At 40.2% G+C, this 120,243-nt stretch overlaps 1 protein-coding gene and 1 long non-coding RNA gene across 5 annotated transcripts; one reads left to right on the top strand and one right to left on the bottom strand.

Annotated features, from left to right (window-relative positions):
* Positions 1–20,723: 20,723 nt before the first annotated feature.
* LOC103016713 (uncharacterized) lies at positions 20,724–25,460 on the bottom strand. Its single transcript, XR_009008362.1, has 3 exons — positions 25,360–25,460; positions 22,928–23,083; positions 20,724–21,822 (listed from the first exon to the last, which is right to left on the bottom strand). It is a non-coding gene; the product is annotated as an uncharacterized LOC103016713 (long non-coding RNA).
* Positions 25,461–26,000: 540 nt separating this feature from the next.
* Positions 26,001–83,577, top strand: GASK1B (golgi associated kinase 1B). 4 transcript variants are annotated; one of them, XM_057546864.1, is made up of 6 exons: positions 26,002–26,102; positions 26,823–27,968; positions 33,980–34,174; positions 47,948–48,162; positions 77,842–78,068; positions 80,949–83,577. In XM_057546864.1, exons 2-6 carry the CDS (start codon positions 27,056–27,058, stop codon positions 81,154–81,156), a joined length of 1,758 nt encoding a protein of 585 aa, XP_057402847.1. In that variant the 5' UTR covers positions 26,002–26,102; positions 26,823–27,055; the 3' UTR covers positions 81,157–83,577. The 4 variants fall into 4 exon arrangements, with proteins under 4 accessions (XP_057402850.1, XP_057402847.1, XP_057402849.1 ...); XM_057546865.1 differs by having other exon boundaries at positions 26,049–26,106; XM_057546867.1 differs by lacking the exons at positions 77,842–78,068; positions 80,949–83,577 and adding an exon at positions 49,192–53,011 and having other exon boundaries at positions 26,001–26,102.
* Positions 83,578–120,243: the final 36,666 nt, after the last annotated feature.

Raw genomic sequence — 120,243 nt, 5'->3', positions numbered from 1 at the left:
TTTCTGGTTTGCAATTATATTATTTTGTTACTTCTGCATATGGAAGAGGATATAATACAGATAATTAAAAGTAGACATTTAAAATATAAGAAATTAAAAAATAAAATAAAATAAAATATAAGAAATTGTCTTTTCCTAGCTCAATCAGCCTAAGACCACCAGAGACAAACCTGGGCGCCAACTAAGTCAACTTTACTGACTCATTGCCATGTGGGGGACCGCACATCCAAGGAACCATGGGGAGTTTCACCAAAGAAAGGAAAAAAAAAAGAGTTACTATGGGATTTTGCAAGAGTGGCCTTTAGGTGCAATGTAAATGAAGTGGTGTTTTGATGGGCTCCAAGCAAAGTCAGGCTGTGTGTAAAGGGGTCACCATCAATTCTGGCCTGTGAAGTGAACCCGCAGTTATGTTTTCCTTGGAAACAAAGTTAGCGTAGATGTCAAATGCTGTGTCCAAGACCTGCTTGCTAAAGCTCTGCACATGGGCTGCAAATAAAGGCTGCTTCAGAATATCACAATGATTAAACTCCTCCAGACCAGACTCTGGTGTTTTATCTTACTGAAATAACTTCAAACAGAAATGTTTCTGATAGTCCATAATTTCAGAGAATAAGAATTCTCAGTATGAAATCCATGGTCACTCCAAGAATTGGGCTGTTACTGCATTCTATGGCTGCAGCTTGTATTTGGGAGAATGACTGTTTTCCAATAAATTCTCACCTGGCTTTACTTGCAGTTCTGATTCTGGATTGGCGAACGGTAAGGAAGATATTTACTCTCTAAATTCAAACCAATTTTTACTTTTTTACTCTATATTATTATAACATACTATAGCTCAAAATCTTGATGCATACGTCATTCTCCCTTCCTGGGTAATCTTGGTCAAGACACGTAAGGAGTTTGTACATCATGTTTTTAATTCACAATATAAGGAGGTTGAAAGAAGTCCTCACCAGTCGGTTTATATAAAATTTGACCTCTTTTATTTTTCACGCTGAAATGACAGTGCCTCCTGCAGTATGTTTACAAGACCTCAGCGTCCGAGTTCCCACCATGCCGTCTGCCAGTCCCCAAGGGGAAGCCTCCCAGGTGATCATGGGGCCCGTGTGACATTTTCATCTTCTTCTTTTCCTGTTCTAGTTTCGCCAGGCTACCAGCTACCAGCATCACAGTCGTCGGAAGAAGACCTCTTGTTGGATGCAGCACCACCCCTGTGCTCCCATTGCTGCAGCTCCTGAGGTGCAGGGCACAGTTACTTCTAGAAGAAGCTCAGAGGAAGTCTCTCCTCACCATGATGTCCTCTGGGCCTTAAGTGGTTCTGCTCCTGCTGGGTCTCTCAGCAGAGCGGCTTCTGCCTCCTGGGCTTTATCACCTGCACGTGATTCTCAATGCTTCAAACAAGCAAGCAAACAAAACAACAAATAAACAAATCAACCAATAATAACAATAAAGAAAGGATGTCAATATTCTCAGAGATCGAGTTCATTCTACCTTACATGGTTACTGATCAAACCACGACACCTAACTTCAGCCTACAGGTCACTGCAACTCTGTCACAAACAAAGGGCTTGTCTTAAGTGTGTGTAGTCAAAGGGCTCATCTGTTGATTTTCTAAAAATGAGGTAATTTAAACTCTCCATCTTTGGAGACCAAAAACTTCTCCTAGTATCCCATTTAATTAAAAGTTTTTACTTGATTTTACTCACAAAAATATAAAATCTCTTGAGTCCAGGGCTTAGCCGGGATACCTGTCGTGTACATAATCTTTACCATGCCCGCCAGTGAGCCTACGTGGCCTCTCCACTTGCTTGTTGGTGTGACCGTGTGGTTTTTCTTCAACAGTGTTTCCAGTTGATGGATTCACAGGGTAAGAGGGAGGCAACAGGACACCTGTGGTGGAAGGACAGTGGGGCAAGGTCAGGCGGGTGCTGATGGGTACTCTGACGAGAGCTGGCAGGGGCTTGGGGGGGTAGAAACAAGTCAAGAGAGAAGGTCACTAGTAGGGCCCTAAAATGAAGACTTCTGGTTGGAGGATAATTATACTAGTGATAAATAATAATTATGGAGTGTTTACCATAGGCAGGGACTGCATGAAGACCCTTCTCTGCATTATTTTGTTCAGTTCTTAGACCAACTGGGTGCGTTACATGCTATTATTACCTCCATCTGATGGGTGACGAGGCTGAGCAAGGTTCAAAGAGTGATTTGCTCAGATCCACATAGCGCATCAGTGGTAGTGCTAGTTCTCAAGTCAAAATGCCTCTGATTTCAGTGATTTGGTTATTCATTTTTAATATACTTTCTAAAATATTATGAGATCCATGCCTCATTCTGGCCTCTGTGAAGAGATCTGAAATGCGCATTCAAGTATCTGAAGCAGGTAAAAAACTATAATGTGTACATCCTGACATGTATGTTCAAAAATTCTCTAAGCCTGCTTCCTCCACTGCTGATCAACTATAACCTTACTTGTTTTGTTCCTGACCTCTGAGTCCTTCTAATTTGACTCTGTTCCCACTATCTTTATACTTTTCAGGTGTCCCATTTACCATTGCAACAAAAAGAATAAAATACCTAGGAATAAACCTACCTAAGGAGGCAAAAGACCTGTACTCTGAAAACTATAAGATGCTGATGAAAGGAATTGAAGACAACACAAACAGATGGAAATATATACCATGTTTTTGGATTGGCAGAATCAATATTGTGAAAATGACTATACTACCCAAAGCAATCTACAGATTCAATGCAATCCCCATCAAATTACCAATGGCATTTTTCACAGAACTAGAACAAAAAAATCTTAAAATTTGTATGGAGACATGTAAGACCCCGAATAGCCAAAGCAATCTTGAGAAAGAAAAACAGAGCTGGAAGAATCAGGCTCACTGGCTTCAGACTATACTACAAAGCTACAATCATCAAAACTATATGGTACTGGCACAAAAAACAGACATATAGATCAGTGGAACAGGATAGAAAACCCAGAAATGAACCCACACACCTATGGTCCGTTAATCTATGACAAAGGAGGCAAGACTATACAATGATGGAAAAACAGTCTCTTCAATGCATGGTGCTGGGAAAACTGTACAGCTACATGTAAATAAGTGAAATTTGAACACTCTTTAGCATCACACACAAAAATAAACTCAAAATGGATTAAAGACCTAAATGTAAGGCTGGATACTAAAAACCCTCAGAGAAAAACATAGGCAGAACACTCTCTGACATAAATCGCAACAATATGTTTTTCAATCCATCTCCCAGAGTAATGGAAATAAAAACAAAAATAAACAATTGTGACCTAATTAAACTCAAAAGCTTTTGCACAGTAAAGGAAACCATAAACAAAATGAAAAGAACACACAGAATGGGAGAAAAGTTTTGCAAATAATGTTACTGACAAAGGATTAGTATCCAAAATTTACAAACAGCTCATGCAGCTCAATACCATAAAAACAAGCAACCCAGTCAAAAAGTAGGCAGAAGACCTAAATAGACATTTCTCCAAAGAATACATACAGATGGCCAAGAGGCACATGAAAAGATGCTCGACATCACTAATTATTAGAGAAATGCAAATCAAAGCAACATTGAGGTATCACCTCACACTGGTCAGAATGGCCATCAGAAAAAATCTACAAACAATAAATGCTGGAGAGGGTGTGGAGAAAAGGGAAATCTCCTGCACTATTGGTGGGAATGTAAATTGATACAGCCATTATGGAGAACAGTATGGAGGTTCCTTAAAAAACTAAAAATAGAGCTACCATACGCTCCAGCAATCCCACTCCTGGGCATATACCCAGGGAAAACCATAATTCAAAAAGATACACGCACCCCAGTGTTCACTGCAGCACTATTTACAATAGCCAGGACTTGGAAGCAACCTAAATGTCCATCAACAGATGAATGGATAAAGAAGATGTAATACATATATACATTGGAATATTACTCAGCCATTAAAAAGGATAAAATAATGCCATTTGCAGCAACATGGATGGACCTAGAGTTTGTCATGCTGAGTGAAGTAAGTCAGACAGAGAAAGAGAAATATCATACGATATCCCTTATATGTGGAATCTGAAAAGAAATGATACAAATTAATTTATTACAAAACAGAAACAGACTCACAGACTTAGAGAACGAACTTGTGGTTTCCAGGGAAGAAGGATGGGGGGAAGGATTAGTCAGGGAGTTTGGGCTCAACATGTACACACTGTTATATTTAAAATGAATAACCAACAAGGACCTACTGTATAGTACAGGGAACTCTGTTCAATGTTAGATGGCAGCCTGGATGGGAGGGGAGTTTGGGAGACAATAGATACATGTATATGGATGGCTGAGTCCCTTTGCTGTGCACCTGAAACTATTACAACATTGTTAATCATCTATGCTCCAATATAAAATAAAAAGTTAAAAAAAAAGAATGAAGTAAGGCCATTTGCAGCAACATGGATGGACCTGGAGATTATCATACCAAGTGAAGTAAGTTAGACAGAGAAAGACAAATATCATATGATATCACTTATATGTGGAATCTTAAAAAAATGGTACAAGTGACCTTATTTACAAAACAGAAACAGACTCACAGACTTAGAGAAAGAACTTATGGTTACCAGAGGGAAGGGTTGGGGGGAGGGATAGACTGGGAGTTTGGGATTGACATGTACACACTGCTATATTTAAAATGGATAACCAACAAGGACCTACTGTATAGCACAGGGAACTCTGCTCAATATTCTCTAATAACCTAAATGGGAAAAGAATTTCAAAAAGAATAGATACATGTATATGTATAAAAATAAATAAATAAATAAAATTAACAAAATAAGCTATGGATCTGATATGGGAAGTTTATTAATGAAAATTCATAATGGATCTAGCAATCCTATTTCTAGTATATATCCAAAGAAAATGAAATCAGTATCTCAAAGAGATACCTGACCTACCATGTTCATCGTGGCACAACCAAGATAGGGAGACAACCTAACTGTCCATTGACTGATGAATAGATAAAGAAAATGTGATATTTAATGAAATGTTACTATATATACATTATAATGGAATATTATCATCCATAAAAAAGAAGGAAATCCTGAAATTCGAGACAACATGGATGAACCTGGAGGACATTATGCAAAGTTAAATAAGCCAGTCACAGCAAGAATTAAAGGCATGATCTCACTTGTATGTGGAATCTAAAAAAGTCAAACTCATAGAAGCAGAGAGTAGAATGGTGTTTGCCTGGGGCTGGGGATGGGTGGGGAGAATGAGGAGATGCTGGTCAAAGGGCACAAACTTTCAGTTCTGAGTAAGTTCTGGGGGTCTAATGTACAGCATTGTGACTATCCTTTATAATATTGTATATTTGAAATTTGCTGAAAGAGTAGATCTTATTCATTCTCACCACACACAAAAAGGTAACCATGGAAGGTGATGGATGTGTTAATTAGCTTGATTGTGGTGATCATTTCACAACATATGTGTATCAGCTCATCACAATGCAAACTTTAAATATGCACAATTCTATTTATACCTCCATAAAGCTGAAAAAAATTATAATGAAACTTTAATCCAATTAGTGTCAAAAACTTATCTACACAGGTGACAAATCCAACAGGAGGATAACATGTAGTTCTTTCAGTTTTGTCTGTAGCTGATTTGGTCCTTTTCCCCACCGGCTGGTAGGAAGGAAAAACATGAACTTTGATTTAAGGCTTAGTGTGATCTGCTCATTTAAGCAGATGCTTTATTTAACACTCAGATCCTTTTAATGAAATAGAAACAACACAAACATCGTTCAGTCTATCAGTATCCTCCCAGCCCTGCTCATCTCCCTCAGGGGGTGTCCCTGTGCGTGGGGGAGGGGTGTGGCTTACGAGGCGTTAATGAACGTGGCAGAGTCAGGCCCCGAAGGTGCGGTGTTGTAGGAATCCTGTGTTTCCAGGACAGTGTCCCAGTTAACCTCTGTCTACCCTGCTGGCGTTCATGGCTCCCGCGGAACTCTCGCCTTGCGCTCCCATCACTTCATGGAAACTGTCAAAATCACCGATGTTAGCCACATTGCTAAGTCCAATGGCCAATTCTTTGTCGTTATTTACGTGACCCTTCAGTGGCATCTGTCACGGTGATTTTCCCTTCTCTTTGATGTTTTTCATCGACATGGCTTCCAGAACATCACACCCTCCTGGTTTTCCTCGCATACTCTGAAGACTTCATCAATCTGCTTGGATGGTTCCTCATCTATTCCTGAACTCTCCATATCAGACCCACTGGATAGCACAGGGAACTATACTCACTATTATGTAATAACCTATATGGGAAAAGAGTCTGAAAAGAAGAGGTATAAATGTATATATAACCGAATCACTGTGCTGTACACCTGAAACTAACACAATGTTGTTAATCAACTACACTTCAAAAAAAAAAAACAACAAAAAGGGGCCATTCACCAAAATTTAAATAGAATGTATAAGTTGAAATCATGAAATCCACTCCCCAAAGTCAAATATTAAAGACAGAGGAAATCACACAAAAACCCAATAATTCAATCCGAAATATGAGACTGCCCAGATTGCTCTTCTGAAATCCAGTCCTATGTTTCTAATAGCTTCCTTGACCTCTCCACATAAACGTCTGAGAGAAAACTCAAACTTACCCAGCCCTGCCCTGCTCATAATCTTCCTCTCCTCTGTCAATGGCAACCCCATTTTTCTAATTTCTCAGACCAAAAATCTTGGGGTCCCGAGGCTCTGCTAGCTCATGATCTTGTCTCCTGCCCAAGAGGGGAGAAACACAGGTCAGGATTTTTTGCTCATGAGGTCTTGCCTCTTTGTGACTCACACCCCTTTCTTCTCTCTTACTATACAATGTCCACTCTACTAAAGCCCATAACCATTTGAGAGTGAGCAAAATTGTTTTGAAGACTAGAGTTCTAGGTAATCTTGGGGTAAAATTACACCCAGTTTACAGTTTAAATTTGAAGTTTAGTCTGAGACGACCTGTTTCATCAGAATCAATTACATGCATAAATTGTCTCTTACAGACGTGAGTAATAATGTTGACCATCCTTACCTCCTTCTCACCCTCCATGGGGCTTCAGAGTCAACATATTTAAAACATTATCCTTTCGGTAAGGGACACCTACGGCTATGTTTGCCCTTCTTCCGGGAATTGTACTGCTGTTCTCGGAATTATTCCTCTCCCTCCTTTAACTTTGTGGTTTCCATGAGCGTGGCTGTCTTCTTAGGCGAGTCTGCCCCGCTGGCCTCATTTGATTGGTTCAGGGATGTCATCCTGGTCCAACCTAAGCCAGCGATAGGATTGCAATATCCTTGTGGCGATTGCTTGATCTATGACATGACACGAGGCAAGTCAATCAGAATCCTCCCTTAAAAATTTTGAACTTGGAAGTAAAGAGAGTAAAAGGCAGAGAGTAAAACTGCCTGCCCTTTACTCTCTGCACGTTCAAGTTCAAATACAGAGATAGAACCAAGTTCAAAAATAGAGACAGAACCTATGAAGAGTAAGCCTAGGGAGATGTGTGGTAGCCACATGGCCAATGATGTAAATGAAAGCAGTCTGTAGTGGGAGAGAATGACACCAGCATCCAGAGACAGGTGCAGATGAAAGGGGGACCAGATTCTGCTGACCGTCCCGTCCCCAAATAGAGTTTCTCCTGAGGCCCAGTTGTAGCTCTGGCCTTTCAGCAGGTATTCGTGGAGAATCTAATGCTTTAGATTCCAGAGACCCTTTGCTAACTAGCCAAAGGGAGAAAAAGGAATTTATTTCCTCATATGATTGGGAAGGATATTGAAATAGCTAATATGATCAAAGAAATACTGCATTACCCCGGCCTCTACTTATGCCTGGAACTCACACTGTCCATCTTTCACCTCCTCTTGTCTCAGCTTTTGAGTTGGTCTCAACTGAACTTCACGCAATTAGACTCTTTTCTAGGTTGCTGAGGAAGAGGGTTGCAGGCTGCTCCAATTGTTCATCCTTCCTAAACATTACCCCGAAGACAGCAGCTCCAGGAGAAAAGTCTCTGCTGGCTTTACTGGAGAAGTCTCATGAATTGAGACTGATGGCCAAGCTCAGGTCTTAGGACCACCTCTGAGTTGGTCACTCTGGCCAAAAGTGTGGGACACTCTGACTGGCCTGTCCTCGCTTGTCCACTGCTCCTGTGTCTGTGAGTAGGTCAGACGTAGCTGTACTCGAAACACGGAGACTATTATTAGAAGGGATATGAAAACACATTCTGAGAAGACAGCACAGTAGCTACCACAGTTGACTACATCGTTGCTGGTTCAAGCCTTTCTTTGATTCCATGCAACAAGAAAAGCCATTTTTTGTCTGAGCCAGTTGAGTTATTTTCTCTTGTTCGCCACCAAGAGTCCTGATCTCATCTCTGTTTTCCTTCTTAGGTGCTTGTCTCCCCGCAGCATGCTGTTTACCAGATCACCCTAGTTGGAGGTGTGGGGATCCTCTTCCATTTCTCCCTATCCCTCCTCTCCCTTTATCCAGAACTATGAGAATTATCCTCCATTTCTCCCTATCCCTCCCTCTCCATATCCAATCAGATATGTCAGTTCTAACTCTGAAATGTCTCTAAAACCAACCTCACTCTTCCATCCCTATGGTCACAGCCATTGTTCACGCCTTCATCATCTTTTGTTTGATTTCCCCCTTGGTTAGTTTTCTTACTTCTAGTCTTGTTTCTTTGCACTCTGCCCATCACCCTACTGTGAAAGTGAAATGATCATGTCACTTCCCTGAATACATTTTTCTCTTGGACCCATTGCCAAGAAGTTAAAAACTTCCTGGTGACACGTTCGGGACCCTTGTGAACCCTTGCTGAGGATGCCTCACACGGTCCTGGTGTCCAGGTCTCAGCATCAGCTCCTGCCTATGTATCCTGCTACTTGGCTACCGTGTTATCTTGTTATCTTGGTCCTATTCCTTTCAGGCATTGCTGTCTTGGCCCTAAATTCTAATCTCATAATTAGGTGACTTTTATTGGCTCTTGGGATTCCTTGTTATCCTGACTCCTTCTGTCTTTGGTACTTAACACGTTTCCAAACCTGATATTATCTATAAATGACTTAGGAAGCTTTTTAAGAAGCACATAGTTCCTTGACTCAACCCAGATACACTGCATCAAAAATATTTTTTGAAATGAACTCCTGGAGATTCAGAAGCAGACAGTTTGTAGAAGTGGTCATTTGGCGAACACCAAGCTTGAGTGTGTCTGCTCTTGCCTGCTCTCGGGGTTCTGTCATGCCTCTTCTCTACACTGACTGCGTTTCTTCCTTTGCCTACTCCAGAGACTCCTGATTGGCCGACCTGCCTTGGAGTCCCCTCCGGTTTACGTCCTGGTCATCTCTGCTCTGGACCCTGGTGACATCAGCCAAGAATCAGCTATTTCAACCCTGAGCTCCCCTATAGTTATGTAGCCCCTTCATAATCCCACAGCCTTGGATTTATTCTGTCTATTCCTGCTTTATCGTCCATACTTCAACCTCTAGTTCAATCTAAATTACTTTTCCCATCTACTTTGGCCATGTCTCCAACCATAAATTCTCCTCCTCATTTAGGGGCCCCAAATATTAGGTAGATAGGTAAATAGATAGATAGATAGATAGATAGATAGATAGATAGTCACTAACCCTTTAAAATTATCATAAAGGCTCCAGTTAGTGAGTGGTAAGGTGCAGCTGATGGGAGACTGTGTACATCTCTCTCAAACTCCATATTCAATAAAATTACATTGTTCAAAATTGAATTTGAATATTTACACAGAAATCAGCAAATACTCAGAAAATCCTACTCCCCCCTCCAAGGGACTGGGAAACATTTCCCATCATACCACTATTTCCAGAGTTAGACCAAGCTGTGGGAGCCCTGGTGCCAACCTGCAGTACCTAATCTAACACTTGCAGGTAAGACGTGTGCACCATGAAAGCGCAGGTGGACTGAGCCTGGACAGGTGCGTAGTTAGTGGTCTCTAGATCTTGAAAAGTAGAAAAGCGAACTCCTCATATTGCTCCAAGCTGTTCACCTCCTAGACGATTGCTCTCAGCTAATGGCAATTACATTCACATGTCATTTAAGCGATCTGTACATCAAGTTCCTCGTCCATAAAATGGGGATGCTAGTAACATTTATATCATAGGGTTGTTCCGAGGATTACATGAGCTGTGATTGGCAAAGGGCTTAGAATAATGTCTGGCATAGTTGTGATTCCCTGAAATAGTATGTGAGTGTTTAAATAATTGCTCAGAGTAAAACCTGTGGAGTCAGCCTTGCTCCGTTCATTCTCTCATATCCTAGATTCGAAACTCCAGGAAATCCTTTTACCTTGCCTTTTAAAATATACATCTGGATCCGACCTCATCTTACCACCTCTCCTGTGACTAACGTGTATCAGGGCTCCATCGTCTCAATCAGAGTTATTTTGATTGTCTGCAGATCCACCCCCCTGGTGTTCCTGAAACAAAAATCAGAGTGATGCTTTTCAGTCATTTTTAGACTGCATCCACTTCTCAACTGAAAACCCTCCATGGCTCTCTAATTCTCTAGGGTAAGAGCCAATGTCTTTACAATGGCCTTGGCCTTGCTCTGATCTCTCCTGGGACATGATACCCTCTCAGTTGATCCAGTCTGGCCGTCCTAGCCATCCTAGAATGGAGAAGCAGCAGGGAGTACAGTAGGATTGTTAAAACAAGAACAGGGGAGAAGGAAGATGGACACAGTGAAGTAGTGGGGTCAGGTGTGAAGGGTGGGGTTTAAGTTGTACAGAGCAGACAAGTAAGAGGTAGAGTAGGAGCAGGTCAGGAATTTTGTCCAAAGCAGATCAAATAAGAGCATGATCTGTACCCAGTCCCTCGGAAATAGGCTTAGTATGAAGAAGGCAAGACAACAGCCACAACTAGTACCTGCAGAGAACCTGGCAACGCTGAATGCCCCTGAGTCCTGGGTAGACATGGGCCAAGTGTGGTCTGGCTTTGTTGTGCAGTATCAGAGCTGGGGACCCTGTGCACGTCTGGACAAAAAATATTTCCAAATCTGGTGGTATGTAGAATACGCTCCACTAAGAATATTGACCTCCTCCTCTCCTAGAAAAGTGATGGGAACTGAATGTTCCTTGGGAACACTGGGATGGGTTTAGGATGAGGGCAAAGGTTAACACAGCAAAGACCAAAACCGTGGCAACCAAGGCACTTGGGAGAATCAACCTTGATCCAGCTCATGGATAATCTTCCTTTTCCTTGAGACAGAGAAAACATAGACCAAGAACAAATATACGGTGTCATCTTTAAGGTCTCATTTTGATAAGGTCGGGATTATAAACCAAACAAGCAGATAATCAAAGAGAAAACAAATATAAAAACATTGCACTAAGGAAAAGATCCCGCAACAAAATCTACTGGGATTTCACAGCAGAATCAGGATGGGATCCTGTTTTCTTACAGACCAGCCTCATCTTCTGCCTTTTCTCCTTTTCTGGTACAGATCTCTGTCTGTTGATCCTGTTCTGGTCTGTACATGTACCTTTTAGGCTTTGTGTCTTCATCCATGAGCTTGCTGTTGGCTGCCAGTGTCTAAGAGTCAATACGCCTATGATGACTTGGCTGTGGCTTGTCCTCTGGCCACTTGCTCTGCTTAGATCTCTCTGCTTTAGGTCCCTGATGGTACAGTAGGCTCTAGTGTTGTAATCTTTCCCCTGCTGCCTCTTTGTCCCCTGCCTCCAGCCCATCCTGGTTTCCTCCAGACCACGTCCTTGCGTCAACCCAGTTTACCCTCAGAGATACACCCACAGAGGTAGACTCTGTGCAAACACCTCAGGACAGGATAGAAAATTCCATCATAGCACATCCAGGTACCAAATAAAAGATTCTGGAGTGCTCACAAGGTCAAAGCTTGGTCCTGGAAAATTTGTTCCAGCTGAGGGTTTAGGACTTGGTGATCAATCATTTCTACTCAGCAGTTGAGGCTGCTGGTTCCCCACAGACTTCCCGTAGCCAGTGTGCCCTCCCCCAGCTGCTCAGAGGAGAGGAGCTCAAGCTTAGAACTACTTCAGCTTCCTCCAGAGAATTGCCCTCGCCTTTGGCTGAGAGCAGCTGCCCCTCCCAGAGAGGCTTGGGGCTTTACTCTCTCCTCCCGCATCAGCCCACCTAGATCAGATTTCAAATCCCACTTTTTGCGTAGGTGGAGTTGGGGGGAATGATGCTTCCACCACATAATCACCAGGTAATGTGGTTATGAGTCTGTGACTTTGTGCTGATTGCGTGCTGTCAGTTAAAATGATCCTTCTTCCCACCTATAAATAAAATCTACCTTGTGACTTGGAATTTTTTTTGTCAATTCAAGCATTAATAACTTTCTCTAACTCTGATTAGGGGATTATTTCCAGGTGAGAGCTCTGCTACATCTTCTTGGACAAGCTGTCAAACCCACACTTCATCAAAAGTGCCTCACCCCTGTGATGACTTGCACCTTTTGGAGGTCATAGATCTTCAGACTTACAAAATAGAGGTAGGAGGTGATGTGTGAGTCCCTCTCATCAAATTGCATTGATGTGAAGCTCTAGAGAGAGGTATTGGATTCTGTTTCCATGGCAACTGCTTCACTGCTCAAGGGGAAAAACAGGACAGCAATTGAAGTCTGTATTAATAGCAGCTCTAAATATAATCAGTAATGTGTTGAAATCAAGTGAAAGAACCACAAAAAAACAATAGGTAAAACTTACAACCATGCAGGGTGGGGTTGAAAAATGAGGTCTTGTACAAATATTATTGCAACTCCAATATGCTTTAAGAATTACAGGAATGGGGGCTTCCCTGGTGGCGCAGTGGTTAAGAATCCGCCTGCCGATGCAGGAGACACGGGTTCGAGCCCTGGTCTGGGAAGATCCCACATGCCGCGGAGCAACTAAGCCCGCGAGCCGCAACTACTGAGCCTGCGTGCCACAACTACTGAGCCCATGTGCCACAACTACTGAGCCTGCGCTCTAGAGCCCGCAAGCCACAACTACTGAAGCCCACACGCCTACAGCCTGTGCTCCACAAAAAGAGAAGCCACCGCAATGAGAAGCCCGCGCACCCCAAGGAAGAGTAGCCCCCGCTCGCCGCAACTGGAGAAAGCCCGCACGCAGCAACGAAGACCCAATGCAGCCAAAAATAAAATAAATTCAAAAGACTAGATTTTTTTTAAAAAAAGAAGAATTACAGGAATGGTTGGTGACAAATATATTTTTGAGGAGAATCAACTATTACTTTATTTGCCCATTCATTCAGGTGAATGAATCTGAATCTGTAGAACCCTGATCGTATGTCAGCCACGAGTAGGATCTGAAAGCAGAGGTATGTCAGGGCTCTCTCTTTCTTACAGGCTCTCATGGTTTTATGGGGACAATAGAAAAAAACCTACCGTGATTATAGCGATGCTTTTTATGTCTACCCAATTTTAACGGCGCTTTATTTGTCTACCCATTCTAAGCGTTTCCCACCGTGTAGCAGCCAGGAGGTTAGGGATTTGTATGGGATTAATATCACACGCAGCTCCAGGGATAATTCAAAGTCATTTACTATAGTTATTGGTTCAGCAGTGAGCCGGCAACCAAGGTGTAAACCTATATGACATTCTTTCATCTAAAGGGATTGGCTTCTGCACAAAGCTCAGAAATCTTGTTTGGTGGCTGTGAGATGCTTATAATTTTTTTTCCTGCTAGAGGTGAAAGAGGGGTCACGTAGAGTCTGCTGCTTCAGGAAGCCACCCACCTGGGGATCAGCCTGAGGAAGTCAGCCGTTGACAAGGGCACAGCCAAGAGAGTGACAGAGAATCACAGCCAGACGTGACCCAGCGACACTGAGGCCAGTTCTCTCCCCGACTGTTGCAGTGACACCAGCCAAGACCATTTCTTTTTGTGGACGCTTGAATCGGGTTTTTAGGTTTCCCGCTGCCTGGCACCAATGACAAATTACAAAACCGTGGAAAAAGTAGAGCATTGGAAGTAAGCAGAGGGATTGACGTACAGAGGAAGAATAAATCAGGGAGAGAGAGGAGGTGACAACTGACTCATCTGGCAGAAAGGAGCGCAGGAAAGATCAAAAAGGTCCTCTCTTGTGAGGGAGGGAATCCAGTGCTTCCGTCAGCGTAGCTCCCGACTATTGCTGCAGAAACGGGCCTCTCCTAACCCAGGCTCTATGCCTGGGGGGATGCACCACGGACCCAGCGGAGCTTGAGCCCAGGCGCCCTTCACTTACACTGCCCTTTGCGGGGGGCGGGCGGATGTGCTGGCCCCAGCTGCACGTCAGCACCTGGCCCCCTGCATGGAGGTCACCCTCCGAAGCCCGGTGGTGTCCCTGGGCCGTGGGCAGGGGAGGCGTGCCAGCAGCACTGCTTCTACCTTTCCTGACCTCCGGTTCACAGCCCCTGCGGGACCCCATGGAGCAGCCGGCCCTTGTCTCTGCCCCCGACGGTGGATGCTGCTTCCTGCCCTTCTTCAGGCCTGCTCTGCACACACACGGCCCAAGCGTGCCCAGCCACGTGCCCAGCCACGTGCGGGAAAGGCGAATGCAGACTTGGGGTCACCCTCGGTGACGATCCTCTCTCCTCAAACCCAGCGCCTCTGGCTTCGCGGACCCCGCGTGTGTCTCGGCCCGTGAGACCCCTGCCTTCTTCTCGGGCCCTTGTTGCCCTGGCCACGAGTTGGAAGATGCCCACGGGAGACTTCTGAGGTGACTCGAGTGCCCCTGTGTGTATCCCGTTCTAGGGATTCCAGCTGCTGCAAAACACTTGTTCTGGCCCTCCAAGGCCTTCAAAGGATTGCTTATATGTGTTTACAACTTTTTTTTTTTAATTTTTATTTATTTGTTTATTTATTTTTGGCTGTGTTGGGTCTTCGTTTCTGCGTGAGGGCTTTCTCTAGTTGTGGCAAGCGGGGGCCACTCTTCATCGCGGTGCGCGGGCCTCTCAGTATCGCGGCCTCTCTTGTTGCGGAGCACAGGCTCCAGATGCGCAGGCTCAGTAGTTGTGGCTCACGGGCCCAGTTGCTCTGAGGCATGTGGGATCTTCCCAGACCAGGGATCGAACCCGTGCCCCCTGCATTGGAAGGTGGATTCTTTTTTTTTTTTTTTTTTTTCTTCTTTTTTTTTTTTTTTTTAATTAATTAATTTATTTATTTATGGCTGTGTTGGGTCTTCGTTTCTGTGCGAGGGCTTTCTCCAGTTGTGGCAAGCAGGGGCCACTCTTCATCGCGGTGCGCGGGCCTCTCAGTATCGCGGCCTCTCTTGTTGCGGAGCACAGGCTCCAGACGCGCAGGCTCAGTAGTTGTGGCTCACGGGCCCAGTTGCTCCGCGGCATGTGGGATCTTCCCAGACCAGGGCTCGAACCCGTGTCCCCTGCATTGGGAGGCGGATTCTCAACCACTGCACCACCAGGGAAGCCCCGTATTTACAACTTTTAAAGTTATTTTTTAGACGATTTCATTCAATATAAGCTACACTGTTGGACCCAGGGCTCAAAATTGTATCCATTGAATTTTAATTTCTATTATCATTTTTAAATGTTACTTTAAAATTTCTTTTAAATATGTGCTCAATCATTTTTAATCCCCTCTTATTGCATGCTCACTTTGCTGTCCCTTAAACATTATTTATATAGTATATACTAAATATATATTTGGATTCTAATTCTAAAATTTCTCTTTTTTTTTTCTTTTGAATATTGGTGATTTCTGATAATCACCTCATATAAACTGATATTCTCCTGTGGAAAATTTAAATTTGAGAATTGTTTATTTTTAGAGAACTTGCAAACAGTCGTTATATGCTTTTCCTTATTTGTCCTTAGTCTAGGTTTAAAGTACAAAGGTCTTTGAGAGTAATGTCCTCTGACATAATGCTGAAGCAGAAGTTACACGTTTTATTCTTGAATTGTGCTCTCTGTGGAAAACTTAGAAAAGTGATAAAATGTTTAGTGATGAACTTAGATTCACTAAGCTTCTCAGACGGTTAAAACTTCAGCTGTTGAAGTTCCATACTCATCTTTTAAATGTTTTAAAATTTATTTAAAAATTAATATATTTTAGAGGGAAAGTTATTCACCTGTTAGCTAAAATTCAACTAATTTTAAAGAAAAGGACACTGTCTTCTTTTCCCAAGGTCCAATAAGTGAATAAGTGAAAATAAGCTTCGGTTTGGTTTGAAACTTATGACAGATTGGTAGTTGAAGTCTTCATCAAACTAAAATGAATAATCTATAAAACTAATCAAAGCAGTCTAGTTCTGCCACTTGGCAGATGGCAAATTTGGCCTGATTAGAATTGTCATATTTGAGGCTGGGTGTAGGAGGGATCTGCTTAACAGTGTTGAGACCAGACAGGATGGGAAGAATTTGGGTCTGAAACCAGACATTATGTCTGGGCAAGTCCTAAGGTGGTGGCTGGGGAAGAGGGTGGAGAACAGACACAGCTGAAAGCTCCTGGAGAGTCTGGCCTGGAAGATGGGATCCCAAACTCCCCTTGACAGTGAGATCCAAGAAGAAGGTCAACCCTCTCCTCCACAGCTACATCCAAAGGGACTTGACAGTGCCTGTCACAAAGTACTTGCTGCAAGGATATTTTAAATGAAAAAAACAAAAAGACTAATGGAGGGGTCTAAAGATATGGCAACAGACACCTCGGCTCTGATAACCCCTTACAAGTGTCTGCATAGCAGGGAGATACCTGCCTGGAGAAGGACCGTCTAAAACCGTCCAACAACTCGGTGACCCCTGCCCTGAGCCGTGAGCGAAAGGCGGTGGTCAACTCTGAATCTCTTTCTGCCCGTGATAAGTAAACATTTCTAAGGTCTACTTTTCCCCAGCACAGTGTCCTGGCAATGACCAAGTTAACTTCTTTTTGGTATGCTAAGGGCTTTTATTTATTAATTCATCTAATCCTCACACCAACCCTATGAGGTGCTATTATTAAGAAAAGTAAAACGAATATTAAAGTATTATACTTCTACTGTCATCAGTCATTATTGTTCTGGTAATATTGTTCTGGAGGTCTAGCCAGCTGGAAGATGTCAAATCACCCGAGGGGAAGTCCTTCCCGGTGTGATCCACACGTAATACCTTGTATAGACAGATGCCCCGTGATGTCAGTTACATTGCCAAAGATCCCCTGACTGTAGCCTCCCAGGGGTTACCATAGACAAATTTTAAATAAAGGCAAAAATCACTGAAGGTCTGAATCCAAAGTAGCCAGCAGAATGTACCTGATTATCTTTTAAGTCCTTTGCTAAGTATAGAAGGAAATAGTGAATCAAATTCTGGATAATTTGCTGGATTAGTAATTCAGTAAGGTTGATGACGGTTTCTTGAACCTGAAACTAAGTGTCGATCAATGTTTTACCCACTGGTGTTTTCTTATAGTCTCCTTAGAGAATGCTCAGTCATCCGCGTCATCCTTGCAAGAAAGAGAGCAGGTGAATAAGCCATGACTTCTGTGGATCAAGCACTGTGCTAAGTGCTTTACGTACCTATAACGTATAATTTAATTGTTAGAACAACACCTGAACTAGATATAATGACCCCAGTTTTTCAGATGAGGAAATTGAGCAAAATGAACTTTCTTGGTGTCTTAGTCCAGGCTACTGTAACAAATTACCATAGAATGGGTGGTTAAAACAACAGACATTTATTTCTCACGGTTCTGGAGGCTGGAAGGCTGAGATCGGGGGGCCAACGTGGTCAGGCTCTGGTTGAGAGCCGTCACCCTGCTTGGCAGGAGGCTGTCTTCTTGCTGATCCTCACCCGGCCCAGAGCAGAAAGGAGGCATGCTCTTCTGTCTCCTCTTACAAGGGCACTAATTCCACCACAAGCGCATCACCTTCACGATCTCACAACCTCCCGAAGGCCTCATCTCAAAACACCATCACATTGGCCACTGGAGTTTCAACATGTGAATTTTGAGGGGAGACAACATTCAGTCCACAGCACCTGCCAAAAGCACCTCGCTGAGATAAGAATATTTTGTTTACAAGTTCCTCAGCTCCCCTGAATTTAAATGCAGATTTATTGTCATCAGCTCTATTGTCTGGTTGTTTCTGTATCCTAAGTAATTAGTGCAAAGATAAAGCAAAGAGCATTGCCTTTGAGCTGGTGATGACCTCAATCAAGGTTGTCTTCATACCCCAAAGACCTGCAAAATAATGTGCCTTTTGAACCAAAGCATTGGTTATTTCCTGTAGGGAAATAATTGGGGTGTGTTATATTTAGAGAAGCAACATGTTCATTCTTATAAAAATAATTGATTTTCTTCTACGTGTACAGTGCTTTGTATCTGTTCACCTTTTTAATTGCAGAACCCATCCCAAGCTTCTTACCAAAGTTCTTTGGCTTATAATTTTTGGCTACGATACACATTACATGTGGCCATAGGAACCTGAGGACTGCCTTTTGGAAACCTCTGTGATTTTACTGTAAAAGGTATCTTTATGGACGCAGAACTGGTGCTGGCCTGCAGAGGATTTGATTTCTTTCTGTGATTTTCCTCCACACCCAGCCACGAGGGTTCCTGGTTTTCATTCCATGGACTGCGAATGTCAGTCTCTCTCAAATTTCTTCTTTTCCCAGTATTTACGGGTTATGACCTTGCTTTGAGCAAGGGGCTCAAATCGTAGGGCTGGGTGCTGAAGGTGGGCGGCTGGGTATGTGATATAACCTGTTCTCTGTGTGTTCTAATCCAATGGATGCAATGTCTAGGAGGAAACAGAACACTATTCGTAAAGGGAGAAGAGGTACAGAACGACCTCGCATAATGTGGTTTTGAGTCTTCTGAACTTTTTACTTTATCCTTCCTCCTTTGGCATTTTCCTCTCTTCTTCCTGGCCTGCCCCATTCTTTTTGGGGTTTGTCCACCAGGGCAACGGGTCTCAAGCATAAGCATGCATCAGATAACTGGAGAGCTCGTTACCATACAGATTACAAGGCCTCTCCTGCAGAATTTCTAATTTAGCAGATCTGGAGTGAGGATGAAGGGTTGCATTTCTAATAAATTCCCAGGTGGAGCTAATACTGCTGGTTCAAGGCCAGAGTTTGAAAACCACTGGTCTAGGGAGTCCCAACTGCCAACTGGCAAACTGCCAACGCCTGGAAGTGGGACGGGGAGGATGGGCTCTTCCCTGACCTTGCACCCCATTTCCTGCCTGGAAACCAGCGTGTACTGCTAGGGCCTCGGTGTCTCAGAATAAAACATGAAACTCCCTCCATCAGGCTTTGCCTGTAGTTCTTGACTGGGGCTTGAATGCATAGGGTGGACGGGCCGGATACATGACACCAACACAGTCTGTCTTTTCTAATCCAGTTTCTTTATCAATTTGTAACCGTGCGTGTGTGGTTTTCAGAGCCCAACAATTTATCAGATGTACCACACGTGTCTGAACCACCGTGGGGAACACAACTGAGTCTCAAAACGAGACACAAGTGTAGAAACGACCCCAGATTTCTGTCTTCTTTTCCTGTACTTTTAAGGTGTTTATTTATAGCTCCATTTCTAATGTGCCCAATTTAATCTAGGATCGCCAGGGGGCCTTCCTTGTACTCCGCCAGCAGCTTATTTCTTTGACACCAACTTGCCTTAGGGGAGGAGAGAAGAGATCCTTCCTCTGCACTAGTGTCCTGCAAGGAGCCTAAGGATTGAGAGTGCTTTATCCCCTCTTCATCCCTCCACACAGGCTGAAAACCACTGCTGCTTGGGGCGTTCTGTCCTAAGACAAGAACGACCCAGGGCCAGCGTGTCTGTCTGTCCTGGCTTCCCTGGGAGTGTGGGTTGGAAACAGAGAATTGAGGCCTTCAGTATCCACGGCTGAAACAGAGAAGCTTAGCTGTCTAGACTGTCTTGGGCTTTTAGAAGGAACTTACCTCAGACTTACCTACTTTTTCTGTACTCCACAATGAGTCTGTGTGTTCTTGGGCTTCAGAATTATAAAACAAATGCTGATTATTATCACATGCATAGATCATCTAATTATCTAGAAGTGAAATGACAACCCTATGAATATCTGTTGCTTCGAACATGTGTCAACTTGACTCATATATTTTACCTGTTTCCTATACTATGCTGTGTTTCTGGAAACATTGCTCAGTTTCTGGGCACGTGGCGGGACCTTCCTAACACAAACACAACTTTAAATAAATGGAACCAACATTCCTAGGGAGATGAGGCTAAAGGGATTGTTGTGGGAGATTTCTACACTGGGAAAAGGCAGGGTTACTCTTCACCAGATATAACAGCAGACAGAGGGGAGGAGACCCAATGCAGTGAAAGGCAAGCCAGTTCGTCCCTTGGAAATAGGCCTATTGGTGCTCTCTTGGTCGCACGTGAGAGATGGACCTAGGTAGGACACTCACCATCACTTCATAGATGGGTAAGTCTAGCTTTGAGAAGACATGCGGTTTTCTTTGAAAGTGCTTCTCCTGTTGAGACTAGGTGTGGTGGCGTGGGTCAATAGGAGAAATGTCCTTAGCAGTGAGTCATCAGTGTCAGATAAAAGTGCACGTATTTTTACAACACATAACACAAAACCTGTAACTTCTCTATAAGATTTTTATTTGTTTTTTTTTGTTTTTTATAAATTTATTTATTTATTTATTTATTATTTTTAGCTGTGTTGGGTCTTCGTTTCTGTGCGAGGGCTTTCTCTAGTTGCGGCAAGTGGGGGCCACTCTTCATCGCGGTGCGCGGGCCTCTCCTTATCGCGGCCTCTCTTGTTGCAGAGCACAGGCTCCAGACGCGCAGGCTCAGTAATTGTGGCTCACGGGCCTAGTTGCTCCGCGGCATGTGGGATCTTCCCAGACCAGGGCTCCAACCCGTGTCCCCTGCACTGGCAGGCAGACTCTCAACCACTGCGCCACCAGGGAAGCCCTATAAGGTTTTAAAGACAGATCTAAGCACTACTGAAGGAACCACCAACTTCTTGGTACCAATTAAACCCCTTTGTAACAAAATTTCAAAGCTTATCAGGCTAAGAGTGTTTCAGCAACAGGTCAGGCCAGCTTGGTCCCGCCCAGGCCTGCTGTTAGGATGGGTAGCAAGAGTACTAGCAAATTCCTCATGACAAGCAGGACAGAGGCCAGACCCAAGAACCGAGGCTAAAGCCAGGATTATGGTTCTAAGAGAGCTGTGGGTCCTACAGGTCAGGAGGATGGTGGGCAAGTGTTAGGGAGCCTGGGGGCAGGTCTGGACAGCACAGACCGGGGATAGAGTATCCATCTGTGGGTCTATAGCCTACGTAACAAGTCTGGGTCAACCACAGCAAGGAAAAGCTTAACACTTAGTTCTTCAGTGACTGGAGCCCTCACGTATCCCTCTGGTGGGTGAGCTCGTCCCCACGGTAGCAGCAAACAGCACACCTGACAGACGTGGGGAAAGAAGAGTCCTTCCCACTGTCGGCCCTGGTCCTGGACTTCCCCCAGGTTGAAGGAGAAACAGCCTTTCCACACGTGGATCTTTCCCTTGGAAGACCTGAAGGATTTAAAGATTATTTCCCTGACAGTAAAACTTAACGTGTATCACTTGACTGTGAAAAGCTATTAATTTGCTTCTGAAACCAGCCATTGAACCTTTAGAACAGTGAATTATAACCCTGCACATTGGACATTTTTCAAACTATGGATTTCTGGGCTCCTCCTCACAGCCCAGAAGGAGAATATCTGGGGAGCTGGATGGGACCTAGGCGTCTATTTTTCAAATTTTCAGTGATTTCGTTGTTCTTCAAGTTTTTCATTTAATTCTTGAATGATGAAAGTATCAGGACCTCTTCACTATAAATAAAAAAGATGTAAAACATTATTACTCTCTCACTCCCTTTCTATATGGGGGTAAAACGGCTATATCCACGATACAAAGAATATAAATGAATATTTGTTTACCCACCACCTCTTTCAGTTTTATTAAGGGATAAGATATATACAGAAAAGTGCACAAATAGTAAATGGATAGCCAAGGAGTTATTCCCAAATAAATACCATCTAGGTCAAGAAATAGAACATTAGGGAGTTCCCTGGTGGTCCAGCGGTTAAGACTCAGCTCTTTCACTGCAGGGGCCCAGGTTCAATCCCTGGTCAGGGAACTAAGATCCTGCAAGTTGCATGTCATGGACAAAAAAAAAAAAAAAAAGAAATGGAACATTGCCACAAACCCATGTTACTTCTCCATAAAGGTATAAAAAATTCCTGGGTTATTTTAATGGGCCACACCATTGTCTCTTTTTCTTTTTAATTAATTAATTAATTAATTTATGGCTGTGTTGGGTCTTCGTTTCTTTTTTTTTTTTTTTTTTTTGGGGTCTTCGTTTCTGTGCGAGGGCTTTCTCTAGTTGCGGCAAGCGGGGGCCACTCATCGCGGTGCGCGGGCCTCTCACTAGCGCGGCTTCTCTTGTTGCGGAGCACAGGCTCCAGACGCACAGGCTCAGTAGTTGTGGCTCACGGGCCCAGTTGCTCCGCGGCATGTGGGATCTTCCCAGACCAGGGCTCGAACCCGTGTCCCCTGCATTGGCAGGCAGATTCTCAACCACTGCGCCACCAGGGAAGCCCCACACCATTGTCTTATTGTCTACTCTTCCACTTTCTTTTGCTCATGATTTCTTTCTTTTTTCTTTTTTCTTTTTTTTTATAGATTTATTTTTTAACGGAGACAGAATACTTTAGGTATGAGGTAATGTTATCATATCAGTCTCTCTGAGCTAATATATTCAGAGCAGTAACAAATATTTTGAGTGTTCTATGTGTCCTCATGTGGTATATGTGAATATTATATCACAACAACAAATTTTCAAACCGTGATTCACTCAAGGAATTCAGGCTTATTTTTCTAAAACTGAATGGAACTTCACTCTGGAGCCCCATGATACCTGAAGGGAGAAAATACCTTTCTGCTCAGTTTCAGCCGTGACCTTGAGCAACAGATGGGAATGGTTGCACATTCCAAAGTGCGGTGTGGGATCGCCGTGCCCGGGAAGGCGGCTGCCGTCTTGGGGACCTGAGGCTGCTGAGGCAGAGGACGTGACCGTGTCTGTTGGACCATCTGTGGGCGATACACACAGGCCCAAGTGTAAAGCCAGCCTGCGGTTTATCTCAAATGCTTTCCAAGAGAAGGGCCTGAAGAAACAAGGTGATCTCCGCAGAATAGGGGGCTGCCAGACTCCAAGGGGCTGAGCAGACCTCGACAGCCAGCCAGAGAGGCCACGATCTTCAAAGTGACTGCAACTTCCCCCCTAGAGGATCAGCTTCACGCACCTGCCCAGCCCCGAGAGCCGGTACGCCAATTCACGACGTCAGAGGGCAGCAAGGACATTTGTGCTGTTTCCTCTCCCTTCCCAGCACCCTTCACCTCTGGAACAGCCAGAGCCAAACCCAAAGCCAAGCGGGTGGGTGGGAGGATGAGGAACGGGTAGTCTAGACAGAAAAAACAATCCCAAATGGATTTCCTTTCACCCTGTTCAGTAGATTTTGGCCATACTTTTTTGAGGAACAGCAAGCTGTCCAAGAGGGGAAATGCTGTAAACGTAGAAGAAATGTGAACATCTCGACTACTACATAGGATCTAACTTTTGTGTGTGTATGTGTGTGTCTGCGGCTCAGATGATGGAGAAATTTTAAAAAGTCGGACTACAGAAATTATGCCTGAATCTTTATCCAAAGGAGTTGAAAAGGGCTACAAGTGCACAGAGTGGGTTTGAATAGGCAGTGGGAAGGATGATTCAAATTGTTCTCTGATGCTATCTGCTGAGCCCTGTTTATCCGGTGTATTTGTAATATCAATACATTAGGTACACCCATGATTCCATGAGCTGGTTCCTAATTCTACCAGAGACCTTCCCCTTTGGCAGTGGTGACTCCCTGTCAGATGCCAGGGCTGGGAGAAGGGCCTCCAAGAAGTTCAATGAGGTGTCAGGGACAAACATTCTGGGGGCGAGAGGAGTCAACCAAGTTTACTAAGTCAGACAACTCTTATCTACTTCCTAAGCATTTCTCCACTAAAAAAAACCTGTTTTGGAAACAGCTAGCAGAGTCTTCTGCTTAGTAGAACCTGGCCTCTGCCAAAGACTTACTTTTACTTTTTAAAGAGTTCAGGTCAGTTATTCTTCTGAATACTGAAAATAACAAGATAGTTTTACAAACCAGCTCGGTTATAGTTTCCTTTCAAAAAGTTAATATTTACTATCTAGAAAATAATTCTGGGCTCATGGAAGTGTGCTTTAAGAGTACTGCTACCATATGATCCAGCAATCCCACTCCTGGACATATACCCAGAGGAAATCATGGTTTGAAAGGATGCATGCACCCCAATGTTCATTGCAGTGCTGTTTACAATAGCCAGGACATGGAAGCAACCTAAATGTCCATCAACAGTGAATGAATAAAGAAGATATGGTACATATATACAATGGAATACTACTCAGCCATAAAAGAGAATGAAATAATGTCATTTGCAGCAACATGGATGGAACTAGAGATTATCACACTAAGTGAAATAAGTCAGAAAGAGGAAGACAAATATCTTATGATATCACTTATATGTGGAATCTAAAAAAAAATGATACAAATGAACTTATTTACAAAATGGACTCATGGACTTAGAGAATGAATTTATGGTTACCAGGGAGGAAGGTGGTAGGGAGGTATAGATTGGGAGTTTGGGATTAACATATACACACTACGATATATAAAACAGACAACCAACAAGGACCTACTGTATAGCCCAGGGAACTCTACTCAATATTCTGTAATAACCTAAATGGGAAAAGAATTTGAAAAAGAATAGATACATGTATATATATAACAATCCTTTTGCTGTACACCTGAAACTAACACAGCATTGTTAATCAACTATTCTCCAATATAAAATAAAATTTAAAAAAAGAGTATTGGATAACGAAGGAAATCAATTTGATGCTTAAGTTCTCATGCAGTTTAGCCAGAATCTATGGGTGCTTCTAGGAAGAATGGTCTGAGTTTGAGTGCTACAGGAACAGTTCTAGTATAATTTTTGGTATTTGATCACTTGGAAGTTTATCCTTTCCTTCTATACATATTCCAATGCCTTGATCTTTTCCACATTGTTAAATATAGTCTTTTTTACAATTACACACCGTACTCTAATTCCTACTCCCTGCCCTCACCCCCCTATAACAACCTTCTTTTCCTGTGGGGAAAACATTCCTTGTCCCCTGCCTGCCTGTGTGCCTTCTAGACTCTATTTGCTGTAGAAGCAAAAGCAATAAGTCTAAGTAAGACCCAGAGGTCATCAACCCCTGCCTTTGTGCCAGGACAAGCAAGCCACCTACACCAATCACTAACCTGTTTTTAAAAGAAACCTCCAATCAGGGAGAATCCACAGCTTCTTTTTGTGAACTGTTGCACCGCGCAACGGCACACTATAAATGTCTCTTCCCACCGATGTGTACTCTTATCTGCCTGTTCTTTTTTCTCCCTCATTTGCATTAACCCTTTCTTGCCTTTTTATGAACTTCTGGGCCTTCTCGTCTCAGAAGCGGTGGGAGACTAATGTTACTCTGGACACAACCAGGATGGAAAGGTAAGTCCCTGGCAACGTTGGTGCCCTAATCCCCGGTGGCTGGGATGGATAGAGAGGTGAATGCATTCACCTCGTGAGGTGTTTATTTCACTGCTGCCAAGCGAACACTCTCAAATGCTTTTTAACACCAAAAAGGCTGACACTTCTGAGTCTATTTCCAAACAGGACACTAGAGGGCTCCCAGGAGTTAAAAATAAGTGGAAAAATACGGCATTTGCTTTTTTTTCCCCCAGAATTTAAAATTAAAGTTTATTTTTTACAATATTAAAAAAAAAAACCCTTACACATCTTAAAAGTGGGTTGTCAGCAGCCAGTTAACAAGTACCCGTTTTGCTTTGCAATCAGAAGTTTTCAAGGGAGCTTTGAAAGCAGAGCTGAAATATTTGCAATGTGGAACACTCTTGACCATGAAATATGTTCTACTTACATGCCTCAGCCTTTAATAGTTCTTTGCATTAGCGTCAGGGATTACATTCTTCCTGGAGCCAAGCACGGGGCCAGCTGTGTAAGTAAGGTTGCTTACCAGTTCTTCTTTTTAATAATGTGCAAGAGTAGAGCTAGAGGGCTTTTGGTTTTCTTCTTTCAGCTGACTTTGGTGAAAAGACAAGGAATAAAAAGCAGTTAGATGTGTGTTTTGTGTTTATGTGTGTGTGTGCGTGTGTGTATGTGTGACTGAATAAATGTAATTGCTTCCAAGATACATGGGCATGTATGGCTTTATATTATAATAACCCTTAAAGTCAGATAATGGAATATATTATGAAGAAAAGACTGTACCATACGATTAAGAGAATATGTTTCTGAATTTGAATGTTAATACTTGGTGCTTCTGTCCAATTAGTTAACGCAGGACTTTTAAAAATAAGTAGAAGATAGCTACAGATTTCTAAAAACTTTGGTTACTTTTCTTAAATTACTTCTGAATTTCAAAACGAGAAGCCTGGATTTGTCCAATTTTAATGCTTTTCCTTCAGGATCAAATTAAATGACTCTAGCTGCAAGTTATAAAATAGTCTTGGATTTTGGTGGTTGGTTTTCACTCATGGAAACTGAATATCAAATCTATACATCTATCTTGTTTCTATTTGTTTTAAACCTCACATAAAAAATCATTTCGTGGTGATAGTGATGAAAGGAAATGTTCCGTGTTTTTCTTTGCTCTTGTGGAGGAACTGACCGAGTCTGAGGCTGTGACTCAGTTCACTCTGTGTCCATTCATTCCCAGGAACTAGCCAGACCTCTCCTCGGGGAGGCCGACGGGGTTCAGAAGGTTTGCTGTGGCCAGTATCAGAAGCCTTCCCGGCCCCATCACCCGCCCTTAACTTCCTCCTCGGCCCACTGGCGACCACTTAGACACCTGCGCGGAGGCGACAGCTGCGTTCAGAAAGCCATGCATCGTGCCAGAAGGAGCCGACGGCCGACTTTAAACCCTGCTCGGCATGTGGACGAGACGCAGAAATGAGCTGTCCGGACCAGCCGGGGCAGCTCCTAAACTGGTTCCTCTCCTCCCTGTGCGTCCCGAGGGCGCGGAAACTCTGGAGCAGCCGGCGCCCCAGGACCAGGAGGAACCTGCTGCTGGGTACGGCCTGCGCCATCTACCTGGGCTTCCTGGTGAGCCAGGCGGGGCGCGCCTCTGCCCCGCACGGAGGGCGCGCGCGCCAGGGGCCGCACTGGAGCCGGGCCACCGCCGAGGCCCCCTTCCCTGAGATACCCCTGGACGGCACGCTGGCCCCTCCCGAGGCCCAGGGCAATGGGACCACGCTGCAGCCCAACAACGTGGTGTACATCACCTTGCGCTCCAAGCGCAGCAAGCCCGCCAGCATCCGTGGCACCGTGAAACCCAAGCGCAGGAAGAAGTATGCGCTGGCTTCTCAGGCCCCGGGACCCGGGGCTCTGGTGGGACCGTCCCTTCGGCCTCAGGAAGCTGCAAGGGCAGCTGAGGCTGAAGTGGCCGGGCACGTCCGGGGAGGAAACCTGGCCCAGGCTGGGGAGCGACCCTGGGGGTGGAGGCAGGGTCTGGGAGCGCGAGGTGGGGACGCAGATGTGCAGGGGCCCCGGGCCGGGGGAAGCAACATCAGGATCTACAGCGAGAGCGCCCCGTCGTGGCTGAGCGGAGACGACATCGGCCGGATGCGCCTGCTGGCCGACGGCGCGGTGGCGGGTCTCCAGCCGGCCTGGCCCGGCGGCAGGGCGCGCCTGCTGCTGCTGGAGGGGACCGGCCGGCCCGCGGCGCCCGCCTGCGGCCCCAGCCCCTGCGGGCTGCTCAAGCAGCCTCTGGACATGAGCGAGGTGTTTGCCTTCCACCTGGACAGGATCCTGGGGCTCAACCGGACCCTGCCTTGTGTGAGCAGGAAATCCGAGTTCATCCAAGGTAACCGTTTCCCGGGCTTCTTGTTTGCAGCTGTTGGAGACTGGGCTTGATTTCCTCTTCTCCCTCAGCCTCTTTTTCTAAATGGTTTTCTCCACCCGCGTTTCCCTTTTGGAGAGCAGCAGCGCGTCTTTCCATGCGCTTGGCGTCCTCGATTTTCTCGGCTTCGGGGGGACACGAGAGCGCCCGGGCGGTGCTGCGCTGCGCACGCGATTGAAGCCCCCGCGGCGCAATCTGTGCTCTCCGTTCCCCTCGCCGGGCTTCCCAGCGGCTTATTACATCCGATTAAAGCCAGGGGCAATTTGTGTGATGAGGAGAGGGAGCTGGGGTGGAGAGAGAGAACTTGCTGACAGTCAGGCATATTAGTAAATGGGTTTGTATGGAAGTAAGTAGAATCCTGTGCACTGGAAGCGTTTAAAAATAAAGGCGAAGAGGGTTATCTTTCTTCGGCAGATGGAATCTTTTTAAGAGGCCCAGAGCCAGACCATGTTAGATTCGACCCCTTCATCTTTCGCGATGGACGTGACCGCTTTAGCTTACAAAGAAAATGAGGCCAAAAGAGGTGATTTGTTCAGTGTATATACCAACCAGCCACGTGGTTTCTCCGAGTCCATGACTATGGTTTATTGAGCCTGAGTGCCGAGAGATGCCGTCAGGTGACAAACATTGTGGCAGGTTCTGGGGTGTGCAGGCTGCCGATTCAGCTGCAGGCGTCAGGGCTGATATGTGACAATGCTCATGCCATAGAAAGGGTTTTCTTTGAATCCTAAGGCTATTCCAGCGTTCCAGCATAAAGTAGGGTGGGTCCTTGGCTGCGTTTGAAAGCAGAGTGATCCCAGAAGTTACCACTCTGAATCCAGGCTGGTCCAAGAGGCTAAAAAGGACCCCAAAGAGATTATAAGCTCAAAGGCTATTTCCTTACTGCCTGTCACCACAAAACGTAGCATTTCAGCCCAGTTCCCATGGGGTCTGGACTGGAATGGATTAAAGCCTTGGGAGTGGCCAAAAGCCAAACTGCATTTTCAATGGCTTCGGGGGTATAATTTAGTCTTAGAATGGGTACTTCTTGAAGTACCACTGATTTACTTAGAAAGACCTGGCATTCCCCACTCATGCTGGTTCGTGGCCAAGTGCTGCAGATTCACAGGTGTGTGTCGATGCCCCGGATTCACAAAGGCGTCCACCAGGATGACGCTGACGTGAGAAAGCCTCTCGGACGTTCTGTCAAATGTGGTACAACCTCATTCCTAGAGGGTCCTCACTACTTGCTAAGCGCTATGCTGACTGAGACGTAGCGTCTCTGTACATCTTGACTCCTGCGTTTCTCACAGCAGTACTAGGAGGTAGGTGCGATTCTTATCTCCACGTGGGGGATGAGAAGGCTGAGGCTTATTTAGGCGAAGTAACTGGCCTCATGTTAATGGTTCAGCTGGGTTTTGCGCCCAGGCCCAGCAAACTTCAAAACGTCAGCTCTTAGCCGTTGGGCTTAGGTGACGTTACCACTTCTGTCCAGACAGGTGCACCCTGGAGAGAGGGAGGATGTGGATGGGCACAGAGAAACAGGCACACACTGAGCCTGTCCTGGACCGAGCAGGGCAGAGGGTCCCCCCGGAAGTCTCCCTTGCCGTTCATTCATGTCATAAAGGCCCCGAGAGGAGGTGATGCGTGCTTGAATGTATCCTGAGGCATGGTACTCTGATCTGTCCTTCCAGCTTCCCTGGGAGCTCCTGGACGGAAGTTGAGAGAGGAAAGTAGTGGTTAGGGGCCTGGGCTCTGGAGCTGGACCCCTGGGTTTGAATTTACCAACCGTGGGACCCACAAACGTCACAGTATCTCTCTGACCCTCCATATTCTCAGCTCTAAGTGACAACAGTACCTACCACATGAGGTTGTTGCTAGTTAATACAGGGAAAACACGTAGACCTGGTGCTTGACACACAGTAAACCTTCAATAAATACTGCTATTTGTGTTACTACACGAAGCACATGAGGTTCCAAGTTCACTGAGTTACTCATATAGCCTCCAAGCCTCACCTATCATTTCTTTTATTTAATTGAAGTCTAGTTGATTTACAATGCTGTGTTGTTTCAGGTGTACAGCAAAGTGATTCAGTTATACATGTATATTCTTTTACAGATTCTTTTCCATTGTGGTTTATTACAAGGTATTGAATATAGTTCCCTGTGCTACACAGTAGGTCCTTGTTGTTTATCTATTTTATAGATAGCAGTGTGTATCTGTTAATCACAAATTCCTAATTCCTCCCCTTCCCCTTTGGTAACCAAGTTTGTTCTCTATGTCTGTGAGTCTGTTTCTGTTTTGTAAATAAGTTCGTTTTTACCATTTTTTTAGATTCCACATATAAGTGACATCATATGATATTTGTCTTTCTCTGTCTGACTTACTTCACTTAGTGTAATAATCTCTAGGTCCATCCATATTGCTGCAAATGGCATTATTTCATTCTTTTTTTGGCTGAGTAATATTCCATTGTGTATATACCACATCTTCTTTATCCATTCATCTGTCAGTGGACATTTAGGTTGCTTCCATGTCTTGGCTATTGTAAATAGTGCTGCTGTGAACATTGGGGTGCATGTATCTTTTCGAATTAGAGTTTTCTCTGGATACGTATCATTTCTTCATGTGACAGGGCTAGGACTAAAACGTAGGTCTCCTGCTGGCTTAGTTAAACTTTTTGGTGTCAGGATACCTCTTAGGTATTTAATTCTGTTCTCTGAATATCCAGCATCTTTGGGAATGAAGAAGGCAGTTGCATTAAATTTGAAGGAGACATCTATAACTCCAATGTAGACTGGTGTTCCTCTCTCTTTGCAGAAGTAAGTGATGATGGAAAGAAACCAACAAGGTTGTATTGACATGACTCTCAATGTGATGAGTTAAATACCTAAGACTGTATCTCAAGGAATACCAGAACTTTCTTTATTCTTTCTTTGATACTTTCTACTAGAATGTAGTTATTGAGAGTCATAAAATCAGGCCAGTTTCCTCAAGAGGCTAGGACATGATTTATAGTTATGAGTACTCTACACAATATAATTCTACTCATGGAGACATTGTACTGATGTAAAGTACATAAATAGATCAGTTTTGGTCATGGTAGGGGATTAACAGTCTTAGGTTCTTGGTATCTCTCTTCACTCACCTACCTCTAGTCTTTTCCTGACTTGTGTCTTTCTTCCCTTGATTTCCACAGATGTGTGGATCTTCCCTCTAGAGTCCTCCTAGTCTTCTCTTTTCCAAGCTTAGCTTTATTTGCGCCTCCCTAGCTACCTAAGGGGGTGATGGATCTTATCTTGTTACCCAGCATCTGTTTCTGGCTCATTCTATATCATTGCTTTATAATTATAGTTGCTTATTTAATCATCTCTTCTTTCCCACTAGGCTCTAGATCTGTGAAGGCAGAGACATTTCCTGTCGTGCTCATCATTGAATGTCCCGATCCCAGGGGAGAGTCTGGCACATAGTAGTTGCTCAATAAATATTTTTGAATGAATGCAAGAATGCATTTCTGGTCTGTTTCACTGACTCCAAACAGTAAATCTGTACTTCTGGCTTCAAAAACTCAGGACAAGTGCTACCATTTTAGTCCTAAATCCAGGCTGGGATTTCTCCTCGAGATTCTTATAAATAGCTCATTGAAAAGGTAAAGAAAAATATCCTTGGCAGCCTCTGTATTATGCAAATAATAAGGTTTATGGAGCTTATTCTTGTGAGGACCATCAATATAATATGGTCTGTGGCTTCACACTGTAATGTAATTTGATAATGAGTTTTCTGTAGGAGGAAAAATAGAACTCAGCTTAGGTATGCATTTCTCTGATGGTCTGGCTTGGTCTGGGAGGAGATCTTTTCATATCTGGGAGAGTGGACAGTCAGCCAGTCCTGTAAATAATCTGCCTTAAGTGTTGTTTCTGTTCTCTGACTTTTGATGAATGTTTGTGAAAATAAATTCATGCTTAGTACCAAGAACATCTCTAGTCTCTTGTGAGTCGAATATAGATATTAGGCTTATCGCAGTTAATCTCTCAAAGAAACCTATGCAGGAGACACTTTCTTACCTCAATTTTGAGAAGAAAGAAAGATAAGAAGAAGGCAGCTCAAGGTCATACAATGAGTTAATTGTCCAGAAAGAATTCAAGCCCTTGTCTTGTAACTTCCAAGACTTTCCTCTTTATCAATCTGCTTTCCTCACCAAATCCTTTTGGGGGGCCTTAAGGTGTGTCTTCTTTCTCCATCACCACGACCTATTTGTATACCTGGTTATCTAACACAACGAGACCTTGATGACTTGTGTACTGATGCACAGATACGGGCTATGGAAACCTCTTATTTCTCAAGGAGAAAACAACCGTAACCATAGCAAGAGTAATATTGAATGTTACCATCTACTGGCACTGTTTTAAGTACCATGCACCTATTATCTCAATAAATCCTCCTAAACTTTTTATAAGGTGGGTACTCTACGAGAGGCCTTTTGTGGATGTGGAAGTAGAGGCCCAGTGTAATTAAATACCTTTGCCGAAAGTCATGTACATTACCTGGATGTAAAAAGGAGACATACGATGCAAAGGGAGATGTAAAAGAGCATCAGAGGCTGTGACTGAACGATGCGCCCGCCCCAGCCTCTCAGGTGAAACTTTCTGTTCATTCCGTCCAAAGACAAAAGGTCCCAATGATAAAGCTCATCTTCAGGTATTTATTTATTTGTTTGTTTGTAAAACTGACACAGGTGATCCTATCAGCCCAGAGCCGCTAGCTCAGGTTCATCTGGGACAGGTTCTTGGTTGTATAACTTGATGAATTCTAGATGACTCTCCTTGAATCCAACAATATATACGTGAAATTAGCAGGTTTACTGGCCCTGAACTGTATACTGGACCATTTTCTGACAGGTGTCACTCCAAAGATATCCCAGAAAATGAGAAGGTTGTACTTGGGGAAGGACAAGGTTGTAATTAGGTAGGGAGGGCCAGGAGGGTACCACCCTACAAAATCCAGCCATGACCACTAGACCAGAGTCTCATCCTGTGCGTATCTGTGTGGGAAATGCAAAAGTGAATTGAAATATAGCGTCAAAGGCCTCGTAAAGAAATCCATGTTTGCGATAATGATGTATTTTTCAGTTGTAAACTTATAAAGAATCTAGTGTTACGCCTCACAGAGTGTCTATACTGCATTTGGTGTCATTTGACTCTTGCATTACTTAACAATTCCACACAGCAGATAGTACTGGTACTTTATATATGGGAATCCTGAGGCTCGGTGAGGTGTGAAATTTGCTCAAGGACGCATAGCTAGTGAGCAGTGGAAGTGGAATTTGTACCCAGTTCTGTCTGATACTAAAGTATCCTCATGTTGCTTCTCTTAACCTACATTACATCTTCAATATAACTTGATATAATCATGGGATAGTGACACAATGTGCAGATTTTAACATGGTGATTTCTGATTTACCATTATGCCAATCTTTCTATTTAACTTCTTTTTTCAACTCAACCACTTAACATTGATAATATTTTCACTCAAAGGAAGTATGGCCATACTACCCTGAACACGGCTACAAGGGCTGTTGTTGTTGTTTAAATACAAGCCAACGCTTCCCAGATTTTCTTGTTTGACCGTAAACAATCATGTATATGCCAATATGACTGAATGTATTAGTATGTTTTCTGCCAAACTGTCCTTGCAAAAATCATCAATCATGATAGAGGTCACCAGATACTATGTGATACTGATACATTTAAATACTTTTTTAAACAAGATATTTAAAAATACGTATCTAAGACAAGACAAAGCAGACTATGTCCATGTAGAGAGCAGAAGAGACCCAGTCCCCTGTGATCTTCCGCTGAGCACTTGGGCCAAGCTCCCCAGCAGTCTGCGCAGAGATGCAAGTGAATCCCAAGGGCTACCATTTTGGCAGCACTTAAGCATCGTACTGTTTTTCACGCCCAGCATGGGAGATGCATTATGTGTGCTTTATTTTTAGGATGCCGCTTTACGGCCGTAGAGCTGTCAGACTGGATTAGGTCGCCTCGTTCCAGGAACGCTGTGTGTCAGGGCTGCTTGGGTGACAGACTGCAGGCACCTCACCCACTTCCGTTTAAATTCAGTGTAGATGCCACTGTGCTCGCTGTTCTCCGACGTGTACTGCCTCGTCTCATCACAGAGCAGGAGGAACACAGTGGGTACTTTCCTCTCTCCTCTCGAGTCCGTATGAGCGGTGCTGTGAGCTCCACGCTGGTGGTGCAGCTGCCAGAGCAGGGGAGTGGCAGTGTGACACTTCATGTCGCCCCAGGCTCTCAGGTGAGGACAGAGGCATTTTGCAGGGAGTTATGACAATAACCCAGATGCCCTCACAACTTGGAAACACACTGACTTCAAAATCCTAGAAGTCTGGGACATGGGTGCAAACTTTCTTAAAATATTGACTCAGGAGTATAGGAATCATGTCTTGTTTCTGAAAATCTGGATGGAAAGCACGTTGTGTTCTTTTTTTTTTAATTTTTATTTATTTATGGCTGTGTTGGGTCTTCGTTTCTGTGCGAGGGCCCCCTCTAGTTGCGGCAAGCGGGGGCCACTCTTCATCGCGGTGCGCGGGCCTCTCACTATCGCGGCCTCTCTTGCTGCGGAGCACAGGCTCCAGACGTGCAGGCTCAGTAGTTGTGGCTCACGGGCCCAGTTGCTCCGCGGCATGTGGGATCTTCCCAGACCAGGGCTCGAACCGCGTCCCCTGCATTGGCAGGCAGATTCTCAACCACTGCGCCACCAGGGAAGCCCACATTGTGTTCTTTATCAGAAAAGCCCTAAGGGTATTACTCTTTAGCAATCAAGTTGAGCTGATCAACTAAATACATTCATAGGTGAACAAAAGTTTACTGAGCGTGGGCTTCAAGCAGCGCTGGGCTCCACTGTCGTCTTGTTTGCTCACTACATACCTTCTTCGGCAAAGTGGGGGAACTGGGGGACCTTCTCTGCTGTGTCTCTGGAAGTGTCCCCCGATCTCACACGAGGCTGGGGTAGAAGGGACAGTGGCCGGTAGTGGCCACGGCGCTCACAGCCTGAAAGATGTGTGTTGCTCAGCTCCATGCAATCTGTTCCCTTCTACAGCATCACGTTTATCTTTTCTTCTTTTAAGAAATAGTTGTTGAGCACCTGCTACGTGTCAGCCGCTCTTCTAGTCATTAGGGGCTGCATCAGTGGACAAAAGAGTCAAGAATCCCTGTCCCCCTTGGAGCTGACACCATTGGACCACGTGACAGCTCGGTGGCCTGGAGGGACTCTTCTTATGGCCACTGATTTCAAGGTTCACTCAGCACCAGCCTGAGCCCAAGGTCATGACCTTTCTATTGGGACTGAATCTGTTGCCATCTCTGGGTGGATTTAAGGACAGCACAGGTGCTGACCTCAGTTAATGGGCAAATATTGACGTTTCGGTCGAATTTGGTTGCAACTGACAGCATTTACCTTCTATTTGTGACTCTAAACCTGGGGAAGGAGCTGTATAGTTTCCACTTCAAATAGCTTTGCAGTTCAGATTGTGGACTGCCATATCTGCTTGCTAGGGCTGCTGTCACAAAATACCACAGATGGGCGGCTTAAACAGAAGACATTTATTTCTCACAGTTCTGGAGGCTGGAAGTCCAAGGTCAAGGTGTCGACTGGTCTGGTTTCTTCCCAGGCCTCTCTCCTTGGCTTGACGATGGCCGCCTTCTCACTGTGTCCTCATAGGCTCCTTCCTCTGTGGTCCGTCCCCCTCCTGTCTCTCAGTGTGTCCAAACTTCTTCTCATTAGGATACCAGTCCGATTAGATTCGGGCCATTGTAACAGCCTCATTTTAACTTAATTGCCTCTTCAAAGGCTCTTTCTCCAAATGCAGTCATGTTCTGAGGTGCTGGGCATGGGGCTTCAACGTATACATTTGGGGGAATACAGTTTAGCTTCACAATGACTGTCAGTCTAGACGCCCTGAATTTGAATCCTGGTTCTACTGTGTGACCTGGGTGAATTCCCCTAATCTCTTTCTACCTTATTTCTTCGAGGGTAATGGTATTGATACCAGTATTGACCTCATCGAGTTGTGGGAATGAAGTGAGCCGATACGGATTAAATATCTCTAACAGTGCCCCCTGCATAGGAACACACAGTGATTGCTGTGTGTTATTTTCATTCAGTTTCTAGGCTGAGTCAGCTCTTGGTGATCTATCGCTTTAGATTTCCTTAGTTTCTTTCTCTAGATTGATGTTCACGTGAACTAAATACACAGGCACCTCAAACTGTCATGTAAAGAAGGCGCCTGGAGTGGGTGGTGGAGGGTCCCAGTCTCTCCCATTTGTGGAGGGCGAATCGCTTTACTTTCAGCATCTCACCAAACCGCGCAACAGCCCCGCACATCAGATGTTCTCGGACAGGTTTCCTGTGGGGAAAGTGAGGCTCAGAGACTAGCGTATGTGCAGGTCGTATGCAGTGGGGCTGGGACGCATACGTGGGTGGGAGGGCCCGCCAGCCTCCCCTCATCACTGTCTGCACCACCATCGTTATCCTCTCACATCACCTGGACCCTCGGTGCATGTGGCAGCGTAACCATGCGTCCCCATGCAAACCCACCGCCTCCGCGGCCTTTCGGTCTGATTCCTGAGTGCAGCCCCGACGCCTTAACTGTCCCCCTTCTCATGACGGTGATTTGGCGTCAGGAGGAGCGAGGCAGTGGTGTCTCCACCACCCCTATGTTCATCATTTCCGAGTCTCAGAGGATTATGGAGACATGGTGGTGGATGGCAGAAGGAGGGCCTGGAAACCCCCCACCCCCACCTCTACCTCTCAAGTGTCTCAATCCTTCTTAACCCACTTAGAGTGAGGACAGTGACATCATTGCTTATTAGGAGGTCACACCAACCAAACGTTTGTTCAGGGCCCATTGACCATTGCTTAGAACCTAAGGGCTGGAGGTGAAAACTGGGGGATTCTGAAAAATTCACTCATTCATTCCTCAACATTGCTGAGTGCTTGCTTTGATCAGGACTTATGGCAGGAGCTGGAGAACCAAAGATTATTGGGAACCAGTCCCTGCTCTCACAGGGCTCCCAGCTTGAGGGCAAGAGACAGCTAACCAAACCCGTCCTACAAGAAGGGTAGGATCTGAAAGAGAAATTAAGGACACACTCCCATTTACCATTGCAACAAAAAGAATAAAATACCTAGAATAAACCTACCTAAGGAGACAAAAGACCTGCATGCAGAAAACTATAAGACACTGATGAAAGAAATTAAAGATGATCCAAACAGATGGAGAGATATACCATGTTCTTGGATTGGAAGAATCAACCTTGTGAAAGTGACTATACTACCCAAAGCAATCTACAGATTCAATGCAATCCCTATCAAACTACCAATAGCATTTTTCACAGAACTAGAACAAAAAATTTCACAATTTGTATGGAAACACAAAAGACCCCGAATAGCCAAAGCAATCTTGAGAAAGAAAAACGGAGATGGAGGAATTAGGCTCCCTGACTTCAGACTATACTACAAAGCTACAGTAATCAAGACAGTATGGTACTGGCACAAAAACAGAAATATAGATCAATGGAAGAGGATAGAAAGCCCAGAGATAAACCCACACACATATGGTCACCTTATCTTTGATAAAGGAGGCAAGAATATACAATGGAGAAAAGACAGCCTCTTCAATAAGTGTTGCTGGGAAAACTGGACAGCTACATGTAAAAGAATGAAATTAGAACACTCCCTAACACCATACACAAAAATAAACTCAAAATGGATTAAAGACCTAAATGTAATGCCAGACACTATAAAACTCTTAGAGGAAGACATAGGCAGAACACTCTATGACATAAATCACGACAAGATCCATTTTGACCCACCTCCTAGAGAAATGGAAATAAAAACAAAAATAAACAAATGGGACCTAAAGAAACTTAAAAGCTTTTGCACAGCAAAGGAAACCATAACAAGATGAAAAGACAACCCTCAGAATGGGAGAAAATATTTGCAGATGAAGCAACTGACAAAGGATTAACCTCCAAAATATACAAGCAGCTCATGCAGCTCAATAACAAAAAAACAAACAACCCAATCCAAAATCGGGCAGAAGACCTAAAGAGACATTTCTCCAAAGAAGATATACAGATGGCCTATAGACACATGAAAGAATGCTCAACATCATTAATCATTAGAGAAATGCAAATCAAAACTACAATGAGGTATCATCTCACACCGGTTAGAATGGCCATCATCAGAAAATCTAGAAACAATAAATGCTGGAGAGGGTGTGGAGAAAAGGGAACACTCTTGCACTGTTGGTGGGAATGTAAATGGATACAGCCATGGAGAACAGTATGGAGGTTCCTTAAAAAGCTAAAAATAGAACTACCATACAACCAGCAATCCCACTACTGGACATATACCCTGAGAAAACCATAATTCAAATGAGTCATGTACCACAGTGTTCACTGCAGCACTATTTACAATACCCAGGACAGGGAAGCAACCTAAATGTCCATCAACAGATGAATGGTTAAAGAAGATGTGGCACATATATACAATGGAATATTACTCAGCCATAAAAAAGGAACAAAATTGAGTTATTTGTAATGAGGTGGGTGGACCTAGAGTCTGTCCTACAGAGTGAAGTAAGTCAGAAAGAGAAAAACAAATACCGTATGCTAACACATATATATGGCATCTAACAAAACGGTACTGATGAACCTTGTGGTAGGACAGGAATAAAGACGCAGAGGTAGAGAAGGGACATGAAGACACAAGGGGTGAGGTGGAAGCTGGGACGAAGTGAGAGAGTAGCACTGACATATATACACTACCAAATGTAAAATAGATAGCTAGTGGGAAGCAGCTGCATAGCACAGGGAGATCAGCTTGGTGCTTTGTGACCACCTAGAGGAGTGGAATAGGGAGGGTGGGAGGGAGATGCAAGAGGGAGGGGATATGGAGATATACGTATACCTACAGCTGCTTCACTTTGTTATACAGCAGAAACTAACACACCATTGTAAATCAATTATACTCCAATAAAGATGTTAAAAAAAAAAAAAGATTGGTAGGATAAAGACCTCCACGAGATATGTTTAGGGAAGCCTGCAGGCACAGAGAGGGATGTGTGTGTATAGGGGGTGGGTAGGGGGACTGCAGAAAGTTCTAGAAGCGGTAATGTCAGACTGGTTCTTCAAAGTCACTGTGCGTGGGTACAGAAGGGTGGAGAGAACCGATGTGTGAGAAGCTTGTGAAGGCAGCGTGTGCCTGGAAACTGCAAACCTTTCTGGAAAAAGGAGAATAGGGGCTGGTGGTGGTGAGTGGAGAGTAGGTGGGTTTATGTTATGGAAGGACATGGACTTCATCCCGCAGATAATGGGAAATCATTGAGGGGTCTGAAGAAGAGGGGTGATGTGCTGAGCTTTGGACTGTAGGAAGCTCACTCCAGTCAGCAATTCATGGCTTCTTCATCTGCCTTAACCAACATTAAATGGCCCAGGGCCGGGTCCCCCTGATGTGACCAAGAGTTTACTGGCAAAATGCAATCGTTTGTGGAGCTTGGCAGTGACTCCATCATCACGACCCTCTGAAGTCAAGGTCTGTTCCTGTTTTTCTAAACGGAATATTGAGACAGGAAGAGTCTGGGAGTTCCCATTTTTATAGCGGAAGTCCAGGGCAGACCTAGAAAGCAGAAGTTCCCATCCATTAGTCAAAGGTTCAGAACAAAGAAGGACACTTTGTTTTTATTTATTTTTTTTTTTAACGTCTTTATTGGAGTATAATTGCTTTACAATGGTGTGTTAGTTTCTGCTTTATAACAAAGTGAATCAGTTACACATATACATGTATCCCCATATCCCCTCCCTCTTGCGTCTCCCTCCCACCCTCCCTATCCCACCCCTCTAGGTGGTCACACAGCACCGAGCTGATCTCCCTGTGCTATGCGGCTGCTTCCCACTAGCTATCTATTTTGCATTTGGTAGTGTATATATGTCCATGCCACTCTCTCACTTCGTCCCAGCTTACCCTTCCCCCTCCCCCACGTCCTCAAGTCCATTCTCTACATCTGCGTCTTTATTCCTGTCCTGCACCTAGGTTCTTCAGAACCATTTTGTTTTAGATTCCATATATATGTGTTAGCATACGGTATTTGTTTTTCTCTTTCTGACTTTCTTCACATTGTATGACAGTCTCTAGGTCCATTTACCTCATTACAAATAACTCAATTTCGTTTCTTTTTATGGCTGAGTAATATTCCATTGTATATATGCACCACATCTTCTTTATCCATTCACCTGTCGATGGACACTTAGGTTGCTTCCATGTCCTGGCTATTGTAAATAGTGCTGCAGTGAACATTGTGGTACATGACTCTTTTTGAATTATGGTTTTCTCAGGGCATAAGCCCAGTAGAGGGATTGCTGGGTCATACGTTTTTAAAGTAGAACCGATGGTTTGGATTGTTTCAGTTGTCTGTGGCAGAGGAAGTCACAAGTGCTTCATGCTTAGCTAACGCTTGAGGAAACATGGAGATTATTTTAACTCAGTCCAACCTCGAGAAAACCAGTTAGTGAAACAGTTAGGAAGGTAACTAAATACATTTATATTGTTGTTGGAAGAACGGTATTCTAAATCACCCAGAAATTGGATTCCTAAGACAAGCCCTTGTATTGAGGATTTGGTTGGCTGCGTGGAATCTACACGTATAAAATCTATGGAATTCTGCTTCTCTGCCACCTTCCCCTTTTAAAACCTAATATAGGTTGATTCTTTCTAATATCTGACAGTGCTGTATTTTCAGTGTCTCTGGATCTCACACTTTTCCCGCCTTGGGGAACCCGTTGCCTCAGTCAGGGTGGCTGGAGGAGTGGGCTTGAGTCCTGTGGGGACCAGAGATGCTGTCAAGAGTAGAATCAACACCTGTGACTTCTTTTTCCACCCCACGCACTCAGCTTCTCTCCAGACACGGCTCTTCTCCTTGTTAATGGTCAGAGCTCCTCATTTCGCTACTCTGGGGCCTGGCAGTTCTTCGTTGCTTGGCTTGGCACTGAGAGCTCAGCCTTTATTTTAGTCCTTCCTTCCCTCGGTCCCTTTAAAACACTCTTCAGCTGGCAGACACGCAACCTGATCGTCATTACACGCGCGCTTGTCTGTTTCCACTAGACTCCCAGCTGTGGCCCAGGCCTTGCCTGGGACTGGGTTCTTGCAGGGCCTCTGTTTCTGGTATGCCTCACTCTGAATTCTTTCTATCCCACACACAGGAACCAGATGCGTCCAGATATTGGGGGACAGTGGTAAATTCGTGCTTTGGGAATAAGTGAATTAACAATGTTTAAAAGCCTGAACATCTTATCCTGCACATTTCCTCCCCGGCAAGACTGTCACAGAATCCTATTTCACCCTCCCTCACATTGACTGGCTTGTCCACATTCGCCATCCCTAAGCCAAGAGATCTTACCTGCTTTTTTCACTTTTAATCGCCAGAACCCTACTGTGAGAGGCACAGTAGAAAAATAGAGCAGATAGTACTTAAGGGATCATTAACAGCAAGGCACCTGCTACCTTCTCCGTGGAGGTACGCCCACATCAACACTTGCTTTTAGATTAGAGACCTGCAACATTCAAGTTTTCCTTCAATGCATCGGACAGGTGCAATGGAACATGACAGAATTTGTTTTCCATAACAAAGATGAGCCTCAAGTTTTGGCTGGTCTTTGTTTTCTTTAGAGGGTTTTGGAGTTATTTTTAATGAAGGGCTCTGAGCTGAACTGTCACTTTCCTTTTTGTCTTGTTCACAAGAAGCTTGGAACTTGGCCCATGTGATAAAATAGGCTTTTGATTTCAGAGCTCAGGATATTTTTACTTGTTTCTGCCCAGTGATGGATGCAGACATTCACTGATAACTCCCCCTGTAGTTCAACAAAACTGGTCACTGGTTCAAGGTGAAGGGCACCTGATACACCAGGGCAGAGGAGGTTGTGTATAGCATTCATTCTTAGTGGATTTTCACGTTCGTCTTCTCACAAGAATGTCTTCTTTGTGCTTTTGAATAAAGAACGACTTGGGAGAACATCAAAATTCAGGGGAGATATTCAGATTTTGGAAAAAATAAGTTTTACTGGCAAGTCTCAATTTTTTAAAAGACAGCTATATAACCGTTAATTCACATGAACACCCACAATTCTTTTAAAACCCCACTTCCTCCCCATTCTGACAGTTAGAATTTTCTCTCTTCACCGTTAAGATTTCTCTAGAGAGCCCAGTACTACATCATTCTGACAAACCCAAATGCGAAGAGATAAATGCTCCTCATCTCTGAAACACTTCAGGTAAGTTGCTTGAACCTGTTTCCTGCTTTCAAAGGGTATTTTTCTGTCATCCCTTCAGATCTATCAAGGTTCATTCAATTCTGTTATCAGCCGTATTTTATACAAAGTGGAATGCACCTCACAGCTCTGAGGTCTGGAACCAGCCTGGGAGACGTGCACAAATACTCTGCAAGACCTGCTGGCTGGAAGGAAGGGCATCCAGCCTGGCTCAGCCTGAGAATTGCCGCTTACCCTGCTTTCCGGAAGCCCCTTTCCCTGCGGTGACTGATGCCAGGCGTGGCAGGACAGAATGTGTTTCTGTGGCAGTCAGAATATTTTGCTGAGGGGAGGTGCATGTGGAGGAAAACAGAGGATGTTAACTGAAAACCAATTATTCCCATCCGTTGAAAGCTCCCTGTGGCAATTTGAGAACCATTTAATAGAAAATGTATCGTTCAAAAAAATTTTAAGATTTAAAGGAGAGAAATGGTAAATGAGACACAATAAACCCATACACTAGATTAGGGATTGATTCACTACAGTCTGTGGGTGAGAGATAGCCCACAACCTGTTTTGTGTGGTCCCTGAGCTACCAATGGTTTCCACAATTTTAAATGGTTGAAAAAAATATCCAAATAACAATGATACTACTATGACACTTGAAAATTACAAAAAATGTGAATTTCAGGGTATGCAATACAGTTTTATTGGAACACAGTCACCACCATTTGTTTATATGTTTTGACTGCTTTCGTATCACAATGCGGTTGAGTACTTGCTGGTTGACATTGTATGGCCCTCAAAGCCTGAAATACTCACCGTCTGCCCTTGACCAAGTTTGCCTACCACTGGGCTACATTATTGTATCACAGTTAAAGTGACACTATTTAAGAATATTTAATTGTAAGAGAAATGTTTGCAATGTAACATTCAGTGAAACAATTATGATAAACTATATACATAAGGTGATTCCAAATAGTTTATTTCCCTTGTGTAATTTTTGCCTCTTTTCCCTGCTGGAAATGTAAACTCTATGAAAGCAAAAAATCCCACAAAACAACAAACAACTGAAAACCTGGCATGTATGTCTGTATGCTTTAGGCCTAGAACAGTGCTTGAGACATAGTAGATGTTCAATAAACAAATAAGGGCTAGAAGGCTGATGAATTATGTGATTGTATAATGCATGCATATAAAAATAGTCATAGCAAAACCTTTCCAGGATATGCATATATGTTAGGCACCAGGCTGAGAACTTTAAATGCATGATCCTGTTCAACAAAGTTTGTTTTGGAAGGTACAGTATTGCCCACACTTTACAGAGGATGAAAGTGAGGTGTGAAAAGGTTATATAACTTGTCCAATGTTACAAAGCTAAGAAGTAATAGGATCAGAATTCAAAAGGTCTGTTGGGTTCTAGAGTCTGAACGCTAACCATAAGCTCTACTCCTTAAATTTCTAAAAACAATTTACTTTTTCAGGTGTGAAAGAAAGGGATGGGAAAATACCAGATGTAAATATACAAATAACAGAACCAGTTACTAGGGTAGGAGATTGTAGATGATTGCTGTTTTCTAGGCTAGACATTTTTTTTATGTTTGTTTATTTGTTTTTTGTATTGAAGTAGAGTGGATTACAATATTTTATTAGTTTCAGGTACAACATAGTGATTTAATATTTCTGTAGTTTTATATTCCATTTAAAGTTATTAAAAATCACAGATATATTTTCCTGTACTGTATATCTTTGTTGTTTATTTGTTTTATACATAGTAGGTTGTGACTCTTAATCCTATAGCCTGTATCTCACCCCTCCCCACTTCCCTCTCCCCACTGATAACCACGAGTTTTTTTTACCTATATCTGTGAATCTGTTTCTGTTATGTTATATACATTGGTTTGTTTTATTTTTTTAGATTCCGCATATACGTGATGTAACATAGAATATTTGTCTTTCTCTGTCTGCCTTATTTCACAAAGCATCATACTCTCTAGGTCCATCCATGTTGTTGCAAATGGCAAAATTTCATTCTTTTTTATGGCTGAGTAATATTCCATTGTGTACATATACCACATCTTCTTTATCCATTCATCTGTTGATGAACACATAGGTTGCTTCCATATCTTGGCTATTGTAAATAGTGCTACAATGAACATTGGGATGCATGTACCTTTTAGAATTAGTGTTTTTGTTTTCTTTGGAATATACCCAGCAGTGGAGTTGCTGGATCATATAGTAGCTCTGTTCTTGGCTTTTTAAGGAAACTCCATACTGTTCTCTATAGTGGCTGCACCGATTTACAGTCCCACCAACAGTGGAGGAGGGTTCCCTTTTCTCTACGTCCTCACCAACATTTGTTATTTGTCGTCTTTTTGATGTTGGCCATTCTGACAGGTGTGAGTTGATATCTCACTGTTGTTTGATTTGCATTTCTCTGAAAATTAGCAAGGCTGAGCATCATTTCATGACCTGTTGGCTGTGTGTAAGTCTTCTTTGGAAAAATGTCTATTCAGGTCTTCTGCCCATTTTTTAAGGGATCTGTTTTTTTTTGCTATTGAGTTGTGTGAGCTATTTATATATGTTGGATATTTACCCCTTGTCAAACATATAATTGGCAAATATTTTCTCCCATGTAGTAGGTTGTCTTTCCATTTAGTTTATGGTTTCCTTTGCTGTGTAAAAGCTTTTAAGTTTAATTAGGTCCCACTTGTTTATTTTTGCTTTTATTTCTTTTTCCTTAGAAGACAGATTTTAAAAATATTGCTACAATTTATGTCAAAGAGTGTTCTGCCTGTGTTCTCTTCTAGGAGTTTTATGGTTTCAGGTCTTACATTTAGGTCTTTAATGCATTTTGAGTTTATTTTTGTACATGATGTAAGGAAATGTCTAATCTCATTCTTTTACATGTAGCTGTCTACTTTTCCCAGCACCAGTTATTGAAGATACTGTCTTTTCCCCACTGTATTTTCTTGCCTCCTTTGCTGTAGATTAATTGACCAAAGGTGTGTGGGTTTATTTCTGGGCTCTCTATTCTGTTCCATTGATATATGTCTGTTTTTTTGCCAGTACCATGCTGTTTTGATCACTGTAGCTTTGCAGTATTGTCTGAAGTCAGGGGGCGTGATTCCTTCAGCTCCCTTCTTCTTTTCTCAGGATTGCTTTGGCAATTTGGGGTCTTTTGTGGTTTCGTATAAATTTTAGGATTATTTGTTCTAGTTCTGTGAAAAGTGTCATGGGTATTTTGATAGAGATTGCATTAAATCTGTAGATGACTTTGGGTAATATGGCCATTTTAACAATATTAATTCTTCCAATCCAACAGCATGGGATATCTTTCCATTTCTTTGTATAATTTCCAAATTCCTTTGTCAATGTTTTATAGTTTTCAGCAAATAGGTCTTTTACCTCCTCTGTTAAGTTTATTCCTAGATATTTTATTCTTTTTTATATGATTGTAAATGTGATTGTTTCCTTAATTTCTCTTTCTGAGAGTTCATTTTCAGTGTATAGAAAAGCAACAGATATCTGTATATTAATCTTGTATCCTTCAAGTTTACTGAATTCATTTATTAGTTCCAATAGTTTTTTTGGTGGAGACTTTAGTGTTTCCTATATATAGTATCATGTCATCTTTTAGCTATACATTTTAATGTTTTTCCACATTTCCTAAAATGAGTAGATTTACTCTTAATTACTTTTAAAATATGAAACAAATGTTTCTAAAGGGAAGGAAAAACAGCACAGAAGTTGACTGTTTCAATTGTTTATGTGCATAATTTCCTCATTTCTCTGAGGGCCTTGTCTACTGAGGAAACTGGCACTTTGTCTGTCTTGTGTATTGATTTGTGTTGCTGAATTTCAGTGTTTTTCAACTCCCTTTGAATACTTCCCAGCCTTGAGAATGCAGAGTGCTAGCTGTGTATCAGTTTGTTCCAAAGACACTGAGTGATAGAGCCTCTTGGTGCTGATATTTAGGAGTCTGAAGTGCCCATATCTTTGAAAGCTGTGTTGTGTCTCTTACATGTATTTGGTTACACTGGTTTATGTGTGTCTCCCACTACATGATGGTCTGCTTTTACCTAGAATTTATTATTATTATTTTTTAAATTGGCATAGTATTTGGAGCATATACATTTAACATTATATTTATCTAATACCTAAGGAGATAATTGGGTCCCAGCAGCCCCAAATCATTTAGTACAGTAAAAGGAAATAAAAAGGAGAGAGATAACAATTAAGTTCTTTATATATGGTTCATGTTTCTCTATTTTTCTTTTAATTGTGCATCAGTGACTGTGGCCTATTTTCCACAATCTAAAGGACTTGCTACAGGCCCTGGCCTAAATTGCAAGGCTAAAAGGAGAAAGATTTTTCTTTTGAACAAAACTGGAATGTAGGTGATTAGAATGATTAAGTGAATGTTATTAATATTATTAAGGTCATTGTAACACCACATTCAGGAGTGGTTAGAAGAGTGACTGTCCTTGCATTAAAGACCAGAGATAAGAGCTCTACAGGAAGGCAAATAAGCAAGGTGGGAAAATAAAAGTCTTTAACAAAAAACAAACAGTTATAGATTGAGAACCTCTCAGGTCATTTGAAAGAGCTTTAAAAATCCCTGTGATGTGTCTTGACATTCCAACCATAGTTTCAGAGGATTCGAATGCCCAGGCCTGTTAAGAATGAGTTAAATGGGATTTTTCAGACCTTTGTGACTTAGTCATTGTTTTTTTTTTTTTTTTTCTTCCAAGAGATCATTCTGATAATAAGTTACAAGCAAAGCTACTCTTCATCATCTTTCAGTGACTTTATTTGACAGACATGGGAGCTTGAGAGGGATGCTTTGGCTTTAAGCTTACAGTGTCATTTAATGTACAGTTCACCAGTGAAATTTCTAAACTGTCAAGAATGAGACAAAAACATTCGAGTGACAGATTTTTTTGAAAAATATTCTATGCACAGGAAGTTGAAGAAATGACATTTGCTTAAATACACTTTGTGAGGTTTTATGTGAATAAATGACCCATTACCAGGAGTGCTGTTGTTTCTATCAGAAAAAAACAAAACAAAACAAAAAAACCCTCTTGCTTCCTTTTTCTTTCTCTGGAGATTATAGTGACTGGTGTGAAACATATAATTTCACTTTTAAATTTGCAACTTCTAAAAATTCTTTTTCTTCCTGACATCATAATATGGCCTCAGAAAATCAGACAGTTGTTATTACAAATAGAAAGCCACTCCACTCAGACACTGAACAGATAATTATAAATGTCTGGATTCTTTCCTTTTTCATGGTGGCTGCTTTTAGATGTGGAATTAAACCACATTAACCGGAGGACGTTGTTATGGGTGGTTAGTGGCCTGTTCCTGCCACATCTATAAAGTATCTTGTTTAAAAAAAAACTTTTCTTTCCTTGTCTAACAATAACTTTCCATCTTATAAGACTCCTATCAGGAAACATCACTGAGGTATAAAAATAGTAAATATTCAGAAGGGAAAGTGGTCATAAATGTCATCTAATCAAACTCTCATGTGTGATAGATGAGAGTGTGAAGCTGTGAAAGACTGAATGACATCCAAGAGTACACACTGAGTAACATTCTAAAAGTGTGTTTTTTTGTGTTTTTGGATTCTATAGATGGCCGCCCATGTCCTTTCATTCTCTGGGACTCATCTTTATCTCCAACGAGTAATGAGACCCACTCTTCTCTTAAGCTCACCTGGGGAACTTATCAGCAGTTGCTGAAACAGAAGTGCTGGCAGAATGGCCGCGTACCCAAACCTGAATGGGGCTGTACTGAAATACATCACCACGAGTGGTCCAAGATGGCTCTCTTTGATTTTTTGTTACAGGTAAGTTCAATCAAGTGGTTATCTGAGACTAACGCAGAGTTATAAACGTCTACCACTAAGGAGTTTTCTCCTTGGGTTTTTATGAAGCCAGAGTTTAAGTTCTATAAAGCTGTATTTGGCAAGCCTGGTATCACATCACGAGATGTTGTATCCTTTTGGGAAATATTCAGAAATGTCCCTTGACCCTCATATTAATTTCTGAATAAGTAATTCTTCAGTATTTTACTCATGGAATAGTCATACCCATCATAGATACAATTTACTGAGATAACCCATCAGCAGCTCTTCAAGGTAGAGAGTCTTACCCCACTTGGGAGGTAAGTAAACCAAAGTTTTTTGAGGTTAAGTAACTCACCCAAGTTCTCACGACTACTAAAATCTGGGGCTTGGAATCCTGGGATCTGTTGACAGTAAAAGTGTCTTTTTTCTATTATTCTACACTGTTTCAATGGTCACTTGGCCACATACCTTACAGCCACCATTTCCCCTGTTTTTTTTTTTTCCAGTAATTCTTTGCAAATATGTCGTTAAGATTAGACATTGGAGAATAATAAATATTGGCCATCTACATAACTGAGTGACGTGATGTTTTATAGGTTTTTGAATAACTCTTACCTCCTTGTGATGAAGACCTCATGACTCTCCCTACCCCCTCATTCCAATTACTGCCTTCCCCTTCTTCCACCTTAGAAAAACTGGTTTTCTGTTTTTGTATTGTTAATTAGTGTATTTGTGGCAATTTAGGACTGCCTTCCTACAAAAACGTAGGAAGAAAACCAGTTTAGTGCAGGGTCGCAGGGTAGGGTTTAGGAACTTCGAGAAGGAGAGATATCTCTGGTGTCTGTGCCTCAGAGCCACCCGTGAGAACTGAGCCGAGAGCAGGCCACTTGGTTTGGCAAAGAGTCGCCAAATACTGATGGAAAGTGCAGCTGTGAGACTCAGGCTGGGCTCCGTATATGTATAGCCTCATTATTCCATTGAATTAGCACACTATCTCTCTGAGGTAAGTGCCCTCTCTCCATTGTACAGGTAGGGAAACTAAGGCATAAAGAAGTTCCTGTCAAGAACTGTGAAGAGTCTGAGGTCTTACCCTGCTTGCGAGTTAACAAGTTAGCCAGCCATAGATGCTAGCAGAAGACAAAAGCCTCCCGGGTCAGCGACAAATGACTTCATCACTCACGTTCCTCTGCCCTCAAGTCCCACTGGGGCGACGTGGAGTCGCCCCACTGAACGCTACACCCAGTGGGGTCTTGTACCTTCTGAGGAAACCTCCAGTCTTATAAGAGGCTGCTGACACAACTGCCCAACATTTGCCCCAGAAGGAGACGTTATCTTTATTATCTTGGTCAGGAAACAAATCTGTCTTCCACCCCAGAGGGAGACACTCTTTGTATCTTCCAAGGCTGTTTGCTATACTGACATCCTTGAAGAGATAGTACAGAAGAAAACTTGACAAAAGATGTGCAGAAATGCCATGGAGAACTGTTTCTCAAGAGTTACCTCTCTTGTTTGGTGTTACTTAGCTAGTAAGTTCCCAAATAGAGATTTTAGCAAGTTTGGCTAACTGTATTTTTCATATTTTTAACTATTATTACATAACAACTACCAGGTTATTCTTAGTTTAATGGAAGATGTTGGTGTGATAACATATAGTAGCGATACAGTGGAGAATGGAAGAAGATTGCTAGGGTGAGGTAGGTAAGGGTGTTCACTATGGGGAGTGGTCAGCATAGATGTTGAAGGTCCTGAAGATGATGACTGTGGTAGGGGGTGGGGGATGGAGAGGAGATTCATGAACCTGGTGGTGAAGTCTACGAGAAGGGAAAGACCTTGAGGTTTGCAGCTGATGAACAGAAGAGCTAACCTATAATGATTAGATGGCAACCCCTGTTAGAAGTTGTCTCTGGTGACATTTGTTTTAATTTTGGAACCTTCAACTAAATCTCAACCTACCATCTGTCTTTATCATTCTCCTTTCTGTTAAGGGAAGCTCCAACTATCATTCAACCAATGAAGATATATTTGTGCAACATCTGCTGTGCATTAAACCATAGAAAACCACCGCAGGGGCAGCGAAGTAGTATGAGATGGTTATTCCCACTGCTGCACACCAAGTTTGGTTTTAAAAACATTACTTAGTTAGGAAACTATACTGTATAAAACAAAAAGATAGATCCATGTAAGGATGGCTGGCTGAAAATAATGTAAGTTCTTACTGTTATGCAGTCAAAAGAAGCAGAACCTTTTGCCATAAAATAGTGAAGGAGAAAGTTCGAGTGGGATCGTAGGCTGGGAATGATAAAGAGGTTGGGGAAACCATGAGAAAGAACATGGGATTGGCAATGTTCCTATGATACTTAGTGCATCCTAAATACAGGCATACCTCAGAGAGGTTTTGGGTTTGGTGTCAGACTACTACAACAAAGCCAATATCACAATAAAGTGAATCACACAAATTTGTAGGTCTCCCAGTGCATATAAAAGTTATGTTTACAGTATATTATGGTATATTATAATCTCTTAAGGGTGCAATAGAGGGAGGAGTCTTTCTCATCCCCCATAATTCATGAGGATGAGACCTTTGCAAGACTTTAACCTGGAACCGTCCAAGGTAAGACACCAAGATTGGAGTTCCCAGTTTTGGCTCTGGTTAAAGCACTGAATCTAAAAGTCAGAAGTTAGTCTGTTAAGAGTTCATTTGGTCACTATTTACAAAAGTAGATCAAACTATATATACAAGGTTGGCATCTGTGAGAATGGATTTACATTTTTGACTCATCCAGCATTTATTTGTCCCAAAGTCACAGACAAAGGCTAATTTTCTCTAGTTGTTGCAGTGTTTCACAATTCTACCAGTAATGTGTGAGAGTGTCTGCTTCCCACTCTCTTACCAACTTCGGGAAGTTGAAAACTAATAAATGTTTTTGCTGATTTTATGGAGGATAATGGGGTCTTGTATATATTTCCAGGTCCTTCATTACAAGTGAGGTTGAGGATAACATATTTTCATACATTGATTATTTGTGTTTTTTTCCTGTGAATTGCTTGTTCAAATCATTGATGTTTTTATTGCATTCCGTAACTTTTTTCGTATTGATTTATAAAAACATTTTTATGTGATGAAAGTTAGCCATTATCCAACCCTAAGTGTCTCAAACAATTTTTCTTTGTTGTTTTTCTTTTGACTTTTAAAAAAATTTATTTATTTTTGGCCGCGTTGGGTCTTCATTGCTGCACACGGGCTTTCTCTCTAGTTGCGGCGAGCAGGGGCTACTCTACGTGGCAGTGCGTGGGATTCTTATTGCAGTGGCTTCTCTTGTTGCGGAGCATGGGCTCTAGGTGCACGGGCTTCAGTAGTTGTGGCATGCGGGCTCAGTAGTTGTGGCTCGTGGGCTCTAGAGCACAGGCTCAGTAGTTGTGGCTCACGGGCTTAGTTGCTCCGCGGCATGTGGAATCTTCCCGGACCAGCACTCGACCCCGTGTACCCTGCATTGGCAGGTGGATTCTTAACTACTGTGCCACCAGGGAAGTCCTCTTTTGACTTTTCTAACAGATTTTACTCCAGAGAAATTTTACAATTTTTGTAAGATCTTATTTTATTTATTTTTTGCTTCTTATATTTAGCATCATACAATGTTTATAGAGAGATGTTTATTGAAAATGTTTACTGAGCAAATAAATGAATAAATGAACAAGCTTAGGCCATTTTTCATGAGTACCATAATAAATAGTTATTTTTTATATAATAATGCTTCTCATCAATTACACTGAAATTTTTATTTTAAAATCAAATATATGCCTTATTTAAATGGTGTTTGGGAATATGTTGGATTATATTGGGTGGATTTTGTGAGCAGTCTTAGAAAAGTTATGCCTGAAGCAAACTGAAATCACTTGCTCTGATGCTACAGCAAGGGCAAGGGAATACAGAACGCAGTTCTTAATTTTCTGTACACAACATTCTTTCTGTTTCACCCAGTTAACAAATCTACATTCCCAAAGGCTATGGCATTTTACTGGGTCTGTTAAATATGATAGAGACACAAGTAACCTTTTATTCTTGAAGCGTGGGTATCTGAACTGAGTGGATAAAAATTCTCCCCCCATTAGGATGACAAAGGGTAGTATTCTAGAGAGCATTTGAGTTTCCAAGATTTGGTCAAATTCCTTTCAAAAGATTAAATAAAATAACAGAAGAAGATTTAGGAGGTATAAAACTTGCTTTTTCGACCTCAGATATAGTCTGTATAACAGTTAGAAACTGAGATTCTGGAACCAGCCTGCTAAGTTTGAATTCCAACTGCCAATAACTAATTTTTGAACACTGAGAAGTTACTTAACCTCTCCTTGTCTTGGTTTCCTCATCTGAAAATAGGAATAATAATATTGTTTTTATAGAGGGCTATTGAGATGATTCAGTACTTTTATACACATAAAGGATTTAGGATAACGCCTGTTACACAGGAGGTGTTCAGTGAGCATTTCATATTAATTAAGAAATTGATCATCCAGAAATAATAGTAGAGGTAAATATCAATATAAGAATTAAGTAAAATACTTTATCATTATTTTTACTTATTAAATTGTAAGTTATTCCCAAACCATTTCAATTTTTCTACTCTCGTGTAATATTTTCATACTTACAATTAGATTTTAGCCTATTAAGTTTTAATTATTTTTGACTACTCTGTCTTCTTTAATAAGCTGTGAATTTCTCAGGGGCAGGTCCCTGCCTTATTCAACTTTGTAACCTTTCAGTTACCAGCAGTGCGTCTGAAAATGTCACAGTTACTCAGGGCATTGTTTTTTTTGATCAAAGAAAACTTACCTAGTTATATCAAAATATTAAATCCAAAGTGTCAGATTAACCAGATGCAAAGTGGATGGCTAGTGGGAAGCTGCCGCATAGCACAGGGAGATCAGCTCGGTGCTTTGTGATCATCTAGAGGGGTGGGATAGGGAGGGTGGGAGGGAGAAGCAAGAGGGAGGGGATACAGGGATATATGTATATGTATAGCTGATTCACTTTGCTATACGGCAGAAACTAACACAAAATTGTAAAGCAATTATACTCCAATAAAGATGTGGGAAAAAAAGTGTTAAAAGTGAAAGAAATAAAAGCATACTTGCAGTAAAGAAGTAAAGTTTTGTTAAAGGCAGATAATGAGATATTTAGAAAATGAAAAATCAAATGAATGGAAAATATTTAATATTTTTACTATTTAATAAAGTTCTCCCTGTATTTATATTTTTTGTTTATTTGATGGGAAATTAAAGGGTATTTCCGTAGAGAGGGACCAACAGAGAGGTGACTTGGGAGTTGCTTGCTTCCACCATCAACAAAATAAGTTACACATATTTCTTTCCACTTGGATTTGACAGATGCTCTTTTTTTTTTTGAATTTTTAAATTTTTATCTTTTTAATTTAATTTTTTAAATTAATTTATTTTATTTATTTATTTTTGGCTGCATTGGGTCTTCGTTGCTGCGCGTGGGCTTTCTCTAGTTGTGGCGAGCAGGGGCTACTCTTCCTTGCAGTGAGCAGGCCCCTCATTGCAGTGGCTTCTCTTGTTGCGGAGCATGCGCTCTAGGCACGCGGGCTTCAGTAGTTGCGGCACATGGGCTCAGTAGTTGTGGTGTGCAGGCTCTAGAGCGCAGGCTCAGTAGCTGTGGTGCACGGGCTTAGTTGCTCCGCAGCATGTGGGATCTTCCCGGACCAGGGCTCGAACCCGTGTCCCCTGCATTGGCAGGCGGATTCTTAACCACTACACCACTAGTAAGTCCCTAATTTAATTTTTATTTTATATTGGAGTGCAGTTTATTTACAGTGTTGTGTTAGTTTCAGGTGTACAGAGCTAAGGGATTCAGATATATATATATATATATATATATATATATATATATATATATCCATTCTTTTTCAGATTCTTTCCATTACAGGTTATTAGAGAATACTGAGCAGAGTTCCCTGCACTATACAGTAGGTCCTTGTTGATTATATATTTTATATATAGTAGTGTGTATATGTTAATCCCACATGAGCTCTTTTCTGTTCTAGACACTTGGCAGGTATAGTGCTGGTGATAAAAAAGATGGCTGAGACCGTCTTCCTGCCAGCAAGAGTCACACCATCCAATAGAGGAGAGAGATAATCACAGCAGAATTTATCAGGTCTAATAATTGAGTTTAACATCCTATAGAAACAAGTAAGATGCTATCAGTTCTTGTGGAACTTGAGGGGGAAGAGTGTGGACTGAGAATGTGACACTTAATATAGAAATTGAAGAACTTGCAGGAATCAGGTGAGCACAAGAGTCAGGAATTGAGTTTCAGAGGGAAGGATTCTAACAAAGGGCCGGATAGGAGGAGAAGTTCACTGACTGGGAGAAGTGGTCCTTTGGAAACTTCCTGTCCCATTAAGGTGGTTTCTCCCAGATGTCTGTGAGTAGAACACTTATGGTCATGAATTCAATAAGCGGCAACAGTATAAATTGGTAAGCCTGGCCACCTAGCGTTGTCTCTCCTAACTTTTACCTGCCTAATGATTTAGTTCCTCAATATAACAAATTAGATTAACAGGTGTTAATCTCTGACCTATTCTGCCCACCCTGCTCTCGATTCTGTGGGTCATTTTTTCCTCTTACTGGTGTGATGATAGTAAAGTAAAAATTCCGACCAACTATCTTCTAATCAAGAGGAAACATCACTTTTCATTAAAAAGAAATTGTTTCTGTAGGAATGTTCTATATGCCTGGGAAAGAAAGATTCCAACGGTGTTCTCCGTGGTACATGATGACTGTCTTCCAAGCATCTCCTCCCTTTATCCCTATGACTCTGTGATCAAGGGCCTCACTTCCAACTTTTAGAGGTCAGTGAGGAAAAACACTCACAGGCAGGTAAGTGCTGTGACAGCAGAAGGTACAGCAATCCAGGGTCTCAGACACTGGCAGTTCAATTACATAATTTGAGTCAGTTTTGTTGTTTTGCATAATCAGCACACTGCCAATCTAAATGGCCCCTAGCCCTGTATTTATTTGTAAGTCCAAACAAGCAAATAATATAGTTTCTCATTCATTTGCTGGGAAATAATGAGGGATGATGCAGTCAGGTACTGTCTTAGCTTCAAGTAGCAAAGAAAGTCTGGGATTAGCTTTGGCAATCTCGGTTGGCATGCTGAATTGGCTGGGATCTAGGGAGGAAAAATTGCCAAGGATGAGAGGATTTAGAGAACATTACATTCCTGCTTCTTATTGTTTGTTGAAAAATCACAGTGGTTCACTTGACTATAGAGTCACTTACAACGTTAAGGACATGGAGAAGATGTCAGTCTAGGGTTTAAAAATGACGGACTTCTAACTCGGCAGACACGCATGTGCTAAACACTGAAATATGTTTTGGTTAACCATAAAATTTTCAAGGTGTAAAACTAAGTTTGCCCTTTCGATATTGAAAAGTCTGACTTCAACATGGTTTCTACTATATATATGTGTGTTCACACTGTCATGGGGAGAAATTATTTTTGGTATTAATGATGCTACAATACAGTGATTATTGAAGAGGCCTCAGAAGACTTTCCAAATTATTGTGTGACACTATAGTTTCATTATTCTGAGTATTGCTTGAAATAGGTGAGCAAATTGGCTAGAAAACTTGATATGTATTGGCCCCGACAGTGTCTTTATTGCTTTTTATTTATATGTGTAGAAATAGAGAAGTGAGGTAACAGAATCATACAGATTTGCTTCTGATGATATCAAAAAATATAGAGATTTTTGCAGGAGAAAGATGTAAATGAAATGGTTAAACCCTGCCAAGAAAGGATTTTTATTAAAGAAGGAGTTAGGGTATTTTTTTTTTTTTTTTTTACGTCTTGGTTGCTTCCACATTTCTGTAATTATGAATAAAGCTGTTGTAAACACATATGTGCAGGTTTTTGTTTTTTGTTTTTTGTTTTTTTTCAATCAGTCATCAATTTTATACACACCAGTGTATACATGTCAATCCCAATCGCCCAATTCAGCACACCACCATCCCCACCCCACCGTGGTTTTCCCCCCTTGGTGTCCATACGTTTGTTCTCTACATCTGTGTCTCAACTTCTGCCCTGCAAACCGGTTCATCTGTAGCATTTTTCTAGGTTCCACATACATGCGTTAATATACGATATTTGTTTTTCTCTTTCTGACTTACTTCACTCTGTAGGACAGTCTCTAGATTCATCCACGTCTCAACAAATGACTCAATTTCGTTCCTTTTTATGGCTGAGTAATATTCCATTGTATATATGTACCACTTCTTCTTTATCCATTCATCTGTCGATGGGCATTTAGGTTGCTTCCATGACTTGGCTATTGTAAATAGTGCTGCAATGAACATTGGGGTGCATGTGTCTTTTTGAATTACTGTTTTCTCTAGGTATATGCCCAGTAGTGGGATTGCTGGATCATATGGTAATTCTATTTTTAGTTTTTTAAGGAACCTCCATATTGTTCTCCATAGTGGCTGTATCAATTTACATTCCCACCAACAGTGCAAGAGGGTTCCCTTTTCTCCACACCCTCTCCAGCATTTGTTGTTTGTAGATTTTCTGATGATGCCCATTCTAACTGGTGTGAGGTGATACCTCATTGTAATCTTGATTTGCATTTCTGTAATAATTAGTGATGTTGAGCATCTTTTCATGTGCTTCTTGGCCATCTGTATGTCTTCTTTGGAGAAATGTCTATTTAGGTCCTCTGCCCATTTTTGGATTGGGTTGTTTGTTTCTTTAATATTGAGCTGAATGAGCTGTTTATATATTTTGGAGATTAATCCTTTGTCCGTTGATTCGTTTGCAAATATTTTTTCCCATTCTGAGGGTTGTCTTTTCATCTTGTTTATGGTTTCCTTTGCTGTGCAAAAGCTTTGAAGTTTCATTAGGTCCCATTTGTTTATTTTTGTTTTTATTTCCATTACTCTAGGAGGTGGATCAAAAAAGATCTTGCTGTGATTTATGTCCAAGAGTGTTCTTCCTATGTTTTCCTCTAAGAGTTTTATAGTGTCCGGTCTTACTTTTAGGTCTCGAATCCATTTTGAGTTTATTTTTGTGTATGGTGTTAAGGAGTATTCTAATTTCATTCTTTTACATGTAGCTGTCCAGTTTTCCCAGCACCACTTATTGAAGAGACTGTCTTCTCTCCATTGTATATCTTTGCCTCCTTTGTCATAGATTAATTGACCATAGTGCGTGGGTTTATCTCTGGGCTTTCTATCTTGTTCCATTGATCTATGTTTCTGTTTTTGTGCCAGTACCATATTGTCTTTATTACTGTAGCTTTGTAGTATAGTCTGAAGTCAGGGAGCCTGATTCCTCCAGCTCCGTTTTTTTTGCCTCAAGACTGCTTTGGCTCTTTGGGGTCTCTTCTGTCTCCATACAAATTTTAAGATATTTTGTTCTAGTTCTGTAAAAAATGCCATTGGTAATTTGATAGGGATTGCATGGAATCCATAGATTGCTTTGGGTAGTATAGTCATTTTCACAATATTGATTCTTCCAATCCAAGAACATGGTATATCTCTCCATCTGTTGGTATCATCTTTAATTTCTTTCATCAGTGTCTTATAGTTTTCTGCATACAGGTCTTCTGTCTCCCTAGGTAGGTTTATTCCTAGGTATTTTATTCTTTTTGTTGCAATGGTAAATGGGAGTGTTTCCATAATTTCTCTTTCAGATTTTTCATCATTAGTGTATAGGAATGCAAGAGATTTCTGTGCATTAATTTTGTATCCTGCAACTTTACCAAATTCATTGATTAGCTCTAGTAGTTTTCTGGTGGCATTTTTAGGATTCTCTATGTATAGCATCATGTCATCTGCAAACAGTGACGTTTTACTTCTTCCTTTCCAATTTGTATTCCTTTTATTTCTTTTTCTTCTCTGATTGCCATGGCTAGGACTTCCAAAACTATGTTGAATACTAGTGGTGAGAGTGGGCACCCTTGACTTCTTCCTGATCTTACAGGAAATGCTTTCAGTTTTTCACCGTTGAGAATGATGTTGGCTGTGGGTTTGTCATATATGGCCTTTATTATGTTGAGGTAGGTTCCCTCTATGCCCACTTTCTGGAGAGTTTTTATCATTAATGGGTGTTGAATTTTGTCAAAAGCTTTTTCTGCATCTATTGAGATGATCATATGGTTTTTATTCTTCAATTTGTTAATATGGTGTATCACATTGATTGATTTGTGTATATTGAAGAATCCTTGCATCCCTGGTATAAATCCCACTTGATCGTGGTGTATGATCCTTATAATGTGTTATTGGATTCTGTTTGCTAGTATTTTGTTGAGGATTTTTGCATCTATATTCATCAGTGATATTGGTCTGTAATTTTCTTTTTTTGTAGTATCTTTGTCTGGTTTTGGTATCAGGGTGATGGTGGCCTCATAGAATGAGTTTGGGTGTGTTCCTTCCTCTGCAATTTTTTGGAAGAGTTTGAGAAGGATGGGTGTTATCTCTTCTCTAAATGTTTGATAGAATAGGCTTTAAAATAAAGACTATTACAAGAGACAAGCAAGGACACTATATAATGATCAAGGGATCAATCCAAGAAGAAGATATAACAATTGTAAATACCTATGAACCCAACATAGGAACACCTTAATACATAAGGCAAATGCTAACAGCCATAAAAGGGGAAATCGACAGTAACGCGATAATAGGGGACTTTAACACCCTACTTACACCAATGGACAGATCATCCAAACAGAAAATAAATGAGGAAGCACAAGCTTTAAATTGCTATTTATAGGACATTCCATCCAAACACAACAGAATACACTTTCTTCTCAAGTGCTCTTGGAACATTCTCCAAGAGAGATCACATCTTGGGTCACAAATCAAGCCTTGGTAAATTTAAGAAAATTGAAATCATATTAAGCATCTATTCTGACCACAATGCTATGAGACTAGATATCAATTTCAGGAAAAAAACTGTAAAAAATACAGACACATGGAGGCTAAACAATATGATACTAAACAACCAAGAGATCACTGAAGAAATCAAAGAGGATATCAGAAAATACCCAGAAACAAATGACAATGAAAACATGATGACCCAAAACCTATGGGACCTGCACCCCAAAACCTATAGGATGCAGTGAAAGCAGTTCTAAGAGGGAAGTTTATAGCAATACAATCCTACCTCAAGAAACAAGAAAAATCTCAAATAAAAAACCCAACCTTAACCTAAAGCAATTAGAGAAGAAGAGCAAAAAACCCCAAAATTAGCAGAACAAAAGAAATTATAAAGATCAGATCAGAAATAAATGAAAAAGAAATGAAGGAAACAAGAGCAAAGAGTAATAAAACTAAACGCTTGTTCTTTGAGAATATAAACAAAATTGATAAAATGTTAACCAGACTCATCAGGGAAAAAAGGGAGAAGACTCATATCAACAGAATTAGGAACAAAACAGGAGAAGTAACCACTGACACTGCAGAAATACAAAGGATCATGAGAGACTACTACAAGCAACTATATGGCAATAAAATGGACAACCTGGAAGAAATGGACAAACTCTTAGGAAAGTACAACTTTCCAAGACTGAACCAGGAAGAAATAGAAAATATGAAGAGACCAATGAAAAACAATGACATTGAAACTGTGATTAAAAATCTTCCAACAAACAAAAGCCAAGGGCCAGATGGCTTCACAGGTGAATTTTATCAAACATTTAAAGAAAAGCTAACTTCTATCCTTGTCAAACTCTTCCAAAACATAGCAGAGGGAGGAACACTCCCAAACTCATTCTATGAGGCCACCATAACCCTAATACCAAAACCAGACAAAGATGTCACAAAAAAGAAAATTACCGGCCAATACCACTGATGAACATAGATGCAAAATCCTCAACATACTACTAGCAAACAGAATCCAAAAGCACAATAAAAGGATTATTCACCATGATCAAGTGGGATTTATCCCAGGAATGCAAGGATTCTTCAATATACTCAGTCAATGTGATACACCATATTAACAAATTGAAGGATAAAAGCCATATGATCATCTCAAGAGATACAGAAAAAGTTTTTGAGAAAATTCAACACCCATTAATGATAAAAACTCTCCAGAAAGTGGGCATAGAGGGAACCTACCTCAACATAATAAAGGCCATATATGACAAACCCACAGCCAACATCATTCTCAACGGTGAAAAACTGAAAGCATTTCCTGTAAGATCAGGAAGAAGTCAAGGGTGCCCACTCTCACCACTATTATTCAACATAGTTTTGGAAGTCCTAGACACAGCAATCAGAGAAGATAAAGAAATAAAAGGAATACAAATCACAAAGGAAGAAGTAAAACTGCCACTGTTTGCAGATGACATGATACTATACACAGAAAATCCTAAAGGTGCCCCAAGAAAACTTCTAGAGCTTATCAATGAATTTGGTAAAATAGCAGGATACAAAATTAATGCACAGAAATCTTTTACACTGCTTTACACTAACAGCAAAAAATCAGAAAGATAAATTAAGGCAACACTCCCATTTACCACTGCAACAAAAAGAATAAAATACCTAGGAATAAACCTACCTAAGGAGATAAAAGACCTATGCTCAGAAAACTATAAGACATTGATGAAAGAAATCAAAGATGGCACAAACAGATGGAGAGATATACCATGTTCTTGGATTGGAAGAATCAACATTGTGAAAATGACTATACTACCCAAAGCAATCTACAGATTCCATGCAATCCCTATCAAATTACCAATGGCATTTTTTACAGAACTAGAACAAAAAATCTTAAAATCTGTATGAATACACAAAAGACCCTGAATAGCCAAAGTAATCTTGAGGGAAAAAAATGGAGCTGGAAGAATCAGACTCCCGGACTTCAGACTATACTGCAAAGCTACAGTAATCAAGACAATATGGTACTGGCCCAAAGACAGAAATTTAGCTCAATGATACAGGATAGCAAGCCCAGAGATAAACCCATGCACATATGGTCACCTTACTTTTGATAAAGGAGGCAAGAATATACAATGGAGAAAAGACAGCCTTTTCAATAAGTGCTGCTGGGAAAACTGGATAGGTACATGTAAAAGAATAAAAGTAGGACACTGCCTAACACCATACACAAAAATAAACTCAAAATGGATTAAAGGCCTGAATATAAGACCAGACACTATAAAACTCTTAGAGGAAAACATAGGAAGAACACTCTATGACATAAATCACAACAAGATCTTTTTTGACCCACCTCCTAGAGTAATGGAAATAAAAACAAAAATAAACAAAGGGGACCTAATGAAACTTAAAAGCTTTTGCACAGCAAAGGAATCTATAACAAGACAAAAAGACAAGCCTCAGAATGGGAGAAAATATTTGCAAACGAATCAGTGGAAAAGTGATTAATCTCCAAAATATATAAACAACACATGTAGCTCAATATTAAAAAAACACACAACCCAATCAAAAAACGGGCAGAAGACCTAAATAAACATTTCTCCAAAGAAGACATACAAATGGCCAAGAGGCACATGAAAAGCTGCTCAACATCACTAATTATTAGAGAAATGCAAATCAAAACTACAATGAGGTATCACCTCACACTGGTTAGAATGGGCATCATCAGAAAATCTACAAACAACAAATGCTGGGGAGGGTGTGGAGAAGAGGGAACTCTCTTGCACTGTTGGTGGGAATTTAAGTTGATACAGCCACTATGGAAAAGAGTATGGAGGTTTCTTAAAAAACTAAAAATAGAATTACCATATGACCCAGCAATTCCACTACTGGGCAAATAGCCAGAGAAAACCATAATTCAAAAAGAGTCATGTACCACAGTGTTCATTGCAGCTCTATTTACAATAACCAGGTCATGGAAGCAACCTAAATGCCCATCGACAGACGAATGGATAAAGAAGACATAATATAAAATAGAATATTACTCAGCCATTAAAAGGAACGAAATTGGGTCACTTGTAGAGATGTGGATGGACCTAGAGACTGTCACACAGAGTGAAGTAAGTCAGAAAGAGAAAAACAAATATCATATATTAACTCATATATGTGGAATCTAGAAAAATGGTACAGATGAACTGGTATGCAAGGCAGAAATAGAGACACAGATGTAGGGAACAAACATATGGACACCATGGGGGAAAGGAGGGTGGTGGTGGTGGGATGAATTGGGAGATTGGGATTGACATATATACACTAATATGTATAAAATGGAAAACTAATAAGAACCTGCTGTATAAAAAAATTAAATTAAAAAAAAAAACACCTCCTCCCCAAAAATATGGCCAGAAGAACTAAATAGTCATTTCTCCAAAGAAGACATACAGATGGCCAAGAAACACATGAAAAGCTGCTCAACATTACTAATCATTAGAGAAATGCAAATCAAAACCACAATGAGATATCACCTCACACTGGTCAGAATGGCCATCATCAAAAAGTCTAGAAACGATAAATGCTGGAGAGGGTGTGGAGAAAAGGGAACCCAGCTGTACTGTTGGTGGGAATATAAATTGATACAGCCACTACGGAGAACAGTATAGAGGTTCCTTAAAAAACTAAAAATAGAACTACCATATGACCCAGCAATCCCACTACTGGGCAAATAGCCAGAGAAAACCATAATTCAAAAAGAGTCATGTACCACAATGTTCATTGCAGCTCTATTTACAATAGCCAGGACATGGAAGCAACCTAAGTGTCCATCAACAGAGGAATGGATAAAGGAGAAGTGGCACATATATACAATGGAATATTACTCAGCCATAAAAAGGAGCAAAATTGAGTTATTTGTAATGAGGTGGATGGACCTAGAGTCTGTCCTACAGAGTGAAGTAAGTCAGAAAGAGAAAAACAAATTCCGTATGCTAACACATATATATGGAATCTAAAAAAATGGTACTGATGAACCTTGTGGCAGGACAGGAATAAAGATGCAGAGGTAGAGAAGGGACATGAAGACACAAGGGGTGATGTGGAAGCTGGGACCAAGTGAGAGAGAGGCATGGACATATATACACTACCAAACGTAAAATAGATAGCTAGTGGGAAGCAGCCGCATAGCACAGGGAGATCAGCTCGGTGCTTTGTGACCACCTAGAGGGGTGGGATAGGGAGGGTGGGAGGGAGGCTCAAGTGGGAGGGCATATGGGGATATACGCATGCATATAGCTGATTCACTTTGTTGTACAGGAGAAACTAACACAACATTGTAAAGCAGCTATACTCCAATAAAGATGAAAAAAAATTCTACAAGTTTTCAGTTCACTAAATTCATAGAGAAATGGCATTTATGTAAAACAGACTTGGGTTTGAATCTCAGCTTCTCTAATAGACAGCTCTGTAACCTTGGGCAAGTTTATAATCTCTCAGAGCTTTAATTTCTTTACTATATGAAAACAAAAATGATTTTACTTCCCTTGGAGATTTGTTCTGGGAATACCATGAATTATTGCACACGAAGTACTTGTCCTGGTATCTGGCTGTCAAGGGCTGAATGTTTGTTCCTCTCCAAATTCTGTGTGATTCCGAACCCCCAAGGTGTTAGTGTTAGGAGGTGGTGCCTTGGGTAGTTGAGGAGGTCCTGAGGACAGAGCCCCATGAATGGGATTGGTGATTTTAGGAAAGAAGCCCAACTGGGCCCCCCAGTTCCTTCTGTCACGGGAGACCCAGTGAGGGGTCGGCTGTGTGCAGCCCCGAAGAGCGCCCTCACCAGAACCCGAACACACTGGCACCCTGATCTCAGACTTTCAGCCTCCCGAACTGCGAGAAATACATGTTTGTTGTTTATAAATTTGTTGTAACCGCTCCACGGACTAAGACACTGACGGAGAGCAAGTAGTCGATAGATCAGCATCGTTATTATCTAGAACCACCCTGTTTATAAGAATCTGAATTTACTGTAAGTATATATATGTATATATAGCTATGATTTCCTGAATCTCTGAATACTGCAAGCCGTTAGTGGTAGGGATCATGTAGGTCTGTCTTTGAATTTTCTACAGCGTAGAGCTGCTCATGGTAGCCTTTGGTGCTGTAGGAAACCATGAGGGCGTGGAAGGCAGTTTCCATGGACTTACCATCCCGGTCAAGTTGGGGTGAAGGGTATTTTTTGCATAGATGGGGGAATTGCAGACAATACCTTCTGTGTTTGTTAACTGCAGGGTCCTCAGCTGACACAATCTGGGAAGCCAGCTGGGATTTTATTCTCAGATTCTGTTCCTTGAGGTCTCCTCATCAAGACATATAAAAGCATACCAAAGAACAGCAATGAACCTAACAAATATTGTGTTTCCAACGTCCAGAATTATCCTGTCAACTTCCTGTGCCTATTTGCTTTAAGAATTTCCTTTAGAGATAGAAATACATTAAAGTCGGTTAAACTCCCTTCGACCATCTCTTCATGTTCCTTCCTGCACTTTCTCTCTGAGGTGATCACTGTCATGAGATTAGTATACACCTTTTCAGCCAATTTAAAAATTATTTTACACACATAATAAGTGGATATCTGTGTGTGTGTGTTTTAATTACATTCTGTAAACGCAGTTGACTACATGCATTTTCCAGTGACTTGTCATTGCCATCTTTTAACAATTGCTCCTACTTTTAACAATTAGAGAGAGGCAGGGTCCAAACAGGCTGTAGCTTTAAGATGCCGGAAATAGGGGTGGGAGGTGGAGATTAGAGAGGCTTCTATTCTGGAGGATATAGGTCTGCAAGGCAGCAGCAGCCAAGAAATTTTCCCAGGATTGGAAGTGGAGTCTTAATGGAACAAATATCACATTAGTGCTTTTGGACTCTTTAACATTATATGAAAGGCTTTGTTTGGCTTCATAGGTGCTGTATTTAAATAATTTGCTTCACCACCATTTGTTCTATTTTTCCTATGAGCATATGTTAGTACTTTTCATTTTACTTTATAAACAAAACTAGGAATTATAAGCATAGAGGATACTGCTTACAAGGTTCAATTAAATTCAACAAACTTGGACTGAGGGATTTCTGTGCTCTAGCCAGATAATTCCCAACCAATCTGTGGGCCTCAGGCATCATTTCAGATTTTGTGTCTTGGCTCTTGAATCTGACACAATGTCATCTCCAGGCCTGGGAACTATTGTTCTCTCATTTCTCAGTGTGATTCTTTCCCAGAAAAGATGGCCCCTTGGTTGATCCACACACCCAATTCCACCTAGGAAGTTGGTAAAGTCTTCTCCTGCAGAAATTGACCCGTTGGATCATCCCTCCCACTAAGAAGTTAGGCCGTCTCAAAACCTCGTGGAGATTAGGAAACCAGCACTATTTCAAAAGGCAAATAGTTTCACTTTTTATGGCCCTTACATGGAATGTACTTCTGCTGCTAAAAATTCTCTACAAGAACATGACAGGATGGAGAAAGTAAATACAAAGGCCCTGACCTTTGTCAGTCTGTCTTTTGGGCTTCGACATCATTTCTCTGGTGGAGACCTTTTAGAGACCACATTCTCTCACTCCACAGAATTTAAGTTGTTTGATTTTTCAAGGATGCAACTTTGAAGATAAAGAGCTGCCACACCAACCCTAGTCCGTGACAGAGGTGTAGCTTACTGGCAACCTGGCCTCTACAGCAGGAAGGTATTTCTCCGGATCCTGGCCCACTTCCTGTTAAGGGTTCTCTGTGTCTCAAAGCATCTCCTTCCTGTGAAGAAGCACAGAGTTGCTCAGATGTCTGCTTCCAACTTCAAAGCCTTTAGAATTTTATGTATCCTTTCCACCTACTGTCTAGCATTTATTCTCAGAGCTTTCTGGCATGCATTATGCTAAAGCCTCATTTGTGTAAAATGTGGGCTGGTTGACATAGGTCTTTGCTCTTGTATCTGTCGGAATCAAAGGAGAAATGTCTGGTCAAATACATTATATTCATAAACCTCATATTGCCAAGTGACAACCAACTGAGCATTTCTGGGTCAATTTTAATGTAATTATTAATCAAAGCACAGTCTGTTTTCCTTAATTACAGGTCATTTTTGCTTATTTCAACCCTTGCCGTGGAATTTTTAGGCTGTGCTGAAATTGATTAGTGCATGGTCAGTACACATCAATCCTAAATCTTGTTGTATCCATAGCTGGGCTGGAGAGATCAGGGATTAGAGGAAGCCTGTGTGATTCTATAAATAATCTTTTGAGACTCAAAGATTGTTTAATGCACTGTTTGAGCTAGCTTTTGGGATTGGCTTCACCACTGATCCTATGCCATGGAAACACAGACAGTTTGAAACCATCCTTGACTGCTGTTTTCCAGGAAAATAGGAGGTCTGAGCATTGAATCTAGATAAATCTCCCAGGAGGGTAAATAAGGAAACCGTAGAAAAAGCAACCCAACAGTATTGCCATAGTAACAATGAGAGGACAAGCAACTATTTATCTGGCTCAATATATATATTTTTTGTATGTAATTATTTTTAAAAGATTGATGGTTTGTTTTGCCCAAGGAAGTAGACTCAGAGAGATTTAAGGGAGAGCTGGTCCACAGGGATTCTATTAGTGCCAGGCTCTTCCCAACCATATTCAAAATGTTTATGGACACAGATAACTAAGAGATAAATGGGACTTTTCACAGTTGTTACTGATTGTGGTCACATTGAATGGGACTGTTTGGGGTAATGGCTTTTCTGTGGCCCTTTCAGGGGGGTCTGTGAGGTCACAAAACTCAGAGTTTTTGCTTTTTTTTTTTTTTTTTTTTACAATATTTACAAAATTTGCAATCATGGCTGAATCTGTTGGTGCCTTGAGATGAACCCAAGCTGCCACCAGACTCTACCAAGAGTTGTTCTCCTTTCGTGGCCAATGGACTCATGTGAAAAGATACATGGAATGAATGCCTGATGCACTTAAGAAAGTCCTTGATGAAGCAATAAAAACTGTTAATGTTCTTAAGTCTCTACCTGTGAGTGTACATCTTTTTAATATTCTGGGTGAGCAAGTGGAAAGTGTATATAAAGCACTTCTATTGCTTCCCACGGCACAGCGGTTGTCTTGAGGAAAACCGCTTATGCAATTGTTTGAATCAGGAGCTCAACTCATTGCTGTGTTTTCCTTTAACACCATTTGAACTTGCAAGAACAATTCCATTTCTCTTATTATTTTTTTAGAGATATAGCAATTTCTTGTAAAAATATGTTATGTTAACATGTAATGGGTGTATCAGTGTTATTTTTAAATGAGTTAATACGTAACTATTCAATTTTTTTCAGTTTTAATTTCTATATGATAAATAACCCACATAAAGGAGGATTTTGGGGGGCTTCAATACTTTTAAGAGTGTCAAAAGGTTCTGAAATTAAAAAGTTTGAGAACTATGGCTCTAGGGTAATTTTTCTGAAATAAACTCACTTTTGCCTGTATAGTCTCTGGTAACTTCAGCGTTATGACGTTTCTGTAATTCTAAGATTCTTTGATTTTGATTTTAACGCTTTGAGCTTTTTACAAGATACTGGATCAGGAAAACATGGAGGTCTGGCCTGATTAGAGGTCTTTTAGTAGTTAGCTATCTGCATTAGACAGATTTCAGTAGGAGCTGGCGTTCATTCCTTCATTTTTTCCAACAGACATTTACTGAGTATTTGCATTGTGCAAATCGTGGTGCTGGTTGACGTGAAGGATACACAGTGAATCATACTTAGAGGCATTCGATTGGAATCTCTGTGATAGCAGGAATCTTGTCTTCTCCACGTTGGGAGGCAGTGTGGGAAAGGCGGAAGTTGGTGGAAATCCACGTCATTCTCTAGCTGTGTCTCCTCGGGCAGGTTACTTAGCCTCTCTGAGCCTTTTCTTTATTTGTAATGTGATACCTAACCTTTTGGTTTATTTTGATAATTAGTAACTGCATGATATAAAATGCTTTGGCAGTATCCTGGGATTTCATATCTAAGCTACATAAACAGCTTTACTTTATAGCTATTTGCCAACCCAGGGAACATAGAAACAAATACATTTTCAAACAGGAAATTCTATACATATGTGTAAAAATAATCTTTTTTTTTAAAGTCTAATTTAGTAAAGTAGAATTTGTTTATTTATTTTCTCTTTTTTTTCCCTTCTAGCTTTATTGAGGTATAATTGACAAATATAATGCATATACTTAAAGTGTACGATGGGGTGATTTGATTTGCATATACATTGTGAAATCTTTACTACAGTCAAGCTAATTAACACCTCCATCACCTCACAAAGTTACCTTGTGTGTGTGTGTGGTGAGAGTGTGTAAGATCTACTCTGTTAGCAAATTTCAAGTGTACAATACTGTATTATTAAATATAGTCTGATCCTCAGAACTTATTCATCTTCTAACTGAAAGTTTGTTCTCTTTGACCAGCATCTTCCATCTTCCTGACTCCCCAGCCCCTGGCAATCTCCATCCTACTCTCAAGCAGCATTTATTTTTAAAGAACCAGAAAATAATCAGTCTATCTTTTTTATAAAGAGAGCTGATTTCCATAAAAAATAAGTTTCAATAACTTTGGGGTATATGTTACATTAGGTTGTGTTAATCATTGTTAAAGAAAAACTATTCCATGGTGCTTGTTAAAGATGGTAAATCAGCCTTTGTTCAGGACCATCGCTATAGGTGTAGCGACACTGCAGTGGGATTTTACAGTGGGAGAGAGATGGGGCTGAACCCAGAATACAGCAGTGCAGGTGGGAACTTATAGCCAGGGGGGCAGAGTAGGGGTCATGGGGTGAAAAATGGCTAAGAGCAGACATCCAGGGGAAGGGGAGTTCCAGGGAAAGTGGCCTAACCAGATTCTTGCTAAAGACAGGTGCTCAGACATCACCTTTGGGATGGTGGGCGCTGAGGACCCAGGTTAGGTGTTGAGCATGACCAGGTAGCTGCAAGGGTGAGGGCTTCTGGTTAAACTGACTTTGCAGGGTTCTTGCTAAAACTTGATTTTATAAGGAAGTGCGTGAAAAGCCTAGGAGAAAGTTCAGGAGCCTGACTTTGGTCAAGCAAAGAACCTTTGTCACCATAATCAGAACTGTGTTTTAGTATAGTCATTTCGTTTATCTTTACTCATTTTTGTCACTATCCTTATAATAAAATACTGCATAATAGGGGAAAATAAAACAGATAGAAATTCCATAAGAATGCTAAAAATGAATACACATCAAGTCAAGCCAGGGAAAAGCTTTGAATGAACTGTTCCCTGAGATGTAAATGTACATCATTTTTAAATGATTGGCAACCCTGTTTAATGTTAAATCATTAAAAAGGCTGCTTCATTTCATTGAAAGAAAGTATTTTTAAGAAAGTGTACTTATATTAAGGTTATTTTATTGCTGTTTTAAATATTTGCTTCATATAAATCCATTCTATAAATCAGAATTTCATAAAATATTAACTGTGTTTCTTAGTGCAAGTGCTCTTTGAAAATCTTTACAGGAAGGTGGGTGTGCCTTTGACAGGCTATTTTCACGCAGCTCTGCTTGTGCAAATTACGGAATGTGAATTTTCTTTCTCTAAAAATAGATTGTCACTTGACTGGTGACAAGTGACTCTTTCCAGAGTCTTTCTGTGGCAGAATGATGTTTGACTTCTGGTATTTATTCAGAGGTACATGAATTCAAATATTGCATCTGTAGAAATAGATCCAAATGTGTTGTAACGTTAAAAATAGTTTTACTTATATATAAAAAAACACTGTTAGTCTTTACTTATGATTGAGTAATGGGACAGAAGCTGGAGAGTCTGCATAGAATTGGTATACACTGATAGTTATTTTTAAGTGTGGAATTCTGGAGTATAGGCGGTGTAGAGCCATGACTGCTGTGTACAGAGGCCGAGGCACAGGGGAACCGATGCCCGGAGTTAGATATATGTACTGCAAACGATTTTTACTTTTCTCATCGTTCTCCAGCAACTCTGCTGGTCACATTTGCATGCATACTCATTTAACAGGCTACCTGTTGCCATGGTAGCACAGAAGAAAAATGAAACCTATTATTTTATGAGGTGAGAGTTCCCTAGCAATACAGGTGCAGACTGGTGGGAAGGCTGCTTTTGCTTTTGCTTTGTTGAGCTCCCAAGGTTATGGGCCTAAGTCTGTGATCACAAGTACCGTAGGGGCCGGGGGGCTTGTCTGAGGTCGCCCTTCTCTGTCACCTAGTAGAGATCCACACACCCACTAGACCACAGGGATCCAAATCTGGTTCCACTGATAATGCGGCAACAGTGCATTGATGGACATCGAGACAAATCCAAGTACAATGATTTTCCAATGTGAGTTATTAGCTGACAAATAAGTAAGTCCAAATGCTTCTGTTTCTCTTCCTAGGGTGGGGCTGACAATTCTCCCTGTTCTTTTGCCTTTTTGAGATAAAGTAAGTACTGAAAGTTTTCTCTCCCTGTGCATTTTCTAAAAACAAATGAGGTGTCAAGTGAGATCACTGGAATTCAAAGGAATCTTCCAGAGAACTGCAAATTACAATGCTAGTGTTATTTCTGTCACATGTGCGTGTTGTTTTTCAAATGCCTCTTGCACGCAGGGTGTTACATGGACTCCCCGTGGGGTGTGAGACTCCGTGGTCCACAGTTAGTGAAACTGAACCATGTAAAGACGCCAACCAGGAGCAGATGAGAACATGCAGCTCTGTTCTGTGCTCTCTGCCCATCTTTTTCCACTCCATTCGCTGGATGCTGTTCTAAAAAAGACCCACGTCCTACTCTGCCAGAATCATGTTGTTTATTTGAGTCTTCCCAAAGAAGACAGTGTTTTGGAGGAGCTTTGTAGAGAGCCAAATGCAGAGTGGATGCTATCGGGAGAATTCTGTCAATCGTACACAGCTATCAAGTGCCTGCTCTGCACCAAGCGTTGGATGAGTTACTATGGTGAATTGTTCAATTCCACTCGTTACATGTTTTATTGTGTCATTTAAACTCTCTTTCTAAAATGCAGTTTTCTTTGTAAAGGGGCAGTTTTAATTTTTTAAATTTTATTTATATTTTTACATTTTCTTTATTTTTTAATTGAAGTATAGTTGATTTGCAGTGACTCAGGTGTACAGCAAAGTGATTCAGTTTTATATATATATGTTCTTTTTCGGATTCTTTTCCCATTTAGGTTATTACAAAATATTGAGTATAGTTCCTGGTGCTCTACAGTAGGTTCTTGTTTATCTATTTTATACATAATAGCGTGTATATTTTAATCCCAAATTCCCAATGTATCCCTCCTCCCCAAAAGGTGCAGTTTTAAAACAAATCACTTGAAAAGAGATGGTGAGAAGCTTGAGATATTGACTTAACAAACCAGAAGCACCACACACACACACACACACACACGTGTGCGCTCACTCAGACCCTTAGAGAGGTGTAGAAAAACAGGTAGAAAAATAGATGGGCCGATGTAATTTAACTGAAAGAACTGAATGAGAGAAACTTTTGGATCCAGGGAATTTCTCATCTCCGTTAGATAGTACGTGTTCATTCTACTCTCTCTTCAGCTTCCGAGCATGTCCTGCCTTGGTTCCCTTCAGGTTTTTTTTTTTCTGACATCTCCTCCTGATGCCCTGCTCCCTTGCCTTTCACCTCTCTTCCAGCCCTGCAGGAGGAGATGGGAGTGGAGCTTGCAGACAGGCACCGGGCCCTTGTTCAGCTCCGGCTCTGGCTCTGGCTCCCCGCCCTCACGCTGCCCTTGCCCACATAGCGAGGGCTCATATAGTGCTGCCCGAGCCAGTCCAGACCCGCCCACGGAGAGAGAAGGGAAACACTGCAGACAAGCGCTTAGAAGCTTTGATGTCAATCTGGTAGAGGAGTTTTGTCTATTGAATCTAACAAAATATTTGGTTGGTATTTTGTATTTTTCAAAATGTCATTTCTCTAGTAATAGATCATTTGGTTTTCCTTTATTGTATTATCTTTTTTTAAAGTTTCATTAGAAGGATAATGGGACTTCCCTGAGGGGCCAGTGGTTAAGACTCCGTGCTTCCACTGCAGGGGACACGGGTTCGAGCCCTGGTCGTGGAACTAAGATCCTGCATGCCGTGTACAGCGCAGCCAAAAAAGAAAAGAAAAAAAAAAGGATAGTGAATACTTTTTTAAAGAGCATTTATCATAATATGGTCTTTATGAGGCTCTTGATCCCTGAGTTCTTGAGATGATTAGATGAATCTAAGCATTTCTAACTATGAACGAAGGTGTTTATTTATTTATATTTTTTATTGAAGTATAGTTAATTTACAGTGTTGTGTTAGTTCAGGTGTACAGCAAAGTGATTCAGTTATACATATATAGATATCTATTCTTTTTCAGATTCTTTTCCATTGCAGGTTATTACAACATATTGAATGTAGTTCCCTGTGCTGTGTAGGTCCTTGTTGTTTATCTATTTTATATATAGTAGTGTGTATCTGTTAATCCCAAACTCCTAATATATCCCTCCCCTCCTTTCCCCTTTGGTAACCATAAGATTGTTCTCTGTGTCTGTGAGTCTCTTTCTATTTTGTAAATAAGTTCATTTGTATCGTTTTTTTTAGATTCCACATATAAGTGGCATCATATGACATTTGTTTTTCTCTGTCTTTGCTTAATATGATAATCTCTATTTTATCATCTTTTAACAAAGCAACAGGCCACATGGAATATGGGGCCTGGGGAGAGAAAAGGCAAAAACACCAGGTTTTTCACGGTAGACATTTGAGAAGCACTAGTCTAACATACCCTGAGGTTCTCTAAAGATGCCCTTGGATTTCCTACCTTCATGCCTTTGCCTATTTTTTAGCTAATACTGCCTGTCTTTTAAAACCCAACTGTAATATCCTCTCCTTCATGAATTTTCCCTGAACTCTTGCACTGAAGTTCTTTGTGTTTCTGCTGAAACCTGTGACCAGTACTTATTGCAAGTTGGGTCAGTTAACATTCTGTACAGGTGTACTCACCTCTCTGCAGCACCGCGTTGGAGGCTGCCCCTGGGAAATACAGGGTGATGGACACCTGGGTTAGAAGCCTGACTCTTGTCATGTGTCAGCTGAGGGACCTTGAGTCAGTCAACTAGCCTCTCTGTGCCTCAGTGTCCTTATTCATCAAATGGGACTCTTGTTAGCACTCAGCTCTTAGGGTTGCTATGAAGATCGAATAATCCATGCAAAGAATTAAGTGGACAATTCCTGGCACATACCAAACACTCAGTAAATGACTGCTATTATGTTTTTCATTATTAATATTAGCAACATGTTTAGAATATTTTTATTGCCTTTGTTCAGGCAATAAAATCAATCATCTAATTGCTTTGCTTTAAGGAAAAAGAGATAAGAAGAAACTCCCACAGATCCACTTTTTGAAGACAGAGGTAGAAAGGGTGGGGTGCAGAAGTATGGAGAGTGATTGGATTTCTGCAGATTTCTACTGGGCCTTAGAGAGCTAGTCAGGGCAGCTGAGGCATCCTGATTTGGGCTCTGTGCACATAACTTGAGTCACTCTTATGATACTTTTTCTTACAGACAAAACTCACAGTACCAAAAGGAAAATGGGATTAAAAAAAGAAACTTGAGAAGAAGGCAAGATATCTAAAAATATCCCCATCAACAAAATACTTGGCTGGAACACCTGAATTTTCTGAGTATAATTTTAGTTAGGTAAACATTGAAAAGATATATTTTCCTAAAAAAGGAAAGGGTAATTTTATAGAAGATCATCATTGGCAGGAATCTTCAGATTCAGAAGATCAATTTTGCAAAAGATTTTCCTTGTTTTAAAGAGTAAGAAGATGTGAATTTGAACAAGTTGTAATAATGGTGATCAACACCTAACTGCTTAACTGACAAGATTTACCCCCAAATAGGCTTCTTTGTAGGATTATTATCTAAGAACATAGACATGTAGATGGTAACTATGTTGCTTGATCATGCGACACTTAAATGAAATGATTGTTTTAATGTGTGGACTAAACAAGTACGTATATTAAAACCATATTTATGGATATATAGATGTCTAGGATGTGCTTTATTGGGCCTTAAAAAGTGGGTAAACTCTCCTCAGTGTAAGTGGAAATATATTCAGTATATAACTAAATTAAATGCCAAGCAAAATGGTGTTGAATTTAAGGGAGTGGATTATGGTTTTGTGGTCAAATTATTTTGGGTATATTAAATGTCAATTTGAAAGGGAGACTATAAACAAAATTCTGGGAAGAGCTAGGAACAAGATTTAATAGCTGCTTAAGCCCTTGCTAAACAAGGTTATTAATACAAAGACATAACTTACTATAGTTGGATGCTAAGAAAAACAAAGTAATACTCAGAGTATTTAAAGCCTTACAATCTGATTCTCTATCTGTAGGTGTACACACACACACACACCACACACACTCAACATGTGTTAACATGGCCACCAGGTACATGCATAGATCTGAATAAAAGGAACGATAAACATTTTTGGAAGAGAAGTTAAGCTGAACGCACACACCCACTTTCAATAACAAGGTCTGTGAGACTTGAAGGGCACAACAGTCTGACAGGGGAGTGGTGAAATCATCACAGACTGTTGAGTGATTCAAAATGAGATCAGACAAAACATTTTAAAAGTGCACTGTTCGAAACAGTCTGATGTTAGAAGATAGTAAAAAGATGCCCTAATTCGGTCTGTCCCTCTTCTAACTTTTAATGCTTTCTTTTAGCTTAAAAATAGAAAAGTATAATATTTACAGAAGTACTAAAAGTTCGGCCTGAACGCTAAAGTGCTTATTATTTAGCAATAGCATATATGATACTCGTGTCCTTGTTGTAGAAACAACAGAAATGTTGCTATATGTCTTGGTCCTTTCCCGCTACTAGAAATCAAAAATGAAGAAAGAGCTTAGGGCAGAGCACCATTTAAGAACTGGCTGGTAGATTTGTCGTTAAAATTTAAGTTCTAAACACACATATCCAACACAACACACCTTGATTTTGTAGCCCAAATGAAAGAGGATTAAGTTTTTCCCCCCATATATAATATTATAATTGGATAAAAACGTATGAAGATGATGGGAAAAGGGTAAAGGATTCTTTGAGAATTATTAGCTAATGTATATAAAAAAGAGACATTGGAAAGTGACTGGCAATATATTTTTATAGACAAGCCCTCAAAAATAGTCAGCCCAGTCTCAAAAATCCTCTTGAGTCCAGTAAGCAAACTTTTAAAACCCCACCCCAAAAAGGGGGGGACATCGGGTGAGAAGCAGCCTCCAGAAGAGTTTTTTTTTTTTTTAATTTTTATTTATTTATTTATTTTTTATTTATTTATGGCTGTGTTGGGTCTTCGTCTCTGTGCGAGGGCTTTCTCTAGTTGTGGCAAGCGGGGGCCACTCTTCATCGCGGTGCGCAGGCCTCTCACTATCGCGGCCTCTCTTGTTGCAGAGCACAGGCTCCAGACACGCAGGCTCAGTAGTTGTGGCTCACGGGCCCAGTTGCTCTGCGGCACGTGGGATCCTCCCAGACCAGGGCTCGAACCCGTGTCCCCCGCATTGGCAGGCAGATTCTCAACCACTGCGCCACCAGGGAAGCCCCCAGAAGAGTTATTTTTTACATTCTCCCTGACCCCCCGATGGTAACTTAAAAATTGCTGAGCACATACAATCTCTCTATATCGTTTGGTTTCTCTTATATTCAAAGGCAGTCAGGGTGCTACGTAAAATAAATCAAATTGAGAAGAAAGGGCTCAATACATTTTTCTAACAGTTTCCAACATATGCTTTTTTCATTTAACCTGCAGTGATGTGGGTGGGCATTCCTGCCCACCTTTGGGAAACTTTGCACCAGCCCTGGGAACTCACCATGCCCTGGAGTCAGCCGATGTGACAGTTTTGGATACACCACTGGTTAGGTTCACGACCCTATGTATCAGCTGCCTGGAGCCAGTTCTGCCAGAGCCCTCCCTGATCTGTAGACTGTTTCTCGACCAGCACTGTACCCTCCGAACTGTCCAAGTTCTCGTGGCTCAAGGACCACCCCATCCCATGTAACTGCTTTTATATAAACCTCATAGAAAATTGGCTTATGCTAACTTCTCTTATAATTCCTGCTTCCCAAAGTATGCTATTTGATACCAAGTCTACTTACCTGCAGAAAACAGAGAGGAGGGTCATTTGTTCAGTTCTCAAAGTTTGCTGTGGTAGTGAGACAAGATTAAGCCACTTCATTTTCCTCAGGAAGTAGTGCTGGTGGAGGGGTGCTGGCCATGGGTGACATTTGCCTTGGTGCCTGGCCCACCGCTAGCAGGTAGAAGATGTTACATAAACATCTGTTGCATGAATGAATGAAGAGTTATTTCAAAGTAGGCTCAATTTTGGTACTACTCTTTCTGCATCCCTTCCTTAGCAAGTGGCCACCTAGAGTGACCACAGCCCCACAGGATCTGCAAAAACCCAGGAAGAAGAGAAAGGATGGGAGTTTAGTGACAAAAGAATAAAAATGACACTCTGTGTTGAGCCATCTTTTGAATTTTGAGCGTCTGTATAATCTTTGACTAGCCTTAAAACTATTCAACGTGACGTATTGGGGGAAAATCGTGGCATTTTGAAGACAAACACAACGGTGTCTGAATCTTAACTTTGCTACTTACTAATATTTAAGTAGCAGAGCAGATTATTTAATCTCTCTGAGGCTCAGTTTTCCTTCACTGAAATGGAGAAATTACCTTTTGCCTTGGAAGCTTGTTCTGAGGTAAATCACTTCATATAGCATGTGCGATGTGTCTCAACAATAGTAATGACAGTTTTCTTTTTTTTTTTGAGTATCTTCTAGATGCTTGGGTCAGGGCTGGTGTGTATCCAGACACTTTCATTAATCTTCCCACTAAATGTGCAAGGTGAATAGTTTCATTCCCATTATGCAGATCATTAAACTGAGAGTCAGTAACGTAAAGGGATGTATACAAGGTCGCGGAGCTGAAAAGTGTGAGAGAAGAGACTTGAGTTTAAATTTATCTAACTCCTGAGCCTAAGCTTTTCTTTACCCTGATTAATAAATATTATTTCTTCCCTGGCCATAAAGAAATGGAAGTAACCCAATTCTCCCTTTCCTAGTTAATCTGTTTGCCCTCTTCTAGAGGGTAGTAGCCCTATAACCCACAATAAACACCAATAGGCCCATCTGTTCTGTTCATTCTGCTTACTTATTTAAAATCTAACTGTGGGCTCCATACATAGAGTGTTCTTGGCTATCATTACTGGATCGCACATCTTTTCAGTAAATCTCTTCTCTGTTATTTCAGGTTACACACTGCAACACTGAAATCCAGAGAGGTTAGGGGATGCAGTAAACTTTTAGAGCCATTGAGGTAACTCCGGTTTTCTGGATGTGTCAAAGTACAACCGTTTCTATCTTCTGTCCCGAGTAGCATGAGAGCAGAGATTCTTCTGGCCACGCATCAGTGTATGATGTCAGTGGGAACTCTGAATGTTAAGGGTGGAGATGCTTAGCTTGGATGATCTGCCTTTGGAGCTGTTAGCAGATCTGGCAATGCTTAGACCCATCGCTGAGTCAGAAGGATATGAACCTTGGACTTTAAGTGTTGCCTTTAATTAAATGAGCCTGGCCCCAATTAGATTCTGGCAAGTCAGCTATTTAGAAAGCGCTCATTCTTTGGAAATCTTCTGACTTTCCCAAGTTTTGTTTTTACTCAGCATCTTGGATTTGTTTTTGTTTTCCCCTATCAGATTTATAATCGCTTGGATACAAATTGCTGTGGGTTCCGACCTCGGAAGGAAGACGCCTGTGTACAGAGTGGACGGAGGCTGAAGTGTGAAAACCAGGATGCCGTGGCTCTAGCCCACATCGTCCAGCGAAAGCAGGACCCAAGGCACTTGGTCTTTATAGACAACCAGGGTTTCTTTGATAGAAGCGAAGATAACTTGAACTTCAAACTGTTAGAAGGCATCAAAGAGTAAGTTTCTTGATGTAGTAACATCTGCAGGACATTACATTTCTCTTGAACAGGTAGTAAGGTCTGGAGAAGACTCACAGCCTGTGTCTGATCAATTTAGCCCTTAAGGAGAATCTGGGAATTGAAGCCCAGAGAAGGGAACCAAACCCAAGGGGAAGAGAACAAGGGTGCCGCCAGGTTTTACCGTCACTGACCCGCCCGTGCAACATACAAAGGTCCTGCTGCGTTTTCACCTCCATCATGTTGCTTGACCCTCACTGTGAAAATCCGTGTGGGTGAGGTTGGAGTCATGTGGAGGTCTGTGGAATAGGAAGCAGCACAGCAGGGGTGAGCAGGTGACAGGCGCTCCATTACCAGGGCACAGGACCGGGGAGCTAACAGATGAGCTGATATTGACAAGGCAGTATGTCCAAAGGCAGAATAAACTCAGTGACTTTGATCAGCGCATGGGAAGTCAGAGCCCGTCGGCTGAGTAGGACACGGTGGCCAAGGACGATGGCTGTTTAATTCAAGTAGGAGGGTTTCTGAGCATTTGAAAATCCTTCCATAGACATAGATTATGGGGAAAAGTATCTTGAGCTTACACTCAAGAAGTATTTGGAAATATAGGGAAGTAAGACACTCCATAGTGGCAGGAACCTCACTGCAGAGTCTGAGCTATTTGCCCCCAACCGTGGAGGTTGAGGCTACATTTCAGTGCTCCCCCCAATAAGCACACTTCATAGTCTTTGTACCTTAGTGAGAAATCAGGATCACTAAGAAACTGGGGTGTGTGTCTGAACTTGAAGATAGAAGGGTGCTTTAGTGAAACAGTCAGCCAGCCTTTTGTGAAACTGAGTGACTGCTGGGAACACATGAGCGAGCCTAAAATTGAGGGTAGAAGCCAGGTCTTCCAAGTCGAAGCCCAGTAATTTTTCTGTTCCTATTTCTCTTGTTAATAAAACTCTGAAGCATATTTCAACAATTCTTCCTAGCTCCATGAATTAGGTAATGTGGATTTTACGGTCTTTTGACACTAGAGACAATGAGAGTTTCAGGAGCCCCACTTTCATGAGTTTTTGTTGTGTCTTTCCCTGTTAATACTCATTCTTCACATCTCTTTGTGGATTGAAGGTAGAATATATGGATTCTCTTAGATTCTCTCTTCTAAGTGTCTAAGCTCAGGAAATTTTATGTGTAGGAAAATTTACATACCAGAGGCATCACTTACTGAGTTGGTATTATGGGGTCTTCTTTAAATCCTTGCGTTTCCTCTTAGAATTAAGTGTATGCCTGGAGAATCCATCTATCCTATACATTCATAAAAATATGAATAACGTTTTATTTATGCTTTCAAAGAAGATTTAACCTTAAATGCATTATGAGGAGTAATGAGTTTAAAGTTAAATCTTCTTTGAATATGTACTTTACCCATTCAACAGCAAAAATGAAGACTTTGCTAACCCAGATTTATGCATAGGATATTTCTATTAATCAGTGTAATGCAAAGTCAGGTAATTTTTTTGATTTTCCCTTATGAAAAGGATTAGTCGCTAAAGAGATCCATGGTTTTAGCAGTTTCATCTCGTACATTCTGCCACAGCTAAATTAGTTCAAAGGCCATAGAATTGATAAATCATGGATTATTAGTACTTCATAGAGCAAAAATTCTTACTTAATTAGTACTGTGGTCACTAAATTATATAGGACATGTCCTCGGGGAGCTCAGAGAATCTGATTAGCATCTTTTAAGCACATCCAGCTCTGTGGCCTTTGGTCTCTCTGCAGCATCAGAAATGCTGCAGCACATGGATTGCTGTATTCATACGCCCTCAGTGCTATCCCCAGCTTGCTCCACTGACCTTTGGAGAAGGTGCTTAGAGGCCTGAAACTCCTGGCAGACTGTACTCTTGAAACAAGTATATGTTCTGTTTTAGTTTTTAAGGAACAACTAAGTTTACTATTACACTCCAATATTTGTACTGTGCTTTCATCAGCATTTTAATGAAAGCTTGGAGAGAGGCCACATTGGAGATTCAGCAAAACATTGCTGGTAATTTTGAATCAGAAATTTTACTAAGTCCTTCAGATAATGTATCTGCTAGACCCCTGGCTTTATTCTTTCTAAATGAAGAGCGGAAATCTCAATGCACTCTCTTTAGGTAATTCAGCAAGAATCCTTCTAAATTGACCTCAGGTTTTCCAGAGAGATGCTTCATTGTGGAATGCCCTGGGTCTCAAACTTGAGTTTTGCTAAATTTATTTGAAAACAATTTAGTATTCTGGTTTAATAGAATGTTCCCAGATTCTTAGAAATCCTGAAGTATTATCTGAACCAAAGGCAGTTCTTTATTTAATTGGGCATTTTGGAATGATTTCTTTCTTTTTACTACATACATTTTGGATTATTTCTCATTAAATTCAGTCATGCATCTTCTCCTCTAGAAGAGTACTTTACTGAAATTGTCAGCATTTTTCTTCTCATATTTCCTTGCATAAAACCCCATGTTGGCACTTACAAGGTTACGATTCTACTTGACTGATTAAAGTGGTTTCTATGGGTGCAGTGGAGCTTAAGATTGAGGAAAGTATTTTTCCAGGTTATCAGAATCCATTCTAATTCCATGCCTCTCTTTGCCTGCATATAATAACCTTAAGTTAGACATTGGTATTTATGTCAAGTTCTCAATGGTATAGAAAATGCAGTTCCCTTGAAACCTATTCTTCTAGTATGTAATTATTAAGAGATGTGTCAGCTTGACAGTGACAAAAAATGTTTTGATTCTCAAGGTATTATCTGATAGTGTGATTTCTGCCAGATTAATGAAGGGCAGAGCCATTGGGTAAGGCATAATATTTCCAAGCAATTATGAAGAATGAAATATCATTTTCTCTTTTTAGGTTTCCTGAATCCGCAGTTTCTGTTTTGAAGAGCCAGCACTTACGGCAGAAACTCCTTCAGTCTCTGTTTCTTGATAAAGTTTACTGGGAGAGTCAGGGAGGTAGACAAGGAATTGAGAAGCTTATCGATGTAGTTGAACAGAGAGCCAGAATCCTGCTCACCTACATCAATGCACATGGGGCCAAAGTGTTACCTATGAATGAGTAGCCAAAGGTCTTGTGGCTATAGAGTTCTACATATATTTATGCATCTTTGTTTTGGGGTCAAGTACACAAACCTCAAGTCCTTTTAGGGATGAGGCAGTAGTGATGAATACACAAAATAAATGAATTTAATCAAGTAAATATGACGAGTCTGAGCGCTATAAGCAGACTCCAAAAGCTTTTACAATTATACTGCTAAAAAAGGTTTACATTTTCCTTTAACACCATGACCTGTAAGTTGCAACATCTGAGCACAGAATGGTTGCAATTACTATCCCAGCTAGCCGTGTTAAAATAGCTGTTGTGTCGGTTAATAGGACAGTGCGAATCAGAGGTGGTGACTCCTTTAATAATTTGCTGCTCTAATGGGAACGGTTCTGGACGTCCTTCTGTTACTAATTGTTAGAACATAGAGCAGTCTGGACACGACCCACAGGCAACTCTGTGTTGGAAAATGGAGGCGTATGATCTGCAGAAACCTCAGAGCCTACAGTAATTCTTAGGAGAAATGGTGGTTTATTTGTAAAACCCCCAGTGTATATTCTATTGTACCTATAAATGATCAGCCAGCTCTGTGATCCTGAGCGCAAGAATAGCATTTTCCATTCCTTTTTAGAAAGGTATTTGTTGCCAGTATAGAAACGATCCATATCCGAAGATTTATACATTAGGTAGTTTTGCTGTCTCAGTTTCGCTCCAACTTACGTCTAGTGGCTTAGACATTCAACAGTTATAACGTATTTACACATGTGAAACTATACTTATAGAATATCTTTTTGTTAAGTGGATGCTCTTTTTATACATTTTGTCATCTTTACCAAGGATATGCTATAATTTCTGTATATTTCATTAATAACAGCAGATTTCTTCTAATTTGTTCTGTGTAATTATATTTAAACTGATTTAATTGATATTGTCCAGATATTGACCATAGGACTGGATACTGAATGTGTTTAAATATATCGTTTGGCTTATTCTAATATGAAAAATATGAACAACATCAATTAAAACCCGATGCTGATCAATTCTCCTCAATGAAAGCACATGACTAGAACTGAAACAGCCAAAATTATTTAGGCTCAAATAATTCTCTCCGAACTCTACCAACTTTTTAATGAGGTAGAAGGACGTGAACACATAGTATTCCTGTGTTGAGTCTTCATGTCCTTGAAGGGGTCCACATCATGGTGTTTGCTAGATGGTCACATAGAGATTTCAAACCCTGAACAAATCATTATTACCCTCCCCCCATCCCTTATTAAGAAGCTACTCTACTGACTTCTTCTTTCAGTTTAAAAATACAATTTAAGAATGTTTATAATGCATTCTATCCTCTGTTTTCTCAGGTCTGCATGTTATTCCTAAAGTGCACCCCATTTTCTGTGTTCTGACTGAGTGTTACTCAATATCGCTGTAGATTAGAACTATTGAAGACATTTTGATAAAGGCTAAGATATCTATAGATTATAATTTACACCAATGAATGGGGGCAGAATGTCAAAATAGCATGTTGAACACAAGAGAAGACAGACCGAGGGAAAAGGGATCATTCAATCATCTAATTATAACTTTTCTAGGGTCGCATTCAAGCCCTATTCTCAGCACCTTCCCCTGCTGGCTGACCCTTGGAGAGCTGGTCTTCAGACGATCTTCTCTTCAGTGTGCCCTCTGTAGCCCTGAGTGCCTCCCCTGGTCCTACACATTCAGTGTACGCTTGGACCCTCATGAGTCTCCACTTCTATCTGCTGTATTTGGGCTTTTTAAGATCCCTTTATGTCTCAATAATCAGCACATTAATGAAAAATTGGCCTAACGGAAGTCTGGAGATCCAGACTCTTCTTTAAAATAACTCTCTGTCAAGTTGCCTTATACCTTGTCTTATCCATGTGGCATATTTGCATTTTAAAATGCTTTTTATGGAATATACCATCTTATCCAAATTTGTGAAATTGATGCTGGGAATTCCATGCTTCTCAGAAGCGGCTTTAATTTTGCATCTCAAGCTGCACCATTTCGGGGTAGCTTGGTCCTCCCACTAGTGGGTCTGATTGTAAGGTCCAGGAACACATGTTTATTTTAGTCACTTTGCTTTTCAACAATGTGTTTTGTTTTGGAATCAGTGAATAATTCATGCTGCATTATTTTTGAATAATGGATGACTGAAGGCCAGGCTTTTCATTCTAGTAAGTAATACTCTGCTCTTACTGAAACTAAGGGAATACTCTGTGCCTTTCAGATATACTCGTTATGCTGTGGTTTGGTTCACATAGCACATTATGGGGTTTATTTGTAACTTGACAAATTTAAAATAGAGCAATTTACCTGGGCAGACATACAAAAGCTTATTCTTATGTGATTATTTTTTAAGCTGATATTATGAAAATAAATATCTAAAAAATGTATAATAAAAATATTAGAAATTAAAGATGTGTGCTTTTTATTCTGTAGGTGGTTTTTTTGTTGTTTTGTTTTGTTTTTGTTTTTGTTTTTTTGTAGATGGGTTGCTTTTCAGAAGTGAAGTCTAGGAGAATGTTTGCTGCCTTCATCCATGATAAAAGAAACAATTGAATAGTCAAAAATTATACTGGATTGTGTTTGTGTATGCATGTATTTGATATCATTAACAGTGATTTCATGCCTTCTCTTGGTGTACATTTAGCATTGTTTTAGGTGGTATGCAAATTAGTTAACAGATATCATAAACTAGAAGAAAACACTAATTTGGGGTTTTCTTTGCTTTGGGTGAGTCTTACCATTATGTTTAAAGTTTTCTTTATAGTATTCATATTTATTAAGCTTATTAGGCACCTGGGGAGCTTATTGAAATATAAAATGTTTTAGACTTATGCTCAAAATATTTATAATCCCTGAACTTATGTAATAGCCTGTTTATACCATTGTACTTTTCAATATACATTAAATTACAGCTAATGACTAAAATAACCTAGATGTAGATTCATCTACACACTGTCATATGAAATTCTAATGTTTATCTTAGCACAGAACAAATAATGCACATTTAGGGCACTAGTCTGAAAATATGATATGGGAATCGTACATGGGTCAAATAAAGATGATGAAGACCTTTCTCTAGAAACTAAATAGTGTCATCAAGAATTAAGAACTTTTATGAATGAAAGATGATTCGACTTGTCAGAGAAATTTCCGGACACTTGGAAATAGCCAGAAGCGTTCTTTCAGTGCAAGGCTGGGCTTGATTTTTTATTGAATGGACTATTTAACAGTGCTCTAAAGCAGAGGTTAACTTGTCAATTTTTATCCCAGGGAGATGCAAATAATTTCTGTCTGGTGGAAGAGACAATCCTAATGGTTTTACCGTTTATTACCCTGTTAGACATTAACCAGTTTTTATATCTAGTCCAACAATCTTATCCCAACATAGCCTGTAAATATTTAGCTTTGAAATACTCTTTGAAATGATTTTACCATCTTACTGGTTCCCTTGTTAGTTAATTATTTGAATAAAATCTTTGACATATGTTCATTTTACATTTGCATAGGAGTTGCAGTTCTACCTTTTTGAAAAGTTTGCTTTAATAAATTTTTGACTGCAGAGCCATATAATTGTATTTTCTTGAGAGTCATGGTTTAAAAATTTTGAAACTTTAACAACTTTCAAAACAGAGTCACATAATTTTAAGAACTGAATGCTACCATTTGATCAACAGCTTAAGTTTATTTTCATTTAATCCTTTAATTTATTAAAAATTATTAGTTGATCATCTACTTGAAAGGTCTGACTCAGACGGGTTACTGGCAGACTTTGTTTTGTAGCCTAAAAATTCACATGGTATGTGAATGAAGTCACTGAAATCCTTTCTTACATCAGCGTTTCATATGGTTAAATTAGTTCAACATTTTTTTTCACCTTAGAAAGGTATCTTTTTACACTCATGTTTCCAAAGTGCATTTAATTTGTTGATAAAAATATACACAATTTTGCACACATTAAGAAATCTCTATGCATCTTCTTTCTAAAAAAAGTAATGTGTATTTCTTAGCAGCACTTGTCAAGATTCCTAAAGCTTTTGAGACAAAGAGGTAAAAACAAAACAAAACAAACAAACAACAAAACCATCCCTTGTCAGGGGCTTTTATCACATGCTGCAGAATAGCTAGCTGAGCTATATTTCAAAAGGCAAACTGGGCTGCAGGGAGTGGGCCAGTAACTAAATGAGACTGAAACAGCTGTGATTTTGCAAAACGTGCCAACATTTTCTTTAGCTCCAGGACACGAGACGTTATCTGGCTCATAAAGTACTCTATGTTATTGGCTCAACTTCTGTTTAGGAGAACAAGAGATCTTGTTCTATATCCTCATTTCAGGTCCTCAGGAGTATTACAAATTGAGGTCAACATTATTATTTTACCTTTTAGTACTTAAAAAAATAAACTGTGAGTCAGATATCTGCTCTAACTTGGTGAGAATACATTACAATGAAACTTGCAAGATTCAGGTCTTTCATAAGAGAATTCTGAAATAATTTATAGCATCTCCTAGGAGAGAGTCAATCTTCCTCTCTCTTCATCAGGTAGCAAGTGACAGTTAAAATATGACTTTCCCAAGACTTTTGGTGACAATTGTGGCAGTACCATTTGTGTCATTTCCTTAGTCTTACTTTATTGTTAGTTGCAAGTAGAGATGAACTATGTTTAAAGAGGAGTGACGTGGCAGCGTCCAGAGCAGGAACTTCCTGATTGAGGACATAGATTCCTAATGAAATCTTGACTTTGTCCCAGGCTACCTACCAGTTGCCAGTAGTAACATGCCTTCAAGTTGTGACCACCAAAAATGTCTCCAGATATTGTCAGCTATCCCCTGAAAGGCAAAATCATCCCCTGGTTCAAAACCACTGCTTTAGTCCATTGATAAAAGGCCTCCCATAGAAGGTAAACCTTTAATTTTCTTTTGTCTTCTTACGTTCAGTTCATGAAGATGTTCTCTGTCAAATTCCTCATATTAGAATGGATTGCCGTGTTGTATGACATCAGTCAGAGCCCCAAGAGGTATGATGGTTTGGGGAAAGGGATCTTGAAATAAGCCACAGGAGAGTCAGGAGGAAGAGACATCTTGGGCTCTGAAATACAAATTTTAGGTGAGGGATAAATCTAGGAGCACACGACAAATTAAACATCAGCGCAAACATTTTGGAATAAGTGGTGGTAAAATTGCTTTACCTTCCTCTGCCCCCGAGGCCAGTATCTGTATCCTTTGAGAAGAAGACAGGTCTGTAAAGAAGGCATGCTCTCATCAGGACTCTTAACAGCCCAGGGGACCACCCCCCACCCCCTGACAGAAAGTCAAATATTGCGGAGGGTGTGTCCTTACAGCAGGAGGGGAGGAAGAGTAATGAAGTGCATTAGAAGGGAATTGTTGGACCAGGATGCAGCTAGCAGCCAATAGGCAGAGCAGAATCACATGGGAAATCCAAGAAAAGGATGGAATATCAATAAAATAGACTAAGTAATGTCGCAGGAACAAAGTGCCATCAAATCTCCGTGGCTTGAAACCACAAATGTCGATTTCTCATACAAATGCCCATCCTGGCTTGGCAGGAAGGCTTTGTGTTTCCTAAACGCTGGGACCCAAGCAGATGAGCAGGCTGGATGTATCCATCGCTGTGCCCGAGTGAAGGGACGTTCTGAAGGGCTAGTATACCCAGTTACAAGTCACTGGACAAAAGCAGTCTGGAAAGTGGGAAACTTGAACTATCTGGTGAATGAGTGGATGGCGAAAGGTACAAGTGGTGGCTCAGATTATATGTGAGGCAAATACAACCTACGTCTACTATTGTCCATTCAATAACCCTCTTCTTCTGGGGACCCCTCCCACCCCCATTTCACTTCCCCTCTGCCTGGGCCCCCAGGCCATAGTCGAGAGGTTCAGGGACGTATGTGTGACTTCCACTGGGCAAATACAGTCTCTTTATTCAGCTCTGTTTGCTATCATCATTGATCGGTTCAGAATTGAACACCTGACCGACTGGGTCAATCAGAAAAAGTACCTCAGAATTTTAGACCTGAAAAGGAGGAAGACCAGGACTAAAGTGATAATGGGCAATATTCTGGAGATCTTAGTCAGACTTTACATGAGCTGGAGAAAGCTGATTACAGAGAAAGGAGGAAAGATGGAAGGGAACCCGCAGAGGAGCTGACAGCTGACAGGAGGGGTGGCCGGTGCCTGTGGTCCTGTTGCTGCCGTTGCCTTAGTTGCCCTGGAGATGCCTTCCAGTTCTTGGTTTCCTTGAAATGGCTCAGTGTCCTTTATTAATTCACCTTTTTGCTTCAACTTAATCTGGGTTGGTTGTTTTTCTGATACTTGCAACCAACAGAAAATCTCTGATTGGTTTCTAAGGCAGTTAGGTCTTCTTCTAATACAAAGTTTAGAAAGCACGTCGTGATTTCTTCCTATGACGGATGAAGGTGTCCGTGCTCTCAAGTGTTCTTCCCCCACTTCTTTCCTTCCCAAATCAACTTCTGAAATATGTATCATCGTGCTCACATTGTTGATCTTCTTGCTATTTACCTTCCGGCTTCCACCTGTCACAGGTGCTTTACTGCTTTGTGTGCATGGATTTCCTGCCCAGCATCAGTTACAGCTTCCTCATTCCTGACTTCTTTGTTTTTCCTCCTTCATCTCTTTGCTGACAGGTTTCTTCATCAGATGATGTTTACAGACTTACTCATGAGTTCTATATTCACAGAGACCTGCTCATTTGTGAATAACACTCTGTTGTATTGATGTGTTTAAACAACAGCCTGGTGATAGGAAATTTGGATTTCATATATATTTTTTTCAAAACAAAATGTCCCTGGAGGTCTGTAGACATTGCAACCCTATCATTTGTCATTGAACATTACAGATAAGATTTCAGAGGCCAGCCTGCAATTTTTTTTTTTCCGTCTAACTTGTAGGTGATTTGCTTTTCCAGTTTTGATGCACACTGAATTCTTTCTTCATTCTTTAATTTTAATAAATTCTCAGGACATGTCTTAAAGTTGGTCATTCTATATCAAATTTTCCTGGAACACAACAAGAAATCAACATATTTATATTTTTCCTCATTTCAGAAATACTTTTACAATATATATTTGAATATTCTTGTAGTTCTATTTGTTCTGTTTTCAGGTAAGGAGATATTTATGATGTGTGTATGGAATCTGCCTCCGAATCAATTGTATTTTCCTTATTTGCTTACTTTTCTATCTTTTTTTCCTTCACAAAAGGTACTATTTTCTCAAGGGTTTTCTTTACATCTCTGACTTTATTTCAGGGGCATCTATTCTACTTCTTACTGCTTCTCAGTGTTAATTCCACTAACGAATTTATCTTCAAATTTCCTTTTTAGAAAGCTCAGCTTTCATCTTTTGCTGCTTTTATTAACTCTTTGTTGATTTTTAATTTTTTCATTCTTTTTAGTTGAACTAGTTTTTCAAAGGGTTTTAAAAATACCCTTCGAGACTGTACGAAATAGTTTCTGAAACTATTCAAATTAAATTCAAATGAAATAAAAAGTTTATTTCCTCAGTCACACTAGCAATATTTCAAATGCTCTGTAGTCACAGGTGTTTCATGGATATTCTATTGTCACATCAGCTCAGATGGAGTGCATTTCCGTCACTGTAGAAGGTCTGCTGGCCAGTGTTGCTGTAGAGCACAGGCCGCCTCTGTGTATTTTCGTGTGCCGTCCTCAGCAGCAGCTGCTGTTTCCCGATTTCTCCCCCTCTACTTCATCTGCCAGGCAGCACATCTACGTTAGGGTTTTGGTCTCTGTCTTAGTCAGGTTGGGCTGCCGTAACAAAATGCCACAGGCTAGGTGGCTTCGACAACAGGAATTTACCTTTTACAGTACTGGAGATGGGAAGTTCAAGATCAAGGTGCCAGCAGGGCCAGTGTCTAGGGAGGGCTCTCTCCTTGGGTTCCAGACAGCCACCTCCTTACTGTGTCTCCACATGGCCTTTTTGGGGTGTGCAGGTGGAGAGAAAGGGAGCAAGCTCTCGGGTGTGTCTTCCTATAAGGGCACTAATCCCAGCATGAGGGCTCCACCCTCACGACCTTGTCTAAACCTCCCAAAGACCCCATCTCCAAATACCATCACATTGAGGTTAGGGCTTCAATACATGAATTTTGGGGTGACACAATTCAGTCTATAGCACTAGCCCTTCAAAGTTCACATCCTTCTTGCATATAAAATACATAAATTCCATGCAAACAGCCCCAAAAGTCTTAAACTGTTTCAGCATCATCTCTAAAGTCTAAAGTTCAAAGTCTCATTTAAATACCATCTAAGTCACATATGCAGGAGACTTGAGGTATGATTCATCCTGAAACAAGATTCCTCTCCAGCTCTGAACCTGGGAAACCACACAAGTTCCAAAATACTGTGATGGGGCAGGTCATTCCCATTCAGAAAAGGAAAAATAGGAAAGAAAGGAGGGGTGACAGGTCCCAAGTAAGTCCAAAACCTAGAAAGGCAACTCTCATTGGCTCTAAAGTCTTGAGAATAATCCTCTCTGGCTCGGCGTCCCACCTTTCATGGTCATAGCGGTGGCAGCGTCATCTTCACAGCTCTGCCCCTGCGGCTCTCTGAAAGGTCTTGCCCACGTGACATCTGGGATGGCAGCAGGTGGGGGTATCCTGGCCAAGTGAGAGCTGAAGGAACTAGTTCTGTCCCTTGGCCTGTGGTGAGAGTATCAGCCCTGATGATCTCTGAATCACCCTCAGCATCATCCTTCTGTCTTCTTGAGGAGTAGTGCACATTCATAACTGAAGAGATTTATGGTTCTGTCTTTCAGAATCATGCAGGCTGAGAAATCCCATGATCTGCAGTTAGTGAGTTTGACAGCATTTCTTCATTCTGTCCTGCTTTCTCTGTCTCTTTCATTTCAAAATGGCAGGGTCTTTGCTGGTATAATCCCATCTTCTCCTTCTTAGGTTTCTTAGAACCCTATTGTTTATTTTCAAAGAAATCAGTGCACTGCTTTCTGCTTTCGGTGATGGTCATCTTATAGCTTTATACTAGAGACATCATTCTTTCTCATTTGCCATCTTCTTTATTCATTTCAGTGGTTTCCAAAGAATAATTGTATGCCTTTCTCCCCTTTCTCGTTCTTCAGAAAGAGAACCATGTGAGAAAAGAGTCTGCTGGGGTAGACTGGCGAGTGTGTTGGGGAGGAGGATGGGGAGGACGTGGAGAAGTGATCTAGAAGCTCTAGAAGTTACTTAGGCACAAGGGAATCAAGGAGTGAGGCAAGATGTGTCTAATTTTGAAGTGTTTTTCATACATAATTGTGGGTCATTATAAATTTTAAGGTTCAAAGTGTATTGACTAACCATTCTGAGAAAACTCATGACTATGGGAGATAACTTGAAAAGATATTCCAGGAACAGTATGTAAAACAGGCTGCTGTGGGCTTAGATGCATTTTCTGCACCTGTAGTCATCACACTAGTAGTAGTCTTTAAAGGGAGCTAGGTCAAACAGAGAAGGTCACCTGCGTTTGTATCACTGAGAAAGATTCAGAGCAATTGACGGTCACACACACACACACCCCACACCACACACATGGGACAATAAATCCAGATAAAGAGCTGGATTGTTTTTTTTCTTTTGTTTCTTAATGAACAGGTTGATTTATTTTCACAGTTGATTATAAACTGAGTGATTTACTATTATCAGAATTGAGACTTTGAACTCAGGTTGGGATGCCCCAAACCATGAAATTAAACCCACATCTCAGGACTTTCTGGACCAAGTAGCTCTGAACTGGTGGGGACTACAGAATTTATTTTAACTTGATTTCTTTAAAGTTTTATTGATTCATCCATGTAATAAATATTTCTTGAGTGCCAACTGTGTGTCAGGCACTGCCTTAGATCCTGGGATCCAGCAGAGGAAAATAAGGGAACACATTGTTCTTCAGCAACTTCCATTTTCAAACCTTTGATCATGAAACTGTAAAAGTTAATATCTGTCTATATGTGGTATAATGGAAATCAGAGGCGTTAGCTAATTTTTTTTCATACATAAGAAAAACTAATTTTATATAGAGTTTTTTAAGCCTTTCCTTTCTGTTCTTCAAATGTTCCTACTAAAAAAAGAAAGATTATTTTTTCAGATATATTTATGAATCAGAATCTCTTACATAATTTCTCAAATATCCTTCATGATAGCTCCAGCCAATGCATTTTATTATCAGGAACTGTGTTTTGTGCACTTGACGTTCTGTTCTTCTTCAATTTTATCTTTGGTAGAAAAAAGCTCCTCCTGTAAATTCTGACAAGGACTCCAGGAAGAAAGAGCTTGGAGTTTTGCCAATCTTTGTAGTGTGCTTTCAGATCAAGGAAATGTTCTAAAATCAGTATTTAAATAGCATACTTGGCAAAATGTTCTGCCCTGAAAGGAATGGATGACTTTTTTTTTTTTTGAAGAGGAAGAGTAATGGGAACCAGACAGTGAAGTTCAAGAAGCCAGTCCCGTAAGCCTACTTCCCTTTGTTGCGGCATAATCCCCTTCAACTTCTTTCAACATCTCAGATCTCTTTCTCCACTATCAGCGGTCTTCTTCTCTTTCTATTTTGTTTTTAGTGAGTTGCAGAATTGCAACCTTCTATTTTATTTTGTCTAAAAGCCTCTTCAATGCAATATCTATCAGAATACTTTTCTGCCATATATAGCCATTTCATCTTTGTAAAATCTCCATTGGTTCTTCCCTTTTTTCACTAACACTGATTTATCCTCTTTCTCTGAGATGGAGAGATACAGCCTTTGATATTCTGTCCTATTCTCCTGCTTCCCTCAAAGCTCTATCCTTTTTCCCCCTACGTTGTTGCTCTTAAGAAATGTATAACTTTGTTTCTACTGCCTGGGCTGATGACAGATAAATCAGCTTTGCCTTATGAATACTTCCACAAACCGTTTGCTTGTCTTATCTTTCAGCTCTTTAAAAGTGTCTTTAATAAGTACTGGACACCATTTAAATCAACTGAAAAGAGCATGAGATAAAGCAAAAGACAAATAATGGGAGAATGATACAGTTGGAGATCTGGTCATCATGTAGGCTCATTGGTACAAATTTTTCATTTATATTTTGAAAATAATAACTTGTGAGTTCTAGTGGGTTGTGGCATGAAACAGTATGGTAGATCTCCTAATTTAATCACAATAGCTACCCACCATGGCCATCATTAAAAAGTCTACAAACAGTAAATGCTCGAGAGGGTGTGGAGAAAAGGGAACCCTCCTACACTGTTGGTGGGAATGTAAATCGGTGCAGCCACTATGGAGAACAGTATGGAGGTTCCTTAAAAAACTAAAAATAGAGCTACCATATGATCTAGGAATCCCATACCTGGGCATATACCCAGACAAAACTATAATTCAAAAAGATACATGCACCCTAATGCTCACAGCAGTACTATTTACAATAGCCAAGATGTGGAAGCAACCTAAGTGTCCATCGACAGATGAATGGATAAAGAAGATGTGGTACATATATACAATGGAATATTACTCAGCCATAAAAAAGAATGAAATAATGCCATTTGTGGCAACATGGATGGACCTAGAGATTATCATACTAAGTGAAGTAAGTCAGACAGAGAAAGATAAATATCATAAGATATCACTTATATATTGAATCTAAAAAATGATACAAATAAACTTATTTACAAAACAGAAACAGGCTCACAGGCATAGAAAACAAACTTATGATTACCAAAGGGAAAATGGGGCAGGGGATAAATTAGGATTTTGGGATTAACATATACACACTACTATATATAAAATAGATAACCAACAAGAATCTGCTGTATAGCACAGGGAACTATACTCAATATTCTGTAATAACCTATATGGAAAAGAATCTGAAAAAGAATGGATATATGTATACGTATAGCTGATTCACTTTGCTGTACACCTGAAACTAACACAATATTGTAAATCAACTATACTCCAATATAAAATAAAAATTAAAAAAAAAAGATAGCTACCCATATCAGGTTCACACTATGAGGCTGGCATGGTGTGATACACTTCAAAAACAGTAAATACTTTAGTCCTCTAGACTATACCTGTCACATGAGATAAAGAAAGAATGGAGAAGTTAATAATTTGTCTAAGAACAACCAGGAAGTGACAACCTAGTATTCATATCCAAATCCACCCAACTTCACAGCTTGTGCTTATGACAGACAATCAGGCTACACAACCTTCCCAAGTTCATCCAAGGGTTCTCTCCACTCTGTCGCAGTGACTCACTTCCTTGAGAGAATTCGTATCTCTTATACACACCGAGATAAATTGCAGAAACCATGGCCAGGTGTTTAAGTGGAAACATTGACTAAAGCCATCTAATCGAGAAAAGCGTCAGCCGCTCAAGTTTGCAATAGCCCTCGCACATCTGGTTCTACTCATGTGTGTGAAATGGTCATTGTCAGTGTTCCCCAAGATGGGTACCTACTCTTTAAAAGTGTTATCATCTTGGGCCGTATGTTCGGGTTTCCTGATTCATAGGAGACAAAGAGAATTTCAACTCAGAATTGCAATCTCAATCTATTTGCCACGATGCTGAGTTACACAGAACTCGGGCACATGTAAAATAAATACCTCTTTCTGTTCCAAGCCTTGATGAACATTTTTCTTGATGCATTTGGATTCCTCGGGTAAGAAAATCACAATGTAAAGCCATTCTTTACATTCGATGTTGTGAGTTTGAACAAAGGGCTGTGAGACCGCTATGGTGTGAAAGCTGGTGAAGTTCACAGAACAAAGGAGGATTAAGCCCCCTTAAAATCACAGCATTCCACTTCATTTTACTTTGTGTTGTTATGTCGAAAATTGAATTTGCTAGTTTGCAAGTACATATAATAGCCAGTTAGAGCTTTGTTCAACTGATTAGTTAGTGTGTTTTAAAGCAAGAGATTGAAAAAACAATGAACAGATTTAAACTCATATAAAATCAGCTCTGCGCTGGGAAAGAATTTTTACTTTCACTGAGAGTCATATAAAAAAGTTTATTTTCATGACCAAAAAGTGATCCTTTGTAAAATTTTTGTTACCATTGCTTCGATTGAAACATTTTTTTTTGCATTCCTGTTGCCAGTTGTATGAGTGACAACCCTCTTAAAAATGGTGTTAAGTCCCCAATATGTACTCAACAATCCAGTATCTATCTGGTTGGCTTATATGAAGTCATTGAGGATTGTGGAAGATTGAGAGGTAAAAATAGACGTCTCTCCCTTTATCATCGTGAACAGTTTTTTAAGAACCTGGACTCTCCAGGCAGCCACGTATGTCACTGTGACCATGAAACAGCATCAAAGCTCATGGCCAGTGGGATATCTGAGCTCGCGATGCACAGAGTAATATGAAATTCATGGCTCAGTCCAGTGTTTCGGGGGGAGATGAGGTGCTTTTTTAGAATACCACGTTCTTTCTTATGAAGCTGATAGACTATCAAATCTGTTCCATCACCACATGTAAAAATGAGAAGCCATTCCCAAAGAACTGGTTAGTACAGGACCCATTTTACAAGAGGCTACTGTTGAAAAGTAAAGCTCCCTAAATTCCTTCTATCAAGACTGCTGCATCACACAGGGAGATCAGCTCGGTGCTTTGTGACCACCTTAAGGGGTGGGATAGGGAGGGTGGGAGGGAGACGCAAGAGGGAGGAGATATGGGGATATATGTATACGTATAGCTGATTCACTTTGTTAGAAAGCAGAAACTAACACATCATTGTAAAGCAATTATACTCTAATAAAGATGTTAAAAAAAATGAAAATAAAAAAAAATTTTTTAATTAAAAAAAATAAAAAAACAAGACATCGCAAAAGGATGAGAAACTGTGTCTGAGAACTGAGAACTGACCACTTATTAATGACCTTCAAGCAAAGTGTCACTGGAGTAGTGGGGGTAAAAGTCCAATTGAAGTGGTTTTAAAAAACTGTGTGGAGATAACTTAGAGATGGCAAGTATATACTGAAACATGGTCTAAGATAATAAATTCATTTTGAAATTTACCTAGAAAATCTAATTTTCTTACCTTATCTTTTGGATTTTTTAATACTCCATGATTTTTTTTTCCCTCTTTTTCTCACCACCCCTGCCCTGGGGTAAGATCTGTACGTGACAAGGAAGAATAACTAATACGTTAGGACTTGTTTGAGCAGTATATGACCAAACCAATAGGAAAGTCAAGAGTGCCTTGAATTCTTCTCCTATCGTAGTTAATGGAATGATCCATTAGGTAAGTTATACATTTTCGGATGATACCTATCACCATGGTACAGACTTTTAATGTGAAGTTATATTTAACAACTCAAATATAAACAACATTGATTTGCAATTTTCCTAATGAGACTTCCTAGCTGGAATTTGACTGAAGATTTCATGAATCTCAGAGCCTAACACACCAATCTTCCAGTGTATTCTATGAAAGAATATCCTTATTTGGCAAAGAGAAGAGTTAACCTTGAAAAATAATTTTCTTTTTTATTTCTGGCCTTAAAAACAGAAACTCCTGGGGCTCTAATGAGAAAGCTCCTTTAATGTTGGTGGGGATATTTTAGAGAAGTTCCCAGCAGAAAGCCTCAGGCTGTGCTCTGCTCTCTAACTAGTGCCTGTAAATATCTCATATGATGGTAGGTTTCTGGCCCTCAGAAAAATAAAGACCAAACTGTCCAGTAAGTTTTAGATTTTTGTGTTTCATATTAGGGGTTCCTGTTCTGTGTTTAGTGGATGGTCAAACATCCCTGAGGCACCACTTTGGTTTATGTTCTATATGCCATACCTTCCTTGACTTTTCTTGTTCTGCCACCTCTGATGACTTTCAATCAACCCAAAGACATGTATTTATTGCTGCCCTTCATGCCTGCATCTTCTCTGTTACCCACCTAATCACTCAATGGCAGTAGGATTGACAAAAACCACAAAAAACATAACCGGAAAAGAACTGGGCTGGAGAAGATGGATGGAGGTGGGGACTAAAAGAAAATAAGTAATTCCTGAGCAGGGACCCTTGGAATAGACTATGTCCACTTGAAGTCTATGGGATCTGCTTTCCATATGATAAGAGGTGAGGAAATGTCAGCGCAGTATGGTGCTGAGAGCTGAGGACAGGAACGGGCCTTGTTTATGGCCCTGTTCTGGATTGACACTGCAGAGATTACAGCAATGGATAAAGTCAAGTCTCTGCCACTGAGAAGTCTAGGATCTAGTGCTAGGCGGTGTCTCTAAAAACTAGAGCTAAAATATCAAGTGACTCCCTGATAGACATAATTAGGGACTGGGTATTACATATGAGCCAAAATATTAGTTACATTTGGGTCAAAATTTTACTTTATGAAATGCCTCCTTGTTAAATATTTTATTTTCTTTAAGTTTTTAGGAATATCTCCAGTCATTTCTCAGCCAAACTGGAGAAAATGAGGTTCCCTTTCAGTCCAGGGAGGAGGAGGTAGGGGTATGAAGAAGTAAAGCAACAACCCCTCCCGCCTCGGGTGCTGGGCCTGTGCTCACAGCGGCCTCAATCCCCACACCCTGGAGCAGAGGTGAAGAGACAAGACCGCCTGTGCAAACTAGAACTTCTCCTTGCCTGGGGGACCAAAGGTGACAGCCACCTCCTAGAACTCTTAAATCTGGGTCAGGATATTTGCCTGCCTGAACTGACCAGCAGGAAATACAAGTTGCGCTTCTGTCGTGGCTCATCCCCATGTTCGCTTGTCTCCACGTGGGCTTTTCTCTCCCCCATCTCCAAACACAGAGTCTGGGTCTGCAACCTGGAACTTCATAGCCAAGCTGACATGAACAATATCAGATCAGCATGAGGAATCATTAGTAAAGTGCTAAAATCACAGTTCAATCCCATGCAACAGTTGGTCGGGAAGCATTTATTTACCATTTCTACAGACCATTGGATTTCCAAATGCTTCTACAGAATTACTTTTCATTAGAACAAATTAATCACTTGGTAGATTTTAGCTTTGATCCTCCATAGCTTTGACATATGTTCATATTTTTCTTTTGCTAAGGATTAACCCATTGCCTAAATCCAAGTCCTTTGAAGACATACCTAAACAAACTTGCAAAAAAGCATCATTTGTGTGGCATTTCCTTTGATGTGTGCGGCCAGAGGAAACACACGTCACCGTTCCTTTCAGGGATATCTTCTGTAACAGCAAAAGTCTCTCATTTAATTCCAGCCATTTGATATTGGATGAATTTCTATTGTTGCTTGTTACTCAAGGTAAATAGTCTGTTTTGCAGATTGGAGTTTGGATTTACTCATATTTAAAAAAAATATTTTATCTCAATGAATAGTGGGAAAACTTCTGCAACATTTCACGAAGCTGGAATTAAGTGGGATGATTTTGCCCTAAGTAGGGATCAGCTTGCTAGAATTTTACAATTCCAGGTGAGGAGCTCATGGTAAAACGAACCCTAATCAACACTGTGGGCTGCTTTTCCTTCTCCACTGAGGTCAATGTAATCCAGCAGCAGAATCATTGGTTCCTACCGTTCTTGTATGTCTCTCATTTTCTGTAATTTTCTTCATCTGTCATTACTGGATTTTTTCAGATAGCTCTGACCTTGGCGTGCTTCTTTATTCTTTTTGGATAACAGTGTGAACAGGCATCTGTTTCTGCAGTTGCTAATGTCAAAGTTATTTGCCAAGAACAGAAGACAGGTTTCTCAACATTTTGCAAATAAATCCTTAAAAAAAAAAAAAAAAGGATTTCATGGGAATGAGAATATTTTGCAGTTAAATACCATATGATATCACTTATATGTGGAATCTTAAAAAATGATACAAATGAACTTATTTACAAAACAGGCTTAGGCTCATAGACATAGAAAACAATCTTATGGTTACCAAAGGGGAAAGGGGGGAGGACGGATAAATTGAGAATTTGGGATTAACAGATACAGACAACTATGTATAAAATAGATAAACAACGAGGACCTACAGTATAGCACAGGGAATTATATTCAGTATCTTGTAATAACTATAATGGGAAAGAATCTGAAAAAGAATATATATGTGTGTGTGTAAACATATAAAACTGGATCACTTGGCCATACACCTAAAACTAACACAACTTTGTAAACCAACTATACTTCAATAAAAAAAGAAAGTATCCCTAAAAATAATTAATGGAAAACTTGTTCACTATTTTTGGAGATGAAAAATACTCATAAATCATACATTTGCTTCTTGGATGGGCATAAATCTCTGACTGTCTCACCTTCCCTACTCAGAGGTATCTGCATTTGATCTCGTAAAAATTTCCGAATGATGGCCAAAACAATAACAGTTCAAGAATGCTTTTTCCTTTTGCTTGCTATCACCAATCTCTGCAGGAAGTGAAGAGCGCTTTATTTTTTCATGCTTCATTTTAATGCACCTCTCGAGTACACATGCCTTCAGGGTTACTCACACTCGGTACTCGTGTGGTCCTGTTGGGAGTTTCAGGAAGATAGATAAGGAGGTGGCTCCTGTTTGTAGGTGAAAAAAAAAAAAGACGTCGTGTGCAGCCAATGCTTAAAACTCCGCTTACATTTTCAAGAGGTGTCTACAGCCACGCCTTCCTCTCACAGATTGTGAAAGATTGAAGAGGCTTGGGGCAAAGTCCCAGCAGGTTGTTCGATTTCTTTTATGTCTTAGTTGTCACTTCATGACATTGTGGATGCTTGTTTTTACCTCGTTTCACCTCTAGAGAATGTTGCCAGGGGACACACTGAATGCTTGCTAGTGTCCTCTGTGTCTTCTCTGTTTACCCATCTCCAGAGAAGCTTAAGCAAACAACAGGCTGATATTTTACGATTTTAAATTCCAGGGGAGCACATAAACCCCTTTCTTAGAATGCTACCAGGAGAAAAAAATAGAAAATAAACCCAAATTAAATTTCACCAGTCATGGCCAAATTCTCATCTTTTGTAACTGTATTAGGAAATTTTATGAAAAGCCTCTTAGCCACTTTTATGTATAACTTTTCCCCCTTTTTAACAAAATATTGCTTCAAAATTCATAAAGGATAAGAAATCAAATGATTAGCTTTGACATGTTAATGATGTATGGCTTTTACATATTTTTAAAATGAACTATTCATATGTCCACTAACTGTAAGTTATAAATTGGCTTTCCAAACAAGTTTCTCTTATGTGGACATAGTTGCTGTACTAAATGTATTTATACAAGCTGCCATAAATTATTTCTGAATTACTTATTGTTAAAAAATAAACGAGAGGATTTCCCCCCTTTCTCTCCACCTAAAACCACGTATTCTTTAGTTAGACTTCAAAATATTGAACTTGACATGAATAATCTTGACACTGAAAAAGCTAACCCCAAATTAAATATTTATTTTATCAATTCCTTAATGCAATATTCAATCAATAGCAGTTAATTTTAGTAAAATCATATTTGGACAATATATTGCAAGGAAATGGTTAATGTAAACCCAGAATTTGATATGATAACATCAATATGTATTTTATACAAATGAATCAGCTCTCTTTTTCTTGAGTTCCGAAGAACATGAGTTTCTAATTCTAGAGATGTTTTAAAGCTGAACTCAATGGTAAAGGGCTGCTGAATCAATGCCATGCTATGAGTTCTCTGCATGTGCCCTGTGGAGTGTAGACTTTGGTAAAGCCTCATCTTGGGGTTAGAAGTGTGTGTTGCCCGGGGTTGGGGGAAAGGAGGATTCTGGTTTCTAGAGACCGAAAGTTTCCATAGAAAAAATATTAAGAATAACTTAAAGTTTTCCATTGTAACGTATTTGCCCTAATGACTTTTATAAAATCATATTCCGTTTTAAATATAATATAATTGCATTTATATTTTTGGGGAAGTGGAAAAAGAAAAAATCAGTCATAGCTGTACTGCTCTGATGTTAACCACTGTTAACATCTTGTTGCATTTTACCCACTATTTGTCATTTTCCATATTTTATGCTCCAAATGCCTTATTTGACATAGCTTTTTCAGGCAGATAATACTGAATTATCTATGGAGAACTTACTACAAGTACTTTACATACATTATCCCATTACATCTATACAACATTCCTGTGAGGCAGGGACTATTTATTACCTCTGTTTCACAGACAAAAAAAAATTGAGGAAGGCTTATGAAGGTTAATTAATTTGTCCAGGTCATACGGCTAGTAAATTGCAATGTCTGGCCTCAACTCAAGGAAGCCTAACTTTAGAGCTCTTGATTTAAATGTTATGCTATATTGTGTCTCTACAAAGTTGCTTTTAGTGGAATTTATGTAGATTGAAATAAAATTATCTGACTATTGCCAGAAAAAACTTTACCATGTTTCTCTGTTAAAGATACAAGTAATGGGCTCCAAGCTAATTTTGTAGATTGATTATATTGTTCAAATTTATTGGTCTAATTTTTCTTATCAAAATTATGGTTGGCAATAACTTTAAGGGATATTTGACTCAGTAACTAAGTAACTAACTGAATTACCTTTAATTTTGACAGAATTTTCCCTCCTCCCCTATAGGTTCTCAATCCTTCCCTTTTCTTTTTGTTTTTTTTTTTTCTGGACTGTGGTTACCTTACTTAATCAGTGAATATGTTTAGTGCTGCAAAGACACTTGCACACTGAAATTCGTATTTCCTCTTTGGCTTTAAAAAAGAGATCAAGGCAAAATTAACCACCCTTCGTTTTAAAATTTATTTCTGCAAGTGCAAAGCCACAATAGTGCTTGAGATTTCGGATTGTATAGAAAATGAAACTTGGAGAAAGGATGAGTGAATTGCAGGCAGGAAGGCATAACTTACAAAAAATCAGTCTGAATTTTTATTGCCCAGTTTCAAGGGCATAAATCACTGTTGATTAACAATGTGATTGTTGTTTGTGTAACTGTCTTTTTTATATCCAGAGCTAGACATTAGCAGCTGCCCAAGCAAACCATTCAGTGCTCTTTTGAGCAAACTGAAATGCTGAGAATCAGGAGAGTTTCGGGAAGAAAGCCGACTTTGAGATGGTTTAAGCAGCTGTATAGAACCTGAATGAGGCTTTGGCTTTTCCTACCAGCTTATTTATTAGATAAAGAGTGATAATAGCAAAGGTTTGCCATATTGACATATTATAATGTACCCTAGGTCCTCAGAGTGAAACACAGAGGGGGGAATTCCTCTCCTGGAGACAAAATCAGGAGCCCTCTCCTCCACACTGTCTGTAATCAGGGATGGAGAGCAAAGGAGAGTAAAAATTGGAACAACACTACCCCATATGTATTCTTGTGAGTTATACAGGCATCGTGGGGTGGTAGTGAATTGAAACCAGCACTATTTACAATAGCCAAGACATGGAAGCAACCTAAATGTCCATCGACAGTTGAATGGATAAAGAAGATGTAGTATATTTATACAATGGAATATTACTCAGCCATAAAAAAGAATGAAATAATGCCATTTGCAGCAACATGGATGGACCTGGAGATTATCATACTAAGTGAAGTAACTCAGACAGAGCAAGACAAATACCATATGATATCACTTATATGTGGAATCTAAAATATGATACAAATGGATTTATTTACAAAACAGAAATAGACTCACAAACATAGAAAACAAACTTATGGTTACCAAGGGGGAAAGAGGGGGAGGAAGAATAAATTGCGAGTCTGGGATTGACATATACACACTACCATATATAAAATAGGTAACCAACAAGAGCCTAAGGTATAGCACAGGGAACTCTACTCAATATTTTGTAATAACCTATAAGGGAAAAGAATCTGAAAAAGAATGGATACATGTATATGTATATGTATAACTGAATCACTTTGCTGTACACCTGAAATTAACACATTGTAAATCAACTATATTTCAATAAAAATTTCTTTTAAAAAAAAGGAAGAAAAAAGAATAGATTAGGTACAATTGATACCTGGAGATGTCTGGCTCTGTCACTAACTAGAGGGTTAACTTAAGAGACAACTAACCTCTCCGGGTCTTAGTTTTCTCCTCTGAGCACCATGAAAAGATTGGACTAGTTGACGCCTTCTCATCTCACATTCTGTGTAATTTCAGTAGCCTCATGATTCTTAGCTGGTGTTGAGCACATAGGAAGCTATTACATAGCTTCTGATTAAGTGGCTCTTGAATCAGATGTAGGTGAACCTGGGAGTAACCACATAATACAGGAGAAAAAGGAATACAAGCTTCACATGATTGATGAATAATACATTAAGTGGTACTGAGGAAGGAAGGATTATACATTTCATATTTTAATGGCCAGTGTTTGAACTGAACATTTTCCTTGATTTCTATGAGGACTTTGATGCCTGAGGTGATGTTCTTCAGAGTGAAACCAAATCACCAAATTCTTTTCTTTAATAATAATTTTTATATTAAATTAAATTAAATTTAATTTTTATTGAAGTATAGTTGATTTACAACACTGTTAATTTCAGATATATATATATCTGGGGATGAATATAAAAGAATATATATAAAAGAATATATAAATATATAATATAAAAGAATATACATATATTCTTTTTCAGATTCTTTTCCATTATGGGTTATTACAATAGTTCCCTGTGCTATACAGTAGGTCCTTGTTGGTTATCTATTTTATATATAGTAGTGTGTATATGTTAATCCCAAACTCCTAATTTATGCCTCCCCCCTTTCCCCTTTGGTAACCATAAGTTTGTTTTCTATGTCTGTGAGTCTGTTTCTGTTTTGTATATAAGTTCATTTGTATCATTTTTTTTTTTTTTTTAGTTTCCACATATAATCAATATCATATGATCAAATCACTGACTTCTGTAACGTATCCAGATAATTAGGTCTAAGTGGAATCTTGGCTTAAGTGATTCTTAACATGTAAGTTCTTCAACAAGTAGGGCAGTGCTGCGGGTTGGATTGTGTCCTCCCCAGAATGTCTGTCGAAATCTGACTCCCCATCACCTGTGAGTTTGATCCTACTTGAAAATAGAGTCTTTGTAGATTTAATCAAGTTAAGGTCATGATGAGGGACCTTAATCCAATATGACTGATGTCCTTATTTGAAGAGGGAAAATTGGGCACAGGTGCAGATACATAGGAAAACACTATGAGAATGGAAGCAGAGGTTGGAAGGAAACATCTACAAGCCAAGGAACTGAGGGTGCTCGTCTGTGACCAGAAGCTGGGAGGGGGCACAGAGCACATGTGCCCTCAGAGCCTTCAGAAGGAGCCAACCCTGCCGACAACTTGATCTCAGACTTAGGGCCTCCAGGTCTGCAAGACAATACATTTCTGTTGCATTAATCTACCCAGTCTGTGATCATTTGTTTTGGCAGCTCTAGGAAACCAGTAGAGGTAGGAAACTTCTTCCAAGCTATTTAGTCCTGGATGATGAGACTAAAATAAATCCAAGTTATAGAAAAAAAGCTTAGGTAGTCAGCTAACAATTTCCTTCCTCACTGATGGAAGCCAAGCTTTGAGAAACCTGAGGATTCTGGCCTTGAGCTAAATGTTCTCACGAATCAGCAGAAAGGGAGTCTTTTTTCTGCCTAGGTTTAGAAGCTGTTCACAACTGCCCACAGGGTCAACAGTTTGTGAACTTTGCGACTCTGCTTTATACCATTCTAGTGAAAACAATTTCAGAGTTGAACTGTTTTAAGATGAAAAGGTAGGAATCGGGCTTCCTGGGTGGCGCAGTGGTTGAGAATCTGCCTGCTAATGCAGGGGACACGGGTTCGAGCCCTGGTCTGGGAGGATCCCACATGCCGCGGAGCAACTAGGCCCGTGAGCCACAACTACTGAGCCTGCGTGTCTGGAGCCTGTGCTCCGCAACAAGAGAGGCCGCGATAGTGAGAGGTCCGCGCACCGCGATGAAGAGTGGCCTCCGCTTGCCGCAACTAGAGAAAGCCCTCGCACAGAAACGAAGACCCAACACAGCCAAAAAAAATAAATAAATAAATAATAATTTAAAAAAAAAAGACGTTAGCCTGTATCAATTTCATTCAAAAATCTCCCACTAAATTAAAAAAAAAAAAAAAAGGTAGGAATCACGCCTAGTGTTCCAGATTCAGGTGTATATCTCTGTGTTTATGAAGACAAAGAACGGCAAATCTCAGTGAGCTATCATGAGGCCCCTCGCGTGGCTGACTAGCTCTCACAGCAACCATATAACATTACTTGTCTATTGTACCAGCATGTAAACTAACGGCTGTTACATGCTGTGCTCTCTGTCACCTCTTCCTCACCCACCTCCTCCCAAGGAAATCAGGGGAGCACCTTGGGGACACCAAATCTATCTAAATTGCTTAATAGTTAAAGACACAGAAGGAGTACATATTAATTGATCAGGTAAGTGTTGTATGCTTAAGTGCTAGCTAGCACTGTACCAGGTGTTTGAAACGCTGTGCCAGATGCTTTAAACAAAATATTAAGGCATGATCCCTGCCTTCCAGGAACTTAAAATGCGGTGAAAATAGGGATCAAGAGTACAGACCCAGGAGTCAGGGTGTCGTGGCTTTGGTCTGACCTCCATGCAAACTGTTTCAGAAACGTTGGGCAAATTACCCTCTCTCTGCTTCATTTCTTCACTCATCAAATGATAGCAGCTACTACATATGCCAAGAGAGTTAATTAGGTTAAATCCTTATATAATAGTAAGTGCTTAATAAATACTGACTATTGTTATATTACTGACATTACTTTTGAAATTAGTTTGAGAAGTAACATTAACGAACACAACAATTTTAGAGAAGACTCTTAGGAATAAATGCTAGGAAGCAAAACTCAACCGTGAAATATATCTATATCTGTATCTATATCTATAATATAAATATATAGAAAATGATATATAAATATATACACAGAATTCATTGCATGTTAGACTTCACTATTTTAATCTTGGTGACTGAGAAAGAACCAGTATCACGGGCCAATAAAGGAGGGCTTAGCAGTAGGTTGGGTAGAGAAAGCAGTCAGTCCAAGTAATTTTTTTCATCAACTGTGTGGAAAGGAAAAACTAGCAAATTTCTTTTCTTAAAACTTTGTATTTGACTGAATGTTTTTAAAAGGATTTCTGTGAATGTCATTCTCATTGCTTAACATGAATAGAATACTAAAGCTTACGTCACCAAATCTTAGTTGTAGTAGCAGAATAATGATCCCCTAAAGATATCCATCTCCTAACCCTTAAGTCCTATGAATAGTTTACCTTCCAGGGCAAAAGGGACTTTGCAGAGGTGATTATGTTGAGGAACTTGAGGTTGTCGAGAGTATGCTGGATTTTCTACATGGGCACAGTCTCACCACGGGTCATTAAGGGCAGAGAATCTTTCCCTACTGTGGTCAGAGGGAGACAGGACTCCAGAAGAACAGTCAGAGAGGTTGCTGTCTTGGAAGACGAAGCAAGGAAGCCGCGAGCTGAGGCGTGTGGGTGGTCTTTAGAAGCTGGAAAAGGCGAGAAAATGGATGCTCTCCTAAAGCCTCCAGGATGAAATGCCGACATCTTGACTTTTGCTCACTGAGACCTGTGTCAGACTTTTAACCTGCAGAATTATACATAATAAAATTGTGTTGATTTAAACCACTAAGTTTATGATCATTTTTAACAGCAGCAACAGAGATCTGAGCTATCAGGTACTGTACCTTACCAAAATAAGCCAGGAAGAGGATATTTTCAGCCTTTCCCTGCTCTCTCTTTGTCTGTTGCTTTTTCCTTTGTTCCTTTAGTTGTTGTTGTTTTTTTTAATTGTTAATATTTCTTTTTATTGATAAAACTCTAGTGACGATATGGTCAACAGAACTACACTGCTCAGCACTTTCTCCCTTTAGTTGTCTTTAAAAGGTGAGGGATAACTTCGTCTTCTGCACAAGATATAGTATCAGTGACTGAATATACCCTCCTGCTTGATAAAACCAAAAACCAAAAACAACAACCCAAAAAACAGACAGTACGTAAAAAAGAGTTTTCAAGACACTGGGCATCAGACTCAAAGCATAATGATCCCCGAAAAGAAAGCGAGTCCTATCATTTCCCCAGTTTACTGCCCCAGGTCGCAGCAGGGAGAGGGGGTGAAACCCAGGTGCAGCCCAGTGGATTACTGAGTTGAAGAGTCGGAGGTGAGGGTTGATCTGGGGAGACCAAGGAGGCTGGAGTTCTCAGGACAGAGCCCTGGAGACTAGAGAGCTGCACAGAGTTCGCTCCCTGGAGATCTAAAGAGTAGATTTTCCTCGGAGTCGCCATCAGAACACTGGTCAGTGCAGGGGAAGAAAGAACCATCCAAGCCTAAGGAAACAACCAACCAAAAGTGTTAGCAGGAACAGTGATGGGCACTTACACAGCCTGGGAATAGTTCCCGTTTCCAGTAGCCAGACTGGAAAAACTCATAATTCAAGATAGCTCCTGCCCAAGTACCAGGAAATTATTAGTCCTAGACTGAGCACCTCTCTGGATCTGCCTAAACAATCAGAAAGTTAAGCTCAAAACGCTTAAATTATTTCCAAGCCCTTAACTGGATCCTAGAATGAAGCCCCAAACAAGGCAAAATTCACCTTTTTTTTTTTATTGAAGTGAATCTTACCAGGCATGCAAAGAAGTAGGAAAACATAATGCAGAGTGAAGAGAATAATCAGAAAATCAAAAATGACCTAGAACTGCCACAGATGTAATAATTAGCAAAAAATGACATTAAAATAGTTATAACTGTTTTCCATATGTTCAGTGTGTTCAGTAGAGAAAGGCTAAATTCAGAATTTTAGAGGCTAAAGCTACAAAGTATGACATTAAAATACATCGGATGGAATTAACAATTTTCATCACAGAAGAAGAAACCAGTGAACTTAAAGCCATAGTAGCAGAAACTATACATAATGAAAAGCAGAGAGAAAAAATTAACTGAAAAGCATCAGTGGGTTGTAGGAAAATTTCAAGCAGGCTCAGGTAATTCAGGTCCCTGACGGAGAGAAGTCTAGGGGCAGGAAAAACATCTGAAGAAATGATGTCCAAAATATTTCCAAACTTGATGACAATTTTAATACAATAGATTAGGATCAGTTCATCAAAAGCATATAAGAATTCTAAACGTTTATGCCTCTAGTAACAGATACATGAGGCTAAACAGATAGAACTGCAGGGAAAAGTAGAAATATACTCAACTATGGTCAGAAATTTTACTACCCCTCTCTCAGTAAATAACAAAACAAGAAGAGAAAATATTAACAAGAATGTAATAAGACTTAACCACGCTATTTCCAACCTGGTCTATTTGACATTTATAGAATACTCTACCCAACAAAAGAATAATATGCAGTTTTTTCAATTGCACGTGGAATATTTACCAAGATAACTTATATTCTCAGTCATAAAATAAGTCCCACTCAAAACCTCAGCAGGTGATTTGTGAAAATTGGCAAGCTGATTCTAAAATTCATACAGAGGTACAAAGGATTTAGAATAGCCAAAACATTTTTTAAAAAGAACAAATTTAAAGGACTAATCCTAACAGATATCAAGACCTTTAATAAAGCCACAGCAATCAAGTAATGTGGTATTGCCTTTAAGATAGACAAATAGATCTATTAAAAGGATAGAGGTCCAGACATAGAGCCACATGTATAGGGACAATGGATTTTTGACAAAGGTGAAAGAGTAATTCCATGCAAAAAGGATAGTCCTTTCAATAATTGATGCTGGAACAATTAAATATCTATATACAAAAACAAAACCAAAAAACAAAATACATTGGTCCATACTATATCTCACCGTATACAAAATTAACTTAAAATGTATTATAGGCCTACATGTCAAACCTAAAATGGTAGTAATTCTAGATGTAAATGTAGGAGAAAATCTTTGTGACCTTGTGTTAGGCAAAGGTATCTTAGATACATTACCAAAAGCATAATCCACAAGGACTCAATTGACAAATTGGACTTCATCAAAATTTTTAAAAAATCTGCTCTTCCAAAGACACTCTTAAGAGAAAGAAAAGACAAGCCATATACCAGGAGAAAATTCAAGGACTTGTATCCAGAATATACAAAGAACTCTCAAAACTCAATAAGTAAAAAGAACCAAGCCATCAAAAATAGGCAAAAGATCTGAAGAGTCAATTCACAAAAGGAGATTTACAAATGGCAAATAAGTACACACACAAAAATGCTCACTCATTAATTGTTAGGCAAATGAAAATTAAAACCATAATAGGATGTCACTACAGACTGTGCAAAAAGGACAAAAATTTAAAAGACTGACCACACCAAATGTGGGCAAGGATGTAGAGAAATACAGCACACATACACTGATGGCGAAAATGTAAAATGATATAACCACTTTACAGAACAATTTGGCAATAAATTTAATAGTAAAACATATAGCTATCACATGATCTAGTCATTCTGTTCCTAGGCATTTATTTGAGAAAATTACCCAAATACTTGTACACAAGTGTTCACAGCAGCTTGATTTGTAATAACCAGGGACAGGAAACAATCCAAATGTGTATCACGTGTGAATGGATAAACAAGTAGTGGTACATCCATACAATAGAACATGAGTAAGTAAGAAAAAGTGATGACCTATTCATACATGTATCAGAATGGATGATTTCAAAATAACTCTGCTGAGGGAAAGAAGCCAGACAGAAAAGGAACATGTACGTTGTGATTCGACTTATATATAACTCTAGCTATATTCACAGCAACATACTAATTTATAGAAATCTAATCTGTACTAGTCTACAGTAACATAAAGCAGGTCAGTGTTTACCTGAGCAGGGGGAAGTGAGAAAGAGATGGCAAGTTTGGGAGCTGGATCTATGCGTCATTTTGGTCGTGGTGATGGGCTTCACCATGTGGCCATGTGTTACTCAGTATGGGCTGTGTGGATTAAATGCATTTGTACCTGGAAAGTCCTAAAAAGTGTGTTAAAATAGTAGATGCTTGCAATCCTTAAATATTAACATAATGTCTAAATTAAAGTATTTCCTGTATCAGAGTTTTATCATTTTCAACTCAATTTCTTACAATTAGAAACTTTCTTCTCATCTTCTGTTGTGTGTTTTTTTTTCATCCTCTTCCTTTCATGAATTTTTCTTTTCCCCTTTAGGTTACTCTTTTTTTTACTTCTCTCTTTATTCTTATTCTAAAAATGCAGCCCTACTGCTTCTTTTGCTACCATTAGATTTCTTTGTCAGTGAAAGCAATGGATCTAATGAAGGGGAAAAGGTAAGCTTTTTCATAATTCTAGTCCTCTGGAGTTAATGCAAGAAACAGTGGAATAAACCACCAGATCCTACCTACTCATAGATAGTATAACTGGGACTCTTATAAAGAAATAAAACAGCATTTTAGTTCTCAATTTATTCAGGAATATTAGAGGTGGGATGGGGAGTAAAGAGAATTGCAGTGTGTCAACTCAAATGATTCATTCTTAAGTATGTCTTTTCTTTCCAAAATAGAAAGGGGATATAGGCTAGAGAAATCTAAAAATGAAGCAAAATAGTTGTAGTAATCCCCTCATCTAGGAAGCGCTATGGTGGGGGCGCAAAATAGTCCTGCAATTTTCTTTCCACTAAATGAAAGAGGAGGGAAGTGTAGAGACCAGCAGTGATTATTTAATACAGGTTAAGCGTAACTACCATCAAATAGCATTTCATCCGTGCCCTTAATAATACCTCTTATTCCTTGTATGTATCACCATACATATAAATAAAAATGTCTTCACATAAATTTAGTTTCATAAACTATTGTGTAGGAAATGTGTCCTGAATACATAAGTACCATAGCAACAGCTAATGTTGGTTTTATTCAACCACAGTAAATCATACAAAAATATATTAAAGGAAAGAAACAGAATCAACAGTTTTATCAATAGTCTACACTTTAAGAAATGTGGACATGTCATTTTGTATAGCAACTCATGAATGTTTGTGGTCTATTGCTTTAGAATATTGTGATTTGTTATTTCCTTATTGTTAATACAATGATTTTTCTATGGAATTGCTTGTGGCCATTATAGCTTGAGCTGTAACCACAATTCTGGACAGTTTTGGCCATTGTGTGGGTTAAGAACCTATAAAAATTGTTTCCATGTTGGGCCTTCTGTGTCTCCATGGAAACTCTCCATGAGTTAAGTGTTTATGAATGATTCGTGGTCCTTGATGAAGCAAACTTTCTATGAAACAAATGCCTTCATGAGCCATTTTTGTGTGTGTGAAAATTTCAGAATCTTTTCCCCTAAGATTCAGGGCCCAATTTACTTCTGTTGGTTTTAGTTGGTTCAGTTTAGTTACCACTGTGCTTCTAATTTTTGTTTTATCTATTGCACTTGCTTTTTGCAAATTCCTCTGTTTCTGCTTTCAAACAGTTCTGTGGTGGTTGTGAAAGGCTGCCAGGTCCTGTCTCAGAAGTGACTGTTCTCCTTCCGACATTTTATTCAGTGCAGAGTTGCAAATAGACAAACATGCTTTCAATATCACATCTGGCTACGAGGCTTCCCAATTTCTTAAATCGTTCTTGGAATACAATTAATTTTCCTTCCATTTTCTTTATAGCACAATTGTAATGACGCTAAGCAGACAGACATTCCTATTTAGGAGGCAAAGCCAAAGTATTTCCATCAAGTATTTAAAATATTAATTTCTCAAATTCATACTACTCATTTTTATCAAAATATTTTAAACATATACTGTTATTAGCCTATATATTTAGAATTTTATCCGGGAATACGGAGGTATGCCAATGTTTTTGGTAATAGCATTCTAATTGCAGTACTTTAACACCAGTATTAGAGAATACTAGCCCTAATAACTTAATATTTAAATAAACTTTTAAAAATGTATTTCCACAGAGCTCTGGCCATACAGGCTACACTCTGTGAAAATTGTAGTCATCCTGGTGGAGGCGTGGGAAGGGTATTTTCCTCCTGTTTTGACTTGTATTTCCCTGATGGCTGATGAGGTGACCATTTTTTCATATATTTCTTAATTGTTTGTATATCTTGTTTTGGAGAAATGCCAGTTTGGATTCTTTGCCTGGTTTTAATTGGGTTGTCATTTTATGGTTGAGTTAGACTTTTTCAAAAAATTAATGAGGGTGGTTTCCCTAAAGCTATTTTTTAACTGGTGAGATTTAGCTGACTTAAAAAAAATGATTTCCACTCTTAATGTAGAGCCTGTTCTACTTCACCCTAATAGATAACATTGATTTTTATATAAAAGTATCAGTATGGTTTTATATTTATTTAAAAATTAATCATAGCAAAATGATTTCATTACGCAGTACTTTTAAAATAATGCCATCTTCTCCTTCAAGGATAGCATTTCTTGGGAAGAAACACATAGAGCGTATTTTGGAAAGCAAGAACTGCTTATTGCTTAACAAACAGTAGGGCCTGATATCATGAAAACTTTTACAGTTCCAAGAAGACCTTGGCCTTTAGACAATGACAATATTGTTTGAATAGAAGTCATTTTTTAAATGGCGCTAACTTTTTCCTACCCTAACTTGGTAATTTCCCCTGAATGTCTCTGTAGGAAGTTTAACAGCGTTGTGAACATCAGCTGCGTGTCTGAATCTTTAAAACTTGAAGTAGGCCGAATGTCACAGCAGGAAATAAAAATATTTTCTGCAAAACAGCAATATTCTAATCTATTGACTGTGCAGATCCCTGGAAATACATGTTTGATTTTTAACACTCTTTGTAGAGTGGCAAAGTAAATTACAATACAAATGAAAATACTGGAAAAATGATTTAGAAAAAACATTATTAGTATATTTTTCCAGACAATTGTCAAAGGGTCTTCAAGAATTGTATCACTTGTAATTTGTAAAAAAAATTTTTTAAATTATATTCTTGGCATTTTCATCATTTAAACACATCTGTCTTTCACAATAAAAACACACATCAAAAAATTTCAACCACCACAAATTAATCTCTTTTTACTTTAAAAAATTAATACTTAAGGGGTAAAATTTTCCTTAAGTGTTTTACCTGCAAGTTTCCTGAGCGCAGAGACCTGCCTTGTGGACCACAGAACCTGGCATATAATAAGTACGTAATATACGTTTATTGAATGAGTGAATTAAAGCTATTTTTTAATTGGTGAGTTTTCACTGAATTAAAAAAAATGATTTTCACCCTGCTCAAGTTCATCCTAGTACCTACCATTGATTTTATTTAAAGGTATCAGTATAATTGCATACTTTATAAAAAAAGGCCGCCCCAAACTGGGGTTCCTGGGGCGGACATGGTCTGCTTCAGCCCAAGAGGGATTGGAGGATTTAGAGCCACTAGGGGTGGAGGGAGAAGGAAGGTTGGGGGGAGAGAGGGCTTTGGCAAGAGGGGTGAAGGGTGTACCTCCCCTCCCCCCATGCCCCTGCATCTGGCAAGAGGGGCAGGTCTGGGGCAGGGGGCTGAAGAGGGCTTCTCAAAGCCTGGCCCTCCACAGTGAAGAGGCGGCTCGCTAGCTTGTCTGCAGGGCTCAGCGGTCCTGGGGTCCTTCCTGGTCCTTCTCCTAGCAGTTAGCTTGGTCCCCGTCGTCAGCACCTTCCTGACGGCCTCCTTGGGGCGGGCAGAGATCACTGTGCTCGGAAGGGTTGCAGACCCAGGGACCCAGAGGACAGACACCAGACCCTCCTCCTTGCTTTCCTTATTACACTTTTACATAATAATTTTTTTTTCTTTTCCCTAAAGCAGGCTCCCTATTATGGCCGAGGGTGTCTGTGAGTGTTATTGATGAAAGGAGGAATGAAACCCTTGGACATAGACTTCCCGCAGGGTTGCAGCTATTGAAGGATGGTCTGTGAGCCCTTTGCCCTTTAACCTCTCCCACCCTGCAAATTCCAGCTAGACCCAGTGCCTGGCAGAGGTCACAGGCCTACCTCTCAGCTGCATTTGCCAGCAGTTCCTTTCAGATTCTTGGGAAGTAAAAGGAAGAGGAGATAACATTTGCCTTTTACATTGTTTAGCCAATGATTCACAAAACAAACAAACATTGGTTACCACTGGAAAGATTGTCGCCAACTATGTTTGTCCCAGGACATCATTCCTTCCTGATGCTGGATATTTTTAGCCAATGCCAGATTAGCCCTGCAGCCAAACTGTGTAACAATGACTCCACAAAGCCAGTGCTGAGAAGTAACAAAAATTGAAACCATTTGACTGGCAACAAACCAATTATTTCAACAATTTTCTTTTACTTGTAAGAATGCAAGCAATCTTAGGCATGAGTTAGTATTTTTAGAATCCCCGTTTTAATAAGTTTCTTTCAGTTCTAGGCTCAATTAAGAAATTCATATTATGTAGGAAAGAACAAGCATGACAACAAACCTCAGTTCACCTTCATCATGACCATGAATGCATTGCTTTTTCCTCCCTAGAGAGACAGAAGTGCTGAGGGGAGATAATTAAATTCATTCGGAATTAAAAAGAAAATTGAGGAAGTAAAATATAAAAGAGATTTTTGGGGGATAAAGGACCTTAGAAATGTAATCTAGTGATTACTCAGCTGTTCTTATTCTGCTCAGATATTTAAGCCCAGAAATGTTCATTTCACAAGAAGGTCCTGCACAAGAGACCAGGCAATAAATCTGAAAACTCAGTAACAATTAAACTGTCACACATCTACCAAAGAGAAAATATGCAAAAAATAACCCCTCACTAAACATATGCCACAAACCCATGGTCAAAGATGAAGAATTTCACTTAAACACTGACAGTCTTTCCTGCTATAGAATTAGCAAATTATCACTGCTCCAAGTGATAAGAGGTAGATGTTGTGATGGGGGGAAAGTCTTCTGGTTGGTCCTCAGCAACAATTAATGATAGATGTTCTGTCTCTGACCTTGACTGACCAATTGTTAACATCTTGCAAAATGGGCTTTGTTATTCTCTCTTGAACTCTCTGCCTTTGTCTCTCTCTCTTTCTGTCTCTCCGTCTCTTTCTCACACAAACACATACACACACACACTGTTTTGTTCTGTTTTTTTTATCTGAACCATTTGAGAGTAGGCTGCGTATGCCACACTCCTTTATCTGTTACGGCTTTCGTGCGGAGCCATTGTCTCTGCTTTGAGCTTCTACACGTAGCGACAGTAAACAAGTGTGACGCTTTAGGTTTCCTCATGGTTAAACCAGGTAGCCAGGCTGAAGCATCGTGTCTGGGTTTTATATTCCACATAGTTGCACAGAACTAATTAAAAGTCTAGCCTTTATAAAGGCAAAATGGTCTACTAAAGGCATTTTGTAACGTTGTATCATGGTGTCTAAGAACTCTGACTATTGAATTTTTCTCATTTTCTCCCTGCAGGACTGGAGAGATATCTGAGAATGTATATGGGTGTGAGCCTGGGTCCATGTCCAACTGCCACCCTGCTCTCTCTCTCTCTTTCTCTCTCACACACACACTCATACACACACACACACATACACACGCGCGCACACACACACACACGACTTTTTCTCCAAAGAACTCAAAGTTCTACTGTTACCAAAATTCTTTCCATGAAGAATACATTTTGTTTTCCTCTTCAGAAAGTTGCCTGTTTTACATGGAGAGGAACTGTTTTCTCTTGTTTCTAACAAACAGTCATGCATAGAAAATGCAAAACCTTGTTTGAAAGAGAAAATGATTCTCTGTTCAGTGGGAGAGAGGATGGCTTGTATAAGAATTCCTAATTGTTAGGAACAAATCCCCAAACAATGGCAAACTGCCTTGTCTTTCCTTGGAACTAAATCAATCAGGCTGGGTGGCAGGTATATACCGATGTCATTGCCCCTTTGCCCAAGAGGCAGTAGGAGCTGAAAATAAGTTTGACTTTTCTCCGGATGGTGGATCAAGGCCCCAGAGTTTCCAGAAAGGATAGACATGACGGCCCCCTTGACTCCCTCCAGGGAGAAGCCAGGGTACTCGCTCCAGCCCCCTCCAGGAGAGGCAGAAGCTGTCTCAGACCTCTGCTGGTCCCAGCCTGCCATCTGGGGCCAGTCTCGTTCTTGTCAGCCTTGTGCATTGAAAACCAGGCCTTATTTCTTCTCTCCTTAAAACTGTTAGTAGTTTAATTGCTGTAAAAGATCTTTTCTTGACTATGTTTCTGCCCTGTCTGTCCCTGTGCCCCAATAAGCTTTTCTGAATTAAGTCTCCTCTTCACCCTTGGCAGACATCTCAATGTGCTGGGTTTAGAGTCACATTTGTAGTGTTTATTATGTGATATTATTGATATTATTGTCTTATGTGATATGATTGATATTAATATCTTGATATTATTACCTCAAGACTATTAACTGTTCTGGAATGTAATAGACTATACATCCAATGAGAAAGGAAGAAAATCTAGGTTCTAATTTAGGTTCTATCACTAACGAATTGCCTGATTTTGTAGACATCAATTAGCCCCTGGGAGCCCATCTCTGTATCTGCAAAAGGCACACGGCTTTGAACCGTGTGGGTCCACTTACTTGCTGATTTTTTCCAATAAATATGGCCTGTAGGACTACTCTAAACAACGCTGGCTGAATCAAGGGATGCAGAACCCCTGCTGCTGAGGCTGGCCGTGAAGTTATACTCAGACTTTTGACTGCATACATGTTGGTGCCTCTAATCCTCGTGTCGTTCAGGGGTCAAGTGTATTACTACCAACTCTAAAGGCTGCCGAGAATCTGAAAGAATAAAGCTTGTTAATAACGATAAGGTATTTGGGAACATGATGTTATGTAAACACGACTGAAATTTCCATTGCTCATCAGTTATTTTGCAGTAGTCTAGAATAGACAGAGTCTTAAGTACAATGTACCGGGGCACATAATTATTCTGCTATTTAAAAGATCTTTTTCCACAAAATATTAATCAATATATGAGTTGTCAAAAATTCTCTCATATGTATCACTTAACTACCTAGATATGTTCATTAGCCACGCTGGTCATAGAGAAAACTTCTGTAACTGTATAACTATAGGAGAGAGACTGCTATTTGTTATAGATGGTGAAGAAATAGACAGAGTAGAATAAAACTAGTGTGTATTTGCATCTAGTATGTGCTACTCACTATCCTATGACCTAGACAATTTCTGTGTATTGCATGTGCTATCAAAAGAGGGAACAGCATTAAAAAGCCTTAAGAAAAGAAACCATCAACACAGTGAAAAGGCAGCCTGTGAAATGAGAAAAAATATTTACAAATCATATATCTGATAAGGGGCTAATAGTCAAAATATATAAATAACTCATACAGCACAATAGCAAAAGACCCAATAACTCAATTAAAAATTCACAAAGAACCTAAATAGATATTTCTTACAAGAAGATATGTGAAAGGCCAACAGGCATATGAAAAAATGTTCAACATCCACTAGTCACTAGGCAAATGAAATTAAAACCACCATGGGATATCACCCCACACTTGCTAGAATGGCTGTCATCAAAAAGAAAAACAACAAGTGTTGGTAAAACTGTTGAGGGAAGGGAACCCTTGTGCACTGGTGACAATGTAAATGGTGCAGCTACTATGGGGAACAGTATGGAAATTCCTCAAAAACTAAATATAGAGCTACCGTATGATCTAGCAATTCCACTTCTAGGAGTGCATCCAAAGGAAACAAAACACCAACTTGAAAAGATATCTGTACCTCCACATTCAGAGCAACATTCTCTACGATAGCCAATAAGAGAACGGGGATTCTGTAAAGTATTTGCTAAAACAATATGGTTTTCTTTGTGAGATCCTCACCGTAGATCAGAAAAGAAATTGTGGAATAAAAACATAATCCACCAATTCTACCATTTATAATTAATGTGTATCCGAGAGGAAAGGAGGACGAATGTACGGTAATAAAGTGCTATCCAGCGATATCAGATGGTGCATTTCTGGAGTCCCAAAAGACACGCGGCTGATGAGATTTGGGACTTGGAGTTATTATTTGCTTTTCACTATACCTTTATGAATCATTCATGTCTAATTGCACAGATCAGCGGTAGGCAAACTACCACACACTGCAAACCAAATCTGGCCTGCCTCCTCTTTTGTAAATAAAGTTTTATTTAAACACATCAGGCCCGCTAGCTGACCTGCTGTCTATGGTACTCCAGCGGCAGGGCTGGGTTCCTGTCACAGAGGCCACTGGGGTTACACAGTCTAAAATATTTGCTCCCTCTCCCTTTACAGGGAAGCGCCCCGATGCCTGAAAAAGACCACAGGTAAAAATAGAACAAACACCACAACAGCTTACTTCACCTCCCTTCCATGTGGAAGAGAAATCAGTATTGATTCATTCCTGTTTATCTGGCTGTGTTTTAATTTTTATTGTTTTTATTATGTGCAAAAGTTCGGAATAACATTGTGTTCTCAACTTATCTATCTAGACATATGGGAGTATTTCCTTTTGAAAATATTACCAAAGTTAATGGTATTGTCTCCTTAAATTCTGTAAATTAAATCACATTACTAGTTACTATCTACATTAGCAGTTGCTCTCTCAATTATTAAGCAAGGAAATATTTGAATATCTTACTAACATTTTAAGATTAAATAAAATGTTCTTTTTTAAGCTGAGTAGTTAATCTTTCTTATACTTTTAATTCTCTGGGGGTCAGATCTGGGGAAGTATAAATCTGCATTAGCGTTATTCTCCATTTTTCTTTTCTTATTCTCTCTGTACACGTTCTTAAGAGCACATAGTATTGTTTTCAACCAGATCACAACATGTTCAAGATAAGTCAGTGTCCAGTTCCTGAGTAAAGGCTGCCTTTCAGGTCCTCACTAATTATAGATTCTGCTCTAGAAATAGAAAATGTACTTATAAAGTTTTTGCAGGGTTGGTGCGAGATAGAATTACCCTGATCTGTTAAGTAAGGTGAATAGAAAGACTTAGGAAAGAAATTGTCCTCAATTTAATGATTCGGAGCTTTCTGAGTGCCAGTTGATGGAAGTCTGAAAGTGTACCAGACAGCAATGAGTAACATGTATCAAGGACAATTTAAGTGAATGGCTTTTGAGATTAAAGTGAAGCTCTAACAAAAGTACTCCAGAGAGAGACAGGAATTGGAATCTGTTCTCACACTGGGAAGGTCCTTTCACGGGACACTTCCCAGCACATCTGCACATCGCTGTGTTTGGTATTTGTCACGGGGAATTCACTGAGCCCCTTAGCACCTAGGGATCCTTGGCTATTTAAAAGAGAAAATGCTGGCGTGTGTCCTAAAAGGGATTGTTACCACCCTACTAATTATTCTGACTTCTAAATGAAATGCTGACTCATCAAAGTCATTGTTTTACTTCCAAGGGTTGTAATATATTAAATATTATAAAAACTTCGAGTTGCAAGTATGGATAAAGATAGCTGTGTTTGAATACAAAATAAATTTTAAATAAAGCATGCACATTGTTTAGACTTTCTGACTTCATAGCAGTCCTGCTTTTGTTATTCTCATTTGTCACATTAATCAAAATATCACAAATACTTAGATTTTACTCTTGGCAGTAATTTAGCCTATGATAAGTTCATTGCTGACTTCAAAGTAGACAATTATTTTATTGGTGTAAGTTTTCTTTAACAATGCATTTTATTTATTTGTTTGAATTGTTAATGCAAATAGACTACAAAATTTAAAATAAATGATATGCTGTAAAATGTATATCTCCCATCCGACTGCTGTCAGTTGGCTATCTAGTTATCTTTCCTGGAAGCAATCACCATTACCATTTTCTTCTGTGTCCTTCCAGACTTAGTCTGTGCATATGCAAGTATTAACTTATATATTGTTTTTTTTATAAAGCAAATAGTACCATGCTCTTCACATAGTTTGGAACTTTGCTATGTTACCTTAATAGTAAACCTTTGAGATCGTTTCCCATTAGCACTTCATTATTTCTAACAGCTTCATAAATATTCCATTGCGTGAATGTACCATAATATTTTTGACCAGCTCCCATACCAAAGTTTTGTCTAATTTTCTGGCTTTTTGTTTTAACTTTTTGTGTGCATGTGTGTCTGTCTAAGTATGTGGGTGGTGTGTGTGTGTGTGTGTGTGTGTGTGTGTGTGTGTGTGTTGGGAGCTCAAATGCAGAGGCTATATTATTCGGTGTACTATACTATAGTATTGGTCTGTGTGAGTGTCCTCTATTATTCTTTTTTTTTTCCTTTTCCTTTATTCTTGGCCATCAAATATATTTATTCATCTTCCTCCACGATAGGCATCACTAATGCGTGTGGGGTTTTTCCTTGGATATGTGTGTATTTTTGTAAACTGTGAAATATCGTTTAGTGTGTGTGTATTTCGAAGTTACGTTAATGGTATTGTTATTACTCTAGAGCATGGTTCATGGTCACTGCTTCTGAATTGCTGCAGGATCTTTTTTCACATCTATGATTTTTTCCTAATGATCTTTTTTTCACATGTCTATGATTGTTTCCTAATTTATTTCCCAGAAATGGACACATAGGCTGCGTCCAGCTTTCGTGATCACGATGCTGTAATAAACGTATGCATACACACCCCTGTGTGTGCCTATACACAAGTGTTTCTACATCCAACTCTAGCATTGCTGGGCCATACTCACGGTTACTATGTCCTCAAATTTTCCACACATTAGCTTTGTCAGATTATACTTCTACCTGAAACACATGAGGTTCCTATTTTCTCACATCCTTGTCTGCATTTGGTATCATAGAGCTTTCTAATTATTTTAATTTGATGCATATAAAGTGATAGATCATGATGTAACTTTGCATTTGTCTAATGACTAGGGAGATTTGAAATATCTTCATCTGTTTTTCAGTCTATGAAGTCTCACTTCCTATTCACATATATTGCCTTTTTGTCATAACTTGAAATGCAAGTCATGTTTCTCAAACTTGTAAGAGACTCATATTCTAGATAACATTGTCTTGGTTTTTTTTTCCTTGCAATCTTTTCCCCCAATTTTCTCTCAGACTTTCTCTGTAAAGCAAAAACCCTTAATTTTGATGTAATCATATTCATCAGTATTTCACCTTATGCTAGATGCTTTTTAATGTATTCTCTTAAAATTAACTTTACAGTGTTACATTTCACATTTTCATACACTTAACACACCAAACATAAATTTAACATATCAAAATTT

Source organism: Balaenoptera acutorostrata, chromosome 5 (genome assembly GCF_949987535.1).
Source record: "Balaenoptera acutorostrata chromosome 5, mBalAcu1.1, whole genome shotgun sequence".
Classification (NCBI taxonomy): domain Eukaryota; kingdom Metazoa; phylum Chordata; class Mammalia; order Artiodactyla; family Balaenopteridae; genus Balaenoptera; species Balaenoptera acutorostrata.
The sequence above is the reverse complement of the archived record's forward strand: the minus strand, read 5'-3'. Positions and strand labels throughout refer to the sequence as shown.

Bases quoted from the DNA above. Each gene is read 5' to 3' on its own strand.
- GASK1B (XM_057546864.1), top strand. From the start codon at position 27,056: ATGAGCTGTCCGGACCAGCCGGGGCAGCTCCTAAACTGGTTCCTCTCC. The intron at 34,175-47,947 runs GTGGGTACTTTC...TGGATTCTATAG, and splicing joins CACAGAGCAGGAGGAACACA to ATGGCCGCCCATGTCCTTTC. The intron at 78,069-80,948 runs GTAAGTTTCTTG...TTCTCTTTTTAG, and splicing joins CTGTTAGAAGGCATCAAAGA to GTTTCCTGAATCCGCAGTTT.